At 55.1% G+C, this 121,896-nt stretch overlaps 1 protein-coding gene across 1 annotated transcript; it reads right to left on the bottom strand.

The window, feature by feature from the left end:
* Nucleotides 1–289: 289 nt before the first annotated feature.
* CACNA1I (calcium voltage-gated channel subunit alpha1 I) lies at nt 290–101,481 on the bottom strand (the record flags this gene model as incomplete). Its single annotated transcript, XM_029079134.2, has 35 exons — nt 290–1,709; nt 2,881–3,077; nt 4,880–5,048; nt 7,666–7,788; nt 8,823–8,969; nt 9,756–10,085; nt 10,809–10,930; nt 11,946–12,024; nt 12,946–13,016; nt 13,968–14,101; nt 15,540–15,649; nt 16,803–16,954; nt 17,706–17,898; nt 19,502–19,591; nt 21,903–22,028; nt 24,505–24,631; nt 25,107–25,291; nt 26,164–26,232; nt 26,734–26,857; nt 28,710–28,810; nt 29,992–30,414; nt 32,351–32,553; nt 33,163–33,256; nt 33,601–33,756; nt 34,712–34,829; nt 36,421–36,606; nt 40,897–41,048; nt 48,406–48,806; nt 50,255–50,594; nt 53,598–53,690; nt 55,479–55,797; nt 57,349–57,508; nt 77,052–77,149; nt 100,676–100,809; nt 101,371–101,481. Coding segments are annotated over 35 exons (6,306 nt in total), but the record flags the coding sequence as incomplete, so codon positions are not given.
* Between the last annotated feature and the right edge of the window lie 20,415 nt (nt 101,482–121,896).

Here is a 121,896-nt window from a genome sequence, read left to right as displayed (position 1 = left end):
CTGACATACCCGTCTGGTTTGCTTCTCTGTGTCCTGTGATCCCCCTCTTTTACTAGCCCCCAAATACCTACCTATTGATTAGAGATCGTTTTGGTGCCTTTGGGGTTCTAAAGACAAAACTTCACAACGACTAGATGGTCACTGACAAGGGAAAAACCTGAATGCTTCAGAAGGTTGTGATCTTAGCAGCTTTCTCATTTGTTTTAAGAAAGAAGAGAGAAAGGAGAAAAGAGAGAAGAGAGGAAAGGAGAGAGAAGAAAGAAGAGGGGAGAAAGAGAAGAGAGGGGAATAGAGAAATGAGAAGAGAAAGGAGAGGGGAAGAGAAGGGGGGACAGGAGAGAAGAAAAAAGAGAAGAATGACACCTCCTTCGCTCCCTAGTCATCAGTCACATGACCCTCGCTCCCTGCCTGGTGGGCTCCCCTGAGCCAGGTACAGGAGCTCTGAGCCACCACCCCTCTAACCCTAACCCTCTCAGTAGTCTTCTGGGAGCTTTGCAAAAATGCCAACCGGGTGGTTTCCAACCTGAAAATCTCCCCCCTGAATTGGCCAAAGCCCACCCCCACAATCGACATCTCTCATTTTTCTGTTGTCATTTTTTGAAACAGTTCCCTCCCCCCTTTCCCCCATTCTTAGCACTTTCTGGAAGTCATAAGCTTTCAGTAAAAAAAATAAATATATATGTCTGTCTGTATATATATATATGTATGTATATATATATATATATAATCTATATATATGCATGTATATGTACTGGGTCCACGGGGGTTCAGCCCTGGCCGGAGGCCTGACCTGGGCGAGCCGGAAAACCCAGCTCCCGGCTCCCGGCTCTCGGCTCTGGAGCGTATTGCTTTGACTCTTGCAGGCTCCTGAGGTACAAGAGTGTGTGAGCCGACAGATTCCCCCGGTGGTGTCTCTCTCTCTCTCTCTCTCTCTCTCTCTCTCTCTCTCTCTCTCTCTCATTCCCCACCGCTCCTCCCCAGAGTCGCTGGGAAATGGCCCCCGATCCAGAGCCCCCCTCCCCTCACCCCAGGCAGGACCCTCATCTGTTCCTCTTGCTCGGGCCTGGTCCCGGCTCTAGCTTGGGAGCGGGCAGTGGGCCGCACTCTGCCGCCTGGCTCGGGGCCGGGGGGTCCTCGCAGAAGTCCGTCACCCAGGCGGGCCCGGAGAGGAGGCCGTAGGGGCCGGCGGAGCACGGCGGTCTGCTGGTCACTGCCGCCAGGCCCCGGGAGGGCAGGGCGGAGCAGGAGAGGCTGCTGGTGCTGCCGCATCTCTTGGTGAGGGCCAGGCCCGGGGGCGGTGGCGGGGGCGAGAAGAGGGCAGTCAGAGAGAGGGTGCTCAGGGCCTCCGAGGGTTCGCCGCCGGGGCCGCCCCCCCGGGGGCCGCCCCCCGTCCCCTCCTCATCCGAAGGGTCCACGGAGTCACGGCGGGCGCAGCCGGGGCTGGTGCTCCCGCCGCTGCTGAGGCTGCGTTGGTGCCGCCGGAGCCCGCGGAGGCCGAGGGTGCGAGGGCCCGGGCGCCGGGGGGCCGGGGACGGTGGGGCCGTCGCGGTTCTGTGGGCGCCGGCCGTCGGGCGCGGGAAGAGGGCGGCGGGGAGGTCCAAGGGACGCTGTGGGGAGTCGCTCAGGTTCAGGCTGTCCTCCAGGGTGGTCTGCAGGCTGCCCTCCGAGCTGCTCCCGCTGTCGTCCAGGGAGGGGTCGCTCTCGGGGGGCTGAGGAACCCGCAGGAAGAACAGACCAGCGCTGAGTCGGGGTCCTCTCCCTGGGGGTCCCGGGCGAGGGGGGCCGTCCGGCCAGCGGAGGACCGATGGGTCTCGGGCAAAGCTCTCTGGAGTTCCCGACTGGAAGGACCCTCCCTCGGCCCAGAACCGGACCGTGCTGGGACCAACCGACGCGGGGGACGACGACAGGTGAGTTTCAAGCACCTGAACCGCATGCGCTCATCTCCTTAGCCACGCCGGGTATCTCCGCCAACCTCGAGCCCAAGAACGCCACGTGGGCAGCGGGTGCCGACAGCAAGGGAGGGCCCACGCACGCTACCTTGTCCTAAGGGCCGGGCCTAAGTCCTTCTGGGTATCTAGCTCTTGCTCTGTGCCCGAGGTGGGGGTGTATCTGGGGGTCAGGGATGGACAGGGATGGGGATGGAGCCAAAATGCTCTTCTCTTGCTGTTCTCCCAGCCTTCCTGACTCTTACTTTATCCTCTAGAGTGTAAGCTCCTCGTGAGCAGGGATGTGTCTACCAATTCTGTTGTATTCTCCCAAGCATTAGAGTGCTGTGCCCACAGTAAGCGCTCAAAAAACACCTTTCATTGATAGACTGATCTCTCTTGGGTTTTTAAAAGAAAGACAGTCCATCTCTACACCCCCGCCAGCCCCTGGCTGCCCCGGGATGAACCCGGGTCTGGAGAAACGGATCAGATTCTTTTTGTTGAAAACCGGATCGTAGAGACCGGGGAGAGAGAGCCAGGGCTGCTCTGCTCTCCTTCCGGTCAGATACCAGGGGTGGGGAGGAGAGGACCGGGGAGCGAAGAGAGGTGATACAACCCCCTTGCATTCTGGCATATCTGGTCTCCAAGGCCCAGAAATGGTAGGAACAAAAAACCGAGCACGTACTGACCACGCTCCAGTTCAGCCACAGTGGCCCCGGCACTGAATACCTGACACAGTGCTTGGCCCACAGTAAGCCCTTAAAAACCACAGTTGCCATTATTAATCTCGTTAGCAGCGGCAGCCCACCTGGGAGCAGTGGGCCGACCGGTTCCCCGCCTCGTCCGTCACCAGCGATTCCCTCCCGGATTCCCATCTCCCTCTCCCAGGTAGCCGGCGCGCCTGGGGCGGGAGGGGAGCTCGGTCGGCTCGGGGCTGGGAAGCGACAGGGCCTACCTGACGGAGAAGCGTGCAGTTCACGGTTGGGGGGCGCAGGGTCGCCCAGGAGCCCTGCAGGGAGATCTTGGGGAGGCTCCCGGGGCGGGCAGTTTTCTCCTGGCCCTGCTGGCTGGCGGAGACGACCGGCTGAAAGAACTCGGCTGGCACAGGCAAGAGGGGGCTGGGGGTGTCCGGAGAGAAAGGGCTCGAAGGAACTGATGGAGAGGAACGGGCAAATGGGATCAGCAAGGCTCGGGCCCCCCTTCCGATCCTTATACTCAGCCGCTTCCCCTACCCGTCGCTGATTCTAATGTCTCCCCCCGCTAGATCGTAAGCTCCTCGTGGGCGGGGATCTTGTCGACTAATTCTACTGCACTGCACTCTCCCGAGTGCTTAGTCCAGCGCTCTGCTCACGGTAAGCGCTCACAGGGCAGACTCTCAGCCTCACTCTGAGTGACGAGGGATTTTCAAGCTTCCATCATGGAATCCCCTTGGAAGCTTCGGGAACCCCACGCCCCATGGCCACAGTCCACTGAAAAACAAGCCTCACTGCAGAGTTCAGAGGCTGGGGTGGAAGTGTGGAAGGTAAGGGGGGAAGGAGGTGGAGGGCTAGGGAGGCAGAGGGAGGACAGGAGGAAGGGCTGAGAAGCAGCATGGCCCAGTGGGAAGAACAGGGGTCTGAGAGTCCGAGGACCTGGGTTTTAATCCCGGCTCCGCCACTTGCCTGCTCTGTGACCTTCAGCAAGTCACTTATAACTTCTCTGTGACTCAGTTCCCTCATCCGCAAAATGGGGATTAAGACTGTAAGATCCATGTGGTACATGGACTGCATCCAACCTGATTAGCTTGTATCTACCCCAACGCTTAGTATAGTGCCTGGCACATAGTAAGCACTTGACAAATGTTTTTTTTTGAAAAAAAAGGTCTGGTTCTTCTCTTGAGTTTGCCATTAGTTGCCACTGCCCCAGCAAACAGCTGCCTAGGGCTTTGTTTGAAGCTCCATTCTCTTTTATCTGCTCCCCAAACCCCCACTCTTACCACCCGCCCTGATTCCAGGAGCTCGCCCGTGATCCTCTGGGGGGTCCCGGCCTCTAGTTTGGGAAAGCTCCTTAGGTAGACTGACAGAGGGTTCTCTTGGGTGCCTAGCTTTGGGTGCTGGGGCCCGAAGACCGATGATCTGTTACCCAACTGACTGGTTCTTTCCCATGCCTGTTCCAGCCGGCCCCACACCAGAGCTCAAATCCTTCCACCAATGAATTGACCAAGATTCATCAGTCTCCTCCTAACACGTGAGATGTGGTAAGATCGGGGGTGAGAAACAAGACAGAGGCAGACAGTGGGGGCCTGACCCAGGACCGTGCCCTCTGTGCCCACCTGGCAGATGGGCACCTGCTGCCTGAACATCAGTTTGGCCACTGGACATCACCCCACCCCCAGTCTGCCGGGCTCTGGGGATTGATTTCACTGGGCTCCAGGATGCAAGCAGGGGGAGGGGACAGCCTGCAGCGCCGCCAGCCAGTCTGGGGTGCCAAGACCCCGGTCCTGGGTTGGGGGAGAGGTTCTCGGGTGCGGCCTCTTCACGCTATCTGGTCTGACATCTCTATCAGAGCATGGAATGTGTGTAGTGTACTCTCCCAAGCGCTTAGTACAGTACTTTGCACACAGTAAGCGCTCAATAAATACAAATGAATGAATGAATGAATGAATTAGGGAGCACGGCAGCTAGAACGGAGCATGAGGTTCTTCCTGGCCAGATTTAGAGTTAAGTTTTTTTCCCCCAAATTACACTAGCCCCGCACAGTCCTGTCTTCCTTCTCCTTAATTTCCCAGCCACGAGTCCGGCAAACCTCCCAGGGCCCCCTTGGGGGAGGGGGACGGGGCACTGGGAGCCACAGAAGTCCCGGGTGGGCTGGAAAGGAGAGCCACAAATGGGATGGTCAACGGCCCCTCCCCGGGGAGATCCCCTCTGATGCAAAGCAGCAGCCCACGGAGGTCTCGTCTGGGTGAAGGGGCTTACCTGGGCTGCTCTCTTGCTCAAGCCACGTAGCAGGGACGGGGTGGAAGGGGGTGGTCTCCATCTCCCCCAGAGAACTCTCTGCAGGCGGAGGAACTGCGAGGTTAGTCGGCGGGAAGAAACATTCACCCAAGTCTCCCACGTTGACGGGGTCCGGGGTCTCTGGTTCGCCCTGTTGGAGAAGAGAAGGCTGATTATCAATTGATCAGTCAATCCTTCAACCGGGGAAGTAGTGTGGTCTAGTGGATAGAGCACGGGCCTCTAGACTGTAAGCCCGTTGTGAGCGGGGAATGTGTCTGTTATATTGTTATATTTTCTCTCCGAAGCTCTAGTGCAGGGCTGTGCACACAGTAAATGCTCAATAAATATGATGGACTGACTGACTGACGGGCCTGAGAGCCAGAAGGACATGGATCTAATCCCAGCTCTCCCCCTCAGCTGCTGTTTGACCTTGGGCAAATCATTCCCCCTTTTCCTCTGCTATCCCTCTCCTCCCTATCGCCCCGATTCGCTCCCTTTGCTCTACTTTCCTCCACCACAGCACGTGTATATATGTACATATTTATAATTACATTCATTTATACTAATGATGTGTATATATCTATAATTCTATTTATTTATATTGATGCCTGTTTACTTGTTTGGAGGCCTGTCTCCCCCCTTCTAGAATGTGAGCCTGTTGTGGGCAGGGATTGTCTCTATTTGTTGCTGAACGTACTTTCCAAGTAAGCGCTCAATAAATATGATTGAATGAACGAATGAACTTAACTTCTTTGTGCCTCGGTTACCCCATCTGTAAAATGGGGATTAAATTCCTGTGCTCCTTCCGCTTAGACCGTGAGCCCGCTGTGGAACCAGGGACCTAATTAACCTGTACCTACCCCAGCGCTTAGTAAGTCCTTAACAAATACCATTAAAAAAAATCAATGAGATTTATCGAGAGCTTACTGTATGCAGAACACTGTACTAAGACCTTGGGAGAATAACTTACAATACTGTTGGTAGACACATTCCCTGTCCACAAGGAGCTTTCAGTCTAGAGGGCAAGTTCTCGATCAGTCAATTAATGGTATTTATCGAGTGTTTCCTGTGTGCAGAGCACTGTACTAAGCACTTGGGAGAGTGCAAGCGAGTAGAAAAGCGGCATGGTATAGTGGACAGAGCACAGGTCTGGGAGTCAGAAGGTCACGGGTTCTAATTCCGGCTCTGCCTCTTGTCTGCTCTGTGACCTCGGGCGAGTCGCTTCATTTCTCTGTGCCTCAGTCACCTCATCTGTAAAATGGGGATTGAGATTGGGAGTCCCATGTGGGACAGGGACTGTGTCCAACCCAATTCGCTCGTATCCATCCCAGGGCTTAGTACAGTGCCCGGCACATAGTAAGCATTTAACAAATACCATAACTATTATTATTACAATATAACAGTGTAGCCTGGGGAGGCAGACAAAATAAATTACAGATATGCATAAAAGTCCTTTGGATCTGAGGGTGGGGTGAATATCAAAGTGCCGAAAGGGTAAGATGAGTGTGAGCTCCTTGAGAGCAAGGACTGTACGTGTCCACGTCCTTGTGTGTCCCCCTGAGGGCACCCGGTCAAAAGGGGGTGACTGGCTGACTACTGAAATTAGGGGGAAATTCCAAGGGGAGGGACAGAAGTAAAGTTTCTTAGCCACCTCGGGAAGCCGCCACAAGAGAATACATTCCGTCCACCAGCTTCCGACGTGAGCATATTCAACAGCTAAGGGAGACTCAAAATGCCACCTTGGCCTAAAGTACCTCATAATTCAGGCCACAGAGGATTTTTTATGATTTGATCATTTGGTGACTAGCAGACATAGACCCAACCGTGGGTGCCAACTTTTTGTCGTAGTGCAGGGGCAAAAAAGGGGGCAGGGATTTCAGTGGGGGATCAGGACCTGGGGGCGGGGGCATATGTGCAGGCTTCGAGGAGTTAGCGGGTCAGAAGCCCTCATTTGGGGTTTTCTCGGCCCCGACGGGAAACCCTCCAGTCTCGTCAGAGATCCCAGGTGAGTGAGTGGGGAGTCCGGCTCGGACTGCGGAACGGGTGGTGGCCCTGGCACCTCCGTGTGCTGACCCACGCCAGGTCTACCACCTCCTCTCCTAAACAGCCGCGGCCAGGAAGGCATCAGGGTGGAAGAGACTACATCCCCTCCATCCACAGGGCCATCTTGGAGCTGCCTGGGCAAGCAGCTTTGGAAAAAGCATAGGCCTGGGAGTTAGAGGACCGGGGTTCTAACCCTGTCTCTGCTACTTGCCTGCTGGGTGACCTTGGGCAAGTCACTTAAACTCTCCGTACCTCAGTTCCCTCAATTGTAAAAGGGGGATTCAATCCCTGTTCTCCCTCCTACTTAGACTGTGAGCTTCATAGGAGACAGGGACTGTGCCCAACCCGACCTACTTGGATCTGCTCCAGTGCTTAGAACAGTGCTTGACACAAAACAACAGCTTAACCAATACCACGACAAAGAGAGGGCACCGGGTGGAATCGCTAGGGGCAGCTGGCTGGTGGCTGGCGGAGGCAGGGTGGCCGGGAGGATCGCACAAGGCTGGAGTCAGGAAGCTTGGGACTGGAATGCGTGGGGGTTTGTCCCATCAGGACAACTAGGAACTCTCGGTGAGCTCCGGGTGGCTCAGAAGGCGAGTGGCATCCAGACCGGCTCCCTCCCGCCGGGGGCTCGCCGAGCTGCAGTGACGTTGGCCTGCCGGGCTCTGGGAGGATCAGGGAGGGAGGCCGGGACCTCCAAGTCCCGCGGCTCTCCATCCCCTTACCTTGATCCCCTTGGCGCCGGGAGGGCAGAGGCCGGGGTCATCCAGGCTGAGGTCGTCCCCCAGCAGGACGGAAGAGGACTTGTCCGAGTTCAGGGAGAAAGCTTCCGTCTCCGCCAGCTGGACCTGAGGGGAGAAGTCACAGTGCCGACGCTGAGGAGACTCCGAGCCCACTCCCCGTGACGGGCCCCGGTCTACGGGGGATCGGGAACGCCGGACAGGAGAATGAGAACCCAAGATGGATACTCAAGATGTCACTCTGAGCGGGAAGCCTCCCGATCGGGGCTCAGTTCCAAGACAGGGCACGGGGGACGGCCGGGGGGACAGGGTCTCTCCGGGCCAGGACAGAGTCCGACAACGGGGCCGAAGAAGCCAAAACCGGGAGCAGGGAGCCGGTGGCACAGCAGTCTGTCGATGAGGGACAAGATGCCTGGGGGCTAGGGAAGCCAGACCTGCCAAGAGCCCCAGGGAGGAGAGAGTTGGACCCAGCCCAGGCCAGATGGGCAGGGCCTCCCTCCTGGCGGATCCTGAAACCCGCCTCACAGCGAGACCGGGGAGAGGCATCTCCCAGACCTGAAGAACACAGAGGCTGCCCCGCTGCTGGTCTCAGGGGGGGCAGCGCACAGATCCCTCTGAGGGTAAGAGGAGGAGGAGGAGGAGAAGGAGAAGAGGGAGGAGGAGGAGGAAGTAGAGGAGGAGGAACCGACGTTCACCCAAGAGGCGGCTCCAGAAGGAAGACAAGGTTGGGGGGGCGATGCGGGCCCAGGAAAAGACTTCCCGTTCACACTCTGATCCCTACAGCGAGCCCTCCCGGATGGAGAGAGGGTAGAGACGGCAGGAGGACCGACAGACCGACCGGGCGGAGGAACCGGGCCGGGCCCTGATCCCACAGACGACCTACAGCCAAACGTGCTGGGACAGCTCCCTTGCTCCCACGGCCTGCCCGCTAGCTTCCCACCCCCCGGACCGGCCTCCCTCCCAAACGGCTCAGGTCAACAGACTCCCGCTGAAACAGCAATACACCACGGCACTAAACTAAGTTCCGAGCACCTGCCTAAGCTTACGCCAGCCTTGGGACGCACCCGCCCAGGGTCGGTTTGGGGCCGGGGGCGGGGGGGCCGGGGTTCCCCGCCCCTTCCTCCGACCCGTCCGCAAGTTACCTCTTGCGTGTCATGGTTACACTTCTCGCACACGGCCGGCGAGGAGTAATGGTGGAAGACGGAGCCTGAAAGGTTATCGATGATCATTAACTCCCCTTCGAAGGAGTCCTTAATAATTAAAGAGACACTGTCCAGCCACAAGTTCTCCTACGGGACAAGAAGCGGGGAGGGGAAGGGGGGAGTGGAGGAGGGGAGAAAATTACTTGAAGGATCTCAAGACTTGTTGGGATGCTGGGATTGTGGAGTGGTGGTCCTGGGTGGGGCGGGGCTCACATAGCTCCCTCGGGCCTGGGGGTGGGGTGGGCCGGCTCCGGGGAAGCCCCCTATCTCTGCCCTGCCCGGGCACTGCCCCCTTTCCTGCTGCTTCAGTCCTCCGCTCCACAGTCCACTACCAAGGCACGTCGGGCCGCCGCCCCGTCCCTGCCGGTCCAGCCCCGATGCCCACGCGGCCCTACCGTGCCGGGCCGAGCCGAGCCCGGCCCGCTGCCTGAGCTTCCCTCGGCGGCCTCCGCGGACCGCGCGCAAACCGCCGCTGCCTCTGCTCGCACCCACAACCTGCCACGCTACCACGGGCCTCCCCCGGCCCCACCGCCCTGCCTCCTTCGAGCCCTGCCTGTTCTCTCGGCCGGTCCGGTCCTCGGGTCAAACGCGTTGCCGCCGTCCAACTCGGCCCAGCCCCGCGGCTCTCCCGGACGGTCCGGGGCCTTCCCCGACCCGGGCCACTGACTGCTTCGATCGAACCCTTGCCCGATCCGGGCCCCGTGGGCCACTCTCCCGGCCCGCCAGAACGCTCACCCGATCCGGGCCCCGGCCACGGACAGCCGAGACGACCCGGCCCCCAGGTGCCGCCCCCTGGACCCGCTCCTCCCAAGACCCTACGTGCCAGGGAAGGCTTCGAAGACGGGCAAGACCAGAGCTCCGGGACTCTCCTACCTGGGCTGGAGAGTAGCACTTCATGCAGAGATGGCCCTCGGGGTCGACCGCTCCTCCGGCTCCTCCTCCTGCCCCCCTGCCGGGGCCCGGCGGGCTGGTCCCCCGGGGACACAGCCCGTGCGCCATCTCCAGCTCGATCTCGGCGTCCATCTCGGCATCCTCCTGAGCCTCCTTGTTGCTGTCGTCCAGGTGCTTCATGAGCACGGCCACGACCACGTTGATGAGGACGAACTGGGCCGTGAGCACGAAGCTGACGAAGTACAGGGGCGAGATGAACTGCAGGTTGCTCAGGCAGCTGCGCTCGTCGTGGGTGCAATCCCGGAGGGTATCCTGGCGGACAGAGACGGGACGGAGGGGAGCGGGGCGCAGGTCCCGAGATGGCACGGTCAGGGCCTCCGCGGGCCCGATGTCACGGTCCGGGGGGCAAAGGTCGGGGGACTCACATCTCACTGTCCTGGCGCCCCTCCCACCCCTTCCAGGGACCCTGGGTTTTCTGGACCAGCACGACCCCAGGCACGTGCGGGATCTAACCCATTCACGCCGGGAGCCTCCGCCTTCTTCGCGGATTTTGGATTAAATGGCCATCCCGCTCCTCTCTGCCTCCGAGTCCACAGGAGAGATCAGCAAGTCCCTTCAGTGCTCTGAGCCCCACCGTTTCCCCAAATGGAGGATCCATCGATGGTACTTATTAAGCATTTATCGTGTGCACAGCGCTGTACTGAGCGCCGGGGAGAAGGGTGGGAGTTACTGCTACGTCAACTGCCTGGCCCCACCCTCCAAGGGCCACGTGATGAATGGATGTGGCTAACGGGGAAAGCTCCTCAAGGTTCCGGGAGGGGAGACATCTTAATGAGCGTGGTGCCGGCGGTGGGGCTCGTGGTGGGGTCGGTGGTGTGGCCGGTGGTGTGCCCATCGCTCCAGCCGGCATTTCTGGCAAACTCACTGCCTACTTCCGTGTCCCTCTCTTCTTTCCTCTCTACGCGGCTCCCACGCCCACCCCCCCAAAAACGGATATTCCTTCCGGCTTCCTGCCCAGGCCCCGGTCCAGGTCACCTTCATGATTCCATTCCAGTTGTCGCCAGTGGAGACCTGGAAGAGCGTCAAGAAGGCCATGCCGAAGTTCTCGAAGGTGGCGTGGCGACTCATGCCCTCACAGGGGTTCTCCTCGTTGCACACTGGAAAGGAAGGGAGGGTCACGGCACGCAGGGCCGGGGGTGCTCAGAACAGGGGGGCAACAGCTCCGGGAAGGGAACGCCAGTGGGGTTCGAGTCCCAAGCCCTCCTGGGACCTTCCTAGTCCCTTCCTGGTTCTATGCCCGGCCACCTCCGCCACCTCCTGGAACCTAGTCTAGAAGATCCAGGCAGCCTGTGGCTGATCCCGAATGATCTGAAGTCCCCAGCTCCTGCTTGGAATCCCACCGCCCCAGAGAGCCTCCCTTGCCGAATGACAAGACCAAGCGTCGTCCCAGAGACCCCTGGCGCCTCCCCTCACCGATGGCCGTTTCCCCAAACATGTGACCCCCTCCAGTTGGGGGCAGGGCTGGGGCTGGGGGTGAGTGATTCCCAGTGGTCTGAGAGAGGGCCGGTCATGCTGGGTGTCACCTACGGGAAGCCTGCCATTGCGCACCGGAGCCGTGCTGGGACTCACGTGACCTGGATCCCCTCGCCTAGTCACTCATACCACTCAGGGAGGTTTTGCCGGTGGGGGTGAGGGGCGGGCTCCCCGCTGTCCACCAGGGCCAAGGCAACAGTCATCCCCCTCCTCCTCTCTCCAACCCTGTTTGGTATTCTCCTCACCATTGATGGCCACCATTAATTCCCTCCACTATAATCTAGATGCCGGATGGCAGGACAAGCACATCGTGCCTGGCAGGACCAGAGTTGGGGCAGTGGCCTGAGCTTGGAAATTCTTGGCTGTGGGAGAGTTTCTCTTCATCTTCCGCTTCACTCCCCCACCACCCCCGATCCTGACAAAACCCCTCTGGGAAAACCTCGGATAACGGGCAGGAGAAGGGGCGCAACCATCTCCCCGAGTCCCTTGGGGAGGGCCAGCTGGAGATGGCCCCTACCAAACTCCAGGACACTCAGAGAGGGAAGCAAACCCGAGACGATCCCCATACTCTCCACAGGGTCGACTCTCTGGCCGACAGATTTCCCCCAGTCCCCACCAGCTTTGGGGCTTTCCACTCACCCAGTTTCCCAAAGAGCTCCACTCCTAGGGCTGCGTAGATGAAGAAGAGGAGCATGAAGAGCAGACCAAGGTTCCCCACCTGCAACCCAAACCAAACTGGGTCTAGGTGTAGGTCGGGCCCTCAAACGAGGCCACCCATGGCAATCAGCGGGGGCCCTTTGGGGTGTAGAACGCAGGCCAACCCGCCAGGCCCTTATTGGGTCAGTCCTATGGTCAACAATTAATCAGAGCACCTGATTTACTGAGCCCCTATTGCATGCTAAGCATTAGGAGGGTAGGACACGTGAATAAGTAGACACAGTGGGGGCCCTTAATGACCTTACAATCTAGAGGGTATTTTTCTGTCCAGTGTCCTGTCTCCAGCCACGCAACAGGATGGTGGGGGTGGGTGGGGAGACCGTGTGATGGCTGCCCCCTCCCTCCTCACTGGGAGGCACCTACCATTTTTTCATGGTTTTGTTAAGCACTTACTATGTGCCAGGCACTGTACTAAGCACTGGGGCAGATACGAGATAATCGGGTTGGACACGGTCCACGTCCCCCTATGGAGCTTACAGTCTTAATCTCCATTTGCAGATGAAGTAATTGACACCAGAGAAGTGAACTGACTTGCCACAGCAAGAGCCTCTGAACCACGTCAGGCTGGGGCAGAGGGCCCAGAAGGCCAAGCTGGGGTGTCTGGAAAACAAGCACCCTGGTGAGGTAGAAATGGGGAGAATTCCTGGGTGCTGACAGAAAGGAACATACCCAGTCCCCCTTTTCCTGAAGCGAGACCCTCTGAGTCTCTCCCACCAATCCCATCCGCAGGGAGACTGGGTCGGGGGGCTGAGCACTCCAGGCCCGGCCCCGCCGAGCGCGAGGACTGGGACCTCCAGGGTGGCCGTCAGAGGCCACTTAGTGGGGGAGGGCGAGGGAGCGTGATCGGTCTGGGAAGAGAGGGGAGTGGAGGGAAGACAGGGAGGGCAGGGCCGGGGAGGCCCGGGGAGATGCTCTCTCTTACCTGAGGAAGGGCCTGCACCACCGTGTCCAGTAAAGCCCGCATCCCCGTGGCCATCTTCAGGAGCTTCAGTACTGGCAAGAGAAATCACAAATGGAACTCAGAGATGGAGTCACACATGTGTGCTAGAGACCGGGGGGGGGGGGGGGTGTGCTGGTCAGAGGGGCAGAGGGTGAGTGTGTTTGTGTGTGTGTATGTGTGTTGTTCTGGTTAGTGGGCTGCCCTTGTCTGTGCGGGCATGCATTTGCGCATATGCATGCGTGTTCTGGTTAGAGGGCAGTGCATATCCGCGTGTGTGCAGGTTGGCTGGGTGTGTGTATTTGCACGCATACGTGTGCTGGTCGGTTGGGTGTATGTGTTTATGTGCATGTGTGTGCCGGTCAGTTGGGCTTGTGAGTGTGTGTTCAGTGTGTTCATGTTTTTCCTTCTTCCTTTTGACCCTTGCAGCTTCCCTTCACTATAACTCTTCCTCTTCCTCCTCCTTCTCCCTCGCTCCCTCCTCCTCCCTTTCCCGTTCCACCAGGGCCTCTCCCAGGAAAACCCTAATTCTTCTCCTTTTGGGCCAATAAAGGCAGCAACAGTCGAGCTTCTCTAATCGATCGATCATATTTATTGAGCGCTTACTGTGAGCAGAATACTGTACTGAGTGCTTGGGAGAGTACAATATAACAATATAACAGATTTCTGGAGTTCCTGGTTCCCAGATTTCAGCCAAACTCAACTGTTCCATACCCTCTGCCCCTTCTCCCAGGGGAGCCCAAAGTCTGCAGCACTGGGGTGACCGGAGAGTTGGGGAAGGGAACCGCTGATCCCATGTACGTTGGCAGGACTTGGGCCCAACCGGATCCACACTCGGATCTCTCTGTCCGGCTCCCGGTCCCTGGAGCCCTTGGGACCCCCCCCATCCCTCCGTCCCCAGTCTTCCCACTCCCCCATCCCCATCCCCAGCCCCTTGATCCTCCGGTTCTCCAGTCACCAGTCGCTCCCGGTCCACTGGCCCCCCGGTCGCCCCCCCAGCCCCTCACCGCGGGCGATCCTCAGGACTCTCATAATGCGGATGATGGTGGGGTTGATGGGCAGGGCGGCGTTGATCTCGATCTCCTCCAGGGTGATGCCCATGACCGACAGTAGCACGATGGCCAGGTCCAGCTGGTTCCACCTGAAGCCCAGATGAATGAGGAGGGGGCAACACAGTACGCGCTGGCTCGGGGGTGAGACTCGGGAGGGAAGGGTCCTGGCCCCGGGGGACCTCCCTGACTCTCCCCGTGGTCGGGCCAGGGGCACAGCGGCTAAGCTTTCGGTGCCTCGGTCAGATGGAGATGTTGTGCCTGCCTGCCCCTCCTCACACCGGGCACTCCAGAGGAAAAGGAGTTTCCCCAGGAGAAAGAAGCCTTAGAATGTTGGTGCCTATTAAGCACCTATTCCATGTTAAACACTGCACTACACAATGGGAGAGAGGCAAGATAATCAGATAATAATTTACTAATAATAATTTTGGTATTTGTTAAGTGCTTACTATGTGCCACACACTGTTCTAAGCGCTGGGTAGATATAAGGGAATTAGGTTGTCCCACCTGGGGCTCACAGTCTTAATCTCCATTTTCCAGATGAGGTAACTGAGGCACAGAGAAGTTAAGTGACTTGCCCAAAGTCACACAGCTAAGTGGCAGAGCTGGGATTAGAACTCATGACCTCTGACTCCAAGCCCGGGCTCTTTCCACTGAGCCATGCTGCAGATCAGTCCCTATCGCTGCCCCACATAATAATAATAATAATGTTGGTATTTGTTAAGCGCTTACTATGTGCCGAGCACTGTTCTAAGCGCTGGGGTAGACACAGGGGAATCAGGATGTCCCACGTGGGGCTCACAGTCTTAATCCCCATTTTACAGATGAGGTAACTGAGGCCCAGAGAAGTTAAGTGACTCGCCCACAGTCACACAGCTGACAAGTGGCAGAGCCGGGATTCGAACTCACGACCTCTGACTCCAAAGCCCGAGCTCTTTCCACTGAGCCACGCGGCTGACATAGCAGGTGTTTGATCCCCATTTCACAGAAGAGGAAACTGAGGCACAGGGAGGTGAAGTGCCTCCCTTAGGGAGAAGGGAAGGAGCCAGGTCTAGAACCCAAGCCTCCTGACTCCCCGTCCCATGCTCTTTCCACGAGGCTAGGTTAATTCAACATGTTTTTTCTTATTATTGATATTCTCAGTCATCAGAGTCAAACCAGTTGCCCATGGGCTGGTTTCGCCGTCACTCACTAAACCAAGGAGAAAATGGCAAGTGCTTATACCCACCCTGAACTCAGAAGGTGCCACTCCTGGTTATCCATCCCCTAGTCAGGGCATTCTTCAAAATCTCATCCGTGGATTGTTTTCATGTCAAAAATCTCTGAGGATCCCAAACTAACTAAGCCGTCTCCACGGAGGGCACCGTCTCTCCTTCCTTCCAAGGGGCAGGGCAGCAGGGAGCTCCTGGGCACCGGACCTGGTGGCTCCGCGATGCCCTCCCCCCGGCTCTTCCTCGCCCACCTCCGGCCCCGCCCGCGAGAGCCTAGGTCCTGACTGAAGCGGCTGCCCGCCCCACTCCTTCGGCTTACCTGTCTTTGAAGAAGCGTCTCAGCCCAAAGGCCACCAGCTTCAGCACGGCCTCCAGCACGAACACGGTGGTGAACATATAGTTGCAGTACTTGAGGGCGATCTCCAGGGACTGTGGAAAGGGTGTGAGATTTGAGGCATCCGCAGGGATGCCCACCGTCCTGCCCGGTGGAGGTTGGGGTTATCTGTCATCCCGTTTGGCAGAGCTCAGACCCGGGAAACCCCGCTATCCCACCCGGCGGATCTTGGACCGGGGATAAGCATAATAATAATAATCGTGGTGTTTGTTAAACACTGTCCTAGGCACTGGGGTGGATACAAGCGAATTGGGTTGGACCTCGTCCCTGTCCCACGTGGGGCTCACAGTCTCAATCCCCATTTTACGGAGGAGTAACTGAGGCACAGAGAAGTGATTCGCCCAAGGTCACATAGCAGACGCGTGGCGAAGTCGGGGTAGAACCCATGACCTTCTGACTCCCGGGCCCGTCTCTATCCCCTAAGCCATATTGTCTGCTGTCTCGCCTGGAGAAGCTCAGGCCTGGGGGAGTCCATAATCCCACCTGGCAGAGCGTGGACCTGAGGACGCCCATCACCTGAGGGACCCAAGGGTACCTGCTTTCCCTCCTGAGGGAGCTCGGGTCTGGGGGTACCCACTGTTTCACCTGGTGGAACTCGGGCCCAAAGACACCTGCCCTCCCGGCTGGCAGAGCTCTGGTCCCGTGTGACGAGGGGGCCGGACAATCAGGCCCCACAACCTCTGGAAGTTCGGTCCCACCCCCGCTCTAGACCTCGGGCCAATCCTCCAGGAGGCCAGGAAGCCAATCCAGCTGGCCAGCCAACGGCCAGCACCAGGTCGCCCCTTCCCGGGCCTGGGTGCGTGGCAACGCCACAGAGGACGGAAGCCACGCTGGGTGAGAATCCGCAGGAGACGGGTTATCGGTCACTCGTCGGGGGTATTTCCTGGGCGGAGCACTGCACTGGGCAACTGGGAGATTACAATACATTAGAGTTGGTAGATGCTACCTCCTCAGCCCCTTGAGCCTAGAGGGGTCTTAGCCTCGGACCCCGGAGCCCCTGTCCAGACCCTTCCGGCTTTTTCTCGCCCACGACGCTCAGAAGGATTTATCATGGACCACCTGGTGCAGAACACTGTGCCGGACGCCGACCCGGCCCCAGAGAGACGGGGCCCGACGCGGAATGAGGCTGGGAGGCCGGAGAGAAGGGAGGCAGGGTTGGGCGGCACTCGATCTCGCCATCTCACTCACCACTGGCTGGTTGTAGTGCTCCAGGGACATAGTGACCACGTTGAGGCAGATGATGAAGGTGATGAAGATGTCCAGGTAGTGGCTGGTACAGACAGAGTGGATGAGGAGGCGAGTGGGGCAGTAGGTTGCATAGTACGGCAGCCGCTGGGCTTCTACGAGGGAGGGGCAAGGGCCGCACCCGCCCCAGATGGGGTCGGGGAGGGGAGGGAAAAGGGTCAGGGAAATGGAAATCCAGACAGCAGAGAAAGTGGGGGGACAGGATTAGAGAGGGAGAGAGGAATCGGGGGACAGGAAGAGTTCGTCAGTCATCGCGGGGCTGGGGAAAAATGGAAGTTTCCGCCTCAGTGAGATTAGCCTTGGAAGTTAGACGTGGAAGGGGGCGGCGCTGGTGCAGGGGAAAGGGGAGGGATGTGCCTGCTAACCCAATCACCGGGAGGAGGAAGAGGTGCCCCCCGGCCCTCCGGCTATTCGGATCCCAAAGATCCAGGGCGGCCACACGGCCCCGATCCCTCCAACCTCCGCCCCGGCTCCAGGCCCGGATGGGGCCGAGATATCGAGGGCACAGGCCGGGGCTCCAGACCCTCTCTGGGACGGGCAGGGGGGCAGTGGGCCAGTTTTGGCAGCGGGAGTGTGAAACAGCCACGAAGCCTCCCCCGGCCCGACTGCTACTGGTTACGCCATTCCGGGAGGATGGCCAAATGATAGACGTGAGCCCCGGTGGGCCCGGGCACTCCGCCCGCCCCCCGGGTATCGGCTGAGGAAGGGGTCCGGAGGGGAGGGGGGAAATCCGGAGGGGAGGGGGGAACGAGGGGAGGCGGGAGGGTTCCGGGAAGGGGAAGAAGAGAAGGTTTTGCCGGGAGACCCCAGCCTACGAACCCAACACCCACTTGGGTGGGGCCTTACTCCTGCGCTTCTTGTCGAGGCGCCGTAGTCGTTTCTCCTCACGGCGCCGGGCCTCCTCGGCCTCCTGGTGCTGCCGGCACTTGTGGAAATTCTCCACCACCACACCCACGAACATGTTCAGCACGAAGAAGCTGACGATGAGGAGGAAGGAGATGAAGTACAGGAGCATCCAGGGGTTATTGTTGGTCACCGGCTGGAAGAGAAGCCCAAGATACCAGCGGTGACCGGGATGGGCCAAGGGGGGAGGGAGGGAGGAGGCGGGCCTGGGAGTGGGCTTATGTGGGGGGGGGGGGCGGGGGCAGGGAAGGGCCTGGCTCCCCTTGACCGGGCGCTGGAGGGAGGGGTAATCGGGGAGATGGTCAGGAGGGGTCCAGTGATCTTGGGGATGTCAAAGTGAAACAGACGGGGATGAGAGTAAACTCCCCAAACCCGCAGGGACTGGGGATAGGGGGCTTGGGGTGGAGAGGGGGCTGGGGGAGGGAAAACAGATGACGTATCGGAGCTGGGGCCGTGGCTCTACACCGAATAAAGTCGGTCACCAGACAGAGGGCCCGAGATGAGACTTGGGGCCTCACAGTGAGCCCCAGAGCCCACTGTCGCCCACAGCCGCAGGGGGAGGGGCAGTAATAGAGCCCACAAGCTGGGGAGTAGAAATGGAGGCAGGGGCAGGGAGGTCAGGACTAGAGAGGCAGGCCCTGTCAAATTGCACTCCTTCTGTGACACTTTTTTAATGGCATTTATCTGCCAGGCACTTATAAAGTGCTGGGGTAGACGCACACTAATCAGGTTGGACACAGACCGTGTCCCAGATGGGCCTCCCAGTCTTAGTCCCCATTTTATAGATGAAGTAATTGAGGCAAGGAGAAGGGAAGTGACTTGTCCAAGGTCAAACAGCAGACAAGGGGTGGAGCTGGGATTAGAACAGCTGGGATTAGAACCCAAGTCCTTCTGAGTCTCAGACCTGCGCTCTTTCTACTAGGTCAAGCTGCTTCGCTCTCCCCCTCACAGCCCGCCCCTGCCCCGGGAGAGGTCTCCGCCAAGCAGGACCGCCCACGGACATCAGGGCGGAGTCCCGGGAGCGGGGACCGGTACTGAAGGCCGTGAAGGAGGGAGGAGCCACTACGTTAATTATTAGTACAGCACTTAGTACAGTGCTCTGCACACAGTAAGCGCTCAGCAAAAAGGATCGACTGCTGACTGACCAGCCGAGAGGGCCCAGGAGGGCCACTCTGGCCAGCGGCCCCCAGAGAACCCTGGCATGACGCTACGGGGCGGGCAGCTGAGGAGACAACATCCCATCTGGCGGCATCTGGGATTTCCCTTTGCCCCGTCACCTCCTTTGGCTCTGAAAGGGCTCCCGATCCCCAGCCCCCGGCAGAGCGGATGTGCCTTCATCAACCGGCTCCGTCCGGCTGTTGGTCCACCTTGGATCGATGTGGCCCCCAACTTGGGCAGAAGCCGCTTGGCGCCGGGCCCGGCCCCACCCCACCAAGTCCTTATTCTGCCTTGTGGCTCAGAAAGGGAAAGGTCAAGGAAATCACCCCCGCCCTTCTGAAGGGGACACCGAAGCCCTCGGTCACAAATGCCTCGCTGGGACTCATGGGGCCCTACAACTTCTCTCTTGGCCACTGCGAGTCTAAGAGAAGAGGGTCTGTGCAGGGGGGAGATACCCATTCACAATCCTGCTCCCATCACAGACACCTCTCCAACCCCTCTCACTCACACACACACACTCTCTTTCTTGACGGGTGGGAGGAGAGGCCGGGGGGAGAGGAGGGGAGAGGAAGGGGGTGTACCTGCTGGTCTACAGCCACCGCATCCAGTCCGTTATACATGATATTGACCCAGCCGTCCTTCGAGGCCAGAACGAAGAGGGACATCAGGGCCTGAAACACATAACCAGAAACATCGCCAGGCCAGGAAGAGACAACAGGTCCCCCAATCTCCCCGCACTCATCCCCGCTGGATGATTTATTGGAGAGCGGGGAGCTCCCTTTGCTGGGGGGAGACAGGCCCTTCCCAGGTCTCCTCTCAGCCAGCCTCACAGAGTCATGGTAGAATGGGGTGTTTCCTGAGGTGTTACAGGGAGACAGAACCCCCCACGCCCCAAAGAGAGCCCAAGACCCGTCCCCCAAACATCCCCGGACAACAGGGATGCTCCCCACCTCATCTTCCCCAAGAAAAACAGGCTCAGAAGTCGACAAGCCCTTGGCCCGGAGGGGGTTCTGCGAAGCCGCTTGGCCATGCGGAGAAACCGGGATGGACTCCCTGGCCCCGGCCGGCCCCCGCTTTCCTTCCCGAAGGATATAGAGCCCCAGCCCCACTGAGGCAGAGCCAGGGGCCACTGAGGGAGACTAGGGTGGCATCTGGGATGTGCCTCAGCCGGGGCCGGGAGCCTCCGAAGCAGGGAAGTGGGGGGCTGGGACTGCAGGGGACGGGGTGAGGGAAACTGCGGGAGGCAGAGACTGCAAGGGAGAATCTGTGATCCTTCCCACAGCCCTACTGTTCCCCTGGGACTCAGAGCACCCTCTCAGAGAGAAGCCAATACTTACACGTGGCCACCGCGGGGGATTCGATTTGCCAGCCCCCAGAACTAGGAGAAAACACCTGGAACAGGGCGGGAGGGGCTAGCGGGGCAATGCCTCGACAATGGGGCCGAAGACTCTGGGCCGGGGGGGTCCCAGGCCTACACCTTGCCATGCCTTTCTTCTCCAACCGGGCCCCCCAAACTTTCATGGGCAGATGTGAGATCCCTTCTGCAAGAACAAGAACCCCCTTCCCGTGGCCCCGGAGATAGCTGGAAAGCGAGGGAGTGAATGCAGATCTACCTCCAGAAGAGGTCTGACCAGCCAGGGCACCGCCAATGGACTTCTTCCTGGCCCACCATCCCACCCCTCTCAAGGCCATGGAGCCCTGGTGCCCACCCCCAGCCCCTCAATCTCCGCGGCCCCCGTTTCCTCAGTAACTCTCCGCCCCAGAGCCGGGCCGGGAGTAGGGAGCCAGGGGGTCGGATGGGGGCGCAGAGCTGTGGTGGAAGAAGGACCTGGCCACAAATGTATTTACGTGCAAAGCTAATTTATCGGATCATCTGTGACTTTAACCTGTCAGTGCAATCAGCAGAAACTCCCCCCTACGCCCAGTGAGAAGACTAGAAGAAAATTGCAAGCTAACGGCCCCTTGGACACGCATGTCACACTGACTGTCACAGGCGCTGAGGGAAAGCCTGAGGACTAGAACTCTGCTTCCCTGTTCCTAGCCGACCCCAGGGCCGCCGTCCTGCTCCCAGGCTTAGGCGCCTAGAGAGGAGCCGGCCTCGTTGTAGAGAGAAATGGCTTCTCCCCAAATTGTCAGACCCGGCCGGCTGGGAGGTCCAGACAGGAGGCAGAAAACTAAGAAAGGGGTGAGAAACGGGGCCCCTGTACTTTCCTTCCTCCTTCCTCCTCAAGGATATATATCTCCCCAGAGTTTAAAACAGCGCTGGCTATGGTTGGTTTGGATCCTTCTCAGCGGGAATGGGGCCGTGAGGCCCGGGACGTCAGAGGGGATGTCAGAAATTTGGCTCAGGCCTGTGTCTGGGAGTTGGTTGTGGACCCTCCCCACTCCAGAGCTGCCTCTAGACTGTAAGCTCATTGTGGGCAGATAATGTGTCTGCTGATGGTTATATTTTACTCTCCCAAGCGCTTGGTATAGTGCTTTGCACACAGTAAGTGCTCAATAAATACAATTGATTGAATGAATGAATGAATGCAGCTCCCACTGCTCACCAGCTGTCCCCTTCCCCCATCCCCGCCCTCCAGGGGCAACCGGCCCAGCATCCCCGGCCAAGCCAGCTGGGCCCTCTGGCATTTCCCCTGCCTCACGGCCCCAGATTCCTGCTCTGTGCGGTGACGGCTGCCCCGATGAAGAGGGCAGCCCTGGCATATCAGCTTGGCCCCTGATAGAGCCCGTCTTGGAGACAGATGGACCCACAGGGCAAATTTCCTGGTCTCAGACTCAAGGTTGACCCTGACACAGAGGAGGGAGAGCCAGGGTGTGAGGAGGAGGGGAGGGAAGGAGGCAAGGAATGTGTAGGGAGTAGAGATGAGGGTCCCGGAAGAAGGGACGAGAACGAGGGGACGCCAGGGAGCACCAACCCCCCATCTGGCCGAGGGAGGCCCCGGGGCGCGGGCTGTGGGGCGGCGCGGGGGTCCGGCTCACCTGGCCCAGGTTGTCGAAGTTGTACTTGTGGTGCACCCATCGGTAGTTGGCGGCCAGGCAGTCGGAGCGGTTGGTGATGTTGCGGATGTCCAGGCCCAGACAGTGGTAGAATTTCCCTTTGAAGAGCTGAGGGGGTCCAGGGGGGAGGGGGCGGGAACAGACCCGTTAACGAGTGACTCACCAGGGATTTGAGGTGCAGGAGGGAGCAGAGCATCTGGGGATCCTAAGACTCAGGCTCAGGGGTTGTACCTCGATCCCTCCAGACTGTAACCTTGTAGTGGCCGGGGAATGTGTCTGTTATACTGTTATATTGTATTTTCCCAAGCGCTCAGTACAGTGCTCTGCACACAGTAAGTGCTCGATAAATACGATGGGAAGGATGAATCCAATGTTCTGCACCCAGAAAGCATTGAATAAATATGATCGATCGATTACTTCCCCAGAATAGAATCCCCCTAGCCCCCGAATCCTCTCTGCTAATCCACAACCCTCGCTTTCTTAGATGTTCTAATAGAAACCCGGCTAGAAGCAGCATGGCATAGTGGATAGAGCACAGGTCTGGGAGTCAGAAGGACTTGTGACCTTCTGCTGTGTGACCTTGGGCAAGTCACTTCACTTTGCTGGGCCTCAGTTACCTCATCTGTATGTGAGCCCCACACGAGACAGGGACAGCTTCCAACCGGATTTCTTGTAACCACCCCAGCACTTAGTAGAGTGCCTGGCACATAGGAAGCACTTAACAACTACCACTATCATTATTATCATTATCACCTCCTACATGAGGCCTTCCCTGATTACAGCCCACAGCGATCCAGTAGTACCACAGATTCCAGCACTATCATGCTGTAAGTCTCGTGTTTCTTTCTGTTAAATGTGCTCATTTTATGTTCTGTATAGGATGGCCTGTCCTTAATTTAGGATGTTATCTGGTATCCCCCCTTAGACTGGACATTGTGTGGGGACAAGAGCCTCCGCCTACTTTTTTCTTCTTTTCTTTCTAACTTCCCCGTGCCTCTAGTTCAGGGCTCTGCACCTGGAGGGGTTGACACGGATGGTGGAGAAGACTATCAGAAGCTCCCCATCCCCACAGCCTTGGGGGCAGCTCCACAATCCGCCTGATCCTCTCCAGCCGAATTGCCACCACGCTGATCCAAACATCTGTCATTTCCTCACTCCACTCCCACATCAACCTCCTCTCCGATCTCCCAGCCTCCAGCCTCTCCCCTCTCCAGGCCACGCTCCACTCAGCTGCCCGGATCATTTTTCGAAGACATCCTTTTCCACGCATCTCCTTATTCCTCAAAACTGGCTTCCACGGGTTTCAAGGAACTCGATTAGGTCTCTCCACCCGCCTTTCTCATCGTCTGCCAGCTCGCACGCTTCGCTCCTCTCAAACCGATAAACCAACCAACCCCTCCTGATTCCTCTAGCCTTTCCCATAGGAACATTTTTCCACTCCTAAACACTTTGACACTCACTCCACTCCAAACCCACAGTACCCGTGTAAATGTCCATATACTCAGCTGCTCCCCTATCTGTAATTTACTCTACCGCCTCAAGTCTGTAAGCTCTTCGAAGGCTAGAAATTGTGTCTACCAACTCTGCTGCATTGTACTCTCTCAGCCACTTAGTACAGCGGTCTGCATGCGGTAAGTACTCAATAAATACCACTGATTGATTGCTCGATTTTGTTGGAGCTGGGTATATTCCCCATGGGATGATGGAAGCTAGCCCAGCCCTGGGAGAAAGGGTCTGGGCCTGAAAGTCACAGGTCCTGGCTTCTAATCTCCCCTCTGCCACTCGCCTGCTGTGTGACCTTGGAAAAGTCACTTGACTTCTCTTTGTTTTAATTTCATCATCTGTAAAATGGGGGTAAAATACCTGGTCTCCCTCCTCACGTAGACTGTTAGACCCTTGTGGGACGGGGACTACGTATGACCTGAATGTATCACCTCAAATTTTAGCATCTAGTAAGCGCTCAAAAAATCCCCAACTATTATCATCATTGTTATGACTATGCCCAGCAGGTGGCCTGCCAGGGCCTGCCAGGGAATGGATTTGGAACAGGTGGAGCTGGTGAACCCGAGGTGAGAGACTCCATCTCCTCAGACCAAACCTCAGAACCTGGAGGGGCCAGACCAGTGGGATGGGACAGGGATAAGCAGAGGATAAGGGCAGGACACTGTGCCTCATTCTCCTTTGCCTTGCACACAAGGAGCCCCCGATGTGCCCTCCAGCCAAGGGGGTCCTGCTGTGCCGTCCACCCAGGCTCCCCGGGGTGGCAAGTTTGGCCCAAATTGTGAAACTGAGATAGCCCATTGCTCCCATGCTCCTCCGCAGCCAAGTCTCAAGCCAAAAAGCAGGGTGGAAACCGTGGGAGGATGGGTGCTCGTGAGGGGAGCTGAGGCTCCTGAGGCTCGGGAGGAGGGAGGCAGAACGGTCTGAGCAGGGACGGGATGTCCACCCCATCGGCTCGGTCCAGCCTCTCCATCCCAGCCGCTACCTCTTCTAATGGATGGACAGAGACATCCCTGTGCCTCCGCTACTAAGGTGGGGATCCCGAGGCCCCCAGGGCCTCACTCCCCCGGCCCGCCCGGCACACCTGAACTCCCAGGATGCCGAAGATGATGAAGAAGGCGCAGCAGATTAGGACGATGTTCCCGATGGGCTTCAGGGAGGAGATCAGGGTTTCCACCACCAGCTTCAGGCCCGGGGCCCGGCTGATCACCCTGGCAAGGCACGGCAGGGGTCAGAGGGCAAGCAGAGGCCTCGGGCTCGGCCCTCCTACCCTCGGGGGTTCTGTGGATGATGCCGTCCCCCCGTCCCCAACCCCCATCCAGTCCGGCCCGGTGGTCCACGATGGGTGAGACAAGGCAAGAAGGGAGAGGCCGAGAGCGGGAGGGGGTCCCTGAGACCCTTCCCTGCCACTGGCCGGGATGTCGGATAGAATCTATCCGGACTGTCTCGTGGGTTTGGGAGAGAGACCTTCCCTGTTCTTTCAGGAAAGGGCCCTGGGGGACTAAGAGAGAGTGGGAGGTGGGTGGGGAAGGGCTCCACGTCGCTCTTCCTGCTTCTCCCAGCCCCCCTCACTGTTCCTCCCCCCTTCTCCCAGCCCATTGGCAGAGCTCCTCTTTGCGGAGCTGTTGGCGGCGGGGGGGGTGTCAGAAGCCTCGGGGTGGGGGCACGGCAGGGGTGGGGGCCCACCGGAGGGGGCGGAGGGTGCGGAGGAGGCGGAGGACACGGAGGACGCCCAGGATCTTGGCGCCGCCCGCGGAGGCCATGGAGACCACGATGTCGATGATGGACACGAAGACCAGGAAGCCGTCCAGGATGTTCCAGCTGCTGCGGAGATAGGCCTGCTCCCCGAAATACAGGCCCAGCGAGACCACCTGCGGCGAGGGTGGAGGAGGGGATAAGAGGCCCAGGGGAGGGGCCCATGGTGATTTCATTGATCCCCTGCAGCCTCCCGGGGGATGTCTGGGGCCAGGGAGAGGAGGAGGAGAAGCTCGAGCCCAGCCTTAGCGTGCACGGCCAGCCGTGTGCCTTGGCCGTGCGCTCTGGCCACGGCTCTACTCCCAGGCGTGAACGGGGCAGAGGTTCAATCTGGCTGATGGGAGTCTGGGGGGCTTTGGGGCTTTCAATGGCCCAGGCTCCCCACCTGTGGCCACGAGCCCCTACAGGCTGGGGCTGCCTGAAACATCCCACTGAGGGAAGGGAAGCACACAAATGCACACACATGGAAGTACACACCCATGCGCAAACACATGCACAAATACACACCCTCACCCATTTATACATTCACATGCATTCAAATGTATACAGTACACACTCCCATGGGCATATATTGATGTCTGATTCCCCGATCTAGGCTATGGGCTCGTTGTGGGCAGGGATTGTCTCTCTTCATTGCTTTCTTGTACAGAGCAGGATGTTCCTGCTCTGCACACAGTAAGAGCTCAATAAATACAATTGAATGAATGAATATGCCTACACATATACATGCTTCCCCACACACGTATATACACACACCAACACGTACACATGCACTTTAACGAGTTGGAGAGTGTGAAGTCGACGCTCTCCTCAGAGTACTGGTGACCCAGTGCCGACTCTCCGTAAACCCCATCCCACCCAGGGGGTGCTCGGGCGGTGGGGGGCAGCTCCAGGGGAGCAGGCCGCTGAAGGCACTGGAATGGCGGGAGGTCGGGGAGGTGGGGGAAAAAGGCGGGATGGGCAATGGGGCAGTCGCCAGGAAACCTGCCTTGAGCGTCATCTCAGCCACGAAGATGGCGGTGAAGATGTAGTTGGAGACTGTGAGGAAGATCCTCTCCTGGAAAGAGCAGGCGATACCTTAATTGGGCTTAGAGAGACTCACCGTTCCTTCTCTCCCTCCCTCCTTCTCTCCCCACCCCTCCATGGCCTTCCTGCCTTTGCTCTCCATCCCATCCTGGGGAGCCTCTGCTGCAGGCTGCCGGTAGCCACCCGCACTCCCCTCTTCAGAGGGAGCGGTGACCTCTGACCCCAGCTTTAAAGGGGGGTGTTCCTCCGGAGGCCACTTGTGCAGAGATCTCTCAGCTGGGGGCGAGGTGGCGAGGAAAGAGGACTTATTCCCCAGGGCAGAGATAGGTAGGTGGATGCCCGTGAATACGACTCGGTAAAGCTGTGCCCCGTGGCCCTGCTCCACCTTGAATCCTGAGGCTGCTCAGTGGCACACCCCAGGAGCGCCCCGCCTCCCGACAGGGGGTCCGAGAGGCTCCCCCTCTTCCTCGAGAGTGTGAGGAGCACCCCCCCATCCCACAACCCCCGCAGGGCGGGGGGTCGGGCTTCTGACCGTGCTGCGGTTCTCAATCTGAGGCCTCTCCAGGGCGATGGTGATGCAGTTGAGGAAGATGAAGGCCAGGACCACGTAGTCGAAGAGTTTGTGAGCGATGACGGTCTGGCAGAGCACCCGGAACCTGGAGCGGGAGAGAGGGATCAGAGCCCGCCCCCGGGCTGACGGACAGACAGGCGGCTGGTGAAGTGGCTCGGGGAAGTGGTGGGGTGGCCTGGGGGCTTCATGGAGTAAGAAGCTACCTGATCTGTCTCCTGCCAACTTGGGGTCACGCTGAGCAGGGAGGGCCAGTGACTGGCTGACAGTGGCCAGGATGCAATGACTGACAGACACTTGCCGCGTCTCCACTCGACTACCGCATCAGCCTCCTCGCCGACCTCCCTGACTCTGGCAACGTGGCGTACTGGATAGACCATGCGGGCTGGGAGTCAGAACCCAGCTCCACCACATGTGTGACTTTGGCTAAGTCACTTAACTTCTCTGGAACTCAGATACCTCATCTGTAAAATGGGGATTAAGTGTGTGAACTCAATGTGGGACAGGGACTGTATCCAACTTGATTAACTTGCAGCGTGGCTTAGTGGAAAAAGCACGGGCTTGGGAATAAGAGGTTGTGGATTCTAATCCCGGCTTCGCCGCTTAGCTGGGCGACTTGGGGCAAGCCACTCAACTTCCCTGTCCTCAGTTACTTCATCTGTAAAAGGGGAATTGAGACTGTGAGCCCCACGTGAGACAACCTGATTACTTTGTATCTACCCCAGTGCTTAGAACAGTGCTTGGCACATAGTAAGCACTTAAATACCTTCATTATGATTATCTACCCCAGCGTAAGTACTTAACAAGTATCATAGACCTAGCCTCTCCAATCCACACTCCACTCTGCTGCCAGGATCATTTTTCTAAGACATCTTTTTCCACACCTCTCCCCTTTCCTCAAAAACTTCCAACAGTTGCTCAGTCCTTTCTGTGGCAGACAGAAACTCCTGACCCTTGGCTTTAAGTCCCTCAATCAGCTCTCTCCCACTGCACGCCAGCTCACTCGCTTCGCTCCTCTCAAGCCAACCTCGCCATGCTTCATTCTCACCTCTTTCCCTGCCAACCTCTTTTTCATGCCCTCTCTCCCACCTGGAACTCCCTGCCCCTTCATAGCTGGCTCTCTTCATCGCCACTCTCTCCACCTGCCAGGCCCTTCTGAAGTCACAACTCCCCCAGAAGGCTTCCCCGATGATTCTCCCCACCCTCTTTCCCCACTACTTTCGTTTCGGTCCTTCCACGTCATCTAAGCACTTGGGTGTTCACTCACACCTCCTCCTCAGCCCGCATGTACCTATCTTTAAATTCTGTGAAGCGATTAACACATACTACAATTATTTCCTTACTCCATCTTCCCTCTCCCATCCTTGGGAAGTGGGTAGGAAAGAAAGCGGGAAAGACGGCGACCTCCCACACCACCCTCCTTGGTCCTTCCTCTTTTAGGTCCAAACTAAATGCCTTGGGCTTAAGCTCTCTTCCCCCCTGACTTCGGTGGAAACACTGGAGAAGAAGGAAGGTGATTGCTTCTGTGCCATGAACACCCCCCACCAATGTTTCTTCTGGTCTCTGGAGCTCCACCCCCGCCGCCATCCCAACCCCCGGAACTCTGGACTCCATCTGTTGCGAACTCAAGAGGGAAGTGATCGGTTATTCACTGAGGGAGTCGGGCACCTTTACGAGGCTCCCGCCGTTTTAATACTGACTGCTGCATGTCTGAGGGGAGGCAGCGGCCATTACGGTGGGGTGGGTGTACCATCTAGGAAGGGGAAATGCCAACAAATGAACCAAATGCACCCCAATACCTCCCCCTCCGTGGGTCGGCCTGGGAGGAGGGAGGATGCAGGTTGCCGGGGGCTAAACGGTTGGAAGCGCTCCCTGTCTCGGGGGCTCAGCAGGGACCCCCAAGATAGGGCCCATCCCCGTCTCACTCCGGCCCCACCCACCTGTTCTGAGGGGAGAAGAGGTAGATGGACCAGTCTTCACGGATCTCACACCAGTCTGGCTTGTAGACGTCCATCATCTTCCGGATGCGGAAACACAGGGTCTGGGAGGCAGGGGTTGGGAGGTTGTTGGGGTGGTTGGGGCGGGGCGGTGAAATGGGGAAAGCATACAAGCCCTCAGGGACCCCAGCTCCAAAATGACTTTGTGTGAGGCTCCCTCCCTCCTTCCATTCAGCCCTGCCTGGAGCAGAGGCCCAGCAGCCCCTGCTAGTGGCCAGCGTGAACTTCCACCGGCAGACTCTCGGCCGTCTTCCCCTGGAACCGGGGCCCTGTCGAGGGCGTGGGGCGGGTGGCACCGTCTCACGGATCCCACCTTGGGGCGTGGAATTCTCGGGCCTCCCCACGAGACCGCTGAGGGGGTGGGGATTGGCACGAGTGAGGTACGTGGGCAAGGGTCAGATCTCTGGAAGACCAACATCACCATCACCTCCACCCGGCAGGGTGGAGGTGCAGCGGACTGATCTCTTCCTCTGGTGTCCAAGGGGGAGTCCCCTCCCCTCCACCGAGGGACACAGCGGGACCTGAGGCCGGAGCCTCTGAGGGGGGAAATGGCAGGGGGCAGGACATTATCTGCCAAGGCAAGAAGCAAAAGCTTCGGCTATAGCCCGCGAGCTCAGCGTGGGCAGGGAACGTGTCTACCAACTCTGCTGTACTGTACTCTCCCAAGTGCTTAGTACACTCTGCACACAGTAAACGCTCAGTAAATACCATCGGTGACGCTGACGGCGATGATGGTGGGTCACACTCAACAGCCCACCCGTATGAGGGTCACTTGTCCAACCCAAACATCCTGACTGCCCCCTCCGAGCCAACCCGGGGTCTAGTTCCAGCCATATTAACATCTGTCTTCCCTCTAGACTGTAAGCTCATTGTGGGCAGGTAATATGCCTACCAACTCTGTCGAATTGTACTCTCCCAAGCGTTTAGTGCAGTGCTCTACACACAGTAAGTACTCAGTACATACGACTGACTGAAGGAGTCTATCAAACGGGAAGAATAAAACCCAACTCTCCCTACTTCACAGGTATGTTGTGAGGTTTCGAGCAGAAGAGCTCTGGGAAAATCAAAGCCCCACACGAGGTTTCCCTAATTGTCTACGGTTGTGATGGGCTGTTCCGGGGTCCGCCCCTGAGGCTGGCTGCCCAGGTCCCTCCTCCGGCTCCGACACCGGGCAGAGCCCCCCTAGAGATGCGGCCCCTTCCCCCTCGCCGGCCTCAACACTCACGTAATCCATCTCTTCCTCGTCCTCCCCGTGGCCCTCCGGGTCGTTCATCTTAGTGAAGACGTCCTTGGCAACTCCGGGCATCTTGCCATTGCAGTTCTGGTGTTCCCCGGCCCCCGGGATGGCACCCACCTTGCGGGGGGCCCGGGGGTGAGCTGGGGGGAGGGCAGGGGGCACCTCCACCAGGTCGGAGGGGTCCTTGGTGTCCAGGGAGAGCGTCCGGCGGTGGCGGTGGGTCCCCCGGGCCCCGCCTCGCTCCCCGTCAGGCACCACTCGCCTCTCCCCCGACAGCAGGGACTCGTGCTCGGCGGACGGGGGCTGGTGCTTCAGGCTGTGGCCCCGGGCCAGGCTGTTCCAGCTGGCACGGCGGCTCCCCCAGGCCGCGCTGCGGCCCCAAGCCCCATAGTAGGAGCTGCGCGAGCTGGACTGAGAGAGACCAGATGAGAGGGATTTGCGACTAAGGGATTGGGGGGGCGGGGTGGGCAGCTCTTCAACTTCCTGCTAAAGCTGACATAACCCACAGATAATTTATTTATATTAATATCCGTCTCCCCCTCTAGACTACGAGTTCGTTGTGGGCAAGGAATGTGTCTTTTATACTGTTATATTGTATTCTCCCACAGAAAGCGTTCAATAAATATGCCCGACAATTACTTTCCCCATTTCAAAGCCTTATTGAAGGCACATCTCCTCTTCCCTGATTAAGTCCTCCTTTCCTCTTCTCCCACTCCCTTCTGCGTCACCTTGATTTGCTCCCTTTACTCACCGCTTTTCTTCATCCCCGTAGCTCTTACGTACATATCCGTAATTTACTTATTTTTATTAATGCCTGCCTCCCCGGCTAGACCGTAAGCTCGCTGTGGGCAGGGAATGGGTCTGTTATATTGTTACAGTGTACTCTCCCAAGCACTTAATGCAGCGCTCTGAACTCAGTAACCTCTCAATAAATACAATTGATTGACTGATCGACTGGGGACCGAACCCCCTCACCCTTGGGGAGTGGACGAGATCTTTGCCCCTGGGCAGAAGCTTCTAAAATTCCTCCCTTGAAGGCCGGGAGGCTCAGCTCGGCATCAAAACGAAACAAAAAAAACCCAAAGAGCAGGCATGCCCCGCCCCCAGATTGTTTTTCCATCCTTGATGGGCAAAGATGCTCAATCCACATGGCGCTAGGCTGGTGACCAGCTTGTCGGGATTCAGCCCACCACAGCCCTGGGGCCTCTGGGCGATGGGCGACACGCCGGCTCTGGTCAGGCCTGTGACACGCCAGGCAGCAGCCCGGGGCCACAGCTGAACAGGCCTGGGAGTCAACAGCTCCAGACGGGAAGGTTCCATAGGAGTCTTAGTACATAAGAGATTTAGTACAGTGCTTCGCACAGAGTAAGTGCTCATTAAATACGTTTGAAAGAGTGAATAAGAGCAAAATGGCATAGCGCCTAGCCCGCTAGGAGAATTGCAATGGCGGCCATAGGGCAGGAAGGGACTGGTCATCCCCGGAGCCCCTTCCCGACTCACCACTGGCTATTGCTCTGGGCGCGAGTGGCGAGAGCAGACCCCTCATCCCAGAGGAGGCAAAACCCCCTGGACTCGGCGAGCCATTTTCCACCCGTCGCTGGCGGAAGCCTGGGGCTTAACACGGAGCTCCCGCCTCTCGCTCTACAGCTTTATGAAACGAAGGCAGCGGGTCTAAGCCGCTTCCTCTTTGGTCGTCCTGTGGTTAGGCCCAGTCTGCTCTGGGTCTATAGGGTTTTGCAAATTATGTCAACACCTCGAACCTCACACACCAAACGTCTTTGCAGTCTGCTAACATGTCTGCTAATTAATAATGATAATAATAATGGCTTCTGTCAAGCGCTTACTATGTGCCAGGCACTGTTCTAGCACTGAGGTAAATACAAGATGATCGGGTCGGACGCAGTCCCTGTCCCACAGAGGGCTCCCAGTCAATCCCCATTTTACAGATGGAGGGAAGTGAGGCACGGAGAAGTTAAACGACTTGCCCAAGGTCACACAGCAGACAAGGGGCGGAGCCGGGATTAGAACTCATGACCTTCTGACTCCCAGGCCTGTGCTCTATCCCCTAGGCCATGCTGCTTCTTATTCCATGCTGCTAATTCTGTTGTATTGTACTCTCCCAAGTGCTTAGTATAGCGCTCTGCACTTAGTAAGCGCTCAATAAATGCAATTGATGAATCGACTGTTCTCTTGAGATCTGGGCTGGTTTAAGCCTGGATCGGGAAGGTGGGACACGGTAAGGGCAGCCTGGTCCTCTCCAAGGTCAGGGCCACTTTCCTCCCTACCTCCCCCGGCCCCCCACCTCTGGTTGGCACCTCCCCACCAAACCGCTCGAGCGGAGACTCACCAGGGACCGCTGGTCGTAGCTCATCCTCCCCAGAGACATCACACTGCTCTTCCGGGATCCTAGGGCGATGAGCATCTGGTCGGGCTGCAGGGAATTCCGGGGGGCAGGCAGCACCCCGCCCGCAGCCAGAGGCTGGCTGGGGAGCGGGAGGTTGGGGTCCAGGTGTCCATTTGGGGTCATGGGGATTGTGCAGAGTTTGGGATCTGAGTACCAAGATGCAGAGAGAGGGACGGAGAAAGAAACACATTCCTTGTCCTTAGGGACATTTCTCCCTGAGATTCCTTACAGGTCCTGAAACAGGGAGGAGGAGAGTGGGGGCCAGAGGCCGGTTTGGCATGAATGGGACAGGGCAAGGAAGGATAAGCTACCCAGTGACCCCGGGATGACCCCGGGTGGGGGCCAGGCTGGAAAGAAGGCAGGCTGGGCTTGAACGAATTCGTTCCGAATTAAAAGCCGAAAGTACCTCTCCTACCCCGGTACGTTTCCATAGGAGCTGGCCGATCCCGGGCACCGGGTGCATCATCATTCTGACCCGGGCCCGTGTGGGGAGGGAGGCTGGGGGAGTGCGGGTTGGAAGCTGGCACGTGTCAATCTTCTGGCTAAGCCTGCCACTTTAGGCCCGGATCCCTCACGGTAGGGGAAGGGAAGCGGGCGGGAGGAGCCCGCGGGAGGCTGCCTCAGAGGGGAGACTCCGAAGGCTCCACTGAACGTCCCGTTCACCGGCCTCGGCCCAGCTCCGGGTAAGGGACGGAGACTCTTGGTTCAAGCGGACCCGAGCCAGTCCCCGGGCAGCGGAGAGGGGGCCTTCTTACCAGAGCGGCCCTCCTGGCCGTCCCTGAACTTCTCAAACTCCTCCATGTTGGATGAGCTCTGGTCCTCATCCGAGTACGAGCGGTTGGCGTCTCCCTGGGGCCGAGAGAGGAAGATGGAAGCCCCGGAGCTGCGGCCTCTGCAGGGCCTCGGGGAAAGGGGTGGGGAGGCGGGACGGCATCCCTCAGGGAGGACCGAGGGGAGACTTGTTCACGGCAAGGGGGAGGCAACGGGCCCGCCCTCCTCTCCCTGCCCCTGGCCCACGGCAGCCAAACCCCATCGCCGTCGGGGTAGTCTTCGATTTTCGCTGTCCCGTCTCCCGGTCCCATCGCCGCCAGCGGGGGAGGGGCCGACTATCCCTTCGGGATGGGGGGCTGCCTAACCCCCTCTCACGCTCCCTCCTGCTCCCCAAGAGCTACAGGGAGGTGGAGGTCTCTCACCTCTGCCTGGAAGCCCTCCACCAGGATGGCCACCAGCAGATTGAAGAGCACGTAGTTGCCGAAGGTCATGAGGGCTACAAAGTAAAGGGAGGCCCAGGGCGAGGTGGAGGCCATGCCGTTGTACAGCACCATATTCCAGTCCTCCTGCGTCAGGATCTGCAACACAGCCCCCCGTCAACCCACGGCCGCCCACCCTCTCCCGCGCCTCTGCGACCGCTCGGGGAGAGGGGCCGTTCCGTGACGCCCCGTTCTCCAGCAGAGCGGCCCAGAGGAGGGGGCGCGGGACTCAGAGTCAGGAGACCTGAGTTCTAATCCTGGCTCCGCCACTTGCCTACTGGGAGACCTTGGACGAGTCATTTAACTTTTGTGCCTCTTCATCTGTAAAATGGGGATAAATTTCCTTCTCTCTCTCTCTCTCTCTCTTCAGACAGTGAGCCAGACTGTGTCCAACCTGATCGTATTATACCTACCCTAGAGCTTAATATGGTGCTTAGCAAAAAGTTGGTGATCAACAAATACTACAATTACTACTGTTATCATTTCGAGGAGCAGCTTGGCCCAGTGGAGAGAGCATGGGTCTGGGTTCTAATCCCGATTCCTCCTCAGGCCTGCTCTGTGACCTTGGACAAGTCACTTAGCGTCTCTGGGCCTCAGTTACTTCAGCTGTAAAATGGGGATTCAATACCTGTTCTCCTTCCTATCTGGTTTGGGAGCCCTTGTGTGGGACAGGGAGTGTGTCTGACCTGATTATCTCCCACCTTCCTCAGCACTTAGAACAACGCTTGACGCGTAGTAAGCGCTTAAGAAATACCACCGTTACAATTATTACTATTATTATTAATAGCGGCAGCACCGATCCCATACTTCCTTGTTCCCCAGCCCTTCCCCGCTCCCCGCCTAGGGAGCGTAGAAGCAGCAGCCAGACAGAGAGGGGAGGGGGCCACAGAGGACCCCCGTCCTGGACACCCTCGAGCACAGTCCGTCCGGCCCAGTGGGACTTGGTCTTTGCCCCCCACCCTGGTCTTCCTGCTCTCTGAACTGGCAGGGCTCATCCCCCCCAAGTCCGGCGGTTGGGGGGGGGGGGTGGACTCGGCCCCCGACCCCGTCTCACCTGGAACACGGTGACGATGGCCCACAGCAGGGAGTCGAAGTTCTTCCGGTCCGGGACCGTGTCCCCCGTGTCCGTCCTGAGGCTGAATTTGCAGCCGAAGATGTGCATCCCCAGGATGCTGCGGGGGGAGAGGGGCGGGAGGGAAAGCCGGCCGGCCTGGAACCGTCTGGGAAGCTCCTTCCCACCTGGGAGACGGGCTCCCGGGTTCCCGGCCTGGTATGGTAGGGAACCACTTCGACCCCCATCCCGACCCACTCCCCGCCCCGATCCCCGGCCTCGCCCATCCCCGCCCTCGGCCAGGTGAGGCCTAGTGGTCGCCCAACCACCTCCGTCTCAAACGAAAGCTCCCCCCCATGGGCTTTAACGCCGTCCACCCCCTTGCCCTCTCCTGGTTCTAATCCCGGCTCCGCCACCTGTCCACTGTGTGACTCTGGGCAAGTCACTTAACTTCTCAGTGCCTCAGTTACCTCATCTTTAAAATGGGGATTAAGACTGAGCCTCATGTGGGACAACCTGATTACCCTGCATCTACCCCAGAGCTTAGAACAGTGCTCGGCACAGAGTAAGCACTTAAATACCAACATCATTATTATCATTATTATTACCTCACCTCTCTTCTCTCCTTCTCCAGCCCAGCCCGTACATTCCGCTCCTCTGGCTCCGCTAACCTCCTCACTGGGCCTCCAGCTCGCCACCGACCCCCTACCTCTGACCTGGGTCACCCTCCCTCCTCTGATCTGCCAGACAATCACTCTCCCCACGGCCCCAAGCCCTAGTGAAGGCTCCCCTCCTCCAAGAGGCCTTCCCAGACTAAGCCCCACTTTTCCTCATCTCCCATTCCCCTCCGCGTCACCCTGACTCACTCCCTTTGCTCCCCCGGCCCCCAACCTCACACCACTTACGTATATGTCTGTCATTTTATTTATACTGATGTCTCTTTATTTGTATTGATGTCTGCCTTCCCCCCGTCTAGACTGTGAACCTGTTGCGGGCAGGGATTGTCTCACCGTATTACTGTACTTTCCCAAGCGTTTAGTACGGTGGTCTGCACACAGTAAGTGCTGGATAACTGAACGAATGATCCCACCCTCGGCCAGGTGAGGCCCCGCCCCAGCCCAGGCTGTGCCCCCGCCGGACCCGGCTGCAGTTGAGGGGCAGGAATAATAATAATAATAATAATTCATTCATTCATTCAATAGTATTTATTGAGCGCTTACTATGTGCAGAGCACTGTACTAAGCGCTCGGAATGGACAAATCGGTAACAGATAGAGACGGTCCCTGCCCTTTGACGGGCTCACAGTAGTATTTGTTAAGCGCTCACTATGTGCCAAACACTGTTCTAAGCACCGCGGTAGAAACAAGCTAATCAGGTTGTCCCATCCATTTTACAGACAAGGGAAATGAGGCCCAGAGAAGTTAAGTAGCTTGCCCAAGGTCACACAGCAGACAAGTGGTAAGCCCAAGTCCTCTGACCCAAGCCCGTGCTCTTTCCACCATGCCACGCTGCTTCTTGAGGGGCAGAGACCCTCCCGCGGCAACCTACCCCACGGCCCGGAGGCTGGGGCATCCCCAGCCGGGACCCGAGCTTAGCCCTGCGGGCGGAGGTTGAGACCGGGCGACCCCCGGCCGACGGCGAGCAAGGAGGCCCCCGCCCGCTTTTCTGGACCGCGGCCCCCGCCGGCCCTCCGCAGCCCCACGGCCCCCCACCTGAAGATGAAGATGAAGAGCATGAGCAGCATGCAGAAGGTGGCCACGTTGTCCATGGTCTTCATGAGCACGACCAGCTGGCGACGCAGCGCGGGCATGAACCGCACCAGCTTCAGCACGCGCAGCAGCCGGAACGTCCTCAGCACCGACAGGCCCCCGTCCGACTGGCCGATGATCTCCCAGATGCTGCACGGGGCGAGGACAGCGAGGGGAAAGGCGTGCAGAAACAGAGAGAGGGGGGCAGTCCATCAGTCAGGGGGATTTACCGAGCGCTGACTGGGTGCAGAGCGCTGCATGAAGCACTCGGGAGTGTGCGATTCAACAGAGTTGGTAGACACGTTCCCTGCAAAAACTGAGAGGGTAGAGACGGAGGGGGCAGAGACAGATTCCTACTACAACCCAACCCACAAACTTGGCTCCTCTAATGCCAACCTACTCACCGAAATTCGGTCTCCTCTATCTCGCCGCGGACTCTGGCCCACATCCCGCCTCTGGCCCGGAACGACGATCACCCTTCCCCTCTGCAAAGCCTTACTGAAGGCCCATCTCCTCCAAGAGGCCTTCCCTGACTAAGCCTTCATTTCCTCTTCTCCCACTCTCCCCTGCATCACCCATGCAACTGGATTTGCACCCTTTATTCACTCAGGTACATTCCCAAGATCTCTGCATTTATTTACACTACCGTCTGTCCCCCCCTCTAAACTGGAAGCTCCTTGTGGGCAGGAAGCGTGTTTACCAACTCTGTAAGCACGGCAAGCACTCAAAAAACACTATCCTTCAGCCAGCTTCCCACCGTTCCCGGGGCTGGTACTGTAGTAATGGTATTTATTGAGTGTTTAGTGTTTAGAATTTATCTAGAGAAGCAGCGTGACTCAGTGGAAAGAGCCCGGGCTTGGGAGTCGGAGGTCATGGGTTCAAATCCAGGCTCTGCCACTGGGCAGCTGTGCGACTGTGGGCAAGTCACTTAACTTCTCTGGGCCTCGGTTACCTCATCTGGAAAATGGGGATAAAGACCGAGAGCCTCACGTGGGACGACCTGATTACCCCGCAAACCTACTCCGGCGCTTAGAACGGTGCTCTGCACATAGTGAGCGCTCAACAGATACCAACTTATTTATTAAGTGCTTACCGTGTGCGAGCCCCGTCCTAAGTTCCGGGAGAAAATGCACGGTCCTGGGGTCCTGCTACTGTTCAAGGAAGACAGCAAAAATGCCTCCATGTCTGTTCTAGCCGGCTGAAAACTCATGGAGGCAGGAATCGGACCAGACCCGTCCAGCAAGTCCCAAGCCCCCGTAGAACCGGGCCGGACCGAAGCCGATCCCAGCCAGGTCCCGGCCCCGTTTGGGTGGCCCTTCAGGAGGCTCCATTTATGGCCAGAGGAGACCGGGGTATCTGAGCACCTGAGTGGTTGTCTCTCAGGCCATGGAGACTACAGTTCCCAGAAGCGCCAAGGACTGCTTGGGCTCCAAAGCCCTGCTTGGCCCTGAAACTCTGGCCTAGCTCTGAGCCAACCCAGACCTGAGCAGGACTCTAATAGAAGCAGCGTGGCTTAGGGGAAAGGGCCTGGCCTTCGGACTCAGAGGTCATGAGTGCCACTCCCAGCTCTGCCACTTGTCAGCCGTGTGACGGCGGGCAAATCACTTCGCTTCTCTGGGCCTCGGTTACCTCATCCGGAAAATGGGGATTAGCCGTGAGCCTCACGTGGGACGACCCGATGACCCTGTATCTACCCCAGCGCTTGGAACAGTGCTCCGCACAGAGTAAGCGCTTAACAAATACCAACATTATTAATCCTGCCTCTGCCACTTGTCATCTATGTGACCTCGGGCAAGTCACTTAACTTCTCTGGGTCTCGGTTACCTCATCTGGAAAATGGGGATGAAACTGTGAGCCTCACATGGGAAAACCTGACGACCCTGTATCCACCCCAGTGCTTAGAACAATGCTCGGTACTAGTAAATCCTTAAATGCCATCATTATTATTATTATTATTAATACTGTGACCTAAGGGTTGGCTTGGCCAGGGGAGACCCTGGGAGTCTCCCAGGCTATCAGACCCGTAGACTGCAAACTCCTCTTTTTTTCCCTTTTTTTTTTTTATGGTATCTGTCAAACGCTCACTATGTGCCGAGTACTATACTAAACGCCGGGGTAGTTAAAAGCTAAACAGGTTGGACACCGTCCACGTCCCACATGGGCTCACAGTCCCGATCCCCATTTTACAGACGAGGGGACGCGGGCACAGAGAAGTGAAGCGACTCGCCCAAGGTCACGCAGCAGACGAGTGGCGGAGCCGGGATTGGCACCCGGGTCCTTCTGACTCCCAGACCCGGGCTCTTTCCACTAGGCCGCACCGCTTCTCCATGAGGGCAGGTTTCACGTCCATCGACTCCGTTGTATCGTTCTCTTCCAAGCGCTCAGTTCAATTCTCAACACACGCAGTGAGCGCTCAGTAAACACCTCTCACGATGGGACCGACTGGGTCCGGGGTCGCCCTGGCCCGGGGGTCCCTTCTGGCAGTGTGTGCGGTTGGCCCCGGGGGCTCTGCCCAACCCATCACGGCAACAAATCGACGAAGGGGAGAGGCCGAACGGAGCGCCGGCCCGGAACGTGGCCTGCCTGCCCAGCGAGGCAGCGGTCCCCTCGGCGTCTCCTCGGCCCTGTTTAGGTATGCGCGGCTCATCCCTCTAATGGGAAAGAGGTCTAGGAGAGGTGCCCTAAAATGGGCCTGGTCGTCGTACCGAGTGGCGGAACGGGACACGGTGCCAGACCCCGTGAAGGACAATCTTTACTGGGGCTGAAGAGAGTGAGAGGGGCGTCGGACACACGTCCATCATCTGCCCAGTCCACGCTTGCATCTCCCCAACAGCAAGGTCACCTGCAAACAGGACGCCCGGCGCTCTCCTCCTGGCGCCCGCCACCCGGGCGAGGGATCTCGGGGGGGGGGGGGGGGGTCTGTGATGAGGATGACGATTACGACAACCTCAGACTGCCCCGAGCCTGAGGGGCTTACTCACTGAGCACCCCTACCATCCTCCGGAGAAGCGGGGAAAAGCAGCGCGGCCCAGTGGACGGAGCACGGGCCCGGGAGTCGGAGGACTTGGGTTCTGATCCCAGCTCCGCCACTTGCCTGCTGGGTGACCTCGGGGAAGTCGCTTCGCTTCTCTGGCCCTCGGTTACTTCATGTGTAAAGTGGGGATAAAATATCTGTCCTTCTTCCCTCTCTGACGGTGAGTTCCACAAACAATAATGATAATTTTAAAATAATAATAATAATGGCTTTGTACCCCTTATCCACCTCACCTTCAGCCCCACAGCTCTTACGCACATATCCGAAATGTATTCTAACGCCCGCGTCCCCCGTAGACTGTAAGCTCCTTGTGGCCGGGGCAATACATCTGCCGACTCCGTTAAGCGGCGTGGCTCAGTGGAAAGAGCCCGGGCTTGGGAATCAGAGGTCACGGGTTCGCATCCCGGCTCTGCCACGTGTCGGCTGTGTGACCTTGGGTAAGTCACTTCACTTCTCTGTGCCTCAGTGACCTCATCTGTAAAATGGGGATTAACTGTGAGCCCCACGCGGGACAACCCGATTCCCCTGTATCTACCCCAGCGCTTAGAACAGGGCTCGGCACATAGTAAGCGCTTAACAAATACAAACGTTATTATAGTAGTCTCCCAAGTGCTTAGTACAGTGCTCTGCACAAAGTAAGCACCCAATAAATACGATTGATTGATAATAATAATTGTAGTATCTGTGAAGCACTTACTATGTGATAAGCGCTGAACTAAGCACTGTGGTAGACACAGGATAATCAGGTCCCGCATGGGACTTACATTCTAAGTAAGAGGAAGAACGGGGATTGAATCGCCGTTCTGCAGATGAGGGAGCTGAGGCATCCAAAAGTTAGGTGACTGGCCCAAGGTCACGCAGCGGGATTAGAACCCAGGTCCTCTGACCCGCAGGCCCTTGCTCTTTCCACTAGGACACACGGCTTCCCCGAAGCAGCGTGGCTCAGCGGAAAGAGCCCGGGCTTCGGACTCAGAGGTCATGAGTTCGACTCCCGGCTCTGCCACTTGTCAGCCGTGTGACTGTGGGCGAGTCACTTCACTTCTCCGGGCCTCGGTTACCTCATCTGGAAAATGGGGATTAACCGTGAGCCTCACGTGGGACGACCTGATGACCCTGTATCTCCCCCAGCGCTTAGAACAGTGCTCTGCACCTAGTGAGCGCTTAACAAATACCAACATTATTATTATTACTACCGTTTTTAATGACAAAAAAGCCACTCAAATGAGCAGGATGGTAGATGCGGGGAAGCAGAGGGGATTGGACAACGCTGCACTCCGTCACGGGTGACTAAAAACTCAAGGACCAACCATCCGGTCAGGCCCCACCTTGTCCACGGGGGCAACCATCAGTCCCAGCACCGGAAACTGCCCCCCGGGGTGGGGGGCTCGCCCCGCCCCGCCCCGCACCTGATGATGACGATGATGCTGTCGAAGATGTTGTAGGGGTTGCGGAGGTAGTCGAAGAGGCCGAAGGCTGCCAGCTTCAGGATCATCTCCAGCGCAAACATGCTGGTGAACACCACGTTGCTGATTTCCAGGATGTTGGTCAGCTCCTCGGGCTGTGGAAGACGAGGGGCACAGAGCCATCCGTCAGTCGTACTTACTGAGCCCCTACTCCGTGCAGAGCAACGGACCGAGAGGGTTCGCAGGCCCGATCCCTGCCCTCGAGGACCTTGGAAGGTGGCAGAGGGGCACAGAGAAGTTAAACGCTTACCCAAGGTCACAGAGCACACGAGTGGCAGGGCCGGGATTAGAACCCAGTTCCTCTGACTCTCCGGCCCATGCTTTGATCACTAGGCCACGCTGCTTCCCGTGGCTCAGTGGAAAGAGCCCGGGCTTCGGAGTCAGAGGCGATGGGTTCGAATCCCGGCTCTGCCACTTGTCAGCCGTGTGACCGTGAGCGGGTCACTTCGCTTCTCTGTGCCTCGGTGACCTCGTCTGTAAAATGGGGATTAAGACTGTGAGCCCCACGTGGGACAACCTGATTCTCCTGTGTCTACCCCAGCGCTTAGAACAGTGCTCTGCACATAATAAGCGCTTAACAAATACCAACATTATTATTATTATTATTGTTATTTCGGGTAGGAGGAAGCCACTAAGTTGGAAGACATCATCATCATCATAACAATAATAATAATTTTTGTTAAGCGCTTACTAAATGCCAACACGTGGGTTTCGCAGTGTAAGTAGGAAGGAGAACAAGTATTAAATGCCCATTTTGCAGATGAGGGAACCGAGACACAGAGAAGAGGAGCGACTTGCCCAAGGTCAGACAGCAGACAGGTAGAGGAGTGGATAGAGTACGGGCCTGGGAGTCAGAAGGAGCTGGGTTCTAATCCCAGCTCTGCCACTCCTCTGCTGTGTGACCCTGGGCGAGTCACTTCTCTTCTCCGCGCCTCAGTTCCCTCATCTGTAAAATGGGGATTAAAACTGTGAGCCCTAGGTGGGAAAGGCACCGTGTCCAACCCGATTACCTTGCATCTAAACCTCAGAGCTCAGAACACTAGTGCCTGGCACGTAGTAAGCACTTAACCAACGCCACAGTTATAATCGCTATTATTATTATTATTATAATTAGGCCACACTGCTTCTGTAAGATATGTACGTAAGAGCTACGGCTGAGGACGGAAGGGGAGTTGCAGAGTCAGAGAAGACGGGGCAAATAAAAGAGAAGCAGCGTGGCTCAGTGGAAAGAGCACGGGCTTGGGAGTCAGAGGTCATGAGTTCGAATCCCGGCTCTGCCACTTGTCAGCGGCGTGACTGTGGGCGAGTCGCTTCACTTCTCTGTGCCTCAGTGACCTCATCTGTAAAACGGGGATTAACCGTGAGCCTCACGTGGGACGACCTGATTACCCTGTATCTACCCCGGCGCTTAGAACAGTGCTCGGCACATAGCAAGCGCTTAACAAATACCAACATTATTATTATTATTATAAAATCCCAGCGAGGTGAAAGCGGCGAGCTGGGCCTCCCTTCTTCTCTGGGACCCAGGACTCTCCCGGCCCTAATCCGGGGTTGGGATGCCGGGTGCCCGGCGGTTTTCTGTCTGCGGTGTCCTTTCTGTTCCTCCCCCTCCCCCTGCCTCTGCACCGCCAACGTTTCTTGGCCCCGGCCGCCCACGAGGCCTCGTCTCCTCCCGGCGGCCTGCATCATTACCCGAGGAACGGCAGATTACAGGAATTAGGGAGCGGCCCCGAGAACTAACCCGCTAAAGCCCGGCACCAAGGAGGAAGGGGTGGAGACGGGGAGAGAGGGAAACAGAAACCGAGACCCCGGGAGGGCCAGGAGAGGCGGACGAGGGATGGGGGGGGATGCTGGGCAGGGAGATAATGAGACCTGTCCTTACGCGGCACTTTCGTTCAAGCCCCCCCGTGAGGACTCGTGGCCTGAACTGTGGGAGGAGGAGGAGACGGGAAGACAGGGTGAGGGAGAGGCAGCTCCCGGCCAGCGCTCCGTCCCGTGGGGGGTGGCCATGACGAGGGGACAGCTCGGAGGGGGAAGGGACCGGCCGGCACCCTGACGGGGCCCACTGGCCGATGCTCCCCGCCGGCCCGGAGCGTGAGTCGGAGGCAGCCGGGTGGACGCGGGTAAAAAGACGCAGCGGAAGGGCCTCGGGTTAGACGTAAAGAAACATCTTCCCCGCCAAAGGGGTGGAGGAACCTCTTTCTCCGGCCACCTGGAAGATGGGAATCTGGGAGAGAACCGAGCAGGTCGCCTGCAACAAGAAAGGGGCAGCCACGGCAGAAGCTTCGGGAGGAGGGGAAGGCAGAGGACGAAATGAGAAGGGCAAAGTGTCGGCACCGCGAGGGGAGGTCACCGTCCGCAGCATGGTGGGACTTGGGCCTCTAGGTCACGTGTGCATCTGCGGGTCAACGTCACCGGTGGCGGTGCCCTCTTCCAACAGAAGCAAAATAAATAATAATAATAATTGGGGTATTTGTTTAGCGCTTAGTATGTGCCAGGCACTGTAATAATAATAATAATAACATCGGTATTTGTTAAGCGCTTACTAGGTGCAGAGCACCGTTCTAAGCGCTGGGGTAGATACAGGGTCATCGGGTTGCCCCACGTGAGGTTCACGGTTAATCCCCATTTTACAGAGGAGGTGACTGAGGCACAGAGAAGTTAAGTGACTCGCCCACAGTCGCACAGCTGACAGGTTGTAGAGCCGCGATTCGAACCCACGACCTCTGATTCCCAACCCAGTGCTCTTTCCACTGAGCCACGCTGCTTCTCTAGAAGCAGCATCATCATCAAGACGACGATGGTGATGACCAGAATGATGATGACAGTCCTATCCTGACCCAGTGGAGGAGCATTTAGCTGCGAGGGAGGAGACTTGGGTTCTAGAGAAACAGCGTGGCCTAATGCTTACGGCACAGACTTGGGAGTCAGAAGGGCCTGGGTTCCGGCCCCGGCTCTACCACTTCTCTGCTGCGTGACCTTGGGCAAGTCACTTAACTTCTCTGTGCCTCAGCTACCTCATCTGCAAAATGGGGATTAAGACCGTGGGCCTCACCTGGGACCCACACTGGGTCCAACCTGATTACTGAGCAGGTGTATGGCTCAGTGGAAAGAGCATGGGCTTTGGAGTCAGAGGTGATGGGTTCGAATCGATGGGTTGTCAGCTGTGTGACCGTGGGCAAGACACAACTTCTCTGTGCCTCAGTTACCTCATCTGTAAAATGGGGATTAAGACTGTGAGCCCCACATGGGACAACCTGATTCCCGTGTCTACCCCAGCGCTTAGAACAGTGCTCTGCACATAGTAAGCGCTTAACAGATACCAACAAATACCAACATTATTACTTTTGCGTCTCCTTCAGGGCTCAGAACAGTACCTGGCACAGAGTAAGCGCTTAACAAATACCATGAAAAATAAACTAAAATAAGCCCGGCTCTGCCACTCGTCCGCAGTATGACCTTGGGCAAGTCACTTCACTTCTCTGGACCTCGGTTTCCTCATCTGAAAAATGGTGGGGGGGGGCTCATGACTTCCTTCCCCTTAGACTGTAAACTCTGTATAGGACTGGCTCCGACCCGATCGTCTTGCGTCTACCCCAGAGCTTAGTACAGTGCTTGGCACGTAGTAAGAGCTTCCCAAACACCACGGTTTACACTGTGGTCTTGCCTGTATCTTCCCCAACGCTCAGCACAGTACTTGGTTGGCACCTAGGAAGGCACTTAACAGTCCTTGACGTCCCAGGCACCTTTCTCGCCTCTAGACGCCTTCCCCGCGCGGCTGCCCGGTCAGGGAGCCTGAGCCCCCATGGAACGTTCGCTTGCCGACCACCTCCCTTCCACAAGACCCTGGAACCACGGATCTGATTCCACTGCAGCAAACGGGGAGAAAAATAAAAAAAGAACTTCCCCCGGCGCTGGAGACTTTTAATAATAAAACCGCCGGTTCCACTGTGAACAGAATGAAAGAGGAAGGCTCCGTTTCCATCTATAATTCCATTAGAATAACAGAAGTGGCCGAGGTCGGGTAGAGGGGCTCAGGGGCAACGGGAAGGAGCGGAGGGAGAGATGGAGATAACGCGGAATGAGGAAAACCTTAGGGCCGGCCAGCCGGGAGAGGGGAGCCATATGCTAAACAGAGATGCCAATTTCCACCTGAATCGAATGATTATGTCAGCGATAATGAAAAATGGAGACGATGCCAGGATGCGTAATGGTAGATTATTCCCCGTCGCCCGCAGAAGCTCTGCCCCGCTCCCCAGCACAGGGAGCAATTGATGCTTTAGAAGTCGTGCTCTCCTCTCTCTCACGGAAAGGTCATCCGCTTCCTTGCCTCTCCTCTCTTCGACATCTGTTTCTCTAGTCAAGCGCGCACCTGTTAATCTTTTTCTAATGGGCCGTCAATCAATCCTCCCCGGCGACTCGGAAGACAGACGGCCAAGTGGGGAGGGAGGAGAGGAGGAAAAAAGATCGGCCAGACAGCCCCGCAGAGACAGAGACACCGAGAGAGACGGAGACAGAGAGGTACAGGCAGAGACGGGGGGGCGGGGGCAGGTGAAAGGAAATGAAATGAGGAAGAAGGGGGGGAAGTAGACAGAGCCCGGGCCTGGGCGTCAGAAGGTCAAGGGTTCTAATCCCGGCTCCCCCACTTATCTGCTCTGGGACCTTGGGATGTCACTTGGCTTCTCTGTGCCTCAGCTACCTAATCTGTAAAATGGGGTTTGAGAATGGAAACCCTCTTCAGGACAGGGACTGTGTCCGACCCGATTATCTTGTACCTACCCTCTGACTCCCAGACCCAGGCTCTACTACGCCACAGGCTATTCCCCGTCTCTAGACCGTAAGCTCGTAGTGGGCAGGGAATGTTTCCGTTTATTGTTGTACCGTATTCTTCCAAGCGCTTGGTACAGAGCTCTGCACACAGTAAGCACTCGGTAAATACGACTGAATGGATGGACATGCTTAGTACAGTGCCTGGCACGCAGTAAGCACTTAATACCATCATCGTTATTAGCATTATTATTAGGGTCTTGACTCTCTAAGCTTAGCCTTTAGGAGTCAGATCAGCACTTGGATGAGTAGTTGGGGGGGGGGTCATCAGGCCCCTCCGCCCTCAGCCATCAATCCAGGCTCCAGGAGCACGGCAATTACCTCTGTTAGGGGGAAGTTTAGTCCCTGGACGGGCTTTGGGAATAGCTGGTCCCGCCTGGCTCTCCTCCGGCCAACGGCGATATTTGCGGGCTTCAGTCGTCGAGCCCACCCCCACAGCGCTCCACCCTGAGAGCATCTCCCCGCCCCGCCCCCCCCCCCCCCGGCCCCCCAGAACTCCGGCTTCCCTCATCCCCGGCACTCCTGCCCAGGAACGGCCCATCCCCGGCTCCCGGACGTACGGATCTGCAGGCCCAGTTTCCCCGGGCTCAAGCCTGCCGGTCTCCTCAGACCACCTTAAACCCCAGCTTCCCGCAGGCTCAGCCCTTCGGCGGCTTAGACCGCGGCAGCTTAGCCTGGTCCCAGCTAGATGGACTAAGCACCTTCAGCTCCTCTGATCTCTCCACGTAAGCCAATCTCTCCTACCGAGAGCCTCTCCAAGCGGCATCCCCTCAAATTTCTTCTCCGACTGTAGCCACTCCAGGGAAAAGTGGCCAGGGCGGGTCCGCTCAGCCCGGAGCTGTGCTGGACTCCTCTCTCTGGCCAGCCAGGTTCCACTCAATCACCTCATCCCCTCCTACCTCACCTCGCTCCTCTCCTACTTCAACCCAGCCCGCTCACTTCACTCATCTAATGCTAACCTTCTCACCGTACCTCAATCTCTCTATCTCGCCGCCGACCTTTCGCCCACGTCCCGCCTCTGGCCTGGAAAGCCCTCCCTTCTCATATTCGATAGACAATGACTCTCCCTTCCTTCAGAGCCTTATTGAAGGTACATCTCCTCCAAGAGGCCTTGGCTGATTAAGCCCTCTCTCCTCCCACTCCCTTCTGTGTCGCTCTGACTTGCTCCCCTTATTCAACCCACCTCCCAGCCCCACGGCCCCTGCGTACAGGTCTGAAATTTTATTTATTTATATTAATATCTCCCCCTCTAATCTGTAAGCTCGCTGTGGGCAGGGAATGTGTCTTCTTATACTGTACTCTCAAGCACTTAATACAGTGCTCCACACACAGTAAGTGCTCAATAAATACAACTGACTGTTTGACTTCCACATGGGGTCCAGATTTTTGACCTTCGCCAGCCAGGAAGAGGCTCAGGCCCCGCTGCCTGGCTGCCGGCGGGCTGACGAGGTGGTCTTGCCCTTGACCGAGCCGCTCCCAACAGGCCGGAGACCTCTTTAGTAGCGCCGGCAGGCCGACGGCTCCGGACTGAATGTCTGCCGGAGGGCCCCAGCCAGCTCAGTGGGCCCGTTAAAGAAAGTTGACTAGACTGAGGCCTTGACCGGCTAATGAAGAGCGAAATGGAATGAGGAGGCTGGGAGACTAGAGGGGTTGTAGGTGGAAGGAGAGGCGGCTCTCGGGTGAGGGGGCCAGAGTGGAGGAAAAGAGAGGGGAGGAAAGGGGTGAGGGAGAAAGTTAGAGCCGGTCCAGTGGAAAGAGCATGGGCCGGGCAGTAAGGAGAACTGGAAAGGAGTCATGGGCTTGATGTCAGAGAGGAATAAGCAGGGAAGCAGACGGAGGAGGGTCCGGCCCAGTTAAAAGCACAAGAGGAGCGGGAAATAAGCCCAGGCCTGGGAGTCAGAGGATGCGGATTCTAATCCCGCCTCTGCCACTTGTCCGTTTTGTCACCTGGAGAAAGTCACTTAAGTTCTCCATGTCTCCGTTTCCTCATTTGTAAAATGGAGACAACACCTGTCCTCCCTCCTTCTAAGACTGTGAGCCCCATGTGGGATGGGGATTGTGTGTCTGACCTAATTATTTTTTATCTACCCAACACAGTGCTTGGCACATAATAAGTGCTTGACAAACACCTGATTATTATTATTATTACTACTCTGTCTGACCCGATGATCCTGTATCTGTCCCAGCACGTAGTGCAGTGCACGTCACCAAGTAAATGCTTGACAAATACATTATCATCATCATTATTTATTACTGTGTCTGACCTGATTATCTTGTATCTGCCCCAGTGATTAGTACAGTGCTTGGCACATAGCGAACACTTAACAAATACCACTATTATATTATGACAGTGCTCAACCCAGAGTAAACACTTAAAACACTCTCTTGTTATTGTCGTTATTATCATTATTACTGTTGTTGCTGCCATCATTCTATCATCTGCTCCCGTGTCTGGGTCCTACAGTCCTTGAGGACGGACCCAGGGGGATATGGTGTTGGTGGAAGTTGCCAGCCATAACTGGGGCTCGGCCGCTCCCTCCCCTCCCCGGGGCCCGTTGGGAGTCGGTGGTCCCCAGCCTCGAGGCCCAGCCCCGGTGGGTGGCCCGGGCCGGCCCGGCCGCTCACCTGCTCGTGGTGCTCGATCCCCATGCTGATGGTGTTCACCAGGATGGCGATCATGATGCCGCGGTTGAAGTACTTGCTGTCGACGATCCCGCGCAGCCTGGCCCTGATTTCCCTCCACACGGCCCCGCACAGCCACCTCAGGCCCCCTCGGTCCCCGTCCTCCTCCTCCTTCTCCAGCTCTGAGGCGCCGTCGCTGCTCCCGCTGGCCTCCCCCCGGCCGCCACCGGACCCCTCCTCCCGGTCCGAGGGCGGGCTGTCCAGGCCGGAGAGCCGCCGGGCCGCCTCCCGCTGGGCCCGGTGGCATCTGGGGCAGTTGGCGGGGTCAGAGGTCAGCGTCACCGAGATGGGCTGGACGAGGGTGTGCGGCGGGTAGTCCAGGGGGTTGTGTTTCTGGCAAAGCTCTGGAAGGCAAGCGAGAGGGGCTGCGGCGAGGGCTCCAGGGTCGGCCGGGCTCCGCGTCCGTGGGCGGAGAGAGGTCGCCCCTCGGAGGGTCCGCTCATCTCCCGGCCTTCCCTCGGCTTAGCCCCTGGGCCTGTCCCCGCTCTGAGAGGGCAGGAACGGCTCCTCACGGCACCTAGGATGGGGGTCCGGCGCAGCGGGACTCAAAATAGACTGTTCCCTCAGCCTGAGCCTGGTCCCCTGTCCCACCCCCGACAGTGACCTCTGGCCTGCTCCCTTGGTATTCCTTTACAACAGAGAGAGGTCTGGAAGCGGCGTGGCCTAGTGGCTAGAGCCTGGGCCCGGAGTCAGAAGGGCCTGGCTTCTAATCTCCGTTCTGCCACTTGTCTGCTTTGTGAATTTGAGAAATTCGCTTAACTTCTCAGGGGCTTAGTTACCTCATCTGTAAAACGGGGATTAAGACTGTGAGCCGCATGTGGGAAAGGCACTGTGTCCACCCTGGTTACCTTGTATCTACCCCAGCACTTAGAACGGTGCTTGACACAGAGTAAGCACTCAACCAATACCATTATTATTATTATAAATAGAAATAAAATGGTCATCTCTCGGATTTATTTCGTATGGAAAAAACTCCCATAGGCCACAAGTTGCTCCCTACCAGTGAGATTGGCAGGCTTGGGTTCAAACCCCAGTTCTGCCGCTTGCCTGCTGTGAGACCTTGGACAAGTCACCGACATCTCTGTGCCTCAGTCTCCTCCTTTGTAAATGGGGACGAAATACCTGTTTCGCCTCCCCCGTAGACTGGGAGCCCCACGTGAGACGGGGATTGTGTCCGATTTGATCGCCTTGAATCTACCCCAGGATTTAGCACAGCGCTTGGGACACAGTAAGCATTCATTTTCTGACAGTTCCAAAACAACAGAACTCCTTACCTTCCCTCCCAAATCCCGTCCTCCCCCGATTTTCCCATCACTGAAGACAGCACCAACATCCTTCCTGTCGCCCAAGTCCATAACCTTGGCATTATCCTTGACTCGTACCTGTCATTCAACCTACATATAACTGTGATATTTCTAAGTAATAATTATGGTATTTGTTAAGCGCTGAGCACTATTCTAAGCGCTGGGCACTGTTCTAAGCTCTTATTATGTGCCAGGCACTGCTAAGCACTGGGCTAGCTACAGGATAATCAGGGTGGACACAATCCCTGCTCGACACGGGGTCCTCAGGCCCCGTTTTACAGATGAGCACTTGAGGCCCAGAGAAGTGAAACGACTCGCCCAGGGTCACACGGCAGCCAAATGGCAGCGCCGGGATGAGAACCGACGATCTTCCGACTCCCGGGCCCATGCCCTATCTAGTAGACCGTGCTAGTTCTAGCTATGCCACGGTACCGTGACCGTGTGCGCTTCCCCCTTCCCGCCGGGGGCTCCGCCCCGGGGTCACTTACTATAGTGCTTCTGTGGTTTCCCGTTTCCCCAGGCCCCCGGGGGGTCGCCCCCGGGCTCCGGCTGGCCCCGGCCCAGTCCCCGATGGCAGCGGCTCTGGCGGCGGGTCTGCAGGGCGTGGTAGAGGCCCAGGAGGCGGCGTTTGGCCTTGCGCAGGATGTGACAGACGTACTGGAAGATCTCCTCGTAGCAGTCGCCGGGCTCCGTGTAGCTGGCCACCGTGCTGGACGACAGGTACCGCTGCCTCTGCTCCTGCATCAGCCGGTGCTCCCTCTGCTTGGTCTCCGAGAACTGGGTCGCTATGACGACGAGGCACAGGTTGATCATGAAGAAGGAGCCCACCTGTGACCAACAGGGAGACAGAGAGAGACGGAGAGACAAGGAGACAGAGGGAGAGAGGCACACACGTCCAGAGAGACGGAGAGAGGAAGAGCGGTACACAGAGACACAGAGACAGAGACAGAGACGGAGCGCTAAGAGGCCTGCCCTGAGGAGGTGCCCCACCGGCAAGGAGCAGTTTAAAGAGGGCTTCTTCTCCTCCTCCAGCCTTTGCCAGGGTCCAGGCTTGGGGGTTTGGAGCCAGGTTTCACGGGGTTCAGAAGATGCAGCGGCTGGAGTGGAAAGTCTCCCCGTAGAAATGGCCCCTCATCCCTGATTGGGATCCTCCAGGCTGACAGATGTCTGGCTTCTCTGTTTTGGGTTCCTTTTTTATTTTAACGGCATTCGTTAAGCGCTAACCGTGTGCCAGGCCCTGTACCAAACTCCGGGGAAGAGACGAGGTCGACACAGTCCGTGTCCTCACACGGGGCACACGGTCTTCATCCTCATTTTACGGATGAGATAACTGAGGCACAGAGAAGTTCTGAGACTTAAGGTCACACAGCAGACGAATGGCAGAGCCGGGATAAGACGCAGGTCCTCTGACTCCCAGGCCCCTGTTCTTTCTGCTAGCCCACGCCGCTCCTCTGTGCTTCCCTTGCTTTATTTTCTCTCTCTGCATCTCTCCCACCCGCCCCTGCCCCCTGCCACTTCCACCCTACCCCTTCCTCCCTAAGAGAGGCAGAGAAGGAGAGGCAGAGGGAGAGGAAGACAGAGAGAGGGAAGAAAATAAGGCGGTGGCTTATTGGGATATTTCATTTCAGCATCGTTTTCCATTTTATCTTACGTCTGCCCCTCCTCCGGTCTCCCCTCCCTCCCTCCCTCCCCACCTCCTCTCTTGCACAGGTGCCTCTGGGCTCCAGCCTGAGGACTCAATCCAGGAGCATTTAGTATTTCAAAAGAGGAGCCAGCCTGGCATTTGCATAAGCTTTTGAAAAGCACAGAAGCTACCCAGCCTTCTCCACGCCAGCACTGTATGGAGTTGCTTTGGAAGAAAGACCTGTTTTTATCCCTTCCAAGCTGCTTCACAGCCACATGCTGCTATGCCCCTCACCCCTCCGGTCATCCAGCGCCCCTCTAGACTCTAAGCTCGTTGAGGGCCGGGAATGTGTCTGTTATATCGTTATAGGGTACTCACCCAAGCTCTTAGCAGGGTGCTCTGCACACAGTAAGCACTCCATAAATACGATTGATTCATTGATTCCCCTCTTCCCTTGAACTCTCCTGCCCCATCTACCTAGCCCTGGTTCCCCCACCCCTCCATCAAAAGAGTCAGAAGAGAAGAAACTACTGTGGGGTTTCCTGCTGCCCTGGAGGATTCGGGGGAAATCCCCAGTTACTTCAGTCCACCAGCTTGCGGCCCTCTTGGCAATCTGCAGTGCAACCCTCCCCTCCCCAGGCTTCAGGCCCCTTCCCACTTCAGAAGCCACTTGGCTCACCTGACTAGGGACCCAGGGGAATGGTGGGGGGCAGGATGGGGGCCCTAGAGGAGATGGAGGGCTGCAAGGCTACAGGATGGGAGGGGACGCCAGGCAGCCTCGCCGACTGACCAGTCAGTCAGTCGATTGGATTCATTTTCTATGTTGGTATTCGTTAAGCGCTTACTATGTGCAGAGCCCTCTTCTAAGCACTGGGGTAGATACGGGGTAATCAGGTTGTCCCACATGAGGCTCACAGTCTTAATCCCCCTGTTACAGATGAGGTAACTGAGGCACAGAGAAGTGCCCACAGTCACACAGCTGAGAAGTGGCAGAGCCGGAAGCGCTTACTCTGTGCAGAGCACTGTACTGAGTGCTTGGGAGTGCACTATAACAATATAACAGACACGTTCTCTGCCCATAGCGAGCTTACAGTCTAGAGGGGGAGACAGACGTTAATATAAATAAATTACAGACATGGATATAAGTGCTGTGGGGCTGGGAGGGGGCGATGAATAAAGGGAGCAAGTCAGGACGATGCTGAACGGAGAGGGAGAAGAGGGAAGGAGGGCTGAGTCAGGGAAGACCAATTGGAAGAGGGGGCCGAAGGAGACTACGGAGCCCTTCTGTTTTCTCCTTTTCCCTCCCATTCCCTCTAGGCAGCCAAAGGTCCAATGCCAGGAATGAGGAATCTTTTTCATCTCAGCCCTATCCTCCAGAGGCTTTCTAGACTGTAAGCTCCTTGTGGGTAGGGATTGAGCCTATCAACTCGGTCATGTCCTACGCTCCCAAGCCCTCAGGACAAAAAGCACTCAGTAAATACAACTGGTTGACTGATTGATTCTGGGCCTGTCAGCTGGGATTTCTGGGACAAATCTAGTCCAGACAGACTGAGAGGACCCAAGACCAAGGATCTGACAGGCACGTTCACCACCCTGTGAACCAAGGAGGAGGCATCAGCAAGGTCCACGGACCTGGGAATCAGACGGGCAGAGGGAAAAGGGGTTGGGCTCCAGCCTCGCCCCCGTCCACTGCCGGCCACCCTCCTCATGCTGCAAGGAGGAGGAAACCGAGGGCTCGAGGCCAGCAGAGCCGGGTCTGAGGCTTCAAGGCCCGGCCCGGCCCAGCCCGGCCTGCCCCTGCGTTGAGTGGGAACGGGAGAGGTGAGACGTGAACTCCCTCAAGCCGAGCGGAGGCCCAACGGCTCTGGAGACCTGAGCTCCCGGATGTCAATCAGAGGGCGAATGTCTCCAGACGGGAGCTCTCGGCCATCAATCGGAGGCCCAGTGGCTCTGTTGGAATGAGCCTCAGCAGGCCACACGGGGATGAATGAGTGAGAAAAACGACAGGGACTTAAATGACACGGAGATAAAAACTAAAGGCAACCGGACACGATGGATCCTTTCAGCCACTGCCCACAACGAGCCCTTCTCTGGAAACCCGGGCGGCTGGCTTCAAAGCTACGGAGGGCCCTTCTCCGCCCCTCGGCCCCCGGGCGGCCCCCTTGGAGATCCCGATCCCCCGGGAGCAGGTGTTCCCCAGTACTTACTATAATGAGCAGGATAAAGTAGATGAAATTGTAGAAGGAATGAGCATCCATCACGTAGTACATGATCTCCACCCAGCCTTCCAGGGTGATCACCTGAGGGAGGAGAGACGGTGAGAGACAGACAGGGGAGAGGGAAAAGGGAGAGGAGGGAAAGGGAAAGGAAGGGGAGAAGGAATAGTAATAATAATAATTATTATGGTATTTGTTAAGCCCTCACTACGTGCCAAGCGCCGTTCTAAGCACGGCGGTAGATACGAGGTGACCAGATTGTCCCGCGTGGGGCTCGCCGTCTCAATCCCCATCATACAGATGAGGTAACTGAGGCCCAGAGAAGTGAAGTGACTCGCCCAAGGTCACACAGCAGACAAGTGGCGGAGCTGGGATTAGAACCCAGGTCCTCTGACTCCCGACCTGTGCTCTTGCCACTAGGCCGAGAAGGAAGAGGGAGAGGGCAGGGAGGAGGTCGGACGTGGCTTCAGACGAGGGGGACGGGGGGGACGGCGGGGGGGGGGTGGCCACGAGATCAGCCTGGGGGTCGGACGGCCACGGCCGGGTTCCCGGTCCCCGGCGACCCGGGCAGGGAGCATGCCTCCTGGCCCCGGCAACAGTGCATACGCTAACGACCTCCACTGATCTGCCTCTTTGCTGTTATTGATTATCACTTTATCGCCCCCGGTGCCTGCCCCAGGTGGCTCTGGGTTTTGTTTTTGTTTCTCTTGCCGGTTTCTCTCAAGGCCACCCTCCTTTCCCATTTCCTTCTTAGGACTTTGAGCGGACCAGATATCTTCCCTCCGCCCAGCGACTCCGTCACCTTGGGGCTCCCTGTTCTCTCCCTTCCCTTCGCCCCAGGCCAAGGCTCTTCTTCCCAGTCTTCATTAACAATAATAACAATAATAATAATGATGTTGCTATGTGTTAAGCGCTTACTATGTGCAGAGCACTGTTCTAAGTGCTGGGGGAGATACAGGGTCATCAGGTTGTCCCACGGGAGGCTCACAGTTAATCCCCATTTTACAGACGAGGTAACCGAGGCACAGAGACGTGAAGTGACTCGCCCACAGTCACCCAGCTGACAAGTGGCAGAGCCGGGATTCGCACCCATTACCTCTGACTCCCAAGCCCGGGCTCTTTCCACTGAGCCACCCTGCTTCATTATTATTAATATTAGTGATGTTAATAATAATGATCATAATAACCGTGGTATTCATTCAAGGCTTACTATGTGCCAGGCACCGTACTAAGCGGTGGGGTGCATACAAGCAAATCGAGTTGGGCGCAGTCCCTGTCCCACCTGGGGCTCACAGTGCCTGGTACACAATAAGTGTTTAACAGATTACCATGATAATAATTATTATTATTTTTATAGAGGATGATGATGATGATGGTATTTGTTAAGCGCTTACTGTGTGCCAAACACTGTTCTAAGGGCTAGGGTAGATAGAGGTTGTCCCACATGAGGCTCACACTTTTAATCCCCATTTTACAGATGAGGCAACTGAGGCCCAGAGAAGTGAAGTGACCTGCCCAAGGTCACACAGCAGACAAGTGGCAGAGTGGGGATTAGGACCCGTGACCTTCCGATAGTCCCAGGCCTGGGCTCTATCCACTAAACCTGACTACTCGTCTCCCCCTTTCAGGCTCTGAGCCCGTCGTTGGGCAGGGACTGTCTCTATCCGTTGGCGAATGGTACATTCCAAACGCTTAGTACAGTGCTCTGCACACAGTAAGCGCTCACTAAATACGACCGAAGGAATGAAAAGCCATGCTGCTTCGCATACATTCCTCGGCAAACACTGCCGTTAACAAAACCACACAAAAGCCACAAGGGGCCCCTGCCTCCCCCCCTCCTCCTCCTCCTCCTCGCTCCCGCGGCCCCCCGACCTGGAAGATGACGATCCAGGCGTAGCCGATGTTGTCGAAGTTGATGGCGCCCTTGTGGGGGTTGGCGCTGCCAGGGCGGCACACGTTGTAATACTGGTTCCAGTTGACGCACAGGCCGCTGGCGTTGTGGTCTTGGCGGCCGGACCGCTCTAAGGCCACGCTGTCCTTGTCCAGGCAGCACTCGTGGCCCCGCTCCTTGAGGGGCGGGATCTCGTGGCACCCCATGATGCCGTTGTCCCCCGACAGCGAGCAGATGAAGGGCGTCTCGTCGTCCTCCTCGGGCTGGTAGTAAGGGGGCAGGGTGATGTCGCCCTGCCTGCTGCGGGTGGGGGGCGGGGGGAGGAGGAAGCAGAGGAACGCGGTCACGATCGCGGGGGGGCCGGTGTTCCTCCTCGAACCCGGCTCTTCCCGGAGGGTCCCCCGGTCCCCGGTCTCCCCCGGCCCCTGGAGCAGCCGCGGGCCGGTGTCGTCGTCCAGCGGGTCCCCGGGGCACGTGACCGGCTGCCCTCTCTAGACTGTAAGCTCGCTGTGGGCAAGGAATGTGTCTGTTATATCGCTACACTGTACTCTCCCCAGTGCTGCGTACAGCGCTCTGCACACAGTAAGCGCTCGGTAACGATAATGATGTATCTGTTAAGCGTTTTACTGTAATAAGCCCTGAGAAATCCGACGGGCTGACGGACCGTTTGCCCTCCAGGGTGCAAAGTGGTGGATCCCCGGGAGGTTTTCCCCGGGCGACATCAAGGTGGACCGAACGAGGGGGCCACGGACCGGTTTCTCTCCGATTTGCACGCGGTTTGCATAAACGTCACGAGGCGGGCCAGCCAGCCTCCTGCGGCTCTCCAGCGAAAAGGAACAAAAGAGACAGGTCGGGCCGTGCCAACCTTCGAGGGAGCAATAGTGACCTTTTAACTCAAGAGGTTAACTTAAAAGGTTACTATTGCTCACTTGAGGTTGGCACGGCCCGACTTGTCTCTTTTGTTTCTTTTCACACCCACTGGTAGCGTGCTGGGCCCCTCCACCTAGCCCCCGGCCCAGCCCAGCAGGAGTGGGGAGATGACGATGACGATAATTGCGGAATTTGTTAAGCGCTTACTATGGGCCAGGCACTGTTCTAAGCACCGGGGTGGATTCAGGCAAATCGGGTCCAACGCGGTCCCCGTCGTGCATGGGGTTCACGGTCTTAATCCCCAGATAGGGAAGTGAGGCAGAGAAAAATGAAATGACTCGCCCAAGGTCACGCAGCAGACAAGGATTAGAACCCACTTCTGACTCCCAGGCCCACGCTCTATCCATCAGGCCATTAGGCAAGTGGGGAACGGAGAGGCAGAGGTCTGGAGTGGGCCCCCTTGGCGTAGGCCCCTGCTTAGAGGGCAGAGGTGGGCCAGTGGGTTGGCCGGTCGACCGCTTGCTACCTCGGGAGGTCACGCCACCTCTCTGTGGGTCAACGGTGTTGAGCGGGAGGCAGCGGGGTGGGGAGGGAAAGGATGTAAAATGAGCAAGTGTGGCGACTCGGGCCCGCGGCTACTCTGGCCGTGCTCTAGGAGCCGGGGGGGATGGATGCCGTGACTCCGGGGGCCATGGTGGATGGATGCCATGACCCCGGGGGCAACGGTGGATCGATGCCATAACCCTCAGAAGCAGGGGTAGATGCTGTGACCCAGGGAGCAGTGGGGGTGGATGTCGTGACCCCAAGAGCAACGGGGTTCAGGCCCGGGAGCCACCCGGGCCGCCCTCCCCGACACCCCGGGGGCCGCGAGGGCCGAGGAGGGGAAGAGAGGAGGGCGGCCTCCCCATCGGGACCCTGCCGGCGAGATCGCCCGACCCTCCCCCCTCAACCAACACACACACCCACCCCCCCGCTCCTCACAGGGTGAAGTTGTCCTCCAGGAAGCAGCGGTTGCGGAGCAGGCCGGCCCACAGCTGCACGCCGATGATGCCGAAGATGAAGAAGACGAAGAAGCAGAGCAGCAGGACGTTTCCCAGCATGGGCAGCGTGTCCAGGAGTAGGTTCACCAGGATCCGCATGCCTTCCGGGGAGGGGGGGGCGGCCCAAGGAGTCGCGGGGAGGGGGAGAGAAGAACCAGGTTTTGGGCGCGGTGGAGGGGGGGCAGAAAGGAGATGAGAAAAAGAGGAGAGGAACATAATAATTGTGGTATCTGTTAAGCGCTTACTATGTGTCAGGCCTAACTCGATTGTATTCTCCCAGGCGCTTAGTACAGTGCTCTGCACACAGATGGCACTAAATGAATATTACCGATTGATCGTGACCTCGGACGAGTCACTTCACTTCTCTGTGCCTCGGTCACCTCATCTGTAAAATGGGGTTTGAGACCGTGAGCCCCACGAGGGACGGGGACTGCGTCCAACCCGATTTCCTTGTGGCCACCCTGGCTCTCAGTACAGTGCCCGGCACAGAGTAAGTGCCAACGAATATCACAATCGTTATTATTATTATTACCTATGACCAGTACACACAGTGCCCTGCACACAATAGGCATTCAGTAAATACTAAGAAGTTAATGAATGAGGATGGGTCCCAGAAGGACCTCAATAGCCACTTTCCCTTGGACCTGGTGGAAAGAGCACAGATCTGGGAGTCGGGTCCCGGGTTCTGATCCAGCCATGCCGATTGCCCACTGTGTGGCCTCGGGTAAGTCTCTTCACTTCTCTGTACCTCAGGCTCCGCATCTGCATGTGAATGCGAGCCCTGTGGGGGACCGAGACAGTCCAATCCCATTGTCCCGTATCTCTTCCAGTGCTTAGCACCTTGTTTGGCAACCAATCAATCAATCAATAGTACTGAGCCCTTACTGTGTGCAGAGCACTCTACTAAACACTTGGGAGAGAGTTGGTAGATGCGTTTCCTGCCCAAATCAAGCTTACATTCATTCATTCATTCATTCAATAGTATTTATTGAGCGCTTACTAGGTGCAGAGCACTGTACTAAGCGCTTGGAATGGACAAATCGGTAACAGATAGAGACGGTCCCTGCCCTTTGACGGGCTTACGGTCTAATCGGGGGAGACGGACGGACGAGAACGATAGCGATAAATAGAATGGAGGGGATGAACATCTCATTAAAACAATAGCAAATAAATAGAATCGAGGCGATGTACATCTCATTAACAAAATAGAGTAATGAAGATATATACAGTTGAGCGGACGAGTACGGTGCCGAGGGAATGGGAAGGGAGAGGGGGAGGAGCAGAGGGAAAGGGGGGAAAAGAGGGCTTAGCTGAGGAGAGGTGAAGGGGGGGTAGAGGGGGAGCAGAGGGAGCAGAGGGAAAAGGGGAGTTCAATCTGGGAAGGCCTCTTGGAGGAGGTGAGCTTTAAGTAGGGTTTTGAAGAGGGGAAGAGAGTGAGTTTGGCGGAGGTGAGGAGGGAGGGCGTTTCGGGACCGCGGGAGGACGCGGCCCGGGGGTCGACGGCGGGACGGGCGAGACCGAGGGACGGCGAGGAGGTGGGCGGCGGAGGAGCGGAGCGTGCGGGGTGGGCGGTAGAAAGAGAGAAGGGAGGAGAGGTAGGAGGGGGCGAGGGGATGGAGACCCTTGAAGCCTAGAGTGAGAAGCATACAGTCTAGAGGGGGAGATGGCACCTAGTAAGCACTTAACAAATACCACAACTATTAAACCCTTCTGCCATCCTCTTAGAGAGAGGGACTCAAGGAGGGAATAAATCAAGGGGGCTCCTTTACCCCCAAAATGATCCTGACCCACTTTTCTGCCTCCCTCCCTGGCTCCTTTCCTTCATCCTTCCCTTCCCAAGGCCGAGAGCGCGTGGGCGTGTGTGTGTGTCGGTGCGTCCTGGGTGGGGGGAGCGGAACCCCAGCTCTCCCGGGACCAGGGGTGGGGATGAGATCATTATTAACGATGATGATCGTTTGGGATTTAGATCATGCTCTTTACGGGCAGAGCGATTTCTAATCAATAATGAATCCGTGCCACCAACCTCCCTGCCCCAGAAAGTAGGTCAGTCAGCCCTCCGATCAGAACGGCCTAGTGGAAAGAGCGAGGGACTGGGAGTCGGAGCACCTGGGTTCTCTTCCCAGTTCTGCCACTTCCCTGCCAAGGGACCTCGGGCAAGTCACTTTACTTCTTCCGTTTCCTCACCTGTAAAATGGGGTTTAAAAACCTGGTTTTCCTTCCCCTTAGAGGGCAAGCCCCACTGGGATAGGGAACGAATCCAACCTGTTTATCTTGACTATCTCGGTGCTTAGTACGGCACCACAGTGCTTAACAAACACCACAGATATTATTCAAAAAAGGGTTAAAATACCTGTTCGTTTGGGACCCCCTCCCCCAGGGCACACACATGCTCTGGGCATCAGTGGGCCTCTTTCTTTTTTAAGGTATAATAACGTTGGTATTTGTTAAGCGCTTACTATGTGCAGAGCACTGTTCTAAGCGCTGGGGTAGAGACACAGGGGAATCAGGTTGTCCCACGTGGGGCTCACAGTCTTAATCCCCGTTTTACAGATGAGGTCACTGAGGCACAGAGCAGTGAAGTGACTTGCCCACAGTCACACAGCTGACAAGTGGCAGAGCCGGGATTCGGACCCACGCCCTCTGACTCCAAAGCCCGTGCTCTTCCCACTGAGCCACGCTGCTTCTCATTTGGTATTTGGTAAGCACTTACTATGTGCCAGGCCCTGCACTGAGTGCTGGGGTACCTACAAGCTGTCCCACAAGGGGCTCAGAGTCTTAATCCCCATTTTACAGATGAGGTAACTGAGGCCCAGAGGAGTGAAATGACGTGCCCAAGGTCACACAGCAGACAAAAGGCAGAGGTGGGATTAGAACTCAGGTCTTTCTGACTCCCAGGCCCGGGCTCTATCACCATCTCCACCCCTCTCCCTCTCCCCGTTAGCCTGGAGGCAGAGTCTCCTTGTCGTTCAATTAATTAAACGCCCCGTTGTTCTCCAGGGATATTAAAAATCTAACAAGCCGAGTAAACTTTGCCTTCTCCCGGGTTCTCTGCCCAGCATCATCACATTCCCTTCCTCCCACAGACTCCCCCTCCCCTCTCCGGACAATGAGTTAATTATGAAGTGTAGCTAGTTCATTGTTTCAGATGCCAGGGAACAGGGAAGTATGAGATTAGAGAACCAGTCAGAACCTCCTCCCCACCCCACATCATCACCACAGGCCCCGGGTTAATCCACTTTTTATGCCCGCTGTCCATAATTATCCACATCACATCGCGCTTTACGGTTTGCCGCCGATGCCTACGGTGGGAAAACAAGCAGCGTGGCTCAGTGGAAAGAGCCCGGGCTTGGGAGTCAGAGGTCATGGGTTCGAGTTCCCGCTCCGCCACTTGTCAGCTGTGTGACTGTGGGCAAGTCACTTCACTTCTCTGGGCCTCAGTTGCCTCATCTGTAAAATGGGGATTAACTGTGAGCCTCACATGGGACGACCTGATTACCCTGTATCTACCCCTGCGCTTAGAACAGTGCTCTGCACATAGTACGCGCTTAACAAATACCAACATTATTAAAAGGGCTTGGTGGGTGTGGATGGGGAGGGGTGTGGGAGAGTGTGGGTGTGGGAAAGAGAAGTAGAGATTAAGATACTACAGAGAAACACAGAGACACAATCCCGAGAGACAAAGATCATCATTTTGGTATTTATTAAGCGCTCACTACGTGCCAGGCACCGTTCTAAGCACTGAGGTAGACAGATGATCAGGTTGGGCATCGTCCTCGTCCCACATGGGCCCACAGTCTTAACCCCCATTTTACAGATGAGGCAACTGAGGCACAGAGTAGTGAGTGATTTCCCGAAGGTCACACAGCAGACATGAGGCAGAGCCAGAATTAGAACGAATGCCGCCCAGGCCTGGGCTCTATCCACTAAGCCATGCTGCTTCAATCAATCAATCAATAGTATTTATTGAGTGCTTACTCTGTGCTAAGCACTGAACTGAGCGCTTGGAAAAGTCCAATATAAGAAGGCCAGGAGGGCTTCCCGATTGATTCCTGCCATCCACCTGTCCTCAGCATTTATGGACCAGCAGATCTACAGACGGGCGGTATGCCTTGATCTGTACCTATTACCTGGGGGAGGTGGGGAGGCCCGGAGCTGGGCACCCGGTGGCCAACAGTTCTAGACTCAGCCCCACCGCTAACCCATGCCGGTACCCGGGACGCTTCGTCCTCCTGGGCCTCAATTGTCTCAGCTGGAAAATGGGAAGACTAATTCCTTCCTTTCTCTAATCCACAGAGGTTAAATTCATTCAGTCGTATTTACTGAGCACTTACTTTGTGCAGAACTCAGTACTAAGCGTTTGGAAAATACTATTCGGCACCAGTTGGAGACAATCCCTAACCAACAACGGGCTCGCAGTCTAGCACTTACTATGGGTCAATCACTGTTCTAAGCTCTGGGGTAGATCCAAGTTAATCGGATTAGACACAGTCCCCGTCAGTCAGTGGGCCAATCGGATTTATTGAGTGCTTATTATGTGCAGAGCACTGTACAAAACACATGGGAGAGCACAAGATAACAGTCGACAGACACATTCCTTGCCCACAAGGAGCTTACATTCTAGACAAGGAGTCTCGAGGGCTTCAGGTGTAAATATAAAAGGAGGTGTCGGTGCCCAGGGTATTATTATAGAGCTGTTTGAAGTGATTCCGGGGCTGGGGGGGGTGGGGGGACAAAGTCCCCCATTATTGCTAGACTTCGGGCTAAAGGGGGTTGGGTGGGTTTTGTTACTGGAGCGGGGTGGGCTCCGGACCTCCCCGCCCCCCTAAACGGGAAAATTCCCTCTGTCTTTCAGGGATGTGCCCCTCGCCCCCTCCCTACCCTCGTGTATCCGAGCCCGTTGTCGGGTAGGGGTTGTCTCTGTTTGTGGCTGAATTGTACTTTCCAAGTGCTTAGCACAGTAAGCGCTCAACAAATACGATTGAATGAATGAACGGGCTATTTGGTGATGTCACCAATTCCAGTCCCCTCGTTCGACCCCAATAATTACGATACTGTTAAGCGCTGTCTTCTTTGTGATGGGCACTGTTCTAAGCACTGGGGCAGATTCAAGAGAAACCGAGAGACCGAGATGGAGAGTAGAGAAATGGAAAGAGGGAGAGACTGAGATAGAGTGAGAAAGAGAAGAGAAACACAGAGAGGGAGAGACAGAGAGAGAAGAGAAATGGAGAGGGGGAGAGAGACAGAGAGAAAAGAGAGAGTCTGGGGGGGAGGGAAGGGAAGAGAGACAATAAACAGACATATTCTGTGCCCACAACATGATCTGTTGATATCCCCACTTTACAGAGAAGGAAACCGAGGCCCAGAAACGGAGGGCCTCAACCGCCCTGGGCTGGGGGGTGGGAAGACTGTGAGGAGAGGAACTGACAGAGGGTGCCCAGGTCTCTGGCACTGGTGGTAGAGCCTGGACCTGGGAATCAGAAGGACCCGTGTTTTAATCTCAGCTCTGCCACTTGCCTGCTGTGTGACCTTGAGCAAGTCACTTCACTTCTCTGTGCCTCAATTTTACCTCATCTGTAAAATGGAGATGAGGACTACGAGCCCCATATGGGACAGGGATCGTGTCCAATTTGATTAGCTTGTATCTGCCCCAGAGCTTAGTACGGCGTCTGCCATAAAGCGTGGCTTAGTGGAAGGAGCATGGGCTTCGGAATCAGTGGACCTGGGTTCGAATTCCGGCTCTGCCACTTGTCAGCTGTGTGACTTTGGGCAAATCACTTAACTTCTCTGTGCCTCAGTTACCTCATCTGCAAAATGGAGACTAAGACTGTGAGCCCCACGTGGGACAACCTGATTACCTTGACTACCCCAGCGCTCAGAACAGTGCCTGGCACATAGTAAGTGCTTAACAAATATCATCATTATTATATGGTAAGTGCTTAACAAAAACAGTTTAAAAAAAAAAAAAAAAGGCAGCTGCGTCACTGGGGACTGCTTTGCTGCTCCGCTCTGGAAGCGCTGGGAACTTTTCTCTCCGTGTTTCTGCCAAGGATGGAGGCTCGGTGGCCCCTATCTCCAGACAGAACCTGTCAGCGTGGACAGCGGGGCTACGGCCACACCACTGCGAGCATCCAGCGGGTGCCAGCCCTCGTCCAGTGGGCGCCTACGGTCCAGGGGGATGGAGGTGAGGGGGGTGGGACAGGCAGCGTCGGGCAGGGTGAGACCCCCAGGGAAGGACATCACTCGGCCGGCCTATCTGCCGTGATCTGGCCCATTCTCCTGCTGCCCCTGGGGCCCGCCCGCAGCGCAGGAGGGTCCACTGGCCCGTCCTCAGCCTCCACCGGGAAGCCCTGCCCTGTGCTGAGAGGGAGACAGAGAGAGAGAAAATGGGGAAGGAGAAGTGGAAGGGGACCGAGGTGGGCGGGGGGAATGGAGCTCGGGGCCTTCTGCTTCCGAACCCTCGGTGGTGCCAGGTAATCAAGGGCCCAGCAGGAGCCCCGGGGCAGGCAGGGAGGACCGGCATATGGCTCAGGCCAGTGTGGGTTAGCGGGCCTGGTTCCAGGTCCGGCCCAACTCGGGCAGCGGCGGGTCAGAGGCCTGGGCTCGGCTCAGGGCAGGGGGTGGAGGGGCAGGGGACGGGAGCAAGGGGCGGACGAGACAGAAACAGGTCCCACGGCTCCCGGCAGGCCTGCCGGGCGGCAGAGAACGGGACGGAGGACGACCAGGCCCGGCCTACCTGCCCTTCCGGGAGGGAGAGCCGGTAGGGAGTCAGAAAACTGGAGCTGGCCCTCCTTTCTCAGTAAATAATAATAATGCTGCTAACGGTGGTGGGCTCACAGGTTAAAGGAGAGGGAGAACGGGTGTTGAATCCTCATTATACAGAGGCAGAAACCGAGGCACAGAGAAGTGATCTGGCCAAGGTCACACAGCAGACAAGTGGCAGAGCTGGGATTAGAAGCCAGGTGCTCTGACTCCCACGCCACACTGCTTCCTTGGGTTTCCCCGCCACCCCTCCATACAGGAAGGCCAGGGTAAGGGATGCCCACAGCCATCCTTGCTGCCTCCTGCCGACGGCCATGTCTTGGAGTCTTCCGGAGGACAGGGGTCAGAGCGACGGAGCAATGGAGCCGGTGGCCCAGGGGACGCGGTGGTCCCTTCAACCCCGGAGTCCATTAAAAAGCCAATCGGCAAGCCACCCGCTCAGGGGTCGGTGGGTAGAGGGCCGGGTCCAGCCAACGTAAAGGACGGGGGAAGGGGCAACTCTTCATTTTGAACGTGGGGATCGACTGAGGGTGGGGCTCCTGGGGGACTAAGCTGGAGAAAGAATTATAACTATTATTACTATTTATTACTACTACTAATTATTATTATATTTGTTAAGCACTTACTATGTACCAGGAACTGTACTGGGCACTGGGGTGGGTACAAGCAAATCGGGTTGGACACAGTCTCTGTCCCACATGGGGCTCACAGTCTCAATCCCCATTTTAAAGATGAGGGACCTGAGGCACAGTGACTCACCCAAGATCACACAGCAGACAAGTGGCGGAGCTGGGATTAGAACCCATGTCTTTCTGATTCCAAGGCCTGTGTCTTTGTCTATCGACTCTACTGGATTTTCTCTTTCCAAGCGCTTAAGACAGTGCTAGGCACACAGTGAGGGCTCAATAAATATAATTAAGTGGATAGACGGTCTTCCCAAAACTGGGTGTTATTCAGGGGGGCTAAGAGGAAGAGGAAGGGAGTCCGCCGAGCAAACAAAGTAAAAGGCTGAAGGTGAGACACCCGTGAGAGCCGTGTTGTTTTTTAAAAAACCCACACAGCCACAGGAAGGAGGTCCAGGTGTAGCACGTTCCAAACTGCTCTGCTGTGCTCTGCCCTGCCTGGGTCTCATCCCGTGGGAGGGCTGGTCCGGGGCGAGCCCCCGCCCTATAGCCAGGATGTAGGGGAATTGGGACGGGTCAGTCGGTCAGTCAATCGTATTTATTGAGCGCTTACTGGGTGCAGAGCACTCTACTAAGCATTTGGGAGAGTACAATATTCATTCAATAGTATTTATTGAGCGCTTGCTATGTGCAGACCACTGTACTAAGCGCTTGGAATTATCAAATCGGTAACAGATAGAGACAGTCCCTGCCCTTTGACGGGCTTACGGTCTAATCGACAATATATATGTACAATATAACAATATAACTGACACATTCCCTGCTCACAGTGAGCTTACAGTCAAGAGGATCAGGAAACCTGTCAACTCTGTCGTATTGTACTCCCCCAAGTGCTTAGTACAGTGCTCTGCACACAATAAGTGCTCAATAAATACCATTGCTGATGATGATAGGTCCAGAAAAGAGTAGCAAGAGCGATTAAAAGGCCAGGAAATCAGTTAGATGTATCCAGATTGCTTAGCTCGGAGAAAGGCGGCGGAGGGCGGCCCTAATCAATCTCCAAGTCTAAGAAAGATCTATCGAAGGGCTGTGTTAGCCAGTTGTTCTCAGAGAAGCAGCATGGCCTAGTAAAAAGAGCACGTGCCTGTGAGTCAGATGATCTGGGTTCTAATCCCGGCTCCACCACTTACTTGCTGCCTGCCCTTGGGCAAGTCAATTAACTTCTTTCTGCCTCAGTTCCTTCATCCGCAAAATGAGGGTTCAATATCTGTTCTCCCTCCTACTTAGACTGTGTGCCTCATGTGGGAACTGATGATCTTGTATCTCCCCAGCACTTAGCACGCAGAAAACAAATACCACCGGTATTATTATTAGAAAGCACTGCTGACTGAACCAGCGAAAACTGGCTTCGATTGAAGTGGGAGAAAGCGGGAGAATTGTCTCGGCTGCCAGGGTGATAATAAGCTGGAACAGGCTACTGAGGGCATTTAAGGTGTCTCTTTGCCGGGAGATCTTTAGGGAAAGGGTAGACAACCATCTTCCGAGAGGGGCTTTGATCTTGCTTCCAACTAGAGGCAGGGGGCCGGCGCCCATGACCTCTCAAGACCCTTCCAGCCTTATTATTTGACCAACAGGTGCCTTTGGGGTTGTTTTAGGGAACAGGACAGCATTCCTGAATTGCGAAGCCCCTTTACTCCTCAAGAGAAATTTAGGGCAGGCTCCTTGTGCTCTGAAAGGATAGAATATTGATTTCATCCAAGCCGAAACCCTCCGTGACACGTGCGGCCGTCGGTCATCATCGGCTTCAAAAGGAGGTGGGACCCGGGCCCGGGCGTCTTTATCTGAAGGTCGGCTTCTAAGACTCGGCTACAGCTGCTTGGGTTTTCCGGGAAAAGCTGTTCCCCTGCCTCAGCCCCACCCCCGATGAGAACAATAGCGCAGTGAGCCCCTAACCCACAATGAAGAAACAGACAAGAAAAAGGAAAGTTTTTATCCTCATAGTTCCTGGAGAAGCTCCTCGGGTCCCAGGAAGGCCGAACTCTTTGTAAAGCTTGATCTCTTTTGAGATTGGACCAACCTGACTGGACCATTCCTGGGCCTTGTGCTCCTGGCTGAACTTTTTTTTTAAAAAATGATATTTGTTAAGCACTTACCATGTGACAGGCACTGTACTAAACGCTGGGGTAGATACAAGCTAATCAGGTTAGACATAGTCCATATCCCACATGGGGCTCACAGTCTTAATCCTGGCTCTGCCCCTTGTCTGCTTTGTGACCATGGGTGAGTAAATTCACTTCCCTGTGCCTCAGTTTCCTCATCTGTAAAATGGGGATTAAGACTGTGAGCCCCACATGGGACAGGGTCGGTGTCCAATCCGATTTGCTTGTATCCATCTCGGTGCTTAGTACAGTACCTGGCACATAGTAAGCGCTTAACAAATACCACCATTATTATTATTATTATTATTAATAATCCCAATTTTAGAGATGAGGTTACTGAGGCACAGAAAAGTGGAGTGACTTCTCTGACGGCTGGGGTAAGAGCAGCAGCAGGGACCTCCAAATTCTGCTTCCTCTCTGCTCGGCATTCCATCCGCTCGTCCCTAACCCCTGTTTATTAATCAACCAATCAATCAATCATAAATTGAGTGCTTATTCTGGGCAGAGCACCATACAAAAGCTCTTGGGAGAGTACAGTATAGCAGAATTGGTAGACTCCATCCCTGCCCACAAGGAGTTTATGGTCTAAAGGACTTATCCTTGCTCCTCTCCCAGTACACCCCAGCTTTCACACTTCTCTCCTTTCAGGCCAACTGACTCAACCGGATCTCATTCTCTTCTCACTGTCGACTCCTTGCTCACACCTTTCCTTCTGCCTGAAATCACTCCTCCTTCATATCCAAAAGACCGCCGCTCTCCCCATTTTCAAAGTCCTTCTATAACGGCACCTCCTCGAAGAGCCTGTCCCCGCTTAACTCTCTTTTCCTCACCCCCTAATCCCACTTGGGCACTAGCACATCCCCTAACCACTAGGACACTCATTCCCTATGTTCTTGAGATCCGCACAGCAGTAACACTTATGAATCTATCTTTAAACTGTTGCTTTCCCTACCTGAAATTTACTCTAGCATCTGACTCCCCTGTTAGATTGAAAGCTCCTTGAGGGCAGGGATCAGCTCGGCTCAGTGGAAAAAGCCCGGGCTTGGGAGTCAGAGGTCATGGGTTTGAATCCCGGCTCTGCCACTTGTCAGCTGTGTGACCGTGGGCAAGTCACTTCACTTCTCTGTGCCTCAGTGACCTCATCTGTAAAATGGGGATTAAGACTGTGAGCCTCAGCTGGGACAACCTGATTACCCTGTATCTACCCCAGCGCTTAGAACAGTGCTCTGTACATAGTAAGCGCTTAACAAATACCGACATTATCATCATGCCTATTTACTCTATTGTTTGCTCTCAAGTGCTTGGTACAGTGCTCAGTTGAGAATAAGCACTCAGAGACGATTGATTGACTGATTGCTGCCCCTTCTCAGTTTCAATTCCTGCCAGGGCTTGGGCTGAAGGAGACCCGAGCAGGGTTGGGTTGGCATTTTTTTTAATGCCATTTAAGTGTTTACTATGTGCCAGGCATTGTGCTAAGCACTGGGGTGGATACAAGGTAATCGGGTTGGACACTGTCTGAGTCTCACATGGGGCTCACAGTCTTAATCCCCATTTTACAGACGAGGGAACTGAGGTACCGAGAAGATTAGTGATTTGCCCAAGGTCACAGAGTAGACAAGAGAGAGCCAGAGAGCCAGAATTGGAACCCAGGTCCTTCTGACTCTCAGGCCTGTGCTTTAACCAGTAGGGCACCAACTTCCCCAATTCTGAGTCCCACCACCCCACAGGATCCTGCCATGTCAAGACTGGTTTGGGGAGGCCTGAGCTGGAGCGGGGACAGGAAGCGGGGCATGGGTCATGCCATCCCGTGGACTGAGCCCTGTCCAGTTTGGTTCTTAGGCAGAAGAGCAAGAGGGGAAGAAGAGGCATTGATTCACGAACCAACAGGAATCTGAAAAAAAATAAAAGCCTGTGGTCTCCCAAGAACTTGGAAACAACAAAATGGAGTTCCAAGCAGCCATCCCAACTCACGGTCCAGTGACCCCTGGGGGAATTCTTTAGCAACATTAGCTGTGCTTTAAAATAGCAACTTAGGAGAGATGTTTATCCTGCAGCAAGGCCCTGAGGAGGCTCCATGGCATTTGCGGGCTCCAGAGGAAACAAAGGAACAGGAAAAGCAAAGTGGCCTGTTAGTGCCTCACTGGAACCATAAGCCAACGGGCTATAGATGCCCCAGTATTCCCTTCGCTTAACTTTGCTCTCTCTTGCCCCTGGGCAGTGGCGTACAGGGAAGGGGGAGGGTGGGCGCCGGGGACGTAAACCGGGCCCAGGGCCGGGCTGGTGGCAGACGGTAAGAGGAGTAGCCGCCGTCTCAGGGTTCAGAGCCGGAGGGGTCGGTTTCGGCCTGCCGACTCCGGGAAGGTTTTCCGTTGCTAACTTTTGATGCTCGCCCGCTTTGAGATCCGCTAATCATCAGATGAAAATTGGGAGCAGGCTGCACCTGTCATTCATTTTCACCTTTGCTGTATCCCTCCCTCCCCGACACGTGGTTTCGGACCCGCTTGGGCGGGCGTCCACAGAGAGCCCCGTGGGATGACGTTCCGTGACGATGACGGCCGGCGTCAGGCCCCCGGTAGCTCTCGTGGCGGCCTAGTGTCTGAAGCCAGCCGTGCCGGGGGCTGAGTCAATCCAGCGGGCCATCCCTCAGTGGTATTTACTGAGCGCTCATTCTGTGCGGAGCACTGGACTATGCACTTGGGGGGGACTACAAGTTAGTTACTAGTCATGATCCCTGCCCTCCAGGATCTTACAGTCTTTCAGGAGGGACAGACTAAAATTAATTACAGGTAGAGGGGAATCAACCAAGAAGGAGATGGTGGGGGTGTTGGGAAGTGGGGTGAGTTACCTAATTGCTTAAGAGAGAATTTAAGATGCGGTTTGGAAGGAATATAGGGTTGGGGGAGAGATTAGTCAGGAAAGGCTTCCTAGAGAAAATGTGATTTTAGTAGTCGCATTCCAGTTGGCAGAGGGGAGGAAAGGGGGTCCATCTTTATCGGTCAATCGATCAATCAATGGTATTCACTGATTAGCTTCATCATCACCATCTGTCACCTGGACGGAAGGCACTGCTTCTGATTCTCTGTCCTCCCTGCCGAGTCACCACAAGCCTAGTGTCCGGGGTGTATCAGAGGGCAGCCCCCCGGCCCCCCGCCACGCTTCCCGTGCCCAGGAAAGACCGGGCCTGGGTTACTAAGTTTGGCCAAATCCATCTCCAAGTTGGAAATGATGGAAGGAGCGGGGAGACTGGTCCAGTTTAATCCACTCTACAGAGCGGAATCCCAACTTCTAGAGCACCTAGATTTTAACTAGATTTTAACTTCTAGAGCACTAAGATTTTAAACTCTTCGAGGGCAGGGACTCTTTTGCCTCGATCCTACTCTGTCCTCTTTCCAACAGGCCACACTGCTTCTCCAGAGGGGAAGGTTTTGCTCCCGCAGCCTCCCAGCCGGCTCTCCGGGCCAACGAGTCTTCTGTATCCGGAGGCGGCACGGAGCCCGGAACGGGAGGGGGGTGGACTTTTTTTTAAAGGAGTTACAGAAAACAAAAATGTTTTCCCAACTCTTCCCCTGTCCAAGCTTGGCACAGGTTCACCTCTGGGCTTTTGAAAAAGCCAGGAAAACTTCAGAGCAGGGCCAGGGAAACGGAGATAACGAGGAGAAAAACGGCCCCCGCCACCACTGAGAGGAAGACCCGGGAGAAGCGGCAGTGACCCCGGTTGCCGACGGAACAAAGGAGCGGGGGATGCTGAGAAATGGATGGATGGCCTCTGGGCTTTAACTAGCTGGACTAGTCTTCCGCCCACCAGCCCGCCCACCCCCTTGTTACAGGGACTTGGTGAACGTCCTCTGGGGAGTCAGCGGGCAGGTTCTCTCTGATTCCGCCTCCGAACTCCTCACACCTGTAATAAACTTGGCGGGCTCCGGGGTATGAGATGGACTTGCTGAGAGCCGACGGGCCTGCAGGATGACCTCGGACTTCAGGGAGGGATGAACGAGTTCTTTTCGGGACTGTGGAGAGGAGGGGCGGGGCAGGGAATAAAGTCTCCTCTGGGCTCTGTGCCGTTCCCTCTTTCTCCGGCCCTCAGAAGAACTCACTTTTTTTTTAAATGTGGTATTTTTAAGCACTCACTACATGCCGGGGACCGTACTAAATGCTGGAGTAGATGCAAGCTAATCAGGTTGGACCCAGACCGTGTCTCGCTTGGGGCTCACCACCTTAAATCTCCATTTTACAGATGAGGTAACTGAGGCCCAGAGAAGTGAAGTGACTCGGCCAAGGTCATGCGACAGACAAGTGGCGGATCCGGGATTAGAACCCAGGTCCTCTGGCTTGCCCAGGCTCATGCTCTATCCACTAGGCCACGCTGCTTCTCCAAATTCCCAGTCTGAAATCCAGAGGTCTTGAGAACCCAGTAGCTCCCAGCCAGTGACCCTTTCCTGAGGTGTGGAGTGAAATGCAATAAAAATATTGGTAACAATAACAGTAATAAAAATAATGATAATGATGGTCACATTTGTTACTACGTGCCAAGCACTGTACCATGCACTGGGGTAGGTACAGGATAATCAGGTTGGATACAGTTCTTGACCTGCATGGGGCTCACAGAGAGAGAACAGGTATTTAATTTCCATTTTACCAATGAGGAAACTGAGGCACAGAGACCTGAAGTGACTTCTGCAAGATCACCCAGCAGAAAAGTGCTGGAGTCAAGATTAGAACCCAGGCCCCCGATTCCCAAGCCTGAGCTCATGGGCAGGGAGTGTGGCTACCAACTCTCCCAAGTGTTTAGTTCAGTGCTCTGCACACAATAAGCACTCGGTAAATATGATTAATTGATTGTCTGATTTTCACACTACTTGCACACTGTCTCTCCTGACTGACTTTCCCCGGAGGGGAAGGGAGGTGAAAGACAGGGAGAAACTGGCTTCCCAAGAAAGCAAGGGAAAAGATAAGCGTGTGCGATTATGCGTGCATTCGTACATACACACATACATAATACTAATAATAAAGGTATTTGTTAAGCGCTTACTCTGTGCCGGGCACTGTTCTAAGCGCTGGGGTAGATACAAGGTAATCACGTTGTCCCATGTAGGGCTCACAGTCTTAATCCCCATTTTACAGATGAGGGAACTGAGGCACAGGGAAGTGAAGTGACTTGCCTGAAGTCACACAGCTGAGAAGTTAGAACCCATGACCTCTGACTCCCAAGCCCATGCTCTTTCCACTAAGCCACGCTGCTACATACAAATGCACATATCCTCTCCTCCCAACCTCATTAAGAGTGAGCGGCTTCTTGTTTAAAAAGCTCAGGCAGTCTGGGGCTCCCTATTCTGGTATTAGAGAAGCAGCCTGGCTCGGTGGAAAGAGCGCGGGCTTGGGAGTCAGAGGTCACGGGTTCTAATCCCGGCTCCGCCGCTAGTCAGCTGTGTGACCTTGGGCCAGTCACTTAACTTCTCTGGGCCTCAGTTACCTCATCTGTCAATTGGGGATTAAAACTGTGAGCCCCACGTGGGACAACCTGATCTCCTTGTATCCCCCAGCGCTTAGAACAGTGCTTTGCACATAGTAAGCACTTAACAAATATCACGATTTATATATTTATTTTTTATTGACCAGGCAGACCAGGTCTCCAGATCTTTGACCTCGTGAGACGCAGCGTGGCCTAGTGGATCGAGCACGGGCTGTGGAGTCAGAAGGATGTGGGTTCTAATCCCAGCTCCATACTGCTGCGTGACCTTGGGCAAGTCACTTAATGTCTCTGTGGCTCAGTTCCCTCATCTGTAAAATGGGGATTAAGACCATGAGCCCGACGCGGGACAAAGTGATTACCTCGTATCTACCCCAGCGCTTAGAACAGTGCCTGGCACATAGTAAGCACTTAACAAATACCTTTATTATTACGTGTGTATGTATGGATGCACACATAATCGCACACGCTTATCTTTACCCCGTGAGCCCCAAATGGGATACGGACTGTTTTCGGCCTGATTTAACTTATAACTATCCCAGCGCTTAGTACAGTGCCTGGAACGTAGTAAGCGCTTAACAAATACCATCCAAAAAAAAAAAAAAAAGCATGGGAATTGTGTGATGACGGTCATCCCCTCTGCCCCATTCCCAGATTTTCCAGTTTTGATCCGGAAACACGGCAGGAGCAACGAGAAGAGAGGCTCCGGAGGCAGCCCCACCGCCTTTCCCTTCCTGGCCCCCAGCAACTTCCGGCTCCACCGGACTCGGGCATCAGAGTGGCTGGGTAGGACCCGGGCTCGTGTCTGGGTTCCTGGGCACTCATCCCAGCTGTACCCATTGTCGGAGCCTTGGCTACCATCTGTGACACTGGAGGGGAAAGCTCAAAGAGGGCAGCACAGAGAGGAGCCGGTGGGGGGGGGGGGGGGGGGGGGCGGGGAGAGAAAAGGACCAAGTCGGTGTGCGCGTGGGAATCACTGGCCAACCTCCAACCTAAGATTGTACTATACTGTCATATCTGTTAAGCGCTTACTATGTACCAGGCACTGAACTAAGCGGTGGGGCGGATACAAGCGAATCGGGTTGGACACAGTCCTCGCTTTGTCCCGTCCCCTCTCCCGGGCCTGCGGGGTCTCAGCTGCGCGGGGGGCCGGTCCAGGTGGGCTTTGGCCCCTGGGAAACTCTCGATCCTGCTCCGCCACCTTGTTCTTCCCTCCCTCTACCGACCCACTCTGGGGCTGCTGGGAACCACTGACCAGGAACAGATCCCCTAGCCCAGCCCCACATCCAATCAGTCCAAGTGTATTTACTGAACACTTTCTCTGTATGCAGAGGACTGAGTGCTTGGGAGAGTTCAATAATAATCATAATGTTGGTATTTAAGTGCTTACTATGTGCCAAACACTTCTAAGCGCTGGGGTAGACACAGGGTAATCAGGTTGCCCCACATGGGGCTCACAGTCTTCATCCCCATGTTACAGATGAGGGAACTGAGGTACAGAGAAGTGACTTGCTTAAGGTCACACAGCTGACAGGTGGCAGAGCCGGGATCAGAACCCACGACCGACTCCCAAGCCCGGGCTCTTTCCACTAAGCCAAGCTACTTCGGGACGGTTGATATGCCCGATCCCTGCCCTCCAGGGAACTGAACACCCCGACTCTCCCCTTCCCTTTCACCACCCCTCTATCCCTTCTCATGTCCACTTTTCCCTTGTCTTCAAACTGCTTCCTACCGTGGCCGAGCCTGCAGCCCCAGAGACTGCGGGTCAGTAGCGGCCACACGGGAGGTGAGAATGCTCATCTACTCAGACCTCCCCTTCTCTTCCTCACCCCCACCTCCCGCCCCACGTCCTCTGAGTAATGACAGGAGGGCTGGGGGGAGGAGGAGCTACGCGCAAAGGACCAAGGAGCAGTTTCTAAACAGAACCGCGTCTCGACCTTTTCTGGACGCCGGCGGAATTCTTATTCGGTCCTTTCTCTTCCCCAGGCCCTCCTTCCCTCCCTGTCCTCACCGAGTGCGTCAAAACGCATCACCCGCTGCCACCATCCCCTCCTCCGGGTTGGCCTGTGCTGCCCTCCCTTGGGCACGCACTTCCCCTCCGAGCAAGGCTCGCTGCCGTCTGGCCCGCCGGCCGACCCCGTCTTCCGTCGGCTGAGGGGACGCGGGGTGGGAATTGGCGACCTGGTGTATTTAAGGGAACCGATGGGGGTGAGATTGTCTTCCCCCACCCCGGCACCTTCTCTGCCTGGCTTCTCAAAGCGTCCGTTGACCTCGACGGTGTCTCCCCTATTTCTGAGGGGACTGGGGGAAATTATTCACCCCTCCTGCCGACCCGGGAGCGGAACCATGAGGAGTGAGCGAGCCCCAGCTGCACAGTCGTCGAGTCTTCCCAGCTCCAATAATTATAATGATTACGGTATTTGTTAAGTGCTTACTATGTGCCAGGCACCGTACTGAGAACTGCGGGGGGTGGATACAAGCAAATCGGATTGGACGCGGTCCCTGTCCCACGTGAGGCTCCCGGTCTCAATCCCCATTTTACGGATGAGGTAACTGAGGCACGGAGAAGTGAAGTGACTTGCCCGAGGTCACACAGCAGACGAGCGGCAGAACCGGATTAGAACTCAAGAACTTCTGACTCCCGGACCCGTGCTCTACCCAGGACCCCACGCTCAAAGCGAGGTGGGATTAGGTCAGCTGCTAATGAGAGGCAGCGTGGCCTAGTGGATAAAATATGAGTCCAGGAGTCGGGACACCTGGCTTCTAGTGCTGGTCCCACCACTCGTTTTTGTTTTGCTTTGCTTTTCGTGGTATTTGTTGGGCAGTTACTATATGTCAAGGTCACCCAGCCAGCCCTATCGGAAAGAGCACCCGTCTGGGAGTCACAGGACCGGAGTTCTAATCCCGCCTCCACCTCTTGTCTGCTGGGTGACCTCGGGCAAGTCACTTCGCTTCTTTGTGCCTCAGTTACCTCATCTGTAAAATGGGGATTCAATACCTATTCTGCCCTGCTTGACACATAATGATAATGATGGTATTTCAGCACTTACTATGTGCCAGACACTAATAAGTGCTTAACAAGTACCATTATTATTATTATTATTAGCATGTTCCAAAGTGAGTACAAAGACTTTTTACACGGAGGACCCCTCTATAGCCAAAGTGAAGGCTGATTTAATGCTGTAGCACTGTAATCACAGGCATTGCTTTAATAATAATAATAATAATGTTGGTATTTGTTAAGCGCTTTCTATGTGCCAAGCACTGTTCTAAGCACTGGGGTAGATACAAGATAATCAGGTTGTCCCACGTGGGGCTCACACTCTCAATCCCCATTTTACAGAGGAGGTAACTGAGGCACAGAGAAGTTAAGTGACTTGCCCAAAGTCACCCAGCTGATGAGTGGCAGAGGCGGGATTAGAACCCATGACCTCCGACTCCCAGGCCCATGCTCTTGCCACTAGGACACTCTGCTTCTCTGCTTCTTTGGTAGCCACCGTGGTCAGAAGCACTGAATAAACACCACAACTCACTCCAAAACTAACTAAACCATCCAGAACAAGCCAATTTCAAGCCCATCCAATTAAAGCTCTTCAGGAATGGAGGCGCCACACCCTCCCTCCAGACCTCATTCATTCCCTCAGGGGTCAGGAGTCATAGGTCGGCCCGAGCCGGCTAAGGTGGGAAAGTTCTTCCGTTTCCTCTCGTTTGGTCTCTCGGGGAGCGGAGAGAGCCGGCCGGGATCCTCATACTGTCCCTGCACGTGCCACTCGATTGTACAACACCTACCCCCTTGAAATTGATATGAGCGCGATTGTTTTTTTCAAAATCACAAACACCCCAGAGAAAAATGTTCCGGTCACAGCTCTGGCCACCTCTCAGCTTCCAAGCTAAATAGCCTCCCTGCTTCTTTCACCTCTCCATGCCAAAACTGTTTTGCGTCTTTGCGATCATTTTTTGACAGTCTTCTAGGACCAGTCTTCTCTGGTTTCTCATAATAATAATAATAATAACGGTGCTCGTTAGGCACTTACTATATGCCGAGCACTGTACTAAGTGCCGGGGTAGATAGAAGATAATAAGGTCAGACACGGTCTCTGTCCCACATGGGGCTCGCGGTCTTAGAAGGCGGGAGAACAGATATTTCATCTGCAATTTACAGGGGAGGAGACAGGTCCAAGGAAGTGAGGTGACTTGCCAAGGTCACACGGAAGACAAGTGACAAAGCCTGGATTAGAACCCAGGTGCTCTGACCCCCCAGGCCTGGGTTCTTTCCGCAAGAACATGCCGCTCTTCAAGGTGGTTTCATCCAAACTGGACCCCAATCCCTTTTATGGTCCCGAAGCACAGCAGGAAGGCTCCTCCCTGCTTCCACCCGGCCCAGGCCAATAATAATAACAATAATAACAATATGTGGTATTTATTAAGCACTTACTCTGTGCAGGCATTGTACTGAGCATTGGGATGCCAGACTTAGGCCGCTGAGTCTTTGCCAGCTTCCACCTCACTGCCCCCCCAGCCCCTTTCCTGCCACCCCTTGTGGCCAGACAGACTCTCCTTGTGCCGGATGTGTGGGTGAGGATTCTCGCCCCTCTTTCCCACCCGGGCTTGGGGGTGAGGCGGCGGGAGGACTTACTGGGCACCCGGTTGATGGCTTTGAGGGGCCTCAGGACCCGGACTGTGCGGATCGCCGACAGGTTGATGTTCTGAAGGTCCAGGGAGTATTCCACCATCCTGCAGAGGGGAGGGGGAGGAGCAGGAGCGGGAGTCAGAGCAGGAGGAGGGAAGGAGACAGAGAGGGAGAGTGAGGAAGAGCCGGAGGGCAGAGAGACTCGCACCGAAAAGAAGAGGCAAGGGATGGAGGCGGCCTCTTCTCATCTCCCTCCTCCACCCCTGATCCCACCGCGCACCTGGCGCAAAACCCAAATGGAACGTCACGTCCACGTGGGGCAAAGTCAGGGCGATGCTGATGAACCCCTAAGGCAGACCTGCACCCCAGGGGAACACCGAAGGCTTTGGGGTCAGAGGTCGGCAAGGAGCCCGGAGAGCAAGGAGCCTTATCGAAGACCCAACTCCTCCAAGAGGCCTCAACCGACTAAGCCCTCACTTCCTCTTCTCCCGCTCCCTTCTGCGTCGCTCTGGCACTCGGTTTTGTTCCCTTTATTCACCCTTCCCTCGGCTCCACAGCACTTACATACGTATCCCTAATTTATTTATAATAACGCCCGCCTCCCCCTCTAAACCGTGAGCTTGTTGTGGGCAGAGAACGTGTCAACCTACTCTGTGATTTTGTTGTATTGTATTCTCCCAAGCATTTAGTACACTGCTCTGCACCCAGTAAGCGCTCAATAAATACGACTGATCGACCGACTGATTGATTGGAAGTGAACAGGGCCAGGACAAGGTCCTCTTAATTGAACTCTGGGGATCTGAGCTCAGTGTGAGTGAGCTTCATCCTATAGAAGCTTCCAAGCGGCGTACTCCCGAGTCGTGTTGTTTTAATATCATTTCCCATCCAACTGCACTGAGATCCTTCTCCCACCGAGATTCTCAGTAAGGGTGATCGGCTTTGGTAGGGGAAGGAAGGGGGCAGCTGAAAGTGGGAGAGGGGAGAGGTCCAGGGCAGGAAAAGGCAGGGAAGACAGAGAGCTAGACCGCAGAAAGTGAAGGACGTGGGACTGCGGTGAAGAAATGGAAAGAGACAGAGGCAGGCAGTGAAGAGGCAGAGGATGAGAAGAAGGAAACTACAGGGGGGAAACAGAGGAGAGCTAAGAGAGAGAAAGCAAGAGAAAGCAAGGGAGGGACTCAGGTGTGTGAGTGTTTGTGAGAGGTCGGGAACCAAAGGTCAGGGGAAACAGAGGGCTGAGGAGAAAGAGGAAGGGGGTATGTGGTTTCTCACAAGCACCTGGGTGCTGAGCCCCTGGGATCTGGCCCTGAGGGGCCATTCTGGTTGCCAGATTCAGAGCTCTGAGAGGCCCCGCTCCCAGGTCGGGGCATCGGGACACCCGCCGCCCTGATCTGGGATGTAGAGACCGCTCTGCTGCTCGGACCGCAGCAACAAGACCTCGCACACCCAGCCTGGCAGGGGTGGAGAGAAACCATGGAGGGAGACCACCATGCCACCCACCAACCAAAGCCCGTCTAAAATCACAGCTCCTCCAACAACCCATTCCTGACTAACCCCTCATTTCACCACTCTATTCGCCCTCCCTTCTATGCATCTGAGTGGCACTTTGATACTCACCCGACCCCGGCCCCATAGGACTTACATACATATCCTTAACCTCCACCATTTCCCCTATCTGTAATTTTTGAGCAAGCAATCGATGGCATTCACCGAACACTTACTGTGTGCAGAGAACTGTACTAAGCGCTTGGGAAAGTACAACAGAGTTGGGAGATGCGATCCCAGCCGCCAAGGAGTGTCTCCCAACTCTGTCGTATCACGTGATAGTCTCCCAAGGGCTTAATACAGTAAGTACACAATAAATACTGTCGATTGACTGGTTAACAGGGTGAGGCTGGGGAAGGACAGGTGTGAGCGGCAGATAAGCCCTGCCTTCCTCTCCCATGTATGTGGGCACACGCCTCCCGGCGTGATCCTCCCACTCGTCTGCTAGACTGTAAGCTCGTTGTGGGCAAGGAATGTGTCTGTTTACTGTTATGTTGTACGAAAGTACGATATATTGTACGGTGCTCTGCACGTGGTAAGTGCTCAATAAATATGACTGGATGAATAAATGAATGAAAAGAAGGGAGGGTGGCCCAAGAGGCCTCATGTCCGGTCCACGCCCGGGCAGAAGGGCAGCGGAAACCTCAATGTCCTGCCCAGTCTGTCCAGCTGTGTCCCCCGTGGGTGCCGGCGGTAACCCAAGACCCCCGGGAGACAAGAGGCCGAGCCCAGGTGCCTAGATGCCCGTTTCTCCGGAGCTAAAACAACCCCAGAGCCGGGGCCTTCGGGGCCCAGGAACCCGTGGAGGGGGCCTGCTTCGGGCCTCATCCAACCAGGCAAATGTAGGCCTAAAGTTTTCCCTCTTTCCCTGAAAACCTTAAAGAAGAGACAGTTTTCATCACTGGCTCAGCTGACACTTTGAGCGGCTTCCATTCAGGCAGAGCCCACTTGTGGGCGAGAAGACTCCCCCACCTCCAAGCCTGCAGCTCGGGCTTGCGGGTGTGCATGCAAACACACATACACTACTCTCTTTCTTTCTCTCTTTCTCTTTTCCGACACCCCCGGTGCTCCCGCTATAGGGCCCTGGGAAGGGAGGCCCTGAATCCCTCTGGGGAGAACGCCGGCCTCCCTGCAGGTCCTAATGAGGAGGAAGAGGCAGTCGTCTCCCAGAACGGGCACCTCCCTCTGCCCCTCGGGCACCAAAAGGCATAGGTCTCCAGCGAGAACCAGGCACTTCGGCAAATAGGATTCGTTAAGCCGAGGATAGGCCCAAATTAGAGGGGAGATGAGTTAGGTATCAGTACTACTCAGAAAAGAAGCAGAGTGGCCTGGTGGAAAGAGGTCAGGACCTGAGTTCTAATCTCGACTCCACCACGGTCTGCTGGGTGACCTTTGGCAAGTCACTTCACCTCTCTGCACCCCAGTTACCTCATCTATAAAATGGGGATGATAACATCTGCTTCTCTCAATCGATGATTGTTACCAGTGGCAAATCAATCAACGATATTTACTGAGTGCTTACCATGTGCAGAGCACTGTACTAAGCGCTTGGGAGAGCACAATACAACAGAGGTGGTAGACGCAATCCCTGCTCTCAAGGCAGTGACCATCTCTCTCCCTCACAGGGATGCTTAGAGGACAGAGGTGAGCTACCAGATGAGAAAGCACTTTAAGAATAAAAAATTCTCCATTAAATCCAGGTTGTCCTTCTGTTGCATGTTGCCTAATGGGCTCAGTTCTTCTATAATGCAGGGCTTGCGTTTCAACCCTGCAGTGAGGAAAAGTCACATCGTAGTACGGGTGTCTTGCTCGTTGCAGCGCTCCCAGAAGCACACAACCATATTCCTTCCAACGTCGCATCTCGTTCTGTCCAGAGCGAGGATCGTCAGCTACCTTTCCAACTGCATTCTATCCCAAACCCAGAGTGAAAACCCGCTGGTTTTTTGGTTTTTATGATATTTATAAATGCTTACTATTTGCCAAACACTGTTCTAAGTGCTGGGGAAGATACAACTTAATCAGGTTGGACACGGTCCCTGACCGACATGGGGCTCACAGTCTAAGTAGGAGGGAGAAGAGAAGAACTGAGACCCCGAGAAGTTAAGTGACTTACCCAAAGTCACACAACAAGCATTTGGCAGATGCGGGATTAGAACCCAGGTCCTCAGACTCCCAAGTTCATGATCTTTCCACTGGGCCATGCTGCTTCCCTGAGCACACAGTGCTCTGCACACGGTAGGTGCTTGATAAATCGTAATGACGACGATGGATTAACCCTTCCTGAGCCAATATCCTAGAAATCTATTCATTGCCAGATGCAGGATCCCCAACGATGTGTCACAAAAGACTTAGCAATGGGGAAAGGGATTTTACTGTCATCTTAGATGGTAGATGTGGGACGATTTTATTGTCATCATAAACGGTGGGGAGTGGGGGGGCAAGCTGAGTGGGGCCAGAGGGATATAGATTCCTTCCCTTCAGCAGGTTTCCCTTTCTTTGAATCAAGAGAGCTTATGGTCTAGCTCCCTGCCTCCAGCCTTCCATCTCCCTTTGTCCTAACTCTCTCCTGCTGGGACTGAAGTCCATTTCCTCGGATTCATTCCTCTGAGAACCGGAGAGGCCAGCTGGTCACTATCTCAGCCCTAATTATCCTCTCCTCTTCCTTTCATTCTTTCCCCCATCGCCCCCACCCCTAACACCTACCTAGTCACATCACCTAGTCACATATTCACTCCAGCAAAAGGAGTTTGCCTCTAACTCCCTCCCATCCGCAGCCGCGGAGCCGATCCATCGGCTTCCCAGTCTTCCTGTCCAGCAGAACCGTTCCCTACTGCCGCTCCTTCAAGTCCTTGGCCTCCTACCTGGCCTTTGACCTCACCAATGCCAACTCCAGTCCCCGGGGCAGGCCTCTGCCCGCCTTCCGCCCTGGGAGCCCAAAAGATAGATAGATCTTCCAACCCAGAGATGTAAACCTGTCCAACTGTTGTGAATGTTCTCTTTCTCCCTCTCTGCTTGCGCTTTAAGAGTAATTGAGTGAAATAATTCTTTTCCTGAAATGCAGCTGTGTTGCTCCCCACCCCCCACCCCGGAGCTCTCGCTGCCACACATATCAAAATCCAAGCGAGGGGGGGTGGGGGATTTAATGCTGATGATCAGAATATTCATTTCCGTAAGAAAAATCAATGAGCAGAGGGACGAGGGACGGTGCACAGAACCTGAGGGCGAGGAGGCAGTGAGGTTGGAGGGAGAAGAGGAATAAACAGCAGTTGAGGAAGGGAATACACAAACACCCCGTCAGATGGACGGACAGATCGTACCCCCCCCCCCCCCCCCGGTTCTCCATCTCCCAGGCTGGGAGAGGCGGGGACACTCACACATGCATGGATTAGGCTCATCTGTTCTCGGTTCTTCTGTATTCTCTCAGTAGGATGCCCACAAACACACACAAATATTACATACACACACCATCTCTCTTTCCTCTCACACCTTCAGGCTCAAGCATCATCTCTCTTCTCCTTGCTCTATCCCTTTCACCCCCAGGTCTACTTTTCCTGGTGTGGGGAGGGAGGAGTTTCTGGGGGTTTCTGGCTGGCTGCTCACTCCAACACAAGGCGGGATGATCGCCAGGACACACAGAGGAGGACCCCCCGCCTCCCCCGGCTCCTTCCAAAGACGACACCGATGCTCCGCTCGGGAGCCAGGGGCCTGGGAAACAATTCTACCCTTTCTGCACCACGGTCTGTCAGACACCGCCTTCAGGCAGTGAGGCCGAGAGGAGGCCCACCCTGAGCACTCCGGCCAGAGCCGGTGACAACCTGCACTCACCCGAGGCCCTTGGCCAGGAGAAGCATCTTCAGGCTCCAGTGGCCACAAAGCACCAGTGAAAATCCTTCCTGGCATTCCCCTCCTCCCCTGTTACCACTCCTACAACCAACCTTTCCTCCCTTCCTCTTTCTTCCTCCTCTCCCCTGTCTCCTTCTTCCCTTCTCCCTCCCTCTTCTCCTCTTTTCTCCCCGCCCCTCTTCCTCCCCCACCTGCCCTGGCAAGGCTGCAGCGTTACCACTCTCACCTGGGCCAAAAAGGTCAGCTGAGCTCCACCCAAGCTCTTCCGACTGCCAGAGGGAGGGAGGGAGGGAGAGAGATTGTTTCCTCCTCCTTCTGTGCCAAAGAGGGAGTGGGTGGGGGCTGGAGAAGGAAATGACCGGGGATCGGGGGGAACCGGGAAGTATCCACGGAACTGGAAAAATGCTCCCATGAACTGGGACCCTCAGTAACTAGGACCCTTTTCCGGTGTGCACATACTGGACAGGCAGCCGAGATGAACTTTCACATACGGTGGCTTCGTCTGCGCCCCAATCCGCTTTCTTTCCTCCCACAAACAGAAAGGTCCCGGAACTGCTTTGAACAGTCACCGTGGCAATGGTTAGGCACTTACTATGTGCCAAACTCTGTGGTAGATCCGACTCGATCAGATCAGACTCAGTCCCTGTCCCACCTATGATTCACAGACTAAGGGGGAGGGAGAAGGAGCACTGAATCCCCATTTTACAGATGAGGACAGGGAGGCACAGGGAAGTTAAACGACTTGCCTACGGTCACAGCGCAGGCAAGTGATGGAGCCGGGATTAGAGCCAGGTCCCATTTTGTTGTGGACAGGGAATATGTCTGTTTATTGTTGTACTGTACTCTCCCAAGCATTTAGTACAGTTCTCTGCACACAGTAAGTGCTCAGTAAGTGCAACTGCATGAATGAGTGAAGGAAATGACTCTCAGAGTCCGGTGTTCTTTCCACTAGGCCACCTGGCTCAGACCTGGTTGGAATCTGGAGGGGGAGTAAGATCTCCGAGGCAGGTGACCGGGGTGGGTGAGGGGGTGGGTCTGAACGGTCGTTTGGTGGTCCCTGGGGTGGGGAGGTGCTAGAAAACCCTCTTTCTCCCACTTATCATTTTCTAGCCTAGGGGATCGCTCTCCTGGGCTCCTCCTCCTGTTGCTGGCTGTATGGCGAGAGGTAGCGTGGATTTCTTACCCGCTCCCCATGAACAGAGGGACCGGAAGCCCAGAGCTCAGGGGTGACATAAAATGGAAGAGACACTTCAGTACAGACTGCTCTTCTCCTCCAAAGCACACACTGTCTGAAGTTCCTCCTAGTCCTTTAATTTCGATCGTCATCTTCTTATTTACAGGGCAAAGTAAGGGTGACTGAGTGTCAATAAAAACTCAATTATCCAAGAGGGTCCCGACCCCGGCTGGCCTTGGTTCTGGACACTCTGGATAAATGAGTCGTTTTTCTTATTCGGTCTCCCGCCTCCTTCCCCGGGATGAAACAGATGGAATGGGAAGGTCCCTCAGTCCCCAACCAGCCCCAGACCGGCTTCTCCTAGCAGCTGAAGCTTGAAAATTCAGATGCAGTTGCCTCAGGATGCACCTTTATTTTTTTTTCTGTGGTATTTGTTAAGTGCTTATTGCGTGCCAGGCACTGTATTAAGTGCTGGAGGAGATGCAAGCCAATCAGGATGGACACAGTCCATGTCCCACGACGGGCTCACGGTCTTCATCTCCATTCTACAATTTAGGGAACTAAGGCACAGAGAAGTGAAGTGACTCGCCCAAGGTCACCCAGCAGACAAGCGGCAGAGCCGGGATTAGAACCCGGGGCCTCTGACTCCCAGGCCCGGGCTCAATCCATTAGGTCACGCTGCCTCTCCGCTCTGTGCTAACGCCGGCTGCTTTTTTGGCCGTATCTCTTCCCACCTCACACTCTCCAACCCAAACCCGAGGTCACTGGGCAGAGGGGTGGGTCCACGGAAGACTATTTCTACAGTCCAAAGATCCTTGTGCCTCATTTTGGGTCCTTCCCTGGACAAAGCTGGACGCCGCCCGTAGGGTCCGCATGTAGGCCTGTAAGAATATGTGTGTGTCTGCATATGTGTGTAATAATAATAATGTGTGGTGTTAGTACAGTGATTACTATATGCTAAACACGGTACCGAGCGCTGGGGGAGAAACAAGATCATCAAGTCGAACACAGTCCCCGTCCCCCATGGGGCTCAGAGTCTAAGAGGGAGGGAGGACGGGCACTGAATCCCCATTTTACAGATGAGAAAACCGAGCTGCAGAGAAGTGAAGTGACTTGTCCAAGGTCATGGCAGAGCTGCGTGTACGAGCAGGCAGGACGGAAAGCCACCTGGGCGCCCGGGCCCGCACCCCTGGCTCGTGAGACTCGGAGACTCGATCTCCCTGCTCACGGCGATGGGGCTGAGGGCGGATGGGTGATGAGGGGAGTCGGAACGTGTGCTTCTGGGAGAGGCGGAAGGGCGGGCAGCGGGGTGGGCGCCGAGAGGGAAGCCAGGAGTAGGGCGGCTGCCCCCGCGTTTAGCCGCGGTCGGAGCCCGGGTGCGGGAGAGGCATTAATGAGAGAGGCCGGGGCGTGAGGGACGCGGAGCGACGGCTCCAGACCGGGGCCGGGGGCTCTCGTCAAGGGAGGTTACTTCAATTTCCCCTTCTCCCCCTGACGCTTGGGGAGAGGCCGGTTGGTCATTTCAAGGAGCCGGGAGGGTGGCGGAGGGGAGCCGGGGGCGGGGGGATGGGCACGCTGCAGAGGACTGGACCGTTCTGCCGTCAGCTTGAATCACCACCTCGGCTCCACGGGATCCTCATCTCAAATCTGTCTGGATCTCAGGCTCTGTCATTCCGGCTCCCACCTTGCCCGCCCAAGCTCCCTTCTCTCCACTCAAGCCTCCCCGCATTTTCCCTTCCTTTCCACCACTCTCTTGTCCTCTTTCTTTCTCACCCTGGGCCCAATCTTTTCCCACTAGCCTTTCCTGGCCCCTTCTGCCCCAATCCCCTCCCTCCAGCCTTGCTTTCTCTCCCTCCTAGTCATTTATTCTTCCTTTCCCTCTGCCATCTCCCTCTCACACCCTCAAACACACAGTCTCTCTCTCATAGGGTGGAGAGACGAGACACGATGGGTGAAGTAGGGGCTAATGAGAAGCAGTGATTTGTACTCCCCACTCTCTCCGTTACTACTACTAATAATGATGATAATGATGGAATTTTTAAGCTTTTACTATGTGCCAAGCACTGTCCTAAGCCCTGGGGTAGATTACAAGGTAATCAGGTTGCCCCAAGTGGGGCTCACAGTCTTCATCTCCCTTTTACAGATGAGGTAACTGAAGCCCAGAGAAGTAAAGGCCAAAATACACACAGCTGACAAGTGGCGGAGTCGGCATTAGAACCCACGACCTCTGACTCCCAAGTCCGGGCTCTTTCCACTAAGCCACGCTGCTGCTTCTCCCTCCCTGCCCCGATCCCAGCCCCCCGTGCGGAGACCTGGTCAGCGGTGAAACAAGGACCGGGATATAGCATAGCAGGGCATAGCAGGAGCGGGGCTAGGAAAGGATAAGTGTCCCATTAGTCATCCACTCTCCGGGCTCTAGAGGAACTGGGCTCCTTCCCCCCAGGTTGCTAATACTAACGATTGTGGTACTTAATAATAATTATAATAATAATTGTGGTATTTATTAAGAGCTTACTATGTGCCAGGCACTGTACTAAACCTGGGGTGGATACAAGCAAATCAGGTTGGACCCTTGCCTGTCCCATGGGGGACTCGCATTCTCAATCCCCTTTTTCCAGATGAGGTAACCGAGGCACAGAGAAGCGAGGTAACTTGCCCAGGGCCACAGAGCGGACAAGTAGCGGAGCTGGGATTAGAACCCACGACCAGGAGGGCTTCCAGGCCCGTGCTCTATCCCTTACTCCACCCTGCTTCCTCTTTTGAGACGCTCACTAAGTTCCTAGCACTCTGATAGATACAGTCCCTGTCCCACTTGGGGTTTCCAGTCGAAGTAGGAGGGAGAACAGGGATCGAATCCCCATTTTACAGATGAGGGAACTGAGGCACGGAGCAGGTAAATGAGTCGCTCGAGGTCACGCAACAGGCAAGCGGCAGAGCCGGAATGAGGACTCAGGTCCCCTGACTCCCACGTCTGTGCTCTCGCCATAGATCACGCTGCTCTGCTTCCTGGTCTCCATTAGCCTCGACGACTGACTTTTGTTTCTGATCCTATTCTTTTAATCATTCGTCTCTTCCTCCCCGGACTTGCCTCTTCCGGATTGGAGGGTGGGTGATCCCCCAGATTGGGGAATCTCCCTCCGGGACCAACTGAGAGAAAAGGGCGGTGCCAGGGGAGAGAAGAAGACAGGGAGAAAGGGGAGGGGAAAGCAGTGCTCTGTACTCCGTAAGCACTGGGTAAATACCATTGATTGATTGATTGATTGATTCAAAAGCTTAGATGGCACTGACTTGGGAGTTGGAGGCGATAGAGGAGATAGCAGCGTGGCTCAGTGGAAAGAGCCCGGGCTTCGGAGTCAGAGGTCATGGGTTCGACTCCCGGCTCTGCCGCTCGTCAGCTGGGTGACTGTGGGCGAGTCACTTCACTTCTCTGTGCCTCAGTGACCTCATCTGTAAAATGGGGATTAACCGTGAGCCTCACGTGGGACAACCTGATGACCCTGTATCCCCCCCCCCCCCCCAGTGCTTAGAACGGCGCTCTGCGCATAGTAAGCGCTTGACAAATACCAACATTATTATTATAACAGAGTAATCAGGGAAGGCCTCCTGGAGGAGGTGGGATTTCAGAAGGCCTTAGAAGTTGGAGGAGAGCTGAGGTCTGCTGGTTGACGTGAAGGGGCAGGAGTTTCCAGGTAGGGGAGGGGGCCCGAGCAAGGCCCTGAGAAGCAGTGTGGCCTAGAGGATAGGGCACAGGCATGGAAGTCAGAAGGAGCTGGGTTCTAATCCTGGTCCCGTCCCGGCGGCCGGTGGCTCGGTGGAAAGGGCCCGGGCTTGAGAGTCAGAGCTCGTGGGTTCTAATCCCAGCTCCGCCGCTCGTCAGCTGTGTGACTTAGGGCAAGTCACTTCCCTCATCTGTAAAAGGGGGAGGAAGACTGTGAGCCCCACGTGGGACAACCTGATCACCTTGTATCCCCTCCCCACCAGCGCTTAGAACAGTGCTTTGCACATAGTAAGCGCTTAACAAATACCAACATTATTATTATTATCACTTGTCAGCTGTGTAACCTTGTCACTCAATGCTTGCCACACAGTAAGCGCTCAACAAATACCATCGTTATCATTCATTTCCCTGGCCCCCAGTCATCTCATCTTGAAACGGGGATTAAGACCGTGAGCTCCACGTGGCATCCGGACTACGATCGACCTGAATAACTCGTATCCATGCCAGCGCTCAGCGCAGCGCCTGACACAGAGTGAGCGGTTAACAGACAGCACCGACGACGCCGGAACCGAGCACCTGGAGAGTTCAGAGGCAGGGGGATGGACCGCCGGGCCATCGCAGCTCTAGGGCTTTCTACTCTCTCCTCTCCCCGCCCCCGTTTTCCATCCCTGGCCTCCAGCAGCCTTATCCCCGAGCTTCTCTCCCGGGAGGGAGAACCGTCTTAAAGTACCCGCTCCCGGTTCCTCGGGAACTAATTACCGGGTTCCGAGCGGGGCCCATTAGCGCTAATGACAGTGACAAGATCAAGCAGGAGCAGGGCAGGCTAAGGAATGCTTGGCCACTAAGTGGCTTAAGTGGCTGGTGCGTGTCCTGAGAGGCCCCCGCCGGGTGACCTTGTTAGAGACGGGCAGGACTGGGTTCTCCACGGAGAACTCCGGTATGGAATCCTGGGATGGTGGAGTGTGCGGCCCCAACGGACCACCGGAGACCTCTGGGGTCCGGCCCCCTCCGCTTTCGGGCAAGAATCCCCCAAGCGTCGGACGGACGCTTCCAGTACCTTGTGGGCCGATCCCAAGAAGCAGCGTGGCTCAGTGGAAAGAGCCCGGGCTTGGGAGTCAGAGGTCATGAGATGGAATCCCAGCTCTGCCACCTGTCAGCCGTGTGACTGTGGGCAAGTCACTTCACTTCTCTGTGCCTCAGTGACCTCATCTGGAAAATGGGGATTAACCGTGAGCCTCACGTGGGACAACCTGATGACCCTGTATCTCCCCCAGCGCTTAGAACGGTGCTCTGCACTTAGTAAGCGCTTAACAAATACCAACATTATTATTATTATTATTAAGATGGGGAATCCGGGACCAGCATGGCGCCGTAGATAGAGCGCGGGCCTGGGTTCTAATCCCGGCTCTGCCCCTTGTTTGCCTTATGACCTTGGGCAAGCCACTTTCACTCCTCTGGGCCTCTGTTCCCTCGTCTGTAAAATTCATTCATTCATTCATTCAACAGTATTTATTGAGCACTTACTATGTGCAGAGCACTGTACTAAGCACTTGGATTGGACAATTCAGCAACAGATAGAGACGATCCCTGCCCACTGACGGGCTCACAGTCTAATCGGTGTGAGTCCCACGTGGGACAGGGACTGTGCCCAAACCGATTCGCTTGAATCCGCCCCTGTGCTCAGAGCAGTGCCTGGCACATAGTAAGCGCTTAACAAATACCATTATAATTATCATTTATTATTATTCCCGGCTCTCCCTCCTGGCTGGTTGAGAGGCTTTGGACAAGTCACCGAATTTCAGGTTTTCCTTCTCTAAAATGGGCAGCGTGGCTTAGTGGAAAGAGCCTGGGCTTGGGAACTGATTCTCTTTCCCTCTTCAAAACCTTACTTAAAAATCACCTCCTCCAAGAGGCGTTCCCAGACCGAGCTCCTCTTCCCCCTCTACTCCCTCTGCCATCCCCCCTTTACCTCTCCGCAGCTTAAGCCTCATTTTCCCCTTTTCCCTCTGCTCCTCCACCTCTCCCTTCCCATCCCCACAGCACTGTACTCGTCCGCTCGACTGTATATATTTTCGTTACCCTATTTATTTTGTTAATGAATTGTACATCGCCTCGATTCTATTTAGTTGCCATTGTTTTTACGAGATGTTCTTCCCCTTGACGCTGTTTAGTGCCATTGTTCTCGTCTGTCCGTCTCCCCTGATTAGACCGTAAGCCCGTCAAACGGCAGGGACCGTCTCTATCTGTTGCCGACTTGTTCATCCCAAGCGCTTAGTACAGTGCTCTGCACATAGTAAGCGCTCAATAAATACTATTGAATGAATGAATGAATGACTCAGAGGCTGTGAGTTCTAATCCCAGCTCCGCCACTTAGCAGCTGTGTGATCTTGGGCAAGTCACTTCACTTCTCGGGGTCTCATTTACCTCATCTGGAAAATGGGGATGAAGACTGTGAGTGCCACGTGGGACAAGCTGATAACCTCGCATCTATCCCAGAGCTTAGAACAGTGCTTGGCATATGGTAAGCGCTTAACAAATTCCATCACTATAACTATTATTAATACCTGTCTCCCTTCTTTAGAGGGATGTTTTGAGGACGGAGAAGATCATCTGGATGGAAGATCTTGGAGGAAAGACTGCAAACAATACCAGTTCCACACCAATCTCAAGAGCCTGTCCCATTTATTTACTCATCATTAGTCTCGGAAAGTTCTTCCTAAGATCTAACCTAAATCCTGCTTACTACAACGTGACCCTGCTTCTTCTAGTCTTGCTCTATGGTCAACAGGTTGGTTCCCTCATACAGTGGCAGGCACGAAACTGGGCCACTGGCCAACCTCTTCCACCAGCCCAGCTGTCAAAGGAGAGGCCACAATAGATTGTAAGCTCCTCGAGGGCAGGGAATCGTGTCAATTTACTCAATTATCCTCCCCCAAATGCTTAGTAGAGTGCTCTGCACATAATAAGCGCTCAATAAATACCACTTTTGATGCTGAAGACCTTTCTCCAGGGTTGAATGGTTTGGGCTTGAGAGAATGTGAGGTGGTCACGAGGAAATGACTGTTCTGTTACAACAATAATAATAATAATAATAATGACATTTGTTAAGTGCTCACTACGTGCAAAGCACTGTTCTAAGCACTGGGGGGGATGCAAGGTGGTCAGGTTGTTCCCCGTGGGGCTCACAGTCTTAATCCCCAATTTACAGATGAGGTAGCTGAGTCACCGAGAAGTTAAGTGACTTGCCCAAAGTCACACGGCGGACAAGCTGCAGAGCCGGGATTAGAACCCATGACCTCTGACCCCTAAGCCCGGGCTCTTATCTACTGAGCGACGCTGCTTCTCTTCACAAGAGAAGCAACCCAACCGATCATCAGAGCTCGGCTTTTCATTCCCCAGGGGTCCGAAAGCCTCGGAGGTTCGGGCCCCCCACGGTGGGCTGGGGTGGAGCCAACATTTTGCCTTTGTAACATTCTTCAGGGCATGGCAGAAGTGTGGGATTATTCCCATTTACCAGAGGAGGAAACTGAGGCTCCGAGAGGTGAAGCGACTTGCCCAGAACTAGAATAGAGGTCAGTGGGTGCCCAGGTTGGACCTCTTTCCTCCAGGTGCCACTGCCCCACTGGGCCATTGGCCAACCTCTTCCATCAGCCCAGCTGTCAAAGTCGGTCGGTCAGTCAGTCGTACTTACTGAGTGCTTACTGTGTGCAGAGCACTGTACTAAGTGCTTGAGGGACTACAATATAACAGTAGAAAACATTCCTTGCCCATAACAAAGTTACAGTCTAGAGGGGAGCATGCATTCTCGAGGGAGACTGCAAGCAGAAGCCACACTAGATCGTAGGCTCCTTGTGGGCAGGGAACCATGTCTACTTACTTATTGTCTCCCCCCAAGCACTCAGTACAGTCCTTTGTACATAGTGCTCTGAACGCCCACCCCTTTTAGGTAACAAGCTCACGTTGCCCGCAGCAGAGACGGAAGGGGGCGCGGGGAATAATTGAGCTGGGGCTTCCTTGACCTCGGCGCGAAGGGTATCTCCCGGCCGCCCCGTCGTCTCCGATGAGACGAGGGGCGGCTTTGGCTGCGGGGTTGGGGAAGTCTGCCTCCGTCCTCCCCACCGCTCCCAGATGGAGTTTCTGAACTGCCCGGCTCCTGGGAAACCTAACAGGCTCCCGCTCCCCGGCCCTGAGTAAGACATCACTTGCTGGAGTGAGAAATTAATTACTAATTACACAGTTACTTTATCGTGCAGCTTGAGTGCTAAAAGGCTTGGAGTCTAAAAAATATACAACCAAAAACCCCAAAAAAAAAACCCCGCGAGCCACCGAGTACCTAATTGGGTAAGCGATTTTGATTAAAGAATCGTTTCCCTGACCTCTCTCGCAGAACCTCGGTCCGGGGTCCACCGGCGTGTGGACGGTCCCCAGGAGAGAGTAGGGACCCCCATCCCCAGCCCTCCTCGGGGCGGTGGGGGAAGCCGGCCGGCACCTGGAGGGTTTGGGAGGCCTCCTGATTTATCGAGGGTGTCAGAATCGGGGTCCAGGGACGGGAGACACACACACCCCCGCACACGCACTCTGCCGAGGCACCTAATTGGTCCCTGCTGGAACAGAATCAACCATATTAATACTAATGGTGATATTTGTTAAGAGCTTACTATGTGCCAAGCGCGGTCATAAACCCTGGGGTGGATATAAGCTAATCCCTGTCTTATTTGGGGGTCATCGTCTAAGCTCACGATGGACCAAACACCGGGATAGATCCGGGACAGTCAGATTGGACACAGTCCCTGTCCCACGTGGGGCTCCCAGCCTGAGGGGGAGGGAGAACAGGGATTGTATCCCCGTGTTACAGAAGTGAAGGCACTTGCCCCAGGTCACCCAGCAGGCAAGTAGAGGAGCCGGCATTGGAAGCCAGGTAATAATAATAATTATGGCATTTGTTACACGTTTACTATGTGCCACGCGTTGAACTAAGCGCTGGGGTGGATACAAGTAAATCGGGTTGGACAGTCCTTGTCCCATGTGGGGCTCACAGCCTCAATCTCCATTTTACAAATGAGGTAACTGAGGCACAGAAAAGCAAAGTGACTTGCCCAAGGTCACACAGCAGACACGCGGCAGAGTCGGGATTGGAACCCATGACCTTCTGACTCCAGACCTATGCTCTAGCCACTACGCCGTGCCGCTTCTGACTCCCGGTGAGGGCTCCTGACTCCCAGCCCTGTGCTCTTTCGACCAGGTCAGGTTGCTTCTCAAGGGGACATCTGGTGCAGCCCCCGGGACCGAGTCTGGTCGCCACATTTGTCCCCGTTCTATCGATGCCGGAGCTTCGTGTTAGAAAAAGGGTCCTGGGCTTCTGGTCTCCTGGTCCTGCCCTCCAGGCTCCTTCTCCCTCCGCTCTGCAGGCCCGGAATGGTCCCTCTGGGGGGGGTTCCCTGCTCAGTGGCGGCAATGGACCGGTCCAGGTTGAGGAGCGAGGCCCGCCTCCTGCCCGCAACTGCCCGTCGGGCCCGGGGAAGCGGCGTGGCCTAGTGGAAAGAACCCGGGCCTGGGAGCTCTACTCCCGGTTCTGCTAATTCCTTGTTGTGGGACTTTGGGCTAGTCCCTTATCTGTAAAGTGAGGATTAAATCTTCCTCCTTCCTGCTTAAACTGGAGGCCCCGCGTTCATTCATTCGTATTTACTGAGTACTAACTGTGTGCAGAACACTGTGGGAGGGGTCTATGTCCGATCTGTTTATCTTGTATCTCTCCTAGTTTAATTGCTTGTTGTGGGACTTTGGGCTAGTCCCTTCACTTCTTTCTGCCTCAGCTCCCTTATCTGTAAAGTGGGGATTAAATCTTAGTCCTTCCTGCTTCGACTGGGAGCCCCACGTTCATTCAATCGTATTTATTGAGCACTTACTGTGTGCAGAACATTGTGGGACGGGGACCGTGTCCGATCTGATTATCTTGTATCTCTCCTAGTATCGAGTATTAGGTACTCGTACTTCACATAGAAAGCACTTAATAAATACCATTTTTAAAAAGATGTCTGCTCGCCGTGGGGCCGCATCTCTCCCCGGGTCCCCGTCCCCGGGTCCCAGAGGGTAAATCGGGGCCGGGCCCACTCGCCACACACGTGGAGTGGAGGGACAGAAACTGGGTGGCTCCCACGCCGGCGTCTAATCAGGTCTGGGCTGGGAGAGGCACGTTTCTCTCCCGCTGCCCTTAGACAGTGTTCTGGGGGTGCCGGGGCTGGGCGGTGGGTGGGGGGAGTACCTGTCTCCAGGGGGCTGACTGGATAGAGAAGCAGCGTGGCTCAGTGGAAAGAGCCCGGGCGTGGGAGTCAGAGGTCATGGGTTCGAATCCCGGCTCTGTCACTCGTCAGCTGTGTGACTGTGGGCAAGTCACTTCACTTCTCTGGGCCTCAGTGACCTCATCTGTAAAATGGGGATTAACTGTGAGCCTCACGGGGGACGACCTGAAGACCCTGTATCTATCCCAGTGTTTTGCGCACAATAAGCATTTAACAAATACCAACATCATTATTATTATTATTATTCTCCCCTGAGGGCCTTCAACCTCCAGCCAGGCCCCACTTGGCCCTCTCCCGGCAAACACCCCCCATCCGGTCTGGCCCCCCTCCAGCCGCCACGGTTGGGGACGGCCCCCCGACCGCGGATCAGTCGGTCGGTCAGTCGATTGTATCTATTGAGCGGTTACCACGTGCAGAGAGCACCGTACTAAGCTCTTGGGAGAGTACAATATAACCATATAATATTCCCTGCCCACTGCGAACTTACGGCCCAGAGCGGGAAAGAGACATTAACAGAAATAAATGACGGATTTGTACCTAAGTGCTGTGGGGCTGCGAGGGGGGAATGACTAAAGGGAGCGAGTCAGGGTGACACAGAAGGGAGCTGACGAGATCTTAGTCAGGGAAGGCCTCCCGGAGGAGACGTGCCTTCAATAAGGCTGACCCAGGCCGGGAGGGATCCGGGCGGGATGTGGCACTTGGCTTTCTAAAAAAATGGTGGTATTTGTTAAGCGCTTACTATGTGCAAAGCACTGTTCTAAACGCTGGGGGGATACAGGGTGATCAGATTGTCCCACTTGGGGCTCACAGTTTAAATCCCCATTTTCCAGATGAGGTAACTGAGGCACAGAGAAGTTAAGCGACTTGCCCAGAGTCACACAGCTGGCAAGCGGCAGAGCCGGGATTAGAACCCGTGACCTCTGACTCCCAAGCCCGGGCTCTTTCCATTGAGCCACGCCGCTTCTCTTTTCTGTTCTGACTAACCTAGCTCGGGTGAGGGCGGTGTCACCTCCTTATGTGGGCCACCATTGATTGATTAACTGATTGATTGATTAATTGACCGGGAGAGAGTTTTAGACCCAGGGCAGGGCCCGGAGGGGCATCTGAGCGGTGGTACCCAACCAGCTACCTGTGCGGCCCCTCTGGGAGCCGGGCTGCCCGCTGCAGGACTCCCCCAGGAGGACTCTGACCACTGGTGCCACTCCCCAAGACCGAAAACTGGCCCGCAGAAGCTCCCCTACCAGTCCTAGCTGCCCCCAGAGATCAGAAGGTGAGGGGCTGAACCCCTAATTGAGCTCCGGTGGCTTGAGGGGATAGGGGAGGAGGTCACGCAAGGGCAATTCTGGAGAGGCCCTTAAGGATCAACCACTCCACCAGTGCGGATGGCAGGAACCAGGGAGAACTCGGGGGCCGCGTGTTGCCGGGCAATGGACTATTCGGGGGTCACTGGAGCTGCGGGGTCAATGGACCACTGCATCCGGGCTAGCGTAGCCTTTGGCCAATCTTCGGGGCAGCCCTCCGTGGAGACCAGCAATCCTGGAGGGAGGCGACCAGGAAGTGAACGGCCACTAACCTAGCTTGGGTCACCCACCTCAAGCCAGGCAGGCTCGAGACGAGGGGGAACGGAACCCAGCCCGGCCCGTCTTCATCTGTCCACAACTTTCCTCCCCAGAACTCCCCAGAAGGAGCATTTCTGATCCAGTGAGGTTCAGGATGGCACCGACCGTAAAGGGAATCATGTCGACAGGCATCACGGTTGTGATGAATTTTAGCCTTTCCACCTCAGTGACCTTACCTGTCCTCGGGCAGGTGAGGAGAGGGAGGCCCAGAGAAATTCAGTGACTCCCCTGAGGTCACACAGTAGGCCAGTGACAGAACTCGGAAGAGAATCAGGTCTCAGAGCTCATTCCTGGTTCATCCCATGCAATGCTTGTGGGAAAGGAAGGGCCTCCACACTAGTTAGGGAGGGATGCGGGAATGGCCAGTGCTGGGTTGTGAAACTGTCTCCAAGGAAGGAGAGAGGCTGGCATCCCTAGAGGCCGGCATAGGATTTCCCTTCTCCAGTCCCGTTTCCCTTCTTTCTCCCTTTTCATCAATGATATTTATTGAGCACTTACTGTGTGCAGAGCACTGTACTGAGTACATGGGGGAGTACAACACAACAGAGTTAGTAGATATGTTCCCTGCAGCTGGAAGAAGATAGTGTGGTAGAACGAGGGAGCTGGGTGATAGGAAAGGGTAGCAGGGTGTATTGGAAAGAGCACGAGCCTGGAAGTGAGGAGACCTGGGTTTGATTGCCCAGCCCACTGTGTGACCTTGGGCAGGTCACTTAACCTCCCTGACCTTCATTCGCCTCAACTGTAAAATGGGGAAGAGAGAGACCTTGAGTCCTCTTCGGAACGAGGGCGGCATCTGATCTCGTAACCTTTTGATCTCATAACCCCAGTGCTTAGCACATAGTAAGTGTTTCATAAATACCTCGATGATTATCATTGAGTCACGGTGGTGGGAGAGGGCAGGCCATGAACGGGAGACAACACGTTGGTGATGTCAACTCCCGTCGCCTGGGAAACGGACCGCTTTTAGAGCCAGACAAATCCTTGTGGAGCTGATGAGGCTGTGGGGTGGGGGGGTGGGGGGGGAGTGAGGAGGGGGGAGTCAGGGGGCTGGGATGGGGGAAGAGGGAGGAGGTGGGGGCCCGGCGAAATAAAATTCCAGCTCTTCTATCTGGGACAGAAAGCAGGACGAAGAACCAAGAACCCAGCGTGGACTCCCACAAAATGGTTTGGGGCGAAATCAGCGAGCGACTGTTCTTTTTGTTTTTGCCACATTTCCAGAGAATAGATAATGTCATCGCAAACAGACAGATGGAGGCGTTCAGAGCGGCTCCCTCCCTCCCCCCGGGCTGGCCGTGGGCCGGTGGCGGTCTTTCTCCAGCTTCTAGCCGAGGGGCAATCGACCCTCCTGGCTGAGTCGGGTGGGTCTGTTTCCTTCCCATTTCTGCGCTCTCCCTCTTCGGTGGGCTTTCCTGGGCCCACCCCAGGGGCCAGTCGACCTGTGGAGCCCTCAGATGGTCCCAGATTTCCACAGGCCCCCCATCACTCCGCGCCCCCAGCCCTCCCGGACCCAGGGCTGGCCTGGGAAAGGCCCAAGGGGGAAAATCTCGCTTCGACCTCTCCTCCCCGTCCTGCCTCCGGCCTGAAATGCCCTCCCTCTTCACATCCGACAGACGATCGCAAACGATGGCAAATCTCCTCCGGAAGGTCTTCCCTGACTGAATCCTCATTTCCTCTTCTCCATCTAACTTCTGCGTCACCCTTAACTTGGATTTGCACCCTTTATTCACCCCTCCCTTAGTCCCAGAGCATTTATGTACATATCCGTCTGTAATTTATTTATTTATATTAATGTCTGTCTCCTCTAGACTGCAAGCTCCCTGGGGCAGGGGATGTGTCTAGCAACTCTGTTATACTCTATTCTCCCAAGAGTTTAGTACAGTGCTCTGCACACAGTAAGCACTCAATAAGTACCATTGATTGATTAACTGAAAGGCAGGAGTGGGGGAGAGAAGGAGGGAAGGGAGAAGGGAGGGAAAAAGGAAAAGAGGAACGAAAGAAGAGACGATGAGAGGGAGGAAGGGATGCAGCACTCTCCCAACTGCTTAGGACAGTGCTCCGTACACAGTAAGCACTCAACAGATACGACTGAATGAACGAACGGGTGAGGCTGTGGGGAGGAGGGGGGAAATAGGGAGGGGTTGAGAGTTTGGCAAAGGCCTTCTGGAGGAGTACAGCGCTTCAGCATTAAAAAGACCACAGAGGAGCACTTAAGCCTCTCTTCGCCAGTTGCGTTTGCGTGTTATCGTTGTTTGGATTCTTTAATGTGCTTCTGGACTTCCATCACTGGAATATTTTATTGATGCTCGTGCATCTGAGCCTGTCCAATCTCCCCCACGAGAATGCAAACTTTCCAAGAGCGGGGACCGGTCTGATCGTCCTTGGGAGTTTTTCCAGAGCCTGGGACGGGGCTCTCTCTTCTCCCTCTCTCGGGCTCTCAATCATCACAGCTGACTGGTTCTTGAGGCCAACCGTCAGCCCATCTTCCCAAGGTCCCTCTACGGTGTCCGATTTCTCCCTCCATCACAGCGCCTCCGAGCGCTCCTCTCTCCCACTGAGAGAAAGGAAATCACCGACAGCCACGGCGCCTCGGCTCGGAGGGGGAGGCTGCCCTGAGGCCCGCTGGGACTCTCCCCCAAGGCTGGCTGGGACTACTTCCAGGACACAGTCACTGCCACTTGGCATCTTGAGAATCAAGCTACAAAACGTGTGGGCGAGGAAATGGGACGTAGCGGCCAAAGAAATCTACAACTCCACCTGCCACCACCAATAATCGATCAGAATAAAAGTGGAATTTGTTAAGCGGTTGCTCTGGCCAACCACTGAGGTAGAGAAGCAGCGTGGCTCAGTGGAAAGAGCCCGGGCTTGGGAGTCAGAGGTCATGGGTGCGAATCCCAGCCCTGCCGCTCGTCAGCCGTGTGACTGTGGGCAAGTCACTTAACTTCTCTGTGCCTCAGTGACCTCACCTGTCAAATGGGGATTGACTGTGAGCCTCACGTGGGACGACCCGATGACCCTGTATCTACCCCAGCGCTTAGAACAGTGCTCTGCACAGAGTAAGCGCTTAACAGATACCAACATTATTATTAGATACAAGATAATCAGGTGGGACACAGAGGCCATGTACCATAGGGGGCTCACAGTCTAACAGGGAAAGGTATTTAATCCCCGTTTTGCAGATGAGGTAAGTGTGGCATACATAAATTAATAATAATAATAATGTTGCTATTTGTTAAGCGCTTACTATGTGCAGAGCATTGTTCTGAGCGCTGGGGTAGATACAGGGTAATCAGGTTGTCCCACGTGAGGCTCACAGTTAATCCCCATTTTACAGATGAGGTAACTGAGGCACAGAGAAGTGAAGTGACTTGCCCAGAGTCACACAGCTGACAAGTGGCAGAGCCGGGAGTCGACTGCCCGAGATTATACAGCAAGAAAGCGGTGAGGCTGAGATTAGAACCCAGATCCTCTGACCACCAGGTCTGTGATCTCTCCACTGCTACTCGTGGCTCAGGGGAAAGAACCCGGGTTTAGGAGTCAGAGGTCATGGGTTCTAATCCCGGCTCCGCCATCTGTCGGCTGTGTGACTTGCCCAGAGAAGTCACTTCTCTGTGCCTCAGTTCCCTCATCTCGAAAATGGGGATTAAGACTGCGAGCCTCACGTGGGACAACCCGATTACCCTGTACCTACCCCAGCGCTTAGAACAGGGCTCGGCACATAGTGAGCGCTTAACAGATACCAACGTTGTTATTATTCTTATTATTACTACTCCTTCTTCGACTGCCACTTCTACTATCGGTCGACTGATCGATCGAGCTTATTTAGTGAGCGCCTGCTGCGTGCAGAGCACTCTACTAGGCGCTTGGGAGAGTACAGTGCCGTAGAATCGACAAACCCGCCCCAAGTCTAGAGGGGAGACGGGACGGCAAGATAAATTACGGATCTGAACATGAGTGCTGGAGGGCCGAGGGTGGGGAAAATGTCAAGTGCTGAATGTCAAGATCCAAGAGCTTAGGTGAGGAGAGGGCATTTTGTGGAAGTCCACACCGGGTGAGCGGAGAGGAGAGGGAGTAAGGTAAAAGAGGGCTTGAATGGGGAAGACTTCTTGGAGGAGATGCGATTTTAGTAAGGTTTTGAGGGTGGGCGTGAGTGGTGGTCTGTTGTATAGTAAGGGGAGGTTGCAGGGCAGAGGGAGGATGTCAGTGAGGGGTCAGATAACGACTGTTACTGGTATACTACATTCATTCATTCAATAGTATTTATTGAGCGCTTGCTATGTGCAGAGCACTGTATTAAGCTCTGCACATAGCAAGCGCTTGGAATGTACTTCTTCTTCTACTATTAGCTTGGCCCAGTGAAAAGAGCCGCAGGGTGGCTCAGTGGAAAGAGCCCGGGCTTTGGAGTCAGGGGTCATGAGTTCGAATCCCAGCTCTGCCACTTGTCAGCTGTGTGACTGTGGGCGAGTCACTTCACTTCTCTGTGCCTCAGTTCCCTCATCTGTAAAATGGGGATGAAGACTGTGAGCCCCACGTGGGACAACCTGATTCCCCTTTGTCTATCCCAGCGCTTAGAACGGTGATCTGCACATAGTAAGCGCTTAACAAATACCAACATTATTATTATTATTATTATTAATCAGAGGACCCGAGTTCAAATTATATTGAGCTACCGATGCCTGTTTACTTGTCCTGTCGTCTGACTCCCCCCTTCCAGACTGTGAGACCGGTGTGGGCAGGGATTGTCTCTCTTTGTTGCTGAATTGTACTTCCCAAGCGCTCAGTACAGTGCTCTGCACACAATAAATACGACTGAATGAATGAATGAAGTCCTGTCTCCGCCACTTCCTTACTGGGTGACCTGGGGTGAGTCACTTCACTTCTCCGTACCTCAGTTGCCTCACCTGTTAAATGGGGTTTCGGTACCCGTGGGGTTTCGGTACCTGTACCCCAGCCAGCACTTGGAACAAAGGAAGTGCTTATCAGAGACCACCATCATGATGATTCTGACTCCTATTGAATAACGGTAATTACGGTACTTGTAAAGCGCTTACTATATGCCAAGCACTGTCCTAACCTCTGGAAGAGATACGAGTTAATCAGGTGGGACGCAGTCCCCATCCCACAAGGGGCTCAAGATGCGGTGACCGAGGCCCAGAGAAGTGAAGTGACTTGCCCAAGGTCACACAGCAGACACGCGGCAGAGCCGGGATTAGAACCCACATCCTTCTGACTTCCAGGCCCTTGTTCTATCCACTAAACCACGCTGCTTCTGAACTACTGCTCCACCATATCTCCGCAAGCTTCCTTGGCCCGCTTCCAGCCCCTTTCCATGCAGACTCTTGCATTTTCCTCCTCTCTACCTCCCCTCGCCCCCGGAGTCCTTCCGAGCCCCACCGCCCTCGGGAGGCAGAGCCGCGGCCGGGTCGCCGGACACCTACCCTGCCATGACGATGAAGAAATCCAGACGGTTCCAGGTGTCCCCGAGGTAGCACTTCTTCCCGAAGATGCCCAGGGCCACCATCTTCAGCACCATCTCCATGGCAAAGAAGATGAAGATGAAGTCATCGAACACCTGCCGGACCCCCGGAAACACAAGAGGAGGGTGAGCCCACAGAGGGTCTCCGACCCAAGGCGGGGAGAGAGACGCGCGGCCCCTCCGGGGCCCTCTTTCCGTGGGCGGCCGTCCCCACCCCCCACCCTCTGGGGCCCCCCCGTAAGGGCACCCCGTCAAGGATAGAAGCCGAAACTCATCGCGGAGTGGCTAGGAGCGGGTGGGGAGAGCGTGGGGCAGTTGGAAAATCAGGTGGGAGCAGGGAAAGGCTTTAGAGAACATAGCCAGGAAGGAGAGGAGGCAGCGCGACTGCAGAGGGGAAATAGAACAACCGTAGAAGCAGCCCCCGGAACTTGAACCCCGTCACCCTCTCCCCTCCACAAGGCCCCTGGGGAGCAGGAAAGGTCACGAAATCAGATCCTGCTTCCCCCCCCCCCCGCCCCGATAGCCAAAAGCGTGACTCGCCCTGAGCTCCGGGCCAGTGGGCTGGTAACTTTATTCAAGTCTGCATTAGGGGCTAGGTACCCCCTCCTTCCCCCCGGCAAGGGCAGCGGGGGCCAGGAGGATCAGCATTAGCCTTACCTGTAGGATCTTACAGCGGTCAGAGAGGCAGTCCATATCCTCACAGGGCTGGTACATCCCCAGGGTCACACAGTTCAGGAGAATCACCATCATGCTGACGCACTCGAACCAAGTGCGGGGAGAAAGGGAGAGTCAAGGAAAACCCAGTGGGGGAGGGGGGGGCGTCCGTGAGCGCGTGTCGATCAATCGATCAATCACTAGGCCACGCTGCTTCCCATGGTAGACACGTTCCCTGCCCACAAAGAGCTTACAGTCTAGAGGTCAAGGGTCAAGGGCAGCAGCAGGGGGGGAGAGGAGGGAGGAGAGCCCAGCAAAGAGCAAATACAATGGGGATAAGAAGAAGAAGAAAAAGAATCATGGTATTTGTTAAGCGCCTAAACAGTCCCTGTCCTCTCGGGGGAATCTCACACTTCCCTGGCCCATCTCTCATTCATCCAGTCAGTGGTATTCACTGAGTGCTTATGGATGCAGAGCACTGTACTAAACCCTTCAGAGAGTCTAATACAACAGGGGAGGTAGACGTGACTTTCATAAGGAAAAGATTTAAAGAAAAAACCCCACAGGTCCAGCGTTAAGCCCACTGGTCATCAGCGTTAAGCTACCGTTCACATGCACACACAGACTCATTACGCAAACACACTTGCGCATTCGACCGAGAAGCGGCGTAGCACCGTGGCTACAGCCCGGGCTTGGGAGTCAGAAGGTCACGGGTTCTAATCCCGGCTCCGCCGCTTGTCTGCTGCGTGACCTTGGACGAGCCGGCGTGGCTCAGTGGAAAGAGCCCGGGCTTGGGAGTCAGAGAGCATGGGTTCGAATCCCAGCTCTGCCACCTGTCAGCGGTGTGACTGTGGGCGACTCACTTCACTTCTCTGGGCCTCAGTGACCTCATCTGGAAAACGGGGACGAAGACCATGAGCCTCACGTGGGACAACCCGATGACCCTGTATCTCCCCCAGCGCTTAGAACGGTGCTCTGCACACAGTGAGCCCTTAACAAATACCAACATTATTATTATTATTACTTCACTTCTCTGGGCCTCAGTTACCTCATCTGTAAAATGGACTGTGTCCAACCCGATTTGCTTGTATCCATTCCAGGGCTTAGTAAAGTGCCCGGCACATAGTAAGCGCTTAACAGACACCATAATTGTTCGTTATAATTATTATTATTATTACGTCCACGCGCACATCCGTGCCCTCTGGCCCCCAGTCCCCACTCCACCCTCCCCCACCTCCCCTAACTTCGGGCCCGCCTCGCCCGAGCCCCCAGGTCCGGGCCGGGTGCCCAAGCTGGAAGAAGCCCAAGAGGCCCAGGAGAAGAGAAGAAAGGGGTTCTCCCAGGGCGGAGGTAGGGGGCCGCCGGCTCTCTCGGGGCTGATGCCCCTCCGCGACGGCCGTACCCGGTGCACCCAACAGCTGAGCTCTCCCTGCTGACCCGACCAGACTCCGCTCTTCTCCCTTTGCAGCACGACCTAGTGGGTCGGGCCCGGGCCTCAGAATCAGAAGAACCTGGGTTCTAATCCTGATTCTGCCACTCCTCTGCTGTGTGACCTTGTGCAAGTCACTTCACCTCTGTGGGCCTCAGGGACCTCGCCTACCAGATGGGGATTAAGACCGTGAACCCCACGTGGGACAGGGACTGTGTCCAAACTGATTAGCTTGTATCTACCCCAGCACTTAGAACAGTGCTTGGCACATACTAAGCGCTTTACAAAAACTTTACTATTATAATTATTATTAGTAGTAGTAGTATTAACTGGGGCTCCTGCCTCTGACGGCATGGAGGGTCAGCCCGAGGAGCAGGAGGAACGGGACCAGAGGAGGGAGGCTCTCTTCGGCCCCGGAGGCGGGGAGGAGGGGGCGGGCGGCTGCCCCTGCCCCGAAACAAACCGTCGGACGGCCCGGGGATCGGCTCCCCCGGCATCTCCGTGGAGGCTATTTGTATTCACGCGGGCATCCAACCCGTATTTGAATCTCACGGCAATGTTTGCCTCAATATTATCCCGCAGCCAGGAGTTAATTATACATTATGCAAAAATATTTCCCTTTATCACTTAGAAATCGCTGGCTGGGGAATTTTCGCCGAACGTCTCCTTGCCGGCGGGAGGCGGCCGGATCCCTCTCCGCTGGGGCAGTGGCCTGCCGGGATTCCGCCCCGCCGGTCCTAGGGCAGGCTGGGTGCCCGGCGGGCAGCGACGGTCGTGCCCTAGGATGGGCAGGGGACACCGGCTGGGAAGAACGAGACCCGGGATCCGCTTCTGCCTCCTCCAAAGATTTGCTGGGTGACCTACATTCGGAATGGTAATAATCGTATTTATTAAGCGCCTCTCGGGAGCAGAGCACTTAATAATAATAATATTTGTTAAGCACTTACTATGTGCCAAGCACTGTTCTAAGCACCGGGGGGGAAGACAAGCAAATCGGGTTGGACGCAGTCCCCGTCAGCACGGTGCGGTGGATAGAACCCGGGCCCGGGAGTCAGAAGGTTATGGGTTCTAAGCCCGGCTCGGCCACCCGTCTGCCGTGCGACGTGAGGTAGGTCACTTTACTTCTCTGGACCTCAGTACCCTCATCTGGAAAATGGGGATTGAGACTGTGAGCCCCACGTGACACAGGGACTGTGTCCTAACCGATTTGCTGGTAATGTTGGTATTTGGTAAGCGCTTACTATGTGCAGAGCACTGTCCTAAGCGCTGGGGTAGATACAGGGTCATCAGGTACCTACCCCAGCGCTTAGTACAATTCCCCGCAAAAAATAAGCACTTAACGAAAGCCATTATTATAATTATTATTATCAGGCTTACAGTCTTAATTGGAGAAAAACCCAGGTGAGAATTGACAGAGTCCCTGTCCTTCAGGTGGCTCATGATTTAAGAATCATCACGATCTAACAATAATAACAATTGTGATCTTTGAAGCGCTTTCTTTATGCCAAGAACTGTACTAAACAACGGTAAGGTACAAGAAAATCAGGTCAGACACAGTCCCGGTACCACACGGGGCTCACAGTCAAAGGAGGAGGGAGAACGGATATGAAATCCCCGTTTCACAGATGAGCGCACTGAGGCACCCACTGGTGAAGCGACTTGCCCAAGGTCACCCAGCAGACAAGTGGCAGAGCGGGATTAGAGCTCAGGTCCTCCCAGGCCCGTGCTCTATCCACTGGGCCTCACCTCTCCTCTGTTCCGCCTTTGAGGGAGGAACCGACGGAGCAGAGAGAAGCCGTCACCGCCGAGGACACCGTGAAGGTCAGGCCCGGAAGCAAAGCCGCGGGTCTGCTGACCGCCCCTCCGGGCCGGGCCTCCGCTCTCCCCGTGCCGTTTAAATCCAGTTGAGGTTTTGCGGACCGCCGGTGCCCTCAGAGACGCCGCTTCTTAATCGGGAAGACGGGCCATTCTCTGGGGGTCTCGGCCACGCAGCCCGCCCCGGGAGGCCGGGGGCCACCCGAATCCCCCACCCGGTGCCACTGGCTATTTCACAGCCCTCCGTCACAGGCCCCGTCTCCGTCCCCGGCCCCTCCATTGGGACGCTGCTCGGGGCGGGGAGGGCGAGGGGACGGGGGGAAACCTTTCTCGATTGCCGGAGGATAATAGATGTGGATGGGCCAGGGCAGGGGACGGGCCGTGCCGCTTGAGGAGTAGCGTGGCCTAGTAGACAGAACACGGTCCTGGGAGTCAGAACGACCTGGCTTCTAACCCCAGCCAGCTCCGTCCCTCGTCTGCTTTGGGACCCTGGACAAGTCACTTCACTTCTCTGGGGCTCAGATACCTCATCTGTAAAATGGGGATTAAGACCGTGAGCCCCCACTTTCATTCATTCCTTCAATCATATTTATTAAGCGCTTATTATGCACAGAGCACTGTATTAAGCACTTGGGAAAGTACAATACACCAATGAAGAGTGACAATCCCTGCCCAAAGACAGCGTTTGCCACACAGTGAGTGATTAACAGATACATTAAAAAACCGCCAGGAAGGCACCACAGTTCCAACGCTACCAGTCCGTCGGGGCTGTGAATTCGACCGAAAGTCAAGTCTGAAGGGAATCACACACCACACAAACACACACACACACAAACTCTCTCTCTCTCTCTCTCTACTTGTCTCTCTTGATCTCCCTGGGTCTCTCTCTTTGCGTCTCTCTCTGTCTCTATCCCTCCCGCCTCTGACGGCCACACGGATGGCTCAACCCTCCGGATCCCGTGGTCTTGCTGCAGAGGGGTGCTTTCACCCTCCCGTCCCTGCCTGTCTCTCGTCCTCCAAAAGCTCCCCCGGGGTCCGGGTTGGGCTAGTGCCGGGACCGGCCGCACCGCCCAGCTGGAACGGGAAAGGTCGGGGGTCCGGGAGAGGTCAGCCGCGCATAACCGTGCTCATCCAGGCGTCCCGTCCCTGCTGCCTCGGGACCCTGCTGACTCCCTGAGCCCCATCCTTACCTTGTTCCTTTCTCTCTCTCTCCCTGTGCCCTCCTCCCTCCTTCGCCTTCCTCCTTTCTCTGCTCCCCAATTTTCACCAATCCGATTTGCTTGATTCTACCCCAGCGCTTAGTACAGTGCCTGGCACATAGTAAGCGCTTAACGAATGCCACAATCCTTATTGTTATGATCGTTCTAGTTCCCTTCCCCCCTTCCCGCTCCCTCATACTGCTCCACCTCTCTCGGGCTCCTTCCGCACCCTCTCCCCTCCCTGCCAGAGCCTGTAATTAATTTCAAACGCTGCCAAAGCCGGTATTCGAAATTTGCATCCATCAGACAGTAGTTTCATCATTAATTAACTTTTTTTGAAGTTCAAATGTTCTAATTACAAATGAACTTTCCCTTTCTCCCCCATAGGCCCCCCCTTCTCTGGGCCCCCCTCACTGGCTCTCCCTTCTCTGCCCTGCAACGTCTCACTCCTTTTCTGTATGGGGGAGCTTTTAAAAAAAAAATGGTATTTGTTAAGTACTTACTCTGTGCCAGGCACCTGGGTAGATAGAAGTTAATCAGGTTGGAGGATAAGGTCCCTGGCTCACAGTCTTAATCCCCATTTTACAGATGAGGAAACCCAGGCCCAGAGAAGTGAAGTGACTTGCCTAAGGTCACCCAGCAGACAAGTGGCAGAGCTGGGATCAGAACCCAGGACCTTCTGACTCCCAGACCCGGGTTCTATCCACTAGGCCATCCTGCTTCTCATCACTTGCACTTCCCAAGTTCTTAGTAGAGTCATTGGGTACTCAATAATTTCCCTCACTATTCTATTACTACCATTCATTCATTCAACCAGCCCTATTTATTGAGTGTTTTTACTGTGTGCAGAGCACTGTACTAGGCACTTGGGATTACGACAGTGCGTTCAAAGGGACTGTATCCCACATGATTAGCTTCTATCTACCCCAGCAGTTAGAACAGTGCTTTACACATCGTAAGCATTTAACAATTACCATCATTATTATTATTATTATTATTATCAGGGAACGATAAACAGACACATTCCCTGCCAATAACGAGTTTACAGTCCAAAGGGACGACTTCTACTATCACCAATACTTCTGCTATTGCTTAGAACGGTGCTCATCACCTAGCAAGCGCTTAAATACCATCATTATTGCCACCACTACTCCTGGAAGCAGCACGGCGTAGTGGATAGTACAAGGGCCTGGGAGTCAGAAGGTCCTGGGTTCTAATCCCAGCTATGCCAATTGCTAGCTGGATGACCTTGGGTAAGTCACTTCCCTTCTGTGTGCCTCACTTTCCTCAACTGTACAATGGGGTTTCAATACCTGTTCTCCCTCCTACTTCGGAGTGTGAGACCCCATGCGGGACAGGTACTGTGTCCGACCTAATTAACCTGCACCTACCCCAGCGCTTAGAACAGTGTTGGACATACAGTAAGCTCTTCACGGGTACCATAAAACAAACCAGTCCAACGCCCAGATTTTGCCCAAGATAGGACCCTAACTAAATAAAACTCTAGTGAGACAGAGACCAGTACCTCCCTCTTTTCTGAATACATAGGAGAGGTCTTTCATGCCTACAAAGACCCCACCCGGACATCCACTCCCACGGAGGGGTCCCTGAATAATCTCTCTCCAGGGGAAGGTGGGAGGGAGGCCCACTGTCCAGTTGTAACCCAGAGATTCCAATTTCCAGCTACTCCATCCTCTGTCTGGTCCCAATGTAGCTCTGGTGACTTTAGGTCCAAAAATGAAACTTTTAGTGCCTCTGCCTTGGGTCCCACTGCCGAGTTCCGCGACCCAGAGGTGATGACTCGGTTCACCACCTTTGATGGGGGAATGCAAGGCCTCAGGAGCCAGGGTAGGAACTGGGGGTGGAGAAAAATTTTAGGTGGAGAAACATTTTAGGTCCATACCCCTTCAACACTCACTGCTTCCCCTGACTCTGATTTTTTCTAATTTTGTTTTACGTTTTTTGTAAAGCGCATACTATGTGCCAGGCATTGTACTAAGCGCTGGGGCAGAGACAAGCTAATCAGGTCGGACACAGTCCATGTCCCACATGGGCCTCACAGTAGTAATTCCCATTTTACAGTTGAGGCAACTGGGGCCCAAAGAAGTAAAGTGATTTGCCTAAGGTCACGCAGCAGACAAGTGGGGGAGCCAGGATTAGAACCCAGAGTTCCCCCCGTCCCAGTTCTTTCTTCGGTATCCATGCGGCGGAAACTCGCACTCTGAAATCTCTCACGTTTGAAAATTGCAAAAACAGAAACAAAAGAACACCCTCCCCCACCCCCACCGGCCATCTCCTCTCTTCCTCTCAACCTTCTCCCTTCCTTCTCGGACTCCACACCCTCCCAGTTCACGGCACTGTGAACAAGCATCCGGGCTGTAAAAATGGATTGAAATGGCTGTCACCATGGTAACCTTGCATGGATGAGGCCTGCTGCACCGCCTCCGCCCACCCCCCCCCCACCCCCCTCCCCCGGGTGCTGAGGATGGCGGTGGTCTCCCTGACTGTCCCTATACACTGTACTAAGCGCTGGGGTAGCTACAAGCTAATCAGGTTGGACACAGTTTACTACTACATTGTATTTAGTACAGTAAAATATGTCTACCGACTCTTTTTCGGTCCTCTCCCAAGCACTTAGTACGGTGCTCTGCACACAGTAAGCGCTCAATCAATACGACGGATAAAGACATCTGATTGATCACAGAGTAAGCTCTTAACAAATAGCATAAAAAAAATTTGGTCCGGGGCCCGTCGGGAACCAGGTCACCCATGGGATATGGGAGGTCAGGGAGCACTGATTTCACTGAACCGTAAACTCCTCGAGGGCAGAGACCACATCTACTTACACCCAAGCACTGAGTACAGTGCTCTGCACACAGTAAGTGCTCAGTCATACCACTGATTGACTGATCGATCGACTGATTGACTGGTTGGGCCCCAGGGCCCAGATCCAGGGGTGAGCATCCACTCAATCTCTGGAGTCAGTTGATCAGTTGTATTTATTGAGCACTTGCTGCGTGCAGAGCACTGTACTAGCACTCGGGAGAGTACAATACAACAACATAAGAAACATATTCCCTGCCCACTACGACCTTACGGTCTAGGAGGGGAGGCAGACATTAATATAAATAAGTAAATCATGGATATGTTCCCAAGTGGTATGGGGCTGGGAGGACGGGGAGTAAAGGGAGCAAATCCAGGTGTCGCAGAAGGGAGTTGCAGAAAAGGAAAAGAGGGCTTAGTCGGGGAAGGCCTCTCGGAGGGGATGTGCCTTCTGTAAGGCTTTGAAGCGGGGGAGAGTCACTGTCTGTCGGTTATGAGGAGGGAGGGCGTTCCGGGCCAGAAGCAGGACGTGGGCGAGAGGTCGGCAGAGAGATAGACGAGATGAAGGGCCAGTGGGTAGGTTGGCATTCGAAGAGCCAAGTGTGTGGGCTGGGTTGTAGTAGGAGAGTAGTGAGGAGAGGTAGGAGGGGGCAAAGGGATCGAGGGCTTTAAAGCTGATGGTGAGGAGTCAGTGAGAGGGAGGGCTGGCCAGCTGCCCAGGAGGAGATGGCTCAGAGGAGAAGTCTTCTCCCTCCAGGGGCTTGAGGGACTCTCCCTCTCAGTCCCCTTCTCCCTCTCCTCCTCTCCTCAGACTTGAAAAGCCACCCCGACTTCACGGCCGGGCCCTCCCCGAGACCCCGAGCGAGACGGGCCCTGACCCGGCAGCCAGATGGCGGGGGTCCCGCGTCCCTCTCCGGAGGTGTGGGGGAGGAGGAGGGCGTTGTCAGGGCGACATCTCCCAGAGCGGGGGATAGCCAGAAGCCCACCCGGTTGCTTAGCGCCCGATCCGGGCGCTCGGTCCAACCCCGGCCCGCTGCAACGAGCAGATAAGACAATCCTGCAGGTCCAGGGCCTGGGCCTCGTCTCTCGCGCTTGGACCTGAGAAAGCCCACCTCTCCCCTGCCCTGCTCCACCTGGCCAGGGAGGTCGGGGAGTGGGTAGGAAGTGCGGGTGGCCTTCCGGACATCACACACAAAGAGCGGGGAATCACATCCTGCTTTCCGAGAGGCCTCAGGAACCGTAATAGTACTAATTATGGTATTTGTTAAGTGCCTACTACGTGCCAGGCGCTGTACTAAACACTGGGGTGGATACAAGCAGATCGAGCTGGACACAGTCCCCGTCCCACGTGGGGCTCAGTCTTAACCCTCATTTCCCAGATGAGGGAACTGCGGCCCAGAGAAGCGAAGTGACTTCTCTCCGAGGTCACACAGCAGACAAGCGGGAGAGCAGGAATTAAAACCGATGACCTTCCGACTCCCAGGCCCGCGCAGTATCCCTATGCAACGCTGCTTCCCAGCGCGAGATCCGGTAAGGAACTGGGTGTCCAGAGCTAAACGGTCAAACGATGACTTCGCCACCCACCCCCTAACCCTAACGGATGCCCAAACGCATGTCATATCCAACAGTCGCGCTCCCGACTTTCAAACATTTCCTGAAGGCATGTCTCCTCCAAGAGGTCTTCCCCAACTAGGCTTTCATGCCCTCTTATCCTACTCCCTTCCGCATCACCCTTGCATTATTTTATTGTACTCGCCCAAGAGCTTAATATAGTGCTTTGCACACCGAAAGCGCTCAATAAATACGATTGAATGAATGAATGAATGAATGAATGCATTCACCTCTCCCTCAACCCCACAACACCCACCTCCATATGATAATGTTGGTATTTGTTAAGCACTTACTATGTGCAGAGCACTGTTCTAAGCGCTAGGGCAGATACAGGGTAATCAGGTTGTCCCACGTGAGGCTCACAGTCTTAATCCCCATTTTACAGATGAGGGAACTGAGGCACTGAGAAGTTAAGTGACTTGCCCACAGTCACACAGCTGACAAGTGGCAGAGCCGGGATTCTAATCATATCCATATTTACTTCTATTGATGTCTCTCTCCCCCTCTAGACTGTAAGCTCGTTGTGGGCAGGGAACGTGTCTACCAACTCTGTTACACTGCACTCTCCCAAGCGCTTAGTACATTGCTCTGCACACAGTAGGCGCTCAATAAATACCCTTGATGGATCGATCGATTGATTGATGCCGTCTGTGTTACGTCGAGGAGTGGGAGGGGCAGGAGTGGCGGGAAGAAGAGGGTGTGACCCAACCAACCCAGTCTTTCCAGGGAAGCAGTGCGGTCTAATGGAAAGAGCACAGGCCTGGCAGTCAGAAGACCTGAGTTCAAATTCCAGCTCCACCACTTGCTTACTGGGTGAGCTTGGGCAGGTTACGCCACTTCTCCGAGCCTCGGTTCCCTCATCTGTAAAATGGGGATTAAATCCTACTCCTGCTTACTTAGACTGGGAATCCCACGTGGGACGGAGACTGTGTCTTAACCTGTTTATCTTGTATCCATCCCAGCGCTCAGTATAGTACTTAGGGTACAGAGTAGGGGCTTAACGAATACCACAGTTATGAGAGCCCAGGGCTGGCCTCCACCATCGACCTCAGCCCAGAGGGGCTACAAGAACTCAAGGCTTTGGGCTGGCGCTGGGCTAGCCGTTGCCAAGAGGCAAGATAGACTGACTCAGGAATGCATGGCCAACTCTGTTGCGTTGGACGCTCCAGGTCCTCTGCTCACGGTTAGGTGCTCAATAAATACTGTATCTATAAACTATGCATTATAAATTATTTCTTCGCATTAATGTCTGTCTCCCCCCCTAGACTACAAGCTAATTGTGGGCAGGGAATGTGCTCTGCTCACAGTTAAGCACTCAATAAATACTGCAACTATAAACTATATATTATAAATTATTTCTTCGCATTAATGTCTGTCTCCCCTCTCTAGACTACAAGCTGGTTGTGGGCAGGGAACGTGCTCTGCTCACAGTTAAGCGCTCAATAAATACTGTATCTATAAACTGTACATTATAAATTATTTTTTCACATTAATATCTGTCTCCCCTCTCTAGGCTACAAGCTGGTTGTGGGCAGGGAACGTGTCTACCAACCCTGTAGTACTGCACTCTCTCGGGCGCTTAGAACAGTGCTCTGCAGGCAGTAAGTCCTCAATAAATACCACTGAATGATTGACTCCGTTGGTCACAGGGGAATCAATCGATCAATCAATCAATGGTATTTATTGAGCACTTACTATGTGTCGACTACTGTACTAAGCACCTGAGAGATGGTAGGGGAAGCAGGTCTGCTCGGGCAAGGGGCAAACCAGGCCGGGAAGAGAGGGGCAACCCAGCAGATCAGGGAGGAGGGGCGACCCCCGTAGACTCCCCACCTTCACAGCCAGCGTGGCCTAGTGGATAGAGCCCGGGCCTGGGACTCAGAAGGACCTGGGTTCTAATCCCAACTCTGCCACTAGTCTGCTTTATGACTAGTCACGTCCCTTCTCTGGGCCTCAGTTACCTCATCTATAAAATTGGGGTTTAGATTGTGAGCCCATGTGGGACAGGGACTCTGTCCAACCTGATGAGCTTGTATCTACCCCAGCGCTTAGAACGGTGCTTGACACAGTAAGCGCTTAACAAATACCATCATCATCAAGGTCACACCTCCTCCCAGAGGCCTTCCCAGTTGAAGCCCTCTTTTTCCCGGCTCATTCTCCCTTCTGAATCATCTGTGCCCTTGGATCTGTGACCTTTGGACATTTGACATTTGCCCCACACTCAACCCCTCAGCACTTTCTCATTGCATCATACTTATTGAGAGCTTACTCTGTGCAGAGCACTGTACTAAGCGTTTGACTTCTGTACTTACCTATAAATTATATAGGATAAATTACTTATTTATTCATAATAATATCTGTCTCCCCCTCTAGACTCTAAGCTCGTTATGGACAGAGGGCATGTCTGCTAATTCTGCTGCGTTGTACTCTCCCAACCCCTTAGCACAAAGTAAGAGCTCAGTAAATACCACTGATGGATTGACAGGCTGAAAAGAAGCAGTGTGGTCTAGTGAAAGGAGCCCCGGCCCAGGCCTGATGGAAGTCGCTTAACTTCTCTGGGCCTCAGTTTCCTCACCTGTAAAATGGGGATTCAATACCTGTTTCTTCCTCTCAGATTGCGAGCCCCACGTGGACTGTGTCTGGTCTGATTATTTTGTACGTATCCCAGTGTTTGGTACATAGTAAGCGCTTAACAAATACTATTATTAATATTATTAGAAAGATGCAGGAGGATGAGGGGACGGGATTGAAGTTCATGGTTGCCCGAGGGGACGAACGGGGCAATCGCAACATTGTCGTTCCCCAGATCCCAGAAGGACAGGCTGCCGGCACACCCATTTCAGCTTGAAGGTGGTAGCTCGAAAACAAACAAAAGAAAACAGTTCTTCGACAGCGGGTGGTGAGCATATGGAATTTGTTACCGCAGAAAACTCTGCAGATAGAAAATAAAAGTGAGTTTGAGAGGGGTCTGGGTGAGCGGTTCAAGAATGGGTTACCTCCCGGAGGGGAAATTAGGGATGGAGAGGGAAGGTTCAGGAGAGCGGACGGCCCAACCCAAACCGTGAGGCCGGACGCCAAGAAAGACCAGAGTGCGGCATCCCGTTGCCCCTGTCAGAGGCGGGTCTGGGCTTGGAAGAAACGTTGTCTTGACCCAGGGGTGACCTTGCTGATAGGCTGACGGGCATCTGTTTGGGACCGATGGCTGGAGGGAGCCCACCGGATCGCCAGGTCCACCCGGGAACCTAGCAGCATTCGTTCATTCATTCAATAGTATTTATTGAGCGCTTACTGGGTGCAGACAACCATATTAAGCTCTTAGAAGAGTACAGTACAACAATAAACAGATACATTCCCTGTCCACAATGAGCTTACAGTCTAGAGGCGGGGAAACAGACATGAATAGAAAGAAATAAATGACAGATATGGACATATGTGCTTTGGGACAGGGAAAGGGGGGAGAACAAAGGGAGCAAGTCGGGGCAAAACAGAAGGGAGTGGGAGAAGAGGAAAGGGTGGGCTTAGTCAGGGAAGGCCTCCCGGAGGAGATGGGCCTTCAGTAAGGCTTTGGAGGAGGGGGAGAGTAATTGCCTGTCGGATTTGAAGAGGGAGGGCGTTCCAGGCCAGAGGCAGGACGTGAGAGAGGGGTCGGCGGCATCTGCACTTCGGGGTCCGGGCGGGGGCGAGGGTCTGTGGGCCAGCCTGGGGGAACCACCGGTCATATGACCGGGAGAACTTGTTGTTGCCGGGGGGTCGGACGAAAGGACTCATAAGCCGCCTGCCTCACAGAGATCTCTGATTCATTCATTCAATCGTATTTATTGAGCGCTTACTGTGTGCAGAGCACCGTACTAAGCACTTGGAAAGTACATTTCGGACCTCTGGTTGGACAGAGGCCATACTGGGAGGGAGAGGACAGAGAAGGATGGGACTTTTTACGGCTGATGGACCCCAAGAGAACATTTGGGTTTTAATTTCTAAGGAAACTGAGAACAGAGGTCAGGCCGGAGCATCCAGGACGACAAAGGAAACCTGAATGATTCAGGGTCTCGTCCTGCCTCCACGTGCGGAAAAATCACTCCCCTTCTCGTGTCCACCAGGCCACCTCCTTCCCTTCCGACATATCGCCGTTTAAGGTACCTCTTCCAGGAAGCTTTCTCGGATCAGTTCCTCCCATTTGCAGCGTGGCTCAATGGAAAGAGCCCGGGCTTGGGAGTCGGAGGTCATGGGTTCGAATCCAGGCTCTGCCACTTGTCAGCTGTGTGACTGTGGGCAAGCCATTTCACTTCTCTGTGCCTCAGGTACCTCATCTGTAAAATGGGGATTAACTGTGAGCCTCACGTGGGACAACCTGATTACCCTGTATCTACCCCAGCGCTTAGAACAGTGCTCTGCACATAGTAAGTGCTTAACAAATATCAACATTATTATTATTACCTGCTGGCATCAACTTTGTTGTTGATAACGATAATAGTGGCATTGGTAAACGCTAATTATGTGCCAAGCACTGGGTTAAGCGCTAAAGTAGATACACTACAATCAGAACAGACCCAGTCTCAGTCCCACACAGGATACAGCGTCTAAGCCATAGGGAGGACAGGGATCAAATTCCCATCTTACAGAGTAGGAAATGGAGGCATAGAGCTGCATTCATGTATTCATTCAGTCAGTCAGTCGTATTTATTGAGCACTTACTGCATACAGAGCACTGTACTAAGCACTTGGAAAGTACAATTCAACAACAAATAGAGACAATCCCTTAGCCAACAACAGGCTGACAGTCTAGAAAGGTGATTTGCCCGAGGTCACTCAGCAGGCAAGTGGCAGAACCCAGGTCTCCTGACTTTCCGTCTTATGCTCTTTCCACTACTTCTCTCCTTCCTTCAACTCATCCTTGTAATTCCTGGAGGGGCTGATTTCTGGATCGCCGTGGGTCCGTCTCGATTTCCCTACTAAAATCACAGAGAGCAGAGACCTTGTTTCACATCAAGTGCCCGGCCCCATCCTCTGCCCACCTCCCCTGGTGGAATCCCGAGGACCACCAGGCACTCGACCCACTGCTCTGCCGCCCCAGCGGCACCTCGGTCACAATCAGGTACACGGCCCGGCGCTCCGCCCCAGCAACTAGAACCATGGACACCATCGAGTATCCAGACCGGTGCTCTACCCTGTGAGGATGTATATACACAGCACATACGTGTATATTTGGAAGCAGCATGGCCTAGTGGCAAGAGCCCGGGCTTGAGAGTCAGAGGATGTGGGTTCTAATCTCGGCTCCGCCGCTCGTCTGCTGCGTGACCTCGGGCAAGTCATTTCACTTCTCTGTGCCTCAGTTCCCCCATCTGTATCATGGGGATTGAGACTGTGAGCCCCACAAGGGACAGGGACTGTGTCCACCCCGATTCGCTTGTATCCACCCCAGCATTTAGTACAGAGCCCGGCACATAGTAAGCATTTAACAAATGCCATCATTATTATTATCTGTAATTTATTTATTGATCTATTCATTTATATTAATGTCTGTCTCCCCCTCTAGACTCTGAGCTCACTGTGGACAGGAATGTGTCTGTTTGATGTTACATCGTGCTCTCCCAAGCATTTAGTACAGTGCTTTGCTCACAGTAAGCGCTCAATAAATAGGATTGAATGAATGAATGAGTATAGCCCTGGGCATCACCAGGTACCAAGATTGGAGTTCTGGCCCCCTGTGAAGGCACAGGAAACCGCTGGGGACTGACCGGCTGACATTTTCTTCTGGATTTTTCAGATTTCCATTTTATCAGGCTTCTGTTTAGAGGTCGTTTTGGGGAATTTTTGGAAGGACGAAGCCAGTCAGAGCTCACTAAAGGTTAACCCACGGCACCTACGGCAGTGAGGAAGAGGGGCGATGGCCGAGATGACTCAGAGCTGCTTTTCATTTATAAAACAACCTGGAGAGACTATGAACACCTGAGCTCCAGATTGGAATCAAAAGGAAATGAAACAATTGAATAAAAATGGTGAAAGATGCATTTTAACATGGGGGTTTGAGGCGGGCGGTGAGGAGGCTGAATGAATGAATCAGTCACTTAATCAATGGCATTTACTGAGCGCTTATTGTGTGAAGAGCACTGTATTAAGTGCTTAAGACTCACAGCTGCAGGGAATTACTCTCCAGGCTACCCTGGACCCTCTGCCCACGGACCCATATTATTATTATCATCATCATTATATGTTTTAAGCGCTTACTATGTGTCAAGCTCCATTCTAAGAGCTGGGATAGATAAAAGTTAATCAGGTCAGAAACAGTCCATGTCCCACAGGGGGCCCACACTCTTAATTTCCATTTTACTGATGTGGGAACTGAGGCACGGAGAAGTAAAGTGACTCGCCCAAGGTCACGTGGCAGACGAGTGGCAGAGCCGAGATTAGAACCCAGGTCTTTCTGATTCCCAGGCCCAGGCTCTGTCCACTAGGCCATGCTACTTCCCCAGATCCTGCCATCTCCCCAGGCCTATGAACTGCCCTTCCCACCCCACTGAGCTTCCCCTCTCTGGATTCTTGGGCTCGTCTCTTAGGCTCTTCCCTGCAATGGTCTTCTGAGGATTCTCTGAAGGGAGCCACATGGACAGAAATGAAGGAAAGGAACCACTGGGGAACATCTTGTTTAGGACACACAGTTTGTAAATGCGTGTGTGCAAGTAGGTATCTCATGGGGCACAAGCCTGGGAATCAGAAGGCCCTGGGTTCTAAGCAGACTGGTTCAGTGGAAAGAGCCTGGGCTTCGGAGTCAGAGGTCACGGGTTCGACTCCCGGCTCTGCCACTTCTCGGCTGTGTGACTGTGGGCAAGTCACTTCACTTCTCTGGGCCTCAGTGACCTCATCTGGAAAATGGGGATTAACTATGAGCCTCACGTGGGATGACCTGATTACCCTGTATCTCCCCCAGCGCTTAGAACAGTGCTCTGCACATAGTAAGTGCTTAACAAATACGAATATTATAAACCCGTCTCTGCCACTTGTCTGTTGTGTGACCTCGGACGAGTCACTTCGCTTCTCTGTGTCTCGGTTACCTCATCTGTACAATGGGGATTAAGATTATGAACCCCATGTGTGACAGGGACCATGTCCGACCTGATTATCTTGAATCTACCGCGTTGCTTAGTACGGTGCCCGGCACGAAGAAAGCACTTAACAAATACCATTTAAAAAACCCCCAAAACTGGAGCCAAGTGGGCCCAGAATGTCAGTCAGACAGACAGACAGAGAGGCAGGAAGTCAGCCGATAGTCTGTCTAGGGCAGGACAGGCGGCTCTGACCAAAGGCCACTCCCAGTCAGTCGATCGTATTTACCGAGCACTTAGTTGACGCAGACCACTGTACTAAGCACTTGGGAGAGTACAGCATAACAATAGACGCATTCCCTGCCCACAACAAGCTTACAGTCTAGAGGGGAGACAGCCATTCTTATAAATAAATAAATGACAGATACGTCCGTAAATGCTGTGGGACTGGGAAAGGGGGGATGAATAAAGGGAGCAAGTCAGGGTGACACAGAAGGGAATGGGAGAAGAGGAAAGGAGGGCTTAGCCAGGGAAGGAGGACTTAGTCAGCCCCACTGGGTGCTGTGGGGGATGAGAAGGGGAGAAAGACCTGATCTTGGCCCCCAAGGAGCTGACGAGTAACAGAGAATCCTGGGGGCTGGAGAAAGACCCTTTGCCTCAGTCCAGGGCACATCCTGTGGTTTCACTGCTCCCCACCCCAGTGGCCCTTCCGGATCCCCCCGTCCCCAGACCCCCGGGCCTCCACCTCCACGTCGGAGCCACATCCATCATCCCACCCCTCGAGGAGCTGGGTGCCCGGCGTCCCATCCTCCCCACCCCGTGGACGGGAGCGGAGGGCAGGTACTCGGCCTGTTCACCGACGGGCCCGCAGTCCGGTTGTCCAGCTTGGAGACAACGGGCACCGGACCCCGGGAGCCATGCGGAAGCCCGACCGTTCATTGTTGTAGCGTACTCTCCCAAGCGCTTAGTACAGTGCCCGGCTCGCAGTAAGGGCTCAGTAAATGAATGAATAAATGAACGAACGGTCTCCCGCCCGCCAAATCCACCGCCACCGCCAGGTGCATTCGTTTCCTCTTCCCAAAGTGACCCCTCGGAAGCCAGGTGCCTTCCCCGCCTGGGTTTGTAAACGTCGCATGTTTGGGTGAGTTTTTTAACTCCAGCCACTTCCGTCTCCAAAGCGGGGAGAATCCTGCGGCTGCTTCTGCCTCTGATGAGGAAAAATGGATTCGGTTTATTTCGGGAGAGCGGTCCGGGCCTGCGTTTGCTCTGATACATGAAATATCCCCTGATTGTGCAAATGCATCTTGATGGTGTCTTTGTGTTCCTGTCACTCCTGATTTATGGGGCTTTTTCTCCACTTCAGGAGGAGAATTTGCATTTCCATTTCCCTCTCCATCGTTTCCCCTGCAGTCTCCCGGCCCTGGAAGGGAGTTCGGGCGCCACTTGACTCCGGCCGGTGGCGGGACCATTTCGAGCAGACATGGGGGGTTCGGGAGAAGTTGGCCGGGATCTGGAGCCTGCCAGAGAAGCAATGAGGCCTAATGGAAAGAGCACAGGCCTGGGAGTCAGAAAACCTGAGTTCTAATCCTGGCTCCACCACTGGCCTCCTGTATGACCCTGGGCAAGTCACTTCACTCCTCTGTGCCTCTATTACCCCACTTGTAAAATGGGGATTAAATCCTACTTTTTTCCTACTTAGACTGTGAGCCCCATAGGGGACGGGGACTTGCATTTACCCCAGCACTTATCATTATTATTATCATTGAATCTGCTGGACAGCTTGACCCAAAGCGTACGGCATTTTCTTCTGGGAATCACTGACCATCAAACAGAAACTCCTCATCACCGGCTCTAAGGCACTCTCTCAGCTCTCTCTCTCTCCCTCCCTCCTCGCTCTCCTCTCTCATCTCCCACTACAACCCAGCTCTCACATTTCGCTCCTCCAACACCAACCTACTCACTGGGCCTCCATCTCGCCTCTCTCGCCGACGGCCCCTCGCTCACTCCCTCCCCCTTCATATCCGACAGACCGCCGCTCTCCCCATCTTCAAAATCGTATCTGTTCGGGGAAGCTTGCTCTGACTGATCTCTCCCCTCCCCTCCCTATTCTCTGCTGTCCGCACACTGAAGTCTGTACCTCCTAAGCACTTTGATACTCACTCCACCCCGTCGACGGCACTTATATAACATGTCCTTTTATTCCGCCGCTTCCCCCAATCTGCAAATTATTTTAACATCTGTCGCCTCTGCTAGTTTATAAGCTTCTTGAAGGCAGGGATCATATCTCCCAGCTCTATCGTATTGCACCGTATTCACCTTAGCTCTTAGAGAAGCAGCGTGGCTTACTGGAAAGAGGTCGGGCTTGGGAGTCGGAGGTCGTGGGTTCTAATCCTGCTCCGCCACTTATCAGCTGTGTGACTTTGGGCAAGTCACTCAACTTCTCTGTGCCTCAGTTACCTCATCTTAAAATGGGGATTAAAACTGTGAGCCCCACGTGGGATGACTTAATAATAATAATACTAACGTTGGTATTTGTTAAGCGCTTACTCTGTGCAGAGCACTGTTCTAAGCGCTGGGGTAGATACAGGGTAATCACAGTTAATCCCCATTTTACAGATGAGGTAACTGAGGCACCGAGAAGTTAAGTGACTAGCCCAAAGTCACACAGCTGACGAGTGGCAGAGCCTGGATTCGAACCCATGACCTCTGACTCCCAAGCCCAGGCTCTTTCCACTGAACCACGCTGCTTCTCTATTACCCTGTATCTACCCCAGCGATTAGACAGTGCTTGGCCCATAGGAAGTGCTTAAAAATTCCATCATAATCATTATTATTATTATTATTATTATTAATGGAGAGAGAGTGGGGAGTGAAAATCACTGCTTCTCACTAGCCCCTATTTGACCCATGTATCTTGTCTCTCCACCCTATGAGAGAGATTGTGTGTTTATTATTATTACCATTTCCATCATTATTATCATTAGTAGTAGTAGTAGTACAGCGCTCTGCCCACAGTAAATGCTCAATAAATACCATCGACATTGATCCAAATAGCATGACCGGCTCCCATTCCAGTTCCGCGGGATCCTCTGACTGGATGCCATCCTCCCCTTCCTCAAAATCAGCTGGGCCGGCGGGGAGGTCCGCCCCTTCTCTAGAACTAGATGGCCACAGTAGCTCACTGGAAAAAGGGGTTTTCCTTGAACCGAAGTAGACTTAGAGCTTAAACCCAAGCTGATCAGCATTCCTCAGAATAATAATAATCAAACACAGGTGCTTTCCCTGAGCTGAAGCAGACATAGAGAGTAAGCCTGTATGGGTCATCATTTCCAACACTAATAATAATAAAAAAGAAGGAACGTGGCATTTGCTAAGCGCTTACTATGTGCCAAACTCTGTACTAAATGCTGGGGTAGATACAAGGTAATCAGATAAGCAGGAGGGAGAGCAGGTATTGAATGCCCAATTTATGGATAAGGAAACCGAGGCCCAAAGAAGTTAAAGTCCTCATTTCTCCCATTCCCTCTCCCAACTATCAACTCTACTGCATTGTACTCTCCCAAGCGCTTAGTTCAGCGCTATGCACACATTAAGGGCTCAGTAAGGATCGATGGATTGATTGAGTTACCCGAGGTCAGGCTTAGAACCCAGGTCCTCTGGCTCCCGGGCCCGTGCTCTGTCCGCTGGGCCTCACTGCTTCTTCCTGGGACAGGCCAATCATCCGTCCTGCCCTGGGAGAAGTTAGGGGTTTTGATGGCAAATGCAGCTGAGAGCTTCCGAGACAACCCCCCATCTCCAACAATCTCCCCCAACCCTATCCGTTCGGTTTACCCAGGTGTGTAGACCCCAAGGAATAACAGGCATGAGGTACATCCATGCTGTATATTACATGTATACTGCAAGTAGACTAGAAGCCTGTTGTGGGCAGGGAATGAGTCTGTTTATCGTTCTACTGCCCTCTTTCAAGCGCTTAGTACAGTGCTCTGCACACAGTAAGCGCTCAATAAATATGATTGACTGACTGACTGGAAAAATAGGGGTGGGGAGGGAAGGTCAAAATGGTGCAGCTGGACTGTCCAACATTGATCAAATTCCCCGGAAAATTCCTCAACTCCCTGTTTTAGTTTGCTTGGGTGGAAACAACGTCCATCTTCCCCAGTTCTGATAGCAAAGGCTGTGACTCTTCACCGTCCCCCCACACGCCAAGATAAACTGTTTTTTTGATCTCTCCGCAGGCAATTGGCCCGAATTTCTCATCTTCTTTCACGGCCTTTTCTTAACAAAGCTTGCTGGCTTTGACCCGCCTTCTGCTTAATATCATTCTGCATTGCCCAAAAGGCTAGCGGGAGGGAAGAGACACAGGAAAGGCAGCGGCAGAATGAGAAGAAACTGGGGAGAAGTTAACGGGCCTGGGAGTCAGAGGGACGTGGGTTCTAATCCCGGCTCTGCCACATGTCTGCTGTATGACCTTGGGCGAGTCACTTAACTTCACTGGGCCTCAGTTACCTCAACTGTAAAATGGGGATTAAGAGCGTGAGCTCCGTGCGGGACAGGAACTCTGTCCAAACTGCTTAACCTGTATCTACCAAGCGCTCAGGACAACGCTTGGCAC

This window comes from Ornithorhynchus anatinus, chromosome 14 (assembly GCF_004115215.2).
Source record: "Ornithorhynchus anatinus isolate Pmale09 chromosome 14, mOrnAna1.pri.v4, whole genome shotgun sequence".
NCBI classification, from domain to species: domain Eukaryota; kingdom Metazoa; phylum Chordata; class Mammalia; order Monotremata; family Ornithorhynchidae; genus Ornithorhynchus; species Ornithorhynchus anatinus.
This window is presented reverse-complemented; position numbering and strand designations above follow the sequence as displayed.